General features: G+C 38.3%; 8 protein-coding genes and 1 long non-coding RNA gene across 15 annotated transcripts in view; 5 read left to right on the top strand and 4 right to left on the bottom strand.

The window, feature by feature from the left end:
* Nucleotides 1–3556: 3556 nt before the first annotated feature.
* Nucleotides 3557–16949, bottom strand: LOC146481662 (zinc finger CCCH domain-containing protein 14-like). Of its 2 annotated transcripts, none has more exons than XM_085107739.1 (15): nt 16775–16949; nt 15330–15372; nt 14644–14758; nt 13662–13708; nt 12677–12865; nt 12137–12278; nt 10756–11155; nt 9929–10101; nt 8549–8799; nt 7550–7667; nt 7161–7229; nt 6289–6368; nt 5653–5774; nt 4346–4446; nt 3557–3611 (listed from the first exon to the last, which is right to left on the bottom strand). In XM_085107739.1, the coding sequence occupies exons 1-15, from the start codon at nt 16808–16810 to the stop codon at nt 3557–3559; spliced, it is 1941 nt and encodes a 646-aa protein (XP_084963865.1). In that variant the 5' UTR covers nt 16811–16949. The 2 variants fall into 2 exon arrangements, with proteins under 2 accessions (XP_084963865.1, XP_084963866.1); XM_085107740.1 differs by having other exon boundaries at nt 7550–7664.
* A 78-nt stretch (nt 16950–17027) lies between these two features.
* Nucleotides 17028–25390, top strand: LOC146481661 (serine/threonine-protein kinase PAK 4-like). Its single transcript, XM_085107743.1, has 6 exons — nt 17028–18033; nt 19170–19303; nt 20310–20436; nt 20915–21040; nt 21589–21723; nt 22743–25390. Exons 1-6 carry the CDS (start codon nt 17194–17196, stop codon nt 22902–22904), a joined length of 1524 nt encoding a protein of 507 aa, XP_084963869.1. The 5' UTR covers nt 17028–17193; the 3' UTR covers nt 22905–25390.
* A 2297-nt stretch (nt 25391–27687) lies between these two features.
* On the top strand, nt 27688–34010 carry LOC146481660 (uncharacterized). Its single transcript, XM_085107733.1, has 3 exons — nt 27688–27797; nt 29669–32905; nt 33543–34010. The coding sequence occupies exon 2, from the start codon at nt 29757–29759 to the stop codon at nt 32901–32903; it is 3147 nt and encodes a 1048-aa protein (XP_084963859.1). The 5' UTR covers nt 27688–27797; nt 29669–29756; the 3' UTR covers nt 32904–32905; nt 33543–34010.
* A 1468-nt stretch (nt 34011–35478) lies between these two features.
* On the bottom strand, nt 35479–48526 carry LOC146481659 (uncharacterized). Its single transcript, XM_085107745.1, has 11 exons — nt 48393–48526; nt 47138–47223; nt 46419–46488; nt 43778–44166; nt 42299–42360; nt 41752–41819; nt 41188–41290; nt 40364–40452; nt 38807–38859; nt 37763–37925; nt 35479–36836 (listed from the first exon to the last, which is right to left on the bottom strand). The coding sequence occupies exons 2-11, from the start codon at nt 47158–47160 to the stop codon at nt 36621–36623; spliced, it is 1236 nt and encodes a 411-aa protein (XP_084963871.1). The 5' UTR covers nt 47161–47223; nt 48393–48526; the 3' UTR covers nt 35479–36620.
* LOC146481658 (uncharacterized) lies at nt 39926–59671 on the top strand. Of its 4 annotated transcripts, none has more exons than XM_085107737.1 (10): nt 39926–40145; nt 40314–40495; nt 50173–50356; nt 51309–51594; nt 51922–52069; nt 52797–53111; nt 53995–54098; nt 54954–55112; nt 56757–57054; nt 57855–59671. In XM_085107737.1, the coding sequence occupies exons 4-10, from the start codon at nt 51346–51348 to the stop codon at nt 58388–58390; spliced, it is 1809 nt and encodes a 602-aa protein (XP_084963863.1). In that variant the 5' UTR covers nt 39926–40145; nt 40314–40495; nt 50173–50356; nt 51309–51345; the 3' UTR covers nt 58391–59671. The 4 variants fall into 4 exon arrangements, with proteins under 4 accessions (XP_084963863.1, XP_084963864.1, XP_084963862.1 ...); XM_085107738.1 differs by having other exon boundaries at nt 39926–40149; XM_085107736.1 differs by lacking the exons at nt 39926–40145; nt 40314–40495 and adding an exon at nt 48636–48969 and having other exon boundaries at nt 52800–53111.
* A 7575-nt stretch (nt 59672–67246) lies between these two features.
* LOC146481657 (homeobox protein SIX6-like) lies at nt 67247–70129 on the bottom strand. The gene is made up of 2 exons (XM_085107721.1): nt 69122–70129; nt 67247–68467 (listed from the first exon to the last, which is right to left on the bottom strand). The coding sequence occupies exons 1-2, from the start codon at nt 69706–69708 to the stop codon at nt 68185–68187; spliced, it is 870 nt and encodes a 289-aa protein (XP_084963847.1). The 5' UTR covers nt 69709–70129; the 3' UTR covers nt 67247–68184.
* Nucleotides 70130–74112: 3983 nt separating this feature from the next.
* LOC146481656 (gamma-glutamyl hydrolase-like) lies at nt 74113–84096 on the top strand. The gene is made up of 9 exons (XM_085107747.1): nt 74113–74520; nt 76235–76346; nt 76840–76890; nt 77716–77800; nt 79248–79416; nt 79859–79965; nt 80861–80954; nt 83054–83191; nt 83957–84096. Exons 1-9 carry the CDS (start codon nt 74391–74393, stop codon nt 84073–84075), a joined length of 1005 nt encoding a protein of 334 aa, XP_084963873.1. The 5' UTR covers nt 74113–74390; the 3' UTR covers nt 84076–84096.
* Nucleotides 84097–85005: 909 nt separating this feature from the next.
* The window catches only part of LOC146481647 (uncharacterized), a 222333-nt gene continuing 182089 nt past the window's right edge, over nt 85006–125249 (top strand). Inside the window, exons 1-3 of one of the 2 annotated variants that reach the window (XR_014864276.1) lie at nt 85026–85138; nt 86488–86607; nt 88229–88330. This is a non-coding gene — a long non-coding RNA (uncharacterized LOC146481647). Of the gene's footprint in view, nt 85139–86487; nt 86608–88228; nt 88331–125249 lie in introns of both variants that reach the window. The other variant, XR_014864277.1, reaches the window with a different exon arrangement.
* On the bottom strand, nt 106729–119879 carry LOC146481655 (homeobox protein SIX3-like). Of its 2 annotated transcripts, none has more exons than XM_085107687.1 (3): nt 119569–119879; nt 110557–111205; nt 106729–107514 (listed from the first exon to the last, which is right to left on the bottom strand). In XM_085107687.1, the coding sequence occupies exons 2-3, from the start codon at nt 111129–111131 to the stop codon at nt 107379–107381; spliced, it is 711 nt and encodes a 236-aa protein (XP_084963813.1). In that variant the 5' UTR covers nt 111132–111205; nt 119569–119879; the 3' UTR covers nt 106729–107378. The 2 variants fall into 2 exon arrangements, with proteins under 2 accessions (XP_084963813.1, XP_084963814.1); XM_085107688.1 differs by lacking the exon at nt 119569–119879 and adding an exon at nt 115715–115928.

Below are 125249 nucleotides of genomic sequence, written 5' to 3'. Positions count from 1 at the left end.
AACTACGAAAAGATGTGTCCACTACAGCAGCCATCGGCAATATTGATCATAACCCGAGTTCTACAACGGCAAGCTACTCCTTTCATGGCACAACCATATCGCTAGTTCAGCATCCTACGGCCACCATAAATGGAACTGTTCAAGAAGTGAAGGCTATAAGCGAGCTACCTATTGCATTTGGCAATGTTCCTCCTGCAGTTCTGCTAGTTAATGATCCCATCATTCCAGAGCCTCCCAGTTATTATATAGGCCTAGAACACGGAACGATTACTCCAGTAGATGTGCCAGAAGAAGAAGAGTTCCAATGGCTTCGAAATGCAAAAGAGTTAGCATCAAAAGCAACTCTTGAGAAAGGTGACTTCATATCCTGGGCAGCATTCCATGCATGTTGTCAACCAACAACAGCGTTCCTGCAGTGATATCGCTTCTTCCTACGTTCAACGAGAACGCACATTCCATCGCGATGATTCTACACGCTATGAATATGATCAAAGCTGCAGTAATTAGTCAATCCAAGCCAAACACCTGTTATTGCACTGGATCAACCACTTTTTGCACTTGGAAAACTCATCCAGTGGAACTGGCCTTCAACTCATGGAGAGTCAAGAAGTTCATTCCGATGCTTGGTGGATTTCACATCGAGATGGCGGCATTTAAGCTTCTTGGAGATTGGCTTGATGGAAGTGGTTGGACCAGCGCCCTTGTAGCAGCTGAAGTTGCAACTGGAGGAGTTGCTGATTCTTTCATCAAAGCCACTCACGTCACAAGAACTAGACGGGTGCACCAGGTTACTGCCACTTGTTTGTTCATCCTGCCGAATAAGGCATATAGTGATTACCTTGAAACCCTCGAGAATGGTGAAGAACCACTCCAGTTTACAGACTGGGTCAATAAAATGTCCAAAGAGCGCCTGCAGTTTCTGTATTGGAATCGAGTCCTCTTCTTAGAGTTATGTGTCTTGCAGTTAATCAGAGCATCAGAGAAGGTAACTTTTCACTGTACAAGAAGTCACTTGTCTCACTGGTTCCGTGGATGTTCTCACTAGACCACATCAACTTCGCCAGGTGGATGAGTGTACATATACGTGATATGAATTTACTATCTTCAACTCACCCTGACATCCACCAGGAGTTCACAAATGGATCGTTCGTTGTACATAAGACTGAGAAGGTTTTCTCTTCAATTGCTTTAGACCATGCGCACGAGCAAGTAAATGCGCAGGTTAAAGGGGAAGGCGGAGCCGTCAGACTGACGGAAAATCCAGCAGCATTAAGAAGGTGGATGATCGCTGGGCCTGAAGTCGCAAGGATCATCCAGGAATTCGAGGAAACATATTCCAAAAAAGTCAGTGAAGAAAAGCGTCACCTTCATGAGCAAATTCCGGGCGTTTAGGCTGCCTTTAAGAAGGACGTGTTGTCACTCGTGTCAGCAATTGAGAACATGGGTAATCCCTTTGAGGAGGACAGTGCAGACCTTCTTGTCCTAGACTCAAAAGAAATCATGGATGATACATTAGTTAAAGCTGTGAAAGAGGTGCTGTCTATTGGTCAGGATCAGTACAAAGCCTTTGTCAAAGAAAGATTCCAGGAAAGAGCAAAGCCAATAACCGAAGCAATAAAGAAGAACAAGTTACCCCTGTTCAAACAACAACAACAACAACAACAACAACAGAGGAACCCGACGAAGGATAAACAAGGAAAGTTGCAGCCCTTAAAAGAACGACTTTGCTTTATTTTCCCGTCTGTACATAGCCTGCCAAAGCCATGATGGTAATCTCGAAGAATTTCTCAAGCACGAGAATCAGCCTTTTCCTCCAACTCTATCACAAGCAGGAAAAGTAAGGGATGGTCAAAAGTCAGACCTAGTGAAATGCATGGAAAGGCTTCTTGAAAGGAAGATTGATGCACCCCAGGTTGAGGCGACAATAATTGATGGTGCAGTTATTGTCCAAATACTGAAGCCGGGAATGGCAACCACGTTTAAAGAGTATGCAGACTTCGTGTTTAAACCATATATTCCCAAGCAGCTGGAGGCCGTTCAAAGAGTGGACGTTGTGTGGGATGTATATCGTGAAGACAGTTTTAAGTCCACCACGAGAGAAAGACGGGGCACAGGTACTCAAAGAAGGGTCGCATCATCCTCTAAGCTCCCTAAGAATTGGAAAAGCTTCCTTCATGTTGGTGACAACAAAACTGAGTTGTTCTTGTTTCTGGCTAAGGAGTTGCAGGCTATTGACATTGAGGGGAAGGAGGTGTACAACACCTATGGTGAATTCGTTCTCAGTTCTCAACCAACAGAGATGATGATACCTTCCGGTTCACTCAATTGCTGAACAACTGGGACCACAAAGAAGCAAGGCTCTCCCAATTTTTCACTCAATCACTGGATGCGACACGGTATCGTTCTTTTCCGGAAGGGGGAAAACATCTTCCTGGGACGTGTGGAACGTGTTTCCACAAATCACGGACACCTTTTCAATGTTGGCTTCAGTTCCAGAAGAGATTCCTGAGCAGGCAATGGCCCTCATTGAGAGATTCGTAGTGCTTCTTTATAACAGAACAAGCTCACAAACGACAGTGAACGAAGCAAGACAGGAACTATTATCTAAAGGCAACCGAACCTTAGAGAATATTCCACCAACTCAAGCAGCCCTTCTCCAGCACACGAGGCGTGCAGTATACCAGGCTGGACACATTTGGGGGAATGCTCTTGTTCCGAAACCAACACTACCAAGTCCTTCTGACTGGGGCTGGGAAAAAGATGAAAACAGGTGGAAGCCGGTATGGACACTGTTACCTCAAGCACAGCAGATATGTTACAAACCCTTTTTACTGATACGGCGGCCATTTTTAATTCCATTGTTTCTAATAGCTATTACGGGATGCTCAGAGGAACATCCCATAATTTCTCTTAATATAAATTAAAACGACTGCCTTATAGGTATAAAGAGTCTATACTTAAAGGTGGCCTGACTATAATTGGTTTACTTCCGGGTTTTTGTGACGTCACTGATCACGTGACAATAACTGCTAGTCATAAATTGTTTCTTTTTCTTGTTTATTGCCTTACCTGAATGTTTTTACTCTATATGTTCCAGTAATTGAAAGGTTTTATAGCTGTTTAGCGATTTTCCTTATCAGCCTCTATTTCATGCCTGTCAAATAATGCCACGCCCCTTTCATCCCATAATAGTCGATTTCCCGATGGCCCTATATCAAAAAATATTTAGGACTATTAGTTCTATTGTTTTGCCAAGTTTCATTCTTGTATCACGAAACGAACGATAATAAATTAACGTTTCAAAGCCTCTTATCTTGTATCAATGTCTGACCACACAAATATGCCACCTCAACCAATAATTTTTTAGCTAGAATGACTGGTGACACTGTAAAGCGCAGTACATTTTTCATACAAAGCAAAAATTGACTGATCTTGATTTAACAACACTAGCAGTATATTACATTGATAGATGATTCTATACAGAAGAATTTGACAGTCGCCATTTGCAAACAAAACACTGACACAGTTGTAGACAAAACAAGGAGGATGTGATTTGCTATAAAACTGGCATGGAGGTTGTTTTCTGTTCAGGTAAAGCAAATCTTCTTTCACTGCAAAGTAATAAATGCATTAATAAATAAGTGAATGAATAAAGGAAGGGAGAATGGAATGAATGAACGAACGAACGAACGAACGAATGAATGGATCGATGAATGGATGGATGGATGAATGAATGAATGAATGAATGAATGAATGAATGAATGAATGAATGAATGAATGATGGATGGATGGAATGAATGATTAATTGATTGATTGAACGAACGAATGAACGAACTAACGAACGAACGAACGATGGATGGATGGATGGAAGGAAGGATTGATTGATTGATTGATTGATTGATTGATTGATTGATTGATTGATTGATTGATTGGATGGATGGATGGATGGATGGATGGATGGATGGATGGATGGATGGATGAATGAATGAATGAATAGTAAAACAAGTTAGTTAACTCATCAGAGCTAGAACTGAGAAGCTTCTATGTTGCACAAAGCTACTGGAGTATCAAATATCAAGAATGAATAAAAATATCAAATATCAATATCATTCTTAATTCTCATGACTTCAGGGGTTGAATAAGCATTGATATCACAAGGAAAAAAATGATGCTGATCATTGTTACTGTAGGACTAAAAGGGTTTAAGGGAAATGTGAAGCAGTTTCTTGTACAAGGAGTCAGCACAAAGTCAGACTAGTGCTCAAATGTTCAAAGTCTATCATGCTAAACATTTAACCTCTTGGTCTCCAAATGGGGACATGAAAGCTAAAGGGGAAAAGCATACCTTATGTGCAGAGATGGAGAAACCCATTTTAATGATGAAGGCTTTGCTGGATGACTAAATGGACAGTTTGTTTTGGTACAGCTAAGTCCAAAACGACAAGGCTATAAAACAAGAAAAACAATGGTCAACAATGGTGCCTTGGGAACTACCTTTACACTCCAACACAACGGAAATTAAATTATATTGTGAAGTTCCAGAAAAAATCCACACCCACCACATGGAAGTTCACTGGAAATTTCTAGGGGGAGGGGAGTCTTAGCCTGCATAGCAAGCATTTCCGTGGGGTTTTCAGCGTTCTCTGAAGTTAGGTTGCGTGGGAAATGGGGCGAGAGCAAAACAAAGATGTGAGTTTTGCTCTCGCCCCATTTCCAGCGCATCCGAGATTCGGAAATCGTCTCTGAAGCTCTGAAAACGCCACAGAAACACTTGCTACGCAGCCTAGGGGGGTCTTAAAAGCCAAAATTTTAGAAAGTATGAAGCTAAACTGGAATTTCCTGGGGGGATGAGGGTGCAAAACAAAAAAACCTTCCATGGGGGGGAGTATATGGATATTTTCTGGAACTGCACATTAGGCAATACAACAACCTTAGGTGCAACAATCATGCAAATACATTGTACAATGCACTGATCTTTTAGATGCAAAACTCATGCAAATACATTGCACAATACACTGATCTTTTAGAGATAAGACATAAGAAATAATTTTGGACAAATATATTTCATTCAATATTTTGAAAATAACACCACAATAATAAAAAAAATGTATTTGTTACAAAGAACACCCTCTTCACATTGATTATACAGTACACTCCAGCATTTCTGAAGTTTGCTGAAAACTTTTACAGCTCGGTTTACAGCAATCCAACTAGTCAATCAAATTATCTTTGTTCCATACTGCAATAGTTTTTTGAGAGAAACCCAAGTGACACTTTGTTGTTATCTTTTGAACTACATATAGTGGTGAATATAAACATATAAAGCACAAATTAATATGGAAACCATATTTCAAGATCAACAAAATTGCTCTACCGCAAGTCTATTACTGTGCAGTTCCAGAAAAAAATCCATACCCACCCCATGGAAGGTCACTGGAAATTCCTAGGGGGAAAGGGGTCTTAAAAGTCAAAATTTTAGAAGCAAAGTATGAAGCCAAACTGGAATTTCCTGGGGGGGGGCGGGGGGTGCAAAACAAAAAACCTTCTGTGGGGGGAGTGTGGATATTTTCTGGAACTGCACTTTACGTGTGAAAAGTCCAGAAGCCTTGATTTTGTTTTAGAATAGTATCACTCTCGCAGCTAGTACTGTACCTTGGGTTGTGGATGATAGAATGGACAGTCAGCTTTGGTACAGGATGGGTAAAACTTGCAAGGGACGGGTGGTATACTGGGTTTAGGAGGTATGAGGACACTTGGAGATGGAAACATGAAGCCTGGTGAGGTTTAAAGACAAACGAAAATAAGGCACATGAAATTATTTGGCAAAACAAAACATGGTAATACATCTTCGTTGAGAAATGAGAATATTAAATTCACTTGTTGGTCAGGGTGACAGGTATCAAATTAATAAATAGCATCTTAAAAACACTGAATGTTAATTTTTGGTGTTCTTGAGTAACTGTCAGCCAGAAACAATTCACTATTTACATCAAATTAAACAGTCGTTTTTGCTTCAAGATTCCTGTTTGCATATATGCTAAAGAATCATCCTTGATAAAATTAGACTTAAACTTTAAGATACAGAAATTTAATACTAGCAGTTACACACTTAAAGCTCCAAATCCTGAAATTTGTCAACGTGTTTAAAGAGTTGAAATTTTGCTTATGACAAGTGAACTACCATAAACCAAGGCAAGCATGACGAAAAACAACAACATACCCTAAAACAAAAACCTGAGGAAACTATATAACCGACAGTAAGGTGAAGGTATATGTCAATCTTCATACCTGATATTGGAGTTGGTAGAGGAGATGTTTGTTGTTTGTTTTTTAGTTTGTGCATATATGGACAGGCTGAATTAGTACACCTAAAATATACAAAAATAAAGAATTCAGATAATTATGTTATTTAAAGAGTAGGATGGAGCAACACAACTTCTGCATTTACAACTGAGCATTACCTTTGTAAGGTGAAAAAGATGGGCAATGGCAACAACTTTTTTTGTTAAAGTGGATTTTCACATGTATAATTTATAAACTAAAGGCTGCCATGATCAGTATCTTTGTTGGGAAACAGAAACGATAAAGGGGCCAACAAAAGAATTTGTTTTGTTTCTACTAAATGCACTTATAATAAAAATCTGCGGGGGATGCCAGATGTGCGTCCCAAGATCCATTGACCGACCCATCGACGACAAGTCCCATAAAATCTCGACTCAAATCAGTATTAGGAAGTGTTCTTCCTACGTCAAACGCAGTTAACAACTGTCCTGCAAAATCAAAATCAAGGGATATTCTGCAAAATTGAGGAGGATAATTGTTTTGTTATCCACACATTGATAACAAAGTACAGTTTTATGGCAGGAAAGCTGAGATGATCTTCCGAGGTCATTGCTTGTTTAAAGTGCTCTGCCATTTTTCTCCCAGACGCATGATCACAAAATTACGTATCACAGGATGTCTGTTTTGTACGAATGGCGAATATTCAGTGCACCATGACCATTGTTACAATGTGTTGAATAATAACATCTATTACTGGTACTTAAATTATACTACAATAGGTCAAGTACAATGAACAAGGAGGGAGGGGAGGGAAGGGGAAAAGAAGGGACTGGAAAGTGAACAGGGTGCACAATTCAGATTTCAATGCTTGTCCCTACCTTCCATCAAATTTACATGGAGGATGAATAAACCTACAGCTCTCTCCAAATCTACAGTTAGGGAATGATCTGAAAACAAAGATATAAACAAAATAATTTATTAAACTCTAGCATGTAATTTGTCCCAGAATGTGGAATAAGGCCATGCAGTCAGGGCTCAGCCCTTTAAGCCCTAATAGTGATCAGCATCAAATTTCTCCTTATAACATAAATACTTATTCAACCCCTGAGGTCATGAGAATTAAGGATATGATCACCGAAGGTGAATTTCCTTGATATTTGAATAACCTCTCCCCAATACTTTTATAAGAAAAGTATGGGGACAAGACAGGAGAATTTGTTCTTTGATATTAGGGGTCAAAGGGTTAAGCAAGGTTCATATAAATCACCTGCATGATATTGAAGGGTGGTAAAATGGACAGCTGTCTCCATTCTTGCAGTCTGGCCAAAACTTGCACTTGTCTGCCTCCTTGTTCTTTGTTGGTGATGTATCTTCTGTTTCATCTTCTTAACAAAAAATCAAAATGAATAAATACAATAAATTTATTAGTTAACCAAAATTTGGTATATTCAATAACTGAGGTTTCACTTTTAGTTGAAAGCTGAGTTAAAGACACTTCTTCTGTGTTGCACTGTAAGTTAATTTAGATACACTGTAGGTTGGAGTTAATCTATAGGTAGCTACGTACTACAGTAACAAATTGCATGATGTCCAGGAAAGGGAATAGAGACCCCAGTGGCAATAAGACAGCAACGAGAACATCAGAAAACACTAGTTTGTCTTACATGTCATTCCCAACACACTCTAAGCTGTGTATGTGTGTAATACACTCTGGAACATTTTCTTTGCTGTTCTTGACAAAGCAATGTGAAATGACCAAATTAAAAGTCTTATGGAGAATGTGAACACATGAAATGAGTTGGAATTATTGAGAGAAGTTATTGAGAGAAAATGCATTTATTTAAGTTTTAGTTTACATTCTTGTTGGGCCATTGCATAATTGTCATCTCTGCTTAAGATCTTCAATATCTTACACACGTCTGGGGTCTTTGAATGGGATAAAGGTCATGTGATGCATGAGACCAATTCAACAGGTACATCCTTTTCCACCCCAAACATGGCAAACGTAAGCCTGGTCACCCAAAGCTGATGTTACATCTGTTCAGTACATTGCCAGCGTAATCAGCCAGGCATACCCACCAACGCCAGAAGAGATTTGAAGCATGCATTATGGTACAACACCAGAAGGCATGGAGAAAGCTTGTGACTGACTGCAGTGCAGTTGGCTGATGATGATGATGATGATGATGATGATGATGATGATGATGATGATGATGATGATGATGATGATGATGCATGAGACAGGCAGTTTTTTACTCAAACTCACCTTCAACATCCAAATCAAATGTAATCTGTTTTATGACTGGTTTTTCAGGGGTGCTCATCTCTGCTGCTGCTGCTGGTTCACCCTTTTCTCTCACATCAGACGTATCAATATCTTCATAATCGTCCACCTCTGTTTTCTTTTTCGATCTCCTCTTTTTCTTTTCCTTTTTAACTTGGTCGTCATATTTATCTTCCATGTCGCTGTCTGCACCATCCAGTGTTACGATGAATTTAGGGCTTGACGGCTTATCCCTGAAGCATAGAATAGCAAGTGTAAAAACTGCAAATTCATCCTCACCTTACTTCCTTAGCAAGACAATCAAAGGTGTTCATTATTATTGTAAGGTCCTAAATATTTGCAGTAGATTTTTATTTTACCACCACTTAAACCACACACAAGGTAAGTTGACTCAAGTAATTTTTCAGTAAGTGACACAGGTATACTCAGGAAAAGAAAATCTGAATTCTCCAAACAGGAGTCAAACCTACAATCTTCTGATTACTAGTTCAGATGCTCTACCACTGAACTACAGGAAATTAATAGGGGCTACACTATTAAACTGGATTCATGATATAAACATCAAGCTATTGTACATTACGCTAGCGTTTCTTTCTTAGCATATTAAATATGCTAAGAAAGAAACGCTAGCATAATGCTTTTGCCTTGGTATAAATTTTATACCAAGGCAAAAGCATTAAGAATAATGCTAGCAATATACTGACGTTTTTCTAATGACTGTTTCAGATCAGAAATAAAAACTAAAACTGGCCAGTTTTTAGAGAAACTGTTTCCTCGGTAATTTCTAGGAAATGTTACTGGGCAGTCGTGCTCAGCAGCAATGCTAGTCCTGACCTATAGAAGACTGGGGATCAAACTTACAAGCTAGTTATACAACTACTGTAGTTATAATCAAAGATTAGAGAGTGTATTCGATACATGTCACTAGGCTCTCTCTCCTTTGCCAAGTTGGTTTTGATGTCATCCACTCCTGCAAAATCTGCAGGGGATGCCAGATACGCATCCCAAGATCCATTCATTCAATCAATGTTGTCCCATACAATCTCGACAATCCATATTAGGAGTGTGTTCTTTCTATGTCGAACGCAATAACCTACAAGCTTTTAAGTGAAATGTTCATTCCAAAGTACAAACTTGTTAAACATTGTTGTTGCAGTACTCTTATATGTTTGAGTGTGTAGCTAAAAACCCTTTCATGTTTCCCTTAATGTTACCAACAACAGTCCTAACCAGGTCTACAATCAACCAGACAATCACTCTTTACCAACTTATGTCTGCTAGAAAATAAATTGACTTTCAGTAATAAGGAGTCATAATCCTTACTGGAAGGCCACCAATCCTGCAGTACCACACTGTACATACTTTTTAGACTTAACAGCTCGTCGTTTTTTCCTCTTCTTTCTCCTCTCTTCATCCGAGTCTTCACCTCCAGCCTGGCTGTCGGCAAAGGCGACAATTCTGGTATCACCTGACACAGGTTCTGTAGCATACTCCAGTGTGTCTGTCTCGGACACATGAAGCTCAATAACTGGTTCCTAGAATTGTGACAACAGAAATTATTACGTTAAAAAAAGTGATGTTATGTTTTAAGCCTGGTGAGTAAATAATAGATATATTTTTCAGGCAGTGATACAGGTGTACTTGGAAAAAGAAAATCCAAGTTCTCCAAACAGGAGTCCAACCTATGACCTTCTGATTACTAGACATAAGTTCAGATGCTCTACTACTGAGCTAAAGGAGTCTTGTGGGAACTAACCCATGTGACAGCCATACTGCGTACTGCATACAGAATGAAGATTCACATTTTGGTACAGAACTCCCATTGACAGTGAACAGGGGGAAAACAGAGACTGACACCCAACTAAGGATTCACAAAATTACGTTTTAACACCTTTCTAGCAGCTTCCATTTTACAAGCCAGTCTGAGTGCTCTCATAAATTAAAGGACAATGGGGTTAATTTCTTAAGAAACTGCGGTGCTGCATCGGTGGGGAGTAGAAACAAATGTTTGGTTTATCAACAGAGTTGATAACTATAAAGGTAAATTGGCCACCATACAGAGATTTGAGTGCTGATGTTTCAAGCATCAGCTCTTTGTCAGAACGCATCCCTACGGTGGCCACTTTACCTCAGTTTAGTTATCAACTCTGTTGATAAACCAAACATTTGTCTCCTTAAAAAACACTTGCCTCTGGTTCCTGTGCATTTTCTACTTCCTTATGTTCCTCCTCAGCAAGTTTATTATCACTTTTGTCGTCATCATCCTCTTGGATATTTTCTTGCACCTCTGTTGTTTCTCCTTCCATTTCCCTGTCACTATCCACCCTTCCCTCATCTTCCTCTTCAGCAGTGACTTCTTGCTGTTTCAATTGTAAAAACTGTTTTTGTAGCTCTCTGTGTTGTTGTAATAACAGTTCTTTCTGTTGTTGTTTTTCCTCGTAGCTGTGAGATCTGATTGGGGATGGTGGTGAGGTAGGGTCGTATTTCAGATTGGGTGAAATGACTGGTTTATTGACAGAATGGTGTGCAGCTGCCACAGCCTTCTTTAGGAGATTGCCGGAGGCTTGCTTGGAAACAGGAAGAGTTGGCCTACATTGGTAAACAAGCAAGAGAAGTTTCAGCATCATGTGCAATTATCTAAAATTATTATTTCAGAGCAGCTGATGTGCGGATGCAAAAAGTATTTTCAATTACCAGCCACATTAAGGAATATCAGTCTGGGATCAAATGCCTAAAAGTATCAGACCCAACAGACATGTGGAAGTAAAACCAGCTTCTTCCACAATGCTGTTTATTATGCTGTACAAGGTGGTTCTAAACATTCGAGTCTGTGGATAAAAAATCCGACAGTGTGACCATTCAAATGAAAGCTACTGAGCAGTACTTTCCTGTGGTGCTGTTTATTATGCTGTACAAGGTGGTTCTAACTTTTGAGTCTGTGGATGAAATCCTAAAGTGTGACCATTCAAATGAAAGCTACTGAGCAGTACTTTCCTATGGTGCTGTTTATTATGCTGTACAAGGTGGTCCGAAATTTTGAGTCTGTGGATGAAATCCTAAAGTGTGACCATTCAAATGAAAGCTACTGAGCAGTACTTCCCTGTGGTGCTGATTATTATGCTCTACAAGGTGGTTTTACAAAATGTAACTTTTGATTCTGTTGATGGATTCCTAAAGTGTGATCATTCAAATGAAGCTGTTGAGCAGTACTTTCCTGTGGTACTGCTTGTTAAGTTGTAAAAGGTGATTGTAGCTGCTGAGTCTTCTTCCACAACGCTGTTTATTCTGCTTTACATTTGGTGGTTCTAACTTTTTCAGTCAGTGAATGAATTGCTTAAGTGTGACCATTCAAATAAAAGCTATAATGATGTACTGAGCAGTAATTTGCCATGATATTGTTTATTAACTACTGCATGTTGATTCTCTTTGAGACTGTGGATGGACTCCTAACATTCAATTGAAGCTGATGAGCTGTACTTTCTTCTGTTGCCTTAATTTCTCAACATCACCAGCTTGCTCCATAATCTAAATTGATAGGAGCAACTGAAAATACACTGTAAAATGTCTTACTTTCTCTCCTTCACTTTCACGACACTGTGAAGATGGGATGTTCTAGAATCCTCTTCATCTGATGATGAGTGCTTTCTTTTTCTTGTTGAGCCTCTCGATGACAAGCCAACAGTTTTAACAATATTACTGATTACCTTTTGTTCTGTAAAACAAAAACAAAAAATTGTGTTGGTGGCCAGTTAAATTTCCCACAAGCAGGCACCTTTTGAATAAGGGTATTGGTCTGAACAGGATTTTGCCAGTTCTGCTGATTTTTCCCCATGACTCCCTGCGATACCGTAAACAGAATGATTGGCACTAAAAGGATGAACGAGGAATTAAACAATCTCTCCTTGGGCACTGGTCAAGGAGTCTAAACAACATCCTTAGCCGTGCCTGGGTACAGGACCCTGCAATGGTAGGGTACCTACTCTGAACAGCCTATGAGTTAAATGGAGAGGTGGAAGATGAGTTTGGGGGGGGGGGGGGGAGGAGAGGGAGGAAGGGGGATTTCAAAAGTCAATACAGAGTGTCACATGGGATGTTCATTCAGTAACATACTTTCTGTCTTTTCAGAAGACTTGTTAGTTACATTTTCCCTTGTATCTGTTCTTTGAGGACTTCGCCGTCTGAACTTTGATGACGTTTTCAATGCAGGATCTTTTTCCTCTTTGCTTTTAACAGATTCTGTTTTTACTGTTTCTGGTGGTTTCGATCCTTCTGTCAACAATTCTGTCTGTTCTGTAGTTTCTGCAAAAAATAAAATAAATACAATGAAGAATTAGGTTGGTGGCATGGGTGAAAACCAGCCAGTGAAATTCATGTTCATTCCTCACTAAAGAAAAGTCAAGGTCTCTACAACAAATGTCCCGATCCTTAGCCAAAAACACAGAACACTATGATAGTACATTAGTGCACTCTGCATTTGAACCCCTAATGAAAATCTTTAGTACAACCTATGCTTGGGGCAAAAAAAGTCACCACTGTCTAGCAGTAAATATGACCCTTGGGCTATGAATTTAAGGTTCAAGGTTCATTTTTTTTTCACACTATTTACATAAAATTAACATAGAAAGAAAAGTATAGTTACAACAGATGATTACAAGATAAAATAATTACAGTACAGATTATAAAATATGTGTGGTGGTCAAAGTAGCAAAGGCTTTCTAGTTTCTATCCAAGAGAGTTACATGTAGCTGTCGTAGGTTAAAATGATTTCAACCTAGGTTGATTTGTATTTTCCTTTGTTTCAGATGTAAATTACCCAACCTTAACAAAGGAAAATACAAATCAACCTAGGTTGAAATCATTTTAACCTGGGATTCATTTTAACCTACAACATAGCCATTACTGATGCTTTCCTGAGAAATGAATTTTTTGAGCTTATGTACATGTAGTATCCCTTGACATTTTATTAGTTTGTACACATTAGCTCCACACAATTTCTGCCAAAAATCAAGCTATTAATGACATTCAATGAACCCACTGCATGATAGAGGGAAACAGCATTACTTTTTAGAGTACTTAAGCAATAATTTTGATTTACCTTGTAAACTTGTGACATCTTGAAGCTTCTGTATAATATTTACAAGCCTACAAGCAGTTAGCAAAAGAATACAAGACAGTTATAACAATAAAGTTTAATTGCTTCGTGTTTCACACTGATGTCACAATTTGAAATTGTACTTCAACTGTTGACAAGAAAACTGTGTGCATCAAGAATATTCCTAGAATGTTGTGTTGCACCCAATAAGAATTAAGCTTCCTATGGTGACCAACCAGAATTCCTCCTCACCATATTACTACTTGATTAAACTTAACCCTTTCACTCTCATGATCTGAATGTCAATTCTCCTGACTTACTGACAAACATTTCTTTTTAAAGTTAGTTCACAGAATTTGGTGTTACATCAAACAATGTCACCTAGTTGATGATTTTCTTTACTCTCATCACCTGTCTGGTTGAGAATGTATTGATAACGTAAGGAGAAATTACATATTGATCACTCCTGGGAGTGAAATGGTTAAAGGTCATAAGAACAATGAATATGAAGGGGTGCCTGGAAAAAAGCCCAACGTGACATCTGATAAATTGCTAGATTCTATTTCCAAATTGCCTTGTTTTCGCTTGTGAAACAAAAGGAGAATTTGATTTTACATCAAAAGTCACTTAGGGCCTTATTCCGCACACCCCTTCATATGGTCACCATATAGACAAAATGTCTTGATGTTTGAAAAAATTCTCTCAAAACATGTCATAAGAAATATGTATCAGACAGTGGGGTGAATTCACATTTTGATATTGGGCTTTCAGGTAACAATAATTGTTCCATGACTAATGGAAGCTATTCTACATGTACATGAAATTAATACATCACTAGTCTAGTGCACACTGTACATTGTACTGTCAGAAGCTACATATCTTAGAACTGTGCCTTTGACAATGCCTTGTGTCTGAGAAAAATCACTTAAATTACAGTGTAATGACAATGCTATCTTGCCATGTATGAATAAGTGTTCTCACTCACCAATCTGTAAACAATCCTGTGTTTGTTCCCAGAAATAAAACCAGATCTTCTGTCATCTGTTCTTTGCTTCTCTTGTTTGCCAGCATAACCATAATATAGTCTGGAAGCTCATCATCTTTGAGAATAAAACATAAATAATAAGTTAAGTCTGACAATAATGATTCAATCCACAGCTGTGAGACATAGTTGGGAAATAAATGATTAAGTTTGAGCTACATGTATCATTTCAAACCACCATGACTAATACCTTTCATGAAAACAAGCTGCCAAAAACATGTGCAAATTTGTTCATCAAATACAGTGCATTGATGTAACAGCAACAGCAGTTGACATGAAAATTGAATTGTAAGCCTACAAACACTTCATTTATGAAAATACTACATTGCCAAAGCCAGCACCCTAAATTTAGGTTCTACTGAGACAGAAATTACAAATTATTCTCTGTTCTCTGAAAGCTCCAAATGAACGAGAAAAGGTTAAAATACTGACACCTTAAATTTAAAATTTGGGAAAGACATTATTGTGGTAGTGTCAAACTTTATTTGGCTAAAGGACGAGTTTCTGAGTTGTTTTCCTTGGATAACCAAGTTCATAACCTGGATTAAACACACATTATATAATGCAAGGCTCAAATGATTTTACACAAAGTTCAGCAATAAAATAATGCAGGACTGTTTCTCGCTTACCAACATATGATCCAAGCTCCTTTAATTTTGTCTTAATAGCACCCTGCAAAGTCAATATAGTTTCTTCAATTCACTTGAACTGCATTCTACATATTTCTTTATGCAACACAGTTTCAAAGCAATACAAACAAAGTACCACTCAAAGTAGGTTACCAGTTGCATCTTGTTTTGTGCACTACATGTATATGAATGACGTAGCACAGGAGTCACTGAAGCAAAATTTTTGGCATAAATTGTGAATGATTATTTGAAGGGATGTGCGGAATAAGGCTCTAAGTGACTTTTGATGTAAAATCCAATTCTCCTTTTGTTTCACATGTGAAAACAAGGCAATTTGGAAAGAGAATCTAGCAATTTATCAGACGTCACTTTGGGCCTTTTTCCAGGCACCCCTTCATTTCATCCTATATGAAACAAATTAACTCTGCACAGAGGCTCATCACGGCTCAACCTACGATGGCATAATCAGAGTTGATGATTGTGATATTTCAACTGCATTGCTAGTCTTCACCAGCTAATAGGGACACCTGATTAGGCCTCAGTGTTTATACCACAAAGATCAGCCGTGATAAGTGGATTTTGATTCTCGCTCTTATGGGAAGAACTGTCTCCGCTGCAGCCTGTAGCTGCACCAGTCTCCTGTAGTGTTTCTTGATCATTGGTATCCACAGGGTCAAACTCTAGAAATGTCGACAATAATGGAATACAAATTCCGGAAGTGTGGATACTGGTGATAAACACAGCAGGAGATTGGAACAGTTAGAGGCTGCAGAGGAGACATTTCCTCGCAGAACTGAAAGGATCAAAATCCACCAAACATGATTGGCATTCATGACATAAATGGTGAAGCATCATCAGCCAAGCTTATTTCTAGATGAGACTAGCAGCAAGATATACAACTTAGGTAACTACAGCTGTACATTGTGAGACAAACAACTATTTTATTTATTATTGACAGAAGGTATGTTGTTGGGTACTTTAGGATCAAAGAGTGTAGTGTGATTTCCATTATGTTAACTTCCCTTTGAACAATCGGGGACTGGTCTAAGAACTTCTCCCACGCGCAGTGAAAAGCAATTAATCTTTTGTGCAGTTCACTGTGGGCATGGTTCGGGAGGTAGTTGAAATGTATGTATGTATGTATGAAGCGTAATTAAAACTTATCACTAGATGAATTTGTTAAGCCACCTTTGAGTTATTCATAAATGTACTCTAACTAATGCCTCAAGTTATCCGCTCTTTGAACAGCTGAGGCCAAAGGTAACTATTGCTTATTTAAATATAATAATAGCAGGATTCTTTCAACGATCGAAGAATCAAAGGCCAAACAGATGTTTGTGTTCAATTATTTAGCTGACATGACAGCTAAACAATCCAAGTCCATTATCTCAATTTCAAGCAGAAAATAACAACGAAATTTAGTCAAGATTATTCAATACACTTACCCTTATCTTCTGACTTATTTCGTTGCCAATTTCCATGTCAAATTCCAACAAATACAACAAACATTCTCTTCATAAATCAGCGCTTTCCAAGTTAGATAGACAACTTTGCGTGGTCACATGGCTATTTTTTGGCGGTAAACAGCTGAGCTACTGCTTATTCTTTTTCCGTCGGGAAATTCCGTCAATAAATCGGAAGTATTCGGTTTCCGAACTTGGCGAACACCAATGCGCAAACAGCACTTTGTTCGTTGCAGGGGTTCGTTACTACAATGGCAGTTGGTATAAATTCTCTTCAGGATATATCTACGAATTTGTCGTCTTTATGGCCAATCTCCAGCTGCAAGAAAAGCTGATTTGCGATTTCAGTCTCTGGAGTGTACATGGTTAGTTTTGCTGCGAGGTAAACTAAAATTTCGAAAATGTTCAAGCGTTTGTTCAAGAAACGTAAACGAATCGATATCTCGGAACCTCAAAACTTCGAACACCGTTTTCACACTGGCTATGACAAGGAGACTGGCAAATTTCAAGGTCTTCCGCCTCAATGGGAAGCCTTGCTTGGTATACAGAGAGAAGCTCAAAAGCGGCCAAAGCCGATTGTCGATCCAGAAATAATCACGCAAGTTTCTCCTCTTCGAAAATCCCAGTGGAATTTAATGAACTCAGAGAAACCAGACGCCAGGGTTATTTCCGTCTCACGATCGAATTCTCTTCGAAATTCGTTTAAAGTAACTCCTGGCCCCAGACCCGGGACTAGAAAACGTGAAAGAACTTATCACGAAGTTGAAGAAGAAGTAGATTCTTCGTACGCCACGAACGGGAACGTTCCACGAGCGGACGTTTCCGCGGAAAACAACCCTCGTCGATTTTCGCATGGTTACGAACGCCCGCAAGCTGAAAGATACCACAATCAACACCAGAATATTCCAGTGATTCAGAGGGAAACATCTGCTAGTTCAGATTATGGCTCTGTGAGTACTGATTCCGGGGAGAACACAGGAGAAGATCCTCGAGGTTCTTCGAAGGCTCCCACAAAACTTATGTATTCTGATTCGCCCGTTACTCACGAACAATTTCGCAAAGCTCTGGAATTAGTTGTCACTTCCACTGGTCCGCCAGAAAACCTGGAAAATTTTATTAAAATTGGCGAAGGATCGACTGGAGTAGTTTGTTTGGCTCGAGATAGCAAAACAGGAAGGCAAGTAGCAGTAAAAAAGATGGATTTGAAAAAGCAACAGAGAAGAGAACTTTTGTTCAATGAGGTAAGATTAATATCGGAAAACTTAAGTGTCGATTGTCGACAAAAATGTTGAAAAAATATTATTTTGCATTGTTTTGGCAAGCTTTCCACATTTTTGCGGTCGGCATTTAAGCCCGTTTCAGGGCTTTAAATTAGCTTGTTCGTTGGATCTAAAATTCCGTCCAGAAATAATAATTTGTCACGCGAAATGAAATAAAATTTGATACCTTAGGTGCGAAAAGTCCGATCTTCTTAGGAGTTAAAAGGACAAAAGATAAAAATTCTTTGTAAACTAATAACTTATCACAAGTCGATATCTAAGTGATATCAGTATTGAATCCTTATCTGTATATAATTGTTTGCAGTTTGTAATTGAGAATCCCGCATTCCTGTTGATCAATAAAATGATGTTGCAGTATATTCGAAACAATTGATTTTCACTTACCATAATTGAATTTCTTCAATTTCACGGTCACGGGTTTTCTGTTGTTACTCATAGGCAAACATATCTTCGTTACCAACCAGCTTGCTGCTTTGCTAATTGGGTTTATACTAATTCGGGCTGGGGATTGTAAAAGGGTTTCAATTAAGATAATCAGATTAACAGAATCTGATATTTTTCCAATAGTAAAAATAGTGTGTAACTGATAAGCAATGTTTTAAAGAAATAGAACTTTTAAATTATAGGAAATACTGTGAATGCAACAGCAAATTGCTTATATTGTCCGTGAAAACATCTACATCTAAATCACATTTAGGCTTAATTTTACCTGACAGTAAAATTAATTAGATGATAGTGGAACCTTGCTTCATGAACACCTGTTAATGTTACTGTTCCGTTTAGAGTATCCAGACACAGCAAGCTTTAATAAAATGTAAAGTGATAAACTAAAGTAAGGACTACTGGACGCATTTTTTGCTAATTTGGGGGACATCACTCGAAGGTCAAGAATTTAAAGCAGGATTTGAACCTATGTTGGAATTTCCATGGGGGTAAAGAGTCCTTGAAAAAAATCCCCTCCGTGTAGGAGTTATGAATATTTTCTGGAATTAGACAATGTTTCTGCTTTTATTCTGTGATTATCATCAGCCTAGCAATCTGCCAGGCTCGGAAACAAACTCAACAAGTTAAACTACATTCGCTGTTGTCCTGTTTAGGTGGTGATCATGAGAGATTACCCACATCCTAATATAGTGGAGATGTTTGGTAGTTATCTTGTTGGAGATGAACTTTGGGTTGTTATGGAATTCCTTGAAGGAGGCTCTTTAACAGATATCATCACTCACACAAGGTGAGCAAGCTATTTTAACCCCCTCCCCCCCCCTTCCCCTCATAATCCAATCTTTGTCCTTGTTATAGAGATGTAACTTTTGTATTGGTAGATGAATAACAGACATGGCAACCTCTGGAAAATATGAAATTTGGACATTTTGGTGCTAGTGTTCTTACACATCCTCCTCTTAAAAAAAAAAAGGCGTAAATGGACCCCCCACCCCCCCCCCACCCCCCAAAAAAAGAGAGAAGTGTGCCCCCACTTCCTGGAAAAACGACCTGTTTGAGGTTGTTTCTATGCAAATGTCTCCAACAGGTTGGATGAAGATGCACAAAAATGCACCAACGAATGCAAACATGGTATCTACCTTGGTGCCCTTCTATTCACCATTAAGAACCCTCCCACCACAACGATTAACGAAAACTCTGTACTTAGTAACTTTGTTTGAGAAACCTACTACTGTACCTTTCAGTAACATGCGGACTCTTAAGTTCAAGATTTAACCAACCGTTATGCTTTTCAGCGCCGTCAATCACTGCAGCCTCTCAGAAAATAAAAACGGTTGGCTCGACGGGGTCAAAAGGTCACGTTCATGCGCTGTGATTGGCAGATTTCGATCCAGTTTGTCAGTCTCTTTATTTTTGCAGCCAGCCTGTTGTCGCCGTAATTATGATTGACAGCAGTAAAACACGCAAATTGTTACTTGAGGTTGATTTTCAGAGTCCATGTTACTGAAAGGCGCAGAAAAAATAGTCATGAAAATTTGATTTATCAACTTAGTTGCCAAAAGATCATTTCCGAGTTGCTTTGAACCTCATTTTGAAAGCAATCAAAAACATCATGGAAATGGCCTATTTCCTATCAACTCAGTTGATAAAGCCACTTCATTCCACTCTCCCATTGACACAGCACCAAAGTTTCTTTTAATTAGAAACTCCAAAAAGTAGGCCTCTTTGAAAACACTTTATTTCAATCCCATAGCTTTATGTATGCATATATCCTAAAGTTGAATATTTTTTCATAGCCTATCAGAGGAGCAGGTTTCCTGTGTGTGCCGTGCAGTGCTCAAAGCCTTAACGTTTCTTCACCCACAAGGAGTCATCCACAGGGACATCAAGAGTGACAGTATCCTTCTTACTACAAATGGACAGGTTTGTGATTAATGGATTCAGAAGCTGACATACACAGGAACATGATGCAGACAAACTTAAAAGGGACAGCACAAATTCCTTCTTCAGCTAAACAAAGGAATCCGTTGGAGGGAATTACCCTTCCTCGCCCCTCATCAACTCACTGGTTGTCTATGTTATCTATGTGAAGAGCATTTTGAATTCTTACCATCCTATAGTATCTCGAAAAGAATAAAATGCTTTTGAAAGGAATAAAAATCAAGACTATTTCATCTATATCTAATACGTCAGATAAGTAACTTATATAATGTCAGTAACACGGGGAGTGCTTGTGCAATCTCCTGAGCCAGAGGCTCATGACAATAAATCAAACTGGAATTTGATGTCAGTCTGTTTTTCTCAAAGGCACAGCAGTCCTTGAACAACAATTTATCCATTTGAAACTCGTTCATAATATTTGAGGAATTGTTTTGATTTTCAATGCGTTTCTTCCCACCAGGTGAAGTTGTCTGACTTTGGTTTTTGTGCCCAAGTGACAGAGGAAATGCCGAGGAGAAAGTCACTTGTAGGGACTCCATACTGGATGGCACCAGAAGTTATATCTAGAAACCCTTATGGTACAGAGGTGAGGAGACAAAGTAAAACAAGGGCAGCAGTGCTGGTATTTTAACTCCTAATCACTCCATACCACAGAAACTTGGGTTTGCTAAATATAAATAAATAAATAAAAGTCTTTATTTCTTCACGAGATAAAAAATACATATCTTATGTCACACTGGCAGTTGAGTATTTGAGTAAAAAGTACCTACATAGCCAAATTGTATTTAAAAATTAGTCGATTAACGTAAGAGTTCTTGAATCTATCTGTATTAACTTTCGGATACTGACTTGTTTGATTCCTTAAATTGTAAGTCGATACTTTCTTCTTGGGTAATAGTCCCCTTAGAGGGTGTCGGTCTATGCCAGATACCTGCTGGCAATGTGGGTCACTGGCAGTGAAAATTAACATATCAATTAATTTTTTAAAATTGCCCTATTGCTACTTTGTAGCATGTAACTGATTTATAGATAAAATAAAAATTATTATTTATTACATGTGATAACATACAGTAATACATTATTTATTTCTTTATTATTTATTGATTAATTAATTTGTTCCCTTCCTAACAACAGGCTGATATTTGGTCCCTTGGAATCATGGTGCTTGAAATGATAGATGGGGAGCCACCTTACTTCAGTGAGCCTCCATTACAGGCCATGAGAAAACTGCGAGATATGGATCCACCAATCACAAGAAGCAATGAAGAGGTGAGAGGGTTGGGATTGGCTGAGATTAACCCTGTTCAAAAACGTAAAGAAACTGGGAAAAGGACTCCAAGTAGAAACCTACCAGTAACACCAAGGAAATACTGCTCAATAGCTTTAGGATTTCATCTTGACACTGAAAAGTTAGAACCAACTTGTACAGCATAATAAACAGCACCACAGGAAAGTACTGCTCAGAAGCTTTCATTTAAATGGTCACACTTTAGGATTTCATCCACAGACACAAAAGTTAGAACCACCTTGTACAGCATAATAAACAGCACCACAGGAAAATACTGTTCAGTAGCTTTCATTTGAATGGTCACACTTTAGGATTTCATCCACAGACTCATAACCTAGAACCACCTTGTACAGCATAATAAACAGCACCACAGGAAAGTACTGCTCAGTAGCTTTCATTTCAAGGATCATGTTTTAGGATTTCTTTCACAGACTGAAAAGTTAAAACCGATGAATCTCTTTACAGTGGCCAAACTCTGTTGATAAAACCAGTTAATAATAATAATAATAATAATAATAATAATAATAATAATAATAATAATAATAATAATAAAATCTTCATTACAAAACCTCAATTAAAATCCTATTTACAATCAACTTGCTGTTACAAAAAATCCAATCAATTCTTTGAAACACCATTCATTCACAAATTCTAAAAAAAGAAAAAAAGAAGTAACTTGACCTTACATAAAAGAAGAGGAAATAGATATAATTAATAATAAAAGTTCAAAATTCTATAAAGTAAAGAATTCCATTATGCAGAGATATTAAGATCATATAATTGAATCACACTAATGACGGCTAAACCAGTGTCCATAAAAAGCCCTAAGTATAATAATAATAATAATAATAATAATAATAATAATAATAATAATAATAATAATAATAATAATAATAATAATAATAATAATAATAAAAAGGTATTGGGCACATCCCACTAAGTCTTGATGCTCTTACAACTAAAGGCTGTTTTCTCTTTTTTTTTTTGTTCTCTTTTTCAGATGTCTCCTCGACTGTTGTCATTTTTGCAAAGGACCTTAGTGCGTGATCCAGCTCAAAGAGCCTCAGCATTTGAACTTCTGAATCATTCCTTCATTCGCAGCACATCAAATTCTTCATCCCTCACTGACATGATGAAAAGTTTCCGCCACAGTGTTTGTTAGCCAGCAACACCTGGCCACAAGAAATAATTTAAGCCATGTACAGGCAATACCAGTTGGATTCATGCAGACTTGCACTGGATGGTTGAATGGAGATGAAAGTGAACTCATACGTACATGGAATGTTAGATTGTGAGCAGTGTCATTGTTCTCCTAATATTTCTGTTTACCTGTAGTTCATAATTGCCTTGTTTTTACAATTGATTTTATGATCTTATAATTCTATTTGCATGTGTGAATCTGCAGAAAAAGGACAACTGCTTGCAGTCTAGCCTGCCTGAGTAAATGCCTTTCCCAGCTTTTGTTTCATGCACCCATCATGGGAAAAGGCATTTGCTCTTGCATGCTACTTGCAGTCTACAGTAGCTGAAATATCACATATTCCTTTAGATAAAAAGAGAAAATACAAATTGTTATAACCACATTACCAGCATCAACATGGATTCAGGTGCGAAATTATAACAAGATTGCATGGGCTTGCATGAGATTTGAACTTGATTTATTTAAATGCAAATCATTGAATAGTGGATGGCCATTGGCAGCTACGAGTGAGTGGCAGTTGCCAACCTTAGCTGACTTGGATCTTTATTTGACTAAGACTTCAACCCTTTAAGCTCTAATAGTGATCAGCATCAAATTTCTCCTTGTAGTATCAATGATTATTCAACCCTTGAGGTCACGAGAATTTAGGATATGATCACCCAAGGTGAATTTTCTCGATATTCTTATAACTTCTCCCCAGTACTTTTATAAGAAAAGTATGGGGACAAGATAAGAGAATTTGTCCATTGATATTAGGGGTTAAAGGGTTAAAACTGGTAGAGACAAGCCTAGCTGTCACCTTTTGTTACAAATTAACAATACTTTTACAATGTAGTATAGTAAGCAATCTCAAAAGGGGATTTTTCCCGTGTTTTAGCAATCTTATGTTTTATTTTACTGAGTAGGTAAAATAACATTATGATCACCAGTTACAAATGTTCAGAGTTTTGTAGGAGAGTGTTTTAAGAATTAAATAGGCGATAGCAAGAAAACTGAAAACACCAGGTAGTTTTTACATTACAACTGGTTAGGTTTTAGTGGCATCTTTATTATGAAAAATCAGCCAACAATATTATTATGTTTCAGCGAAAATTACCTGGAATATTTTATCACACCTTTCCACAACACACACACACACACACCTCTAAATCAACTAAGCATAGTTTTTTTAACACCATTAATTAGATATACAGTATGTTGACAACTAACAGACATTGAAAACAATATACCAACAAAGTGTATTGAAATCAAAAGTAATTGATCGATGGCATTGAAATTCAGTTCATGTTACTGAAAGGCTCAATCAATTTTGTTCTGCAGTATAAACGTTATTCATTGGACATTGTAATAATGGTTGTAGTCAAACCGTATGGAATAACCTGTGTGGCTATGAAAACAGCAAATTACCTTCTGAGAAACAATTTCAAAGCGATAATGCCATTAATTACCTTGACTTGAATAGTTCTGATTGGTTGAAATGAGTTTTGATTAGTAAGGAGGACCCAATGAAAAGTTCAAACCTGAGTATTGCCTCGGATTGGTCAAGTGTATTTGAATTAAATGACGAACCAATAAGAAGCAATACATCATATGCGATTGTTCCTCAGACTTTGTATCATAATTAAGCTATTGTATATTGGTCCTGCCTTATATGAAGTATTGAGTTAGTGACATCATTGTAAAAAAATTTAGGTCATGCTCAACATTATTCTTTGATTTGTACATGGTACATTGATACATTGATGCTAAATCTTTAACAAACTTCAACTGTGGAAATTTTAGTATAAAATACAAATGGAGCTCTCAACTGTACATGTGTTAAAAATCAGTATAGAAACAGTATAATGATGAAACAAAAGCTATCCTGGGGCCTCCTGGGGCGCTTTCCATTTAACCAAAATTTTCGATTGGAAATTTCGGGAATTTTTTTTGTCAAATGGAAAGGCTCTTTTTGCAGTTGTTTCAAACTTGCAATCTCATTGGCAAATCACAGAATGTACGTGGTGGTGCAATGATGGCGCAAGAAGACAACAATATTTAAATGGGAATTTGTCGCAAATTGAAAGGTAATTTCAGTTCCAACCGCTTGGAACGGTCGTGCGTTTGTTCCGGAAAATGTCCGTTTGATCTGCGCGTGCAATTTGCAGTTCAACCAGTTAAACCGAAAATTTTAGCTAAATGCATGGAAAGCACCCTAGGGCCCCAACTAAAATACTGAGTCGTCAGGGAGTTGGACCTATGAAAATTCATAACAAATAACTTAAATTAAGATTGTGCATTGGAGATTGTCAGAACAATTCCTGGCTTTAGCTTGGGGTTGCACTTTATCAGAGTATCATAGCATGGTCACTACCTCCTTGTGTGAAGTAAACGTTGTTGTATATAGAACTGAACTGACAGAAATCATGTCCTTATTTTCTCACATTAAAAAGTCTACCTTTTTAATACTTGTCATTGTTAATTCCATTGCTGTATGAATTCCTAAATGGGGCACCGTCACAGAGATTTTGCTGATGTTGATCAAAACTACTCAAATATTTGACAAAGAACTCCTTAGAGTACCGGGAGAAAAATGTGAAGTGATTTTCCTAAAGAAGGATAAACTATGGGTGCGTTTTTTGGGGAGAATCCAAAAACGGATTTGTGATCCCAAATCATGCGGATCATGGTGTATCAAAGGAACTGACAAATCCACTCTGGACAAGGATTCATCGGTTCCTTTGATGCACCATGATCTGAGATCACAAATCCGTTTCTGGATTCTCCCCAAAAAACGCACCCTATAATCATTTTTTAGCGATTTCTCCAGAATAAACAGGAAGAACCAAATTTTTCAAGGTGCAATCCATTTCCATCCTAGCCTTCCGCAGACAAAGATGATTTATTCTAGTTTCTGTGCATGAGTATGGTTACTGTTAAGAGAACTGGGTCATTATCTTACATGTAATATTCCCATTAATATGAATAACTTTTTTCGGTATTCAAAGTGACACTAAAATTGGTGACCCTGCCCCTTCAAATTATAGTTAAATTATCAGCAAACACCCACAAACAAAATCAAGCAAGCAATTGCAAGCACTAACTGTGGGTCCGGTTTACAGCGGATTGTTATTCTTTTTAATGACCAAAGTAATCAAACTGGTCAAATTTTACTAATCAAACAGTCCTTCCTCTCCCAGGAATAGTGAAGTCGACCAAGAATCCAGTCCGGCGCGCAAACTCACTGTTGCATAAAAACTTGATGCATAGGAAGAGTACAAATGAATGTTGTGCCGCTAGCACCGAGGGAAACAATGGATCAGAGAATTAAGTCAGCAGTGTATATTGTAGTGCTAAGTGAATCCATGAAAATCCTTCTGAGGGTTTGCCCTACAAAGGAAATGGGACCGCACGAGGCAAAGAAAAAAGTACTAAGTAAACCCATGAAAACCACAAGGGAACCTTCACTCCAACAACAAATTGACGGTGAATTGTCGGAAATAGTGTCTAAATTCTAAATTTTAGTTTAAATAGCAGAGGTGACATCCAAGTGTGCTAAAAATTAGATATGATTATCGCCTGTTTTCTATTTTAATTTCCCGGGCGCCGCCATTTTGGATTTCATGACGTAATACGGTTGCCGCTATTGTCAGTAAGAAGAATTTCTTCAGAGCAACCGTTCCAAGATGGCAGCGCCCGGGAAATTTAAAACGAAAAATAGGTGATAATCAAATTCCGTTTTGTCCGACACAGAAATATTTTTTTCCATGTTTTCCTACGAAAGTTGAAATTAGATTGTATTTTCAACAATTTAAGGTGAATTTATTTCGAGATTTGAGGTTTCCTTTAAGTTGCTTTCCATTTGTCAAGAAGAACTGGTCGGCCAGATCGGTCGGTCTGTAAATGGAATGTACCAATTTGAAAGACTGATTCTTTGAATTCTTCAAAATGGCACATTCTGAGAGAAGTGTGCGCTATTTTGAAGGAATTCCAAAAAGTGGCATATAAACTGTTGTTCAAATTGGCGCATTCCGTTTGTGAAATGATCAACCTGGCCGGCCCGTTGTGAGGAATGGAAAGCGCCTTAGTCAGTATAGTCTCCCTCGCAGCCGTTCTGTGTCTCGTCACGCAACGCTCCTCCCCACACAGAACGACCTGCAAGGGCAACCATAGTCAGTAGAGCAACGTACTATCAAGTCCGGAGATCGCGAGCCCGACTCCGGCGACGTCAAAAATTTTTTTTGTTAACCTAGAAGGAAGAGTCCCTCCTAACCATCAAGTAATCGTCATGCATTCATCATTTTGATTTCTTGGTTGAGCTTTCCAAAGAGCAAAGAGCTACCTATCATGTTCTTTACTTGGACAGTGGAATCTGTGCTGTGGTTCAATTTTATCATCGGTTAAATTTTCTTTTCTTTTCTTTTCTTTTTTTTTTTTTTTTTCCAACTCATCATCATACATTGCTATATACCCAAGAGCAATAGGAAGTTTAAAAAATTTGTCGTTTCCAAAATTCACTAGAGCAGGTCATGAGTTCTTCAAAAATTCAGTTGATTTCTTTTTCTTGCCGTTTTAGAATTATTCGTAATTAAGTAAAGGTGATGTCGCACAATTTTCACCACAAAAGGTCATAATCCCCGTGATACTTAATTTTAGTTACATCGTTTTCGAGCTTTAATTGAATATTTCGTTTTCGAATTTTACGTGCATCATTCAGTTTCGAACATGGGATATTTCTTTTTCGAGTTTAAGGTGCTTTGTTAGTTTGAGTTCTCAATCAGTGCTTAGTACAACAAACGACCTCTTTGTTACCATACACCACCTCGTGTATTCGCGCATTACGACGATTTGTGACCCAGTGTAAGTTGCGTCGAGGTAAGTACATGAAGATACACCATCATCACCCCACAACTTGCTCCTGTTTGGTCTCTAACTCAGTCGGTAGAGCAACGGACGATCAAAATTTTCTTTGCCTCTTGTGGTATCCCATTTCCTTACTAGGGCTAATGCTCTATAGGATTTTCATGGGTTCACTTAGCACTTTAACACACACTACAGAGTTAACTCTCTAATCCATCATTTGTGTCTTTAGTGCTAGCGGCGCAACATTCATTTGTACTCTTCACGTATAGACATATAACTTTCGTTATATACTGACAACAAATAGCAACAGAGTCGTTTCAAAATCTTTCATTTGTTTTTACTGCAAAAGGCTACCTGTTCACATGTGTGATCTCGAAATTTCTGTTGAGCCCTTTGAGGTAAGAAGAAAATCTGTGAAGCTGGAAGTCGTGGGATCGATCAAACCGCCACATACTTTTGTTAACGAACGATGAAATACTGACGTAGACGAATAGTACGGAACTTCATGGTATTTGGTGCCTTTGATTGTAATTGTGTAATAGAATTATCTGAACCCTCCTTCGGCGAAACCCTTGGTGATAGAATTCAACAGAATATTATCAAAAGAGCCACGGATGTTCAAACCAGATAACGACAATTAATAATTATTCTACAAGCGCGCATTGGATATGATATGACAGATAGCCAACGAGGCGCGTAGTCTAACGGGCTCAACTTTATGCAGCCCGGTCTTTGTTTAGGAAACTGCAATTCCTTGGTCACCCGATTAGTGGATAAAAGCGTCGTAAGGGTTAGGTTTTACGACAATGCTTTGAAGAATTGAATAAGTGTAGGTGATGTCTTAAAACAATAGATCAGCCAGGTAAGTGGCAAAAAAATTGGGCATATTATTTCTCTCTACAATATCAGTACTAGATCAAATAAGAAGGTCATAAGAAGACAGGAACTGATCACCAAAGATGAAATGGAACATCGATATGTCCATATGCAAATCTCTATTTTCGCTGATGTTTTTCTAGACTGGTTCTTTCCCCTCATAGGCTTAGCAGAAACCAGGGGCACCCAACGGATCGTTTCGGTAAATTATCTGTTCGGAAGGCCATTAATCCCCTACAATTTTCTAAAAATAATTTTCGCCTCGAACTTTCGTGATATGGGAAATTTAAGGCCTAGTGTTTTCGGATTGATAAAAATGTCGTTTCGGGTACAGAAAAAAGGTCAGCTAAGATTTTCGGAAAGGAAATAAGACCTAACTTTTTTAGGAAATGGACAAAAATGCCCTAGTAATTTCGAAAAGACTCAAGTTCCCCTAGAATGACCGAACAGATAAAAATATTATAGCACAGCTTTAAATGAATCTACAGAGCTTTAAAGGCACTCCAGATAGCCTAAAATAGCGTTTCAAAGGATCTGAGAGAAAACTCCCATTGGGTCCCCCTGAGAAACAGTAAACTTGCTATCGAACCGCAAGAAAGACGCAGCAAACGTGAATAAAGGCTGTCCCTTAATACAGGTTTCATGATGGAATAGAGAATTAACTCTGCTAGTGTACCCATGAGTCACTACTGAGCTTAAGCCTTAGGAAGGAAGTGTGAGATCACTTAAGGCAAAGAATGACCTCGGACAGCGATCGGGGACCGACCCCACAACAAGTTTAGTTCAGTACGGCAGGTCACTTGATGATGGTCAGAGAGTTAACTCTGCAGTGTACGGTATGTTAAAGTGCTATGTGAACCCATGAGTTGCTACTGAGCGTTAGCCTAAGTAAGGAAATGTGAGATCAACCGAGGCAAAGAATGACCTCGTTCGGCGGGAATCGAACCCAGGACAGGTTTAATTCAGTACAGTATCAGCGCCAACTGGTGTATTTCTGTCCATTTTAGGGACGCTGAGCCTAAAGTCATCACTGGCTGCTTAATACTGGTTTTCTTTCGCTTTTTCTGTTATATTTGGTTTCTTGTTAAGACCGTCATGAACAACATAGACATTGCAACGACCATCCTAATTGGCGGATTCGTTGCCATTTTTCTGCTCAACACACGTAGAGTTCTACAAGCTCTTGTGTTGTGCAAAGAATGTTTGTTTTTCCTAAACAACAAAGCCTTGGGAAAAAAAAAGAACTTTGTCGAATCAACCCAAACAGGGATGTACAGTATTATCTTTAAGGCGTACTGCTTTCTTAACGATCACACAAGTGGAATAGAATGCGGTAAAAAACTTTTAGATTTTCTTCGCCACCGTGGCAAAAGAGTCGAAGAAGGCAGAGTAACCCTTCAACTGGCAAAATTATATCAACTTCAAAGCAAATTTAAAGAAGCAAAAGGGCTTTATGAGAAAGCACTCAGTATCATGATAGGAACAGGCCAAAGGCAAGGAGAAAGCTCGTGTTACCGAAATCTAGGTATTGTGTACCGATCTCTCAGTGAATATGGAAAGGCTGAAGAATATCTAAAGAAGGCCCTTGCGATTACTCAAGAAATGGGCGACGAAAAAGGAGAAGCCTTGTGTTATGGAAATCTAGGAACTATGTATCAATCGCTTGGTGAATATGGAAATGCCGAAACATACCAGAATAGAGCACTTGTTATCAGAGACGAAATTGGTGATAAAGAGGGAGAAGCCGCGTGTTATGCAAATTTAGGAACTGTGTATGCATTTCAAGGAAAATATAGCAAAGCTATAGTAAGCCAAAAGAAAGCACTTGCGATCAACAAAGAAATTGGCAATGAAAATGGAGAAGCGACATGTTATGGAAACCTTGGACAGGTGCATAAATCTCTGGGCAAATATGGGGAAGCTGAGGAAGAACGAAAAAAAGTACTTGTAACGAGAAGAGAATTTGGCACCAGAAAAGCAGAAGCTTCATCTTATAGAGACCTAGGAAATGTGTATCGATGTCGTGGTGAATATGGAAAGGCTGAAGAATATCTGAAGAAAGCCTTAGCTATCAACGAAGAAATTGGCAACAGAGAAGACGAAGCTGCAGGTTGCACAAACCTTGGAATAGTGTACCATTCAATGGGGAAATATGACATCTCTGAAAAATATTTCAACAAAGCACTTGCCTTAACAAACGCAATCGGCAAAAAGGATGGAGAAGCTACAATCTATGAAGGCTTAGCAGTTCTGTATCAGTACCTCGGAAACAATTGCAAGACAGAAGAATATCATAACAAAGCACTTGTAATCAGAAAAGAAAGTGGAGACCGAAAAGGAGAAGCTACGTCTTATGGAAACCTTGGAAGTATGTACGCAGTTCGGGGTGAATATGATAAGGCTAAAGAACACATTAAGAAAGCACTTGCGATCGCAATAGGAATTAACTACAGAAATGGAGAAGCAACATGTTACTGTAACCTGGGAACTGTTTATTGTTTTCTCGGTAAATATCAGAAAGCCGAAAAATATCAAAAGAAAGCACTTTTGATAAGAGAAGAAATCGGCGACAGACAAGGACAAGCAATCAGCTATGGAGCCCTAGGAACTTTGTTTCGTTCTCTTGGTAAACATGCTGAGGCTAAACAGTATCACGAGAAAGCACTTACCGTGAGCAGAGCTATCAGTGACCTCAATTCAGAGGCTGAGTGGCACCTTCAACTTGCATATGATGCGATGTGCTCAGAAACAAACGTGGGTTTTCAAGATGATATTGTCTCGAATCTTTTTGGAAACATCATCAGCTGTGAGAAAATGCGAACTTTTCTAGGACACAATGACCAATTTAAGATATCGCTTTTAGACAAGCACTGTTTTTCCTATCATTTACTGAGCGCAATGTTTTGCGTTAGTGGAAATGCAACAGAAGCACTTGGTATTCTAGAACATGGAAGAGCCAGAGCTCTGGCAGACTTAATCTTAGGTCAGTATTCTGCTCAACAGCAACTATCAGTCAATCCGCTGTCATCATGGGCTGATATTGAAAGGATCCTAAAGAAAGAAATTAACTGTAGCTGTCTATATATTTCATTTTGTTCTCAATATATGTTTTTGTGGCTACTTCAAGGAAACAAACCAATGATTTTCCGTCATATAAACGTCAACGAATGCTTTGTTGACAAGGGATTGGAAAGAGATGCTGATGAAGTTTTTAGTGAGAGAAGCTTTAGAAGTTTTCATGTTCTACCTGAAGAGCATTGTGAAGATCGATCACTGTCCTTTTCAAAAGCCGGCGACTTAACACAAAAACCATCCGAGCAAGAAAGTTTGGCAGCTTTCCGCCTAGTGGAGGACGAGGAAAAGGAAAACCTACGACCTGTTCCCACCCTAGCCGAGTGTTACCAAATGATCATCGCTCCTGTGGCTGAATCTCTCGACGAACCTGAGCTCATGATTGTTCCTGATCGTGCCTTGTACAAAGTTCCATTTGCAGCATTAAAGGATGAAAGTAATAAATACTTGTCAGAGAATTACAGGATCCGCATTGTTCCTTCTTTGACGACTCTCAGGCTCATTCAAGACCGTCCAGCAGATTATCACAGTCAGACCGGAGCACTGATAGTGGGCGATCCGGACGTTGGGGACGTGCTTTACAAGGGACGCATTGAGAATCTTTGTCGCTTGCCCTCTGCAAGAAAGGAAGCGGAGATGATAGGAGAACTCCTCAGCGCTGAGCCTCTGTTAGGGAAGCAAGCAACTAAGAAAGCGGTTCTTCAGAGCATACACTCTGTAAGTCTGATTCATTTTGCTGCTCATGGAGAAGCAGAAAGAGGTGAAATTGCTCTTGCCCCTGAAAGCTCCATCGACGCGATTCCATCCGAGAAGGACTACCTATTGACAATGGCTGACATTTCACAAGTTCAACTGCGTGCTAATCTTGTAGTACTCAGCTGTTGTCACAGCGCACAGGGACAGGTCAGAGCTGAGGGAGTTGTTGGAATCGCTCGGGCTTTCTTAGGTTCCGGTGCACGATCAGTGTTGGCTGCCCTGTGGGCCATACCAGACGAAGCAACAGAGCAGTTAATGAGTCGTTTCTACGAGCATCTTATTCGTGGGGAAAGTGCCAGTGAATCTCTTCACCAGGCCATGAAGTGGATGAGAAATAATGGCTATGCTGACGTCGAGAAATGGGCGTCTTTTATGCTGATTGGAGATAACGTTACTTTGGATTTTGGAAAGTAAAGGTTAGTTTTCGCAATGAGTTATATTATAAAACGAGTGTGGAATTAATTATACTCAAGAAACTTTCCCATTCTCTTGTAAAGGCTTTTGGTTTTATGCCAGGAGGCTAAAGCATTGTCATTGGACCATTCTTACTCCGATTTATGATGGGTTGAACAACAATTAATTAAAATAGTAACGCAATTCTACTTTTCCTGATTAAACTAAAGCTTATTAAAAAGGAACACTATTCCTCTAATCCCGGTCTGTACATTCCGCTTTTAAGAACAAAATAAAAATAATACTTCGAATTCAGTTTATTCCAACTATGGAATACGTAACAAAAGAACTTGTAATATCAGTGGATATTCCCAATACGCCTCTTCCAGAATAGTTCGAAAACCATTTGCGTTGAATAGTGAGTGTTGAAGACCCTGAAAATAAGCTTCAGACTTTCCAGTCCACTCTTCAGTCTCCACCTGACATTCGACATAGGCTGGTAGCGGGGTCAGTCTATGTTTTATGTGTACCAATGGGACTGAGTGGGTGAAGAATTATGTCCAAAAACATATTACAACACTGACCTTAAAATCCGTAAAGAGTTATGTCTAAAAATAGGTTATAACACTTGCCTTATTTAATCTGATTTTTGTTTATCAGTTGCAGGTGTCTCCCCTTGGCTGAGGAATGTCTGGCAAATTGGAACTTTCCTGGGTGTCAGTACATTGAACAGTGAACCAAAGTGGACTTTGAACACTCAATCACTTGGACTGAAAGCATAACCATATCAGACTGTTTATTACTCTGAATAATTTGTATTCGCGTGCTTTTCGTTGTCAGTTTGCGAAGTGAATCAAGTGATTTGCGCCTAAAGCTAGCCAACTAGCACCTTTAGCCTTAACAGCACGAAATAGATAACGGTCTGTTTAGGTTAAAAAACAGACTCTGATTTTACAAAGCACGCCATGGATTCAACGCAAATTCTAAAACAAAGGACTGAGATACTGCGAAGCAAATTCCTCTGAAACGGAAACCTTAGCCTGTGAACAGACTCCCAAGTGGGGTTTAGGGCGAAAAGAAAAACAGCACTTGGGGGTCTGTTCACAGGCTACGGAAACCTCCATACAAAATCCACAGAGTAAATCATCCAACCCTTTAGGGGTCTATAATTTGGTAGCATTTAGAGTTCTCAAAATTGCACATTTGAAAGTTCAGTGTTTATCATATCTTGCAAGGTATAATAACGTGAGCTTTTTCAAGTGAATGTTGTTAATTGTCAATTATGAGGCAACAAAAGGAGATGCTCGATGTTGCTATGTAAATTTCCGATGATGGTGCAGTAATTTTCGCATGGGAGTTCCCTCCAAAACATATTCAGTTAGTCGTTCATTGTTTTGTACTTTCTACTTAAAATTTCTATCAGGATTGTTTTTGTAAATAACGACTAGATTGCATTCGGAAAAATTAGTGTAGATTTTGTAGTGGACCAGGTTCATTTTTAGCTGATCTTTTTCAGGTAAACAAAAGGATGTTGCCTACCACTATCAGATACAGGAATAGTATTTTGTATATACGTCAACTTTGATTAGATCTTTTATTTTTCTTGCTCCTTTATAATTCCGACGATGGTATAGTCATCAGTAGTTTTCCCAGAACATATTCAGTTCTCCGTTAATTGATTTGTATTTTCTTCTTAAAATCTCCATCAGGATTGTTTTTCTTTTTTTCTTGTAAATATCGCCTATTGCAATTTATAAAGGAGTCAAATTTGTTTAGATTTTGTTGTAGATGGTGTTTTTTTCGCTGACCTCACTGGACCCCTTTAAAACGAAACAGTGACTCCTCTCACTGTGAGATATCGAAAGTACAAAAGTATTTTGTAGACATTACAAGTTTACACTAAATAGAACACTGTCAGGAGACAGAGATGACACATTGTCGTCCTTTTAGGCAGTTTTTCTTAGTACCGTATTCCCTCTGTTAAGCTCCGCCCTCCCTTGAAAAAACGCCTTTTTTGTGCATGGAATCTAACATGTGTCAATGCTCCTCGAATAGAAAAGACACTCCAGACAAGTTACATGAAGAAAGGTTTGGCCATCGCCAAAAACAGGTTGGCCCTCGAGAGCGCGTTATTGATTTTGTTGTTAGATGAACTGAAGTGCTGTTATAAAGCCCTCACTCCAATGGTCACACTGTAGACACAACACTGACACAACTTAGTGCTCATTTCTTTGGGACTATTCGAGAGTAGGAATACACGGACGGACGGACGGCATTCATGTTCTTTTGGATAAATTGTTTTCGGAATGGAAACAACAGTTTTCCATTCATTCCAACCCCAGGACGATTTTGAGGGTGCATTATCTTGGAGCAGTTCTGGATATTCTCGTTCCAGTCCAGGAATAACAATACGCAGAATATCAGATCCAAAAGAACACAACGCAGTAACCTGAAAACCTTCCCAAAAGAATGCAATTCCTCTCACATAGACGTTCTTTAGATCAACACGTCACGCACTTGTTGGGAGAAGTACGTGACGTGACACCGTTCATACTGTTATCGGATGTTCTGAGAAACTTACTTCACGCAACACACGGTCTGTAAACTTTATTGCCTATTCTTGACGTCTGGTACATCTCCACCAGGGATACTACAAATACCACTACAGAACATACGCACCAAGCAAGAATGAAATATGAGCAACTAGAAGTCGCTCAACACTGAATAACGCAAAGTTAATTATTGACTGTGTAAGTATCGTCTGACTACAGAGTAGAAAATACGGTGATATGCTTTGATCAAGACAGTAGCAATAAAGTAAGCATGATGAAGGCATCTTTCACTGATCTGTAAGGTTGTTAAACTGACGGTCACTTCATAAATACTATTTCGAACCCTACATCCAAGTAATTTCAAAAGTGTTGAACTTAAAGTGCCCCAACGGGTTAAATAAATGAACTTATACTTGAGCGCGCATTGAAACATTGCTTGTGCAAAGCTTTCTCTATTGTATTCAGTTCTTGCAAGCATAAGGCAAAAAAAATGTGAATTCCCGGGAAGTTTAAGAGAATGTTTAAGCCACTTAGTACCCTATGAGGAGGCGCCCGCTGGCACACAGGGAAACCAAGTAACCTCTGCTCACAGGATACCCACTAAGCTGGTAATAATAAAAAAATTACATATAATTTACTTTAATTTTGATGTATAGCCTTATCTAAATCTGCGTTATTATGTAAAGTTAAGTTCTCCGTTTTCCAGCATGTTTGTAATTTACTGTAATTTTTTTTTTGTCTTGTCCCGCCTCGACTAGCTTTGTGGCTATTTGCGGGACAAGCCCTTTATATAATCCGAATCTGTAAATAAATTGTTGTTGTTGTTGTTGTTGTTGTTGTTGTAAGCTGCAGGTCGGCGAATCAATTCAAGTTTTGTTGGGCTGAAAAACGCCGTTCGGTTCGTTCTCTCTGGTCGCTTCATTTGATCGCAGTGGGTTATGGGAAGTCATAACTTTATTACACTGTCGAAGTACTTAGCACTGTATCGCTAATTGGGGACACTTAATTTCAGTAAAAATAAATATACAAACTGAACACAACATTTGTTAAAAATCCCAACTGGTGGAAGGCAGACCAGTTGGCTATTTAAATAGCGTGATCTTGGATTTAAAAACGGAGTTAGCGTAAAACAAATCCAAGTGTTCAGAGCGGGACTTTCCCTCTCCTTCAAGAAACTGGAAACTTATCATCGTTGTGCTCTTCCGCGCCCACGTCCTCCTCGTCTAGCGGTTCCCTCCATGTATCCACTGAAGATTGCATTCAGCGGAAGGCCTGGGCACGGGTTGATCAGTAGCTGCCTGCAGTGTTCAAGAAGAACATCTCGTCTGAGAGCATTTACAACCGACATCAGGTCTGAAAATTTCTGGCCGGCAAGTAGAAGAGCACCGTCCTGCAAATCTCTCTATATGAAGACAAAAAGAAAAAAGTAATGCCTTGGTAATCAAAGATAGAGTAGCTCTCTTCAGTCGGACAATTTAAGGGGCCGTGCTTCACATACCTCATTCTTTACCGAGGTGTAAAATGGGTATCAGTGAACCATCGAGGAAATATAACAAACTACAAGTGCTTATACCAACTTCTCAAAGCGAACACCATGTAAGGCGTACATTGTTTGGTTGGCTGTTCACGGACAAATTTCACTGTTGTAACTAAACTCTCTGTTAGCCGAAAGTTGCCTGTAATCTCAGAATGAATAGGACTCTATCAATGGACCAGTGGTACTGAATTCCTGTTCCAAGTTATTGGTAATAAACTTGCAGTAAACGACGGCTCACGAATTAGTAGGTGATTCTTTCCTTCACTGACACAGATAGGCTCTGCCGAGCTCGCCTGCTAAAACTGTCACCCATAAGCCATCCTCAGAAATTCAATGTAGCAAAGTAAAAACTGATACGCAAATAGCAATAAAACAAAGTATGATTACAGCCACGGGCTCATAATTTTGAAAAACGTTAAGGAAGTCAATCGAAAATAACGAAAAGAGAAAGAGACAATGTGTTAGGGCGGTTTTCAATTTGGTGTCGTAAAACCAAAACCAAAGTTATTACTCTGGCCAATCACAGCCAAGTGCAAACACCGCAATGCACCAATCAGAATTCAAACCAATCACACGTAACCGGCGCCAAGCGCGGGAAAACGCGTGCGAACGAGTCACATTGTTTTTGTTTTTCTCAGTTCTCATTGGTTGATAAAATGGCGTGAGCTTAGCTAACCAATGACTGACATAGTGTAGTAAAGCAAAACCAAAGCACATGCCAAATACTTTCGACACTCAATTGAAAACTGCTCTATTCAACCAGTGTATTGTAAATATCAGATCAGACTGACCTCGATTTGAATTTGAACCACGCCATTGTCACGTGTTTTCACCGCCAACACGAACACGCCCTCGTGAGCTCTTGAAGAACTTATGCGGACGAGGAAATGGCCAGTAGGCTGGTCACTAAGGCGATTTGCAGCCTCGGTCTCGTCCATGTGACCTGCGAACCAACTGGTTTGACAGATACAACTATAAGGAATACTTCATATTAGAACAAATTAATTCAGTGTTTAATTAAACCAGTGAAAATTGGCGATGATCATGAAATAACCGGGAAAGGTATTTGTTCAAACAGCGGAGCCACTTTATGGCTGACACAAAGTAATAATAATAATTATTGTTCTTGTACTCCATGTGCTGAAAGCTGTGCGTCAATGTTATCAGTGCAGTACTGCCTCGGAAATGAGAGATTGTGACACCTAGAGTTACCTTGCTATAAGTGCCTTCCAGTTCGTTTTATACATCAGATCTCATCCGTGAATGGGTCGTGAATGGATTATACCAGCACATTGCACTTTGCATGTTTTAGTCTCATACGTTTTAGAAGTGTTAACGGAAGACAGTAAAAGAGACTGATAGTAGTTTACGAGCTTAAAGACGGTGCCTACTATTGTTACTGCGCATACGTTCTGCGCATCCCGAGATACTCGGGTTTCCTATGGGTGGTACCTACTAATACAGGGATATTTTTGCGCAGTTTAAAACTATGAGGAGAAAGCAGAACTTAGCAAGTGCTCTTAGTATCCAAAAAGAAAATTGGGGGTAGCCATGCATTTTTCAGAGATAATAAAGCTTCAATTTGCAAAAAAATGGCATACATTGCTTTGTATTTTACTGCTTTTTAGAATAATTGTCGCTTAATTATCTCTAAAAAATGCGTGGTTACCCCCAATTTTCTTTTTGGATTCCAATAGCCTTTGCTGAGATCTGCTTTTCCCGCATAGTCATAAACCGCGCAAAATACTTCGGTATTAGTAGGCACCGTCCTTAAGCAAAAACGTGTAGTTGTGGTGAACGAGGGTTAAATACGCCATCGACATTGTCCCACTCACCTTTCCTTTATGCCTTTTCGTACTGAAATGGATTTTTTCATCAGATCATACATCTACAACAGAAATAAGAGAGTGTATTCTTGATTATTGGGAAAAGGTGATATTTTTCGCCGGTTACCACCCAAAGTGCCAACAGAAGTGTAATTTACGATTACAATTTTCTGATTTGAATGTAACGAGTTCTAGGGTTTAAAAGAAGCAAACAGCTTTAAATGTGGTTGTGGTTGTGATAGCTAGATTTTTTTATCTGGCTTTAATGAAATGTAAGTTTGGCTTATTTACAGTGTAAAGTTTGTTGACGAAAACGCGTGGTCCTTTACATACCAAATTAGATTCGCTGGTTTTCAAATGAAACAAGCCCGTATTTTCAATTAATCGAGATGCTACCTTCATCCATTGTTACGTGAACAGTTACAAACTAGGACCCAAAATTACTGTGCTGTGTTGGACACTCGCTTGACACAGCGGAGAGGCACCAGGAATCTTTGGGGTAGCTCTTCTTCATTCTTAAAGGGACTGGTTCTTCACTACAACAACTCGACGACAGTTCTACAATTATTCAGTTCCATTCTAAGACTACTCTACAAGTAAATTAAGACTTCTACTCAATTCTACATCTACTCTACATCTTTACTACAAGTATCACTCAAATCACGCCTTACTTTATAGTGTGCTGTAAACATGTTTACGACTGTAATTCAACCAAGGCCAGATGGTCCCAACCAGAGATAAGAATTGGTTTCGCCAAAATACACTAACAGGAAAGAAAAACACAACTGTTCTAAGAAAATAGATAGAAAGGGATAAACCAATCAGGATTATAAAATCCTTAAGTGTTTTGCCTTGATTTCAACCTTTGAGGAGGCCCAAGCCAAGGTTAAAGGAAGTAGACAAACCTGTCCACAGCACAGCTGTTAACTCTATAAATCGTTGAACAACAGGAAAATGTCAAATAATCTGGAAAATATCCATCAAAACTATCGAAAGGAAATAACAACTGTATTCTAAAATTAAAGTAAAAAAAAAAAAAAAAAAACTTACACTAGCTTCACAACAGCTGTTGTGACCCCCCCCCCCCCTCCCCTCTTCCTTTCACCATTGTTGGTTGAATAACCAGGCCTTCTGCTTGGAGCAGCCGAGGCCTGGGAACGATAAAAAGCGGGACATTTTGAAGACGGAAGAAGACGTGCATTTTGTTATCTTTTTTAACTCTCATTGCTTATTCGCCAGTGTTTATTAAGTCAAATTAAACCTAAATAGTTTAATGAAGACTACATGGCTGCTCAAATGCCTTGGATCACGAAAAAACCTCGTAAACGTGCACGAAATGTAACTTATGGTAAGTAAGCCAGTCTTCCATTTCCTCAAGTTTCAGGAGTTTAACATTTAGGCTGCAAAATTTTAATCGTTTTTGTTTTTTGGACTATTTGGTAAGACCTCTGTTTATCTGGAACTGTTCTAGTTACATTAAACAACCTATACGGATACATAATTATTATATACACAGGTTGGGGTGGCCTTGGAGATCCTTGAATTGATATATCTTAGAAAGAGCACCTTTTGAAGGCATCCGTCTGGCCCTGGCTTGAATGGTCCAAAGAGAGCCACCAGCACAAGAAAGCGATCCATTGTAATATGGTCATTGGCTTGTTAATTGTAAAAAGAAAGAAAAATTAGTATTATGGAATGGTGAGTATTTGCATGGATCTTGTGTTACAATAATATCATTACTCAATGACCACCTGCAAAAATGGGATCATGTTTATTTAAGACACCTGTCAGTCGAGTATCAGTCGGTATATCAGTCGATACTTAACTGATATCTTAGGCGACACTTGGTCGAGATATTGACTGGCACTTGGTCGAGTGCCAGTCGACATATTCTTCAAGATGGTAGACTGTTGGTCACCACTATCAGTTGACACTTGGTCAGTTTGATGGTCTACATTCAGCTGACACCTCAACGGTTATGGTGCAATGAACTGTCAGTGGCATATCAGTGGACTGTTGGTGGTGTATCAATCAACTTTTGGTGCTGGAGTCTTTCATGCTACCATGCACACATTCATTGCCTAGTTTATGGTCACGCGACATCCCACAATAAAACTCAGTGTTTCCTGCTAAAAGCCCAAGAACGGTTAACATTGCAACAACCATGACATCAGAGTAACAGTTCATTGTTACCCTCGAATGTTGACCGCTTTTGCATGTGATAAGAGTGTGACTGACAGTGGCATTATGTCGTCGTAGGTGCTGATATTCAGTGTAGTGGGCAACTCAAACGAAAGCAATTTGAATACAATATCACCCCAGTACGTCAGTAGAGTATCTGCCAAGCATTATACATGTTACAATTTTTACAACAAAGCAAAAATATATACCATATTCAATATTCAATAGTCTACACAGGAATTTTTCCACATTTCCTTGTTGCATCTCCTTTGAACAACAATCCTTGGCAGCTTGGCGAAAGTTTTTCCAACTCTTAAAAGAAATAACAAGATAATTTTGTAGAAATATGTTAGATTTTACAGACTTTAATTTCATGTTTCAGCAACATAATATTAAATCATGATACAAAACCATTTTAATTGAAAAGGATAATCATGAAACACAAACAAGTTAGAAAACAAAACAACACCTTCAGTAGCCCATAACCGATTCCATATTTTTATTTAGATATGATGGGTTTCAAGAAATAGCTTGTGAGGTTGTGTTACAACTTAAAAAATATGATTCTAATACTAATGTAATGCTAATACCATACTGATAATACTTATGACGTATAGCATGCAATAAAAATGTCATCCTTGCATCTAGGGGATTCAACGTGCCTGACGTAGTGAAGATTTCTTGACATTTCGCAATCGGCTACGATTAAGAAAATTAAAATGTTTGAAGAATCTTTTCTTTACTTTTATAATAACAAGTTTAATTTTAAATACCTTTCGATCATAGTCTCCTGAAATGTTTAGCCAGAACGTTTCTGATTCATGTGAGAAGAAATTCTCACCTATATAAAGATGGAAAAAATAATGCTTTTCATTGACATGTTAGGCTGTGGTATTAAAACATGAGATAAAATTAGAGGGCATCAAATATGGTGGACATCTTTATACCAACTAAACTTCTAATGTTTCAGTATTAAATGGCAAACCATTGCCCCTTGAAATTACAGTAAAAGCACTATTGAGCCAACAACTGCGAGGGCTAAAGAAAAATTTACTTTCAGCTGAAATGGGTGAAAAATACAGGGCGATGCTTTGAGAATAGATGGTTGGCCACAAGTAAATTTTGGGGAAAATCCAAGCAAATGAAAAATACCCTAAATTTCACATGGTTAACTGCTTTTAGCCTTGTACACAGATGCTCTTTGGCATCGTCACAAATTCTTCCCCTTGTGGGAGATAAATGTGGGGTGATCCCACAGAGTCTGTGTATACAGCGTGTAGGAGACTACTATATTCTAATCCCATTCAATTAGCTACCCACCTTCTTCCTCGGATTCCTGAGGACCAGGTTTTACCTTAGACATGTTACTCTCCACCTCAGAACTAAAAATGAACAAAACAACGTACAATATGTAATCAGCAGATTAAAAAGTAATAATTCTTTGAAATATTTTATGGAATCTCTCACAATTTTAAATCCATGAAACTATTTTCTTACAAGGTACTGTTTTATCTCTGTAAAGTAAAGACTATCCCCCTTTATTAAACCCATTTTGAAATCACTGGTGATCCTTGCAATCTGATTGGCTCTCAACAGTGCGATTTATTCACGAATCGCACCATTTTTTGCTATGAATCACATTTTAATTTTTAGCCAATCAAAATGAAAATGAAATAATAATAACCAATCAAATTTAATGGCGTAGCTGCACTAACCAATCAGATTGCAGAAAAATATAGGGCAAAAAAAGTCGTTTGTGGGAATTTTTGCAATTTCTGTTGTCCAAATCCCCCCTTTTCCAGATTAAAATGGATGAATTCAATATTGACAAAAAACTGTGAGATTTCAAAATGGGTGTAATAAAGTGGTAATTGAACTTCGTGTCATGCAATTTTGGTCTGAAATCATACTTGTGATTTCAAATTGAACTCGTGGCGCGCTGTGCGCTCATTCAATTTTGAAATCACACGTATGATTTCAGACCAAATTGCACTCCACTCAATCAATTACCATTATAAAACAGCAATAATATTATTATTGAAGTGGTGCATGGAAAATGGCCCAAGTGACTCTTGATCTCACATTAAATTTCCCCCCTTTTTACAAGGAAATAATAAAAGTCTATTCTCCAGGATTGAAAAGAGGTACCGCAATAATTTTACATTAAGGTCAGTTATTTCCAGAGCCATTATCTTAAAATCACTATGGAACTAGCATGTTCTGTTCATTCTGGGAAGGTAAACTTGGTCTTACTTTTTCTTTTGAAAGTTCTTTATGGACCTTGCTACAAAAACTTGCAATAAATCAAATGATGGATCATAGAATTAACTCTGCAGTGTATGTTAAAGTGCTGAAGTGAACCCACAAATTTCCCACTGAGCGTTAGCCCTAGTAAGGAAATGGGAGACCGCACAAGGCCCAAAATTAAAATTCTTTGACCTCGGCGGGAATAGACCTATTCACACTCAACAGCTAACTCAATGTTGTACCCAATTCAGATTCCTTGGGGTTAAGATTCTTTTCCTTTGCAAGGAAATTCAACAGTACCAGAAACAATGCTAAACATTTCAGATTTTCTTCTCAGAAAGTCAAGTCTACGACAGATAGCAAAATTTCTTCAATTATCCGGGAGATTACACACATAAATCTGGAGACCAGAAGATACAGCTCAAAATCTGGAGACTCCCGGATTATCCGGGAGAGTTCACAGCCCTGATATTCATTCCTTGCAAAACATCACTTGACCAATGTTTTCTTAATACTGACAAAAGTTATTAGTTCATTAACATAGTAGCTCACCTAGCATTTCCAGAGTCTTGTAGTGGCCAAGACAAGCTACTTGCACAGCTGCTGTCACCATCAAGGCTCTCTTGAGTAGGATGCTTTGGACCAAGCAGCTTTGCATCCTTACTGTAGAATTTCAAAATGTCGTCCAGAACATCCATTCTCTTCACATCCACAAGAATCTCTAACAACTCTTTTGAGGTTGTTTCAGTGAATTCCCTGAACAATGCAACAGTTGGGTTGATCTTCTGTTGTTCCAGTTTAGGAATTATCCATGAAAATTGAAGCCGTGAGGCTACCATTCTCCAGTCATTGCCAGACTCTTTGTGGAGATTCAGCGACTTTGAAAACTCGTTCTGAAGTTCGAATTCATAGTCCTTTACTAACGCTGGAAGACGTAGAAGCTAAAACCAGTAAAAGGATTCAAATGAGTAAGTGGTAGGAAAGATAACAGACATATCTTGCTGTAAGATGCAACATACCGTGTAGCACGAAAATTTTGCAGGAGTTTTATTTTGCGGATTGACGAGTTTTTGTGGTTTGCGGGAACAAATTTGTGCGGTTCAAGATGACTGAAAGTTTTGCTGGGAACTAATTTTTGCGATGCTCTGTTCAAGCAACAGAACATTTAAGTAGAAAAAACCTTAATACTTTTAACTTTTATTGTACGATATGTTGAGTCACAGTTCACTCTACTTACATATTAGAGACATATCACTGTAATACCTTGCTGCGTAAAGGGACTGAACAACAACAAAACAAAACAAAAAGCCTACCTGGCCTACTATGCACAACCAAACACTACATTATTTTATAAGAAAGCAGTATGAATGTTTGAATTACCCGTAGCTGAAACCTTTCTAGGCATACAGAGGGCCAGTTAAAGATGTAGCAAGTATACAACTTTGAAACCTAACTGGGAGCGACCTGCTAAAATGCAAAAACTTTGCCCTACTGTAACGCAATGAGGCAGACTCAGCCGATGATAAAAACACTCTTGTTCAGTTGAAGTTTCAAGAGTTGAAATAACTTCTGTGCAGGCCGCCGCAGAAGCGCCACTAGAGCATGGTTGGTCTGTTTAAGTCCAATGTATATCCCCCCAGTGGCTCAGATCTATAAAAGTGGAGTTTTTAATTTGACTGAAGGGAGTTAATTTTTGCGGCGTTTTATTTTGCGGGTGTTTTTTTTCTGCGGGAACTAATTTTTGCGGATCTAGGTCAATCCGCAAAATCAGCAAAAATTAGAACCCGCAAAATTTTCATGCTACACGGTAGTATAAAGTTAATTTTTTTGTAAATTTTTATAGCCCATAAATTAAGTTCCATGACAAGATGATCAAATGCATTTTACAGTATGGAGACACACTCTAGATCAAATTGGAATTTGAAAATGTTGTTTTTTGAGGAGAGGGGAAAACCAAAGTACCCAAGGGAAAATTTCTCAGATTAAGGACGAGAATGTACAACAAACTCAACCCACATATGATGCTGAGTCCAGGGGTCAAATCTGGACCACATTGGTGGGATGCAAGAGCCCTCACTACTGTGCCATCCCAGCTCCCCAAAACAAGTGGTGGTTTATGTCATTGTCGGACTTACAGAGTAATAAATATTGAGAGAGTGAGTCAGTGCATAAATGCATGAGAAGTGACTCTATTGAGGGGGGAACATTTTTTTTATTATAAATTAGTTTACAGGTAACATGTTGATAAACTAGTGGCTCTCTCTAAAATGAATTATGAGATGAATGATAAACAAACTGCAAGTTATTACCTATGGACTAATCCCATAATTACAAAAGAAATGGTGATGATGATGATAATGTTTATTAATGATAATCGTAATGGATTTATATTCAAGTGACATAATATTTTACTAAAAAAGTAGGTGCACTGGGTTCATACTGGTGTAGTAAGCAGACCTTAAGTAAACTTGAACCCTACTTCAGATGTGAACCGGTTTAATTTCAGCTCAAGTAGCCTATTTTGTGGCCATGGTAATTAACACATTTCCTTCAAAGGCACTGAAGTATACTCTCAAGTCTAGCTCAGACCATCCTTACGAGCTTACTTATGCACTGTGAAAACACATTCGAGAAGTGGACGTCAATCAAACACATATGGCGGGAAATTCAGGGCAAGCTAAAACATGCGAACTTGCAAATTTGCCTCTACTTCGGCGGACAACAACTGAAAATAAATCCGTATAGATCTTCTTACCAAGGAATGAATGACGTCAACTTTTTAGACAAAGACCTTATGTAAGTATTCATGCTGTGTTTTTGTTTTGTTTAAATGCTCTTCAGGCCACAGACACAATTAACATACACGTGTCTTGTTCGACAGCAAATACCTTAAACCAATGCTTTGCAAGGGTACCTTCTCCACATAACTTGATTGACAACCCGATTACTTTGAAAGCATACTTTGAATTCTAAATAAATATGAACGCTTATCATGGTAAGAAAACATGCATGATCTCAAGTATGCTTGAGCTCTGGTCATACTTAAGGTCTACTTACTCCGCCAGTATGAACCCACCTAGACTACTAACTTTTATATCCATATAATTAATCTAAATTGGAGCATTTTATAAGGCTTCATAAACCACATGCCTGAGTACTGGCTTGATACATACAAAGTTGATGCGACACTCACCAAAAATTCAATTTTAGATGTTCCATTTGTTTCTGTTTGGCTTTGTGACACAGAAGATCCTCCACTCCAACTGAGAAATGTGTTCACCGTAAAGAAAGGAGTGTAATAATTATTGTTAAATTACATGCTTCAATTAATTTGGTTTTATTTAAAAAAAATACGAAACACACACAACTAATGGACCCCAGGATAAAATTTTCAGTTGTGAAAATCCCAAAAATGTAAGTCAGTCATTGATTGGAAACCTATTTCAATCCATAAATCAACTTTTTTTGATGGCATGATTTAATGAAAATCACTTATTTATACAAAAACTGGATCATTTTATAAATACAGTTTGAGTTATTTGATTAGCTTAGTGGGCATGGTATATGAGCCATGATGCAAATATGCCAAGAAATAGAGACTATTGAATTGTCTTCTGGTTGTTCTTGTAGAGTGAGAACAGTAAGATCTAGCAATATTTCTTGATTTTTAAATAAAACAATATTCCACTCGTGCTTGTTGGATATGAGATGATTGTAGCCAACTCAGTACAACGCACCTTGTTGCCTATTGATCATCTCATATCCAATGTGTGCTCGAGGGACAACTGTTAATTATCATAATCAATGATTAATCACTGATCACACTAACTTGTTAACTATAGTAATTAGATTGATTACAACTAAACAAAACAACTAAAGGTGTTTTGATTTGAAACCTTAACCAGCTTTTACCTTCTTGATCTATCATCTCCCATGATGATGTTGATCAATTATTTAGTAGTCAACGTAGTCTGTTGGAGATTGATGTTGAATCCTTCCTGAAAATTATTTTGAAAAGTCATGTTACATAATTGCACTATCTGATTGGTTGAATTTAATAGTTGGTGATTTGCAATGGGTGTATAAAATTGTGGGAGCAGGACAATAGACATGAGACGGTGAATTTAACTGCCAATAATTACCTGACATGATTTTTGCACACCAATCATGGTAATTTCTTTTCAATACGCAAGGGGTTGGCCGCTCATCTCAGTGGCAAATCCTGTCAAAATTTCTGCTTGCTAATTGGTTTGTAGCTATTGTCTATAATCTTGAGTACAGACAATTAAAACGGCATCAGATGTAACACACGCATTTTCTCAACGAAAAATAAATAAATATTGTAAAAATAAAAATAATATTCTATGACCTATACTCTTATAGACCATAAAATGATGCCAAAACATGTTCAAAATTTGGCAATGAAACCACTCGCCGCCGCGTGAATTTTGAACATTTTATGACGTCATTTATGTCTATATAAAGAGTATAGACAACAGAAAATTGCAGTCGATTCTCTTGCAAGACTGAAATTTATTTCGAAGAAATCTCTGAAACATTGTTCTATTGTGTCAGGTGAAAACAATCCTCATTACATGTATATTTGTATCAGCTAGGGGCGAGTTCTGTCTGATGTCGGAAGCAAGGAATTTTCGATGGGCTTCAGCATTACAAACTACGCTAGCGTATAAACTATGAAAAGCTCTGCCATGTTCTTTCCCTTGAAGGGGCTACTACATCTGAAGAAAGAGGAGGATTTGGGGGATAAATTGACAGCATACAGAAGAATTGGAATATTGCGCAAAATATTTGACATCGCATTTCTAAGAACGCCAATGTTTGGCGCCATGTTTGCATCTGGTATGCGTGTTTTGGTTGACGACACAATGTGTTTCTTTCAGATGCAACAATTTTACAAGCTTTCATAGTGCAATCCTAACACTGGATTGCGGCTTGATTTTAAAATCAAAATAGGACCATTTCTTTTGTAAAATTTTCCGGTTATATTATAATTACATCAAAGCTTTCTTGTTCAATGAGTTTACGCAGTGTTTACGCGCGCGCCGAGAATCACGCTCCGTACGTCAAAAGCTGTTTGAATCAGCTTTCACGTGTCGTTCGAATTTCACGAATTTCACAACTTGCATTGACGAAAAACCTTGCTTACCGAATGTAGATATTCAGCAGGATCCAAGCCTGATCAGCCCGCGAAGGTGAAACGATTTTAAACCATTTCACGTTTCAATAAAGTATTCTGCTCTTCTTCTCCTGTCTGCTTGAAATGTTCACGAAGCTGAGTGTCTGAAGTCAAGAAATATGATTGGTTCAAAAAGCTGTTCCTTATTTGGAAGCCTCCCCACTGTTTCCCCATTGAGCAAACCAATGAGAAACGTACTATTTTTAGGCGTTTTCCGGGAATCCCCTTTCAAATGGCAGCCATCTTGGATTACTACAAATTTCGCTTTTAATACGTGCAAATATCACGCCTTACCCATGGAAACATGGCTGTAAATGGTTCATAAACAATATGGAACACAATATCGAGGATTTCTCGAGGCTATCTTTGAAGGAAATCACTGAGAATAGAATAGTATTATTGGACAAAGTCCAGGAGCAAATACGATCCGCAATTAGTACTTTAAATTCTCAAAGAGATCTTTCATCTGTAAAGAAAGATCTTCAGTCCATCTTGCAACGAATTTACAAGAACGTAGATTTGATTAAGACTTCATGCAAAGAAGAAGGTACTGGTTTCAACGTAAAAATTAGCCATTGTTATTTTGTCATTAATATTTCTTAGCAATCTGTAGCACGGAAGACAGCCGGAAGTGAAAGTAGACATTTTGTCAGAATTCTTATAAATGTCAACCAACAGTTCTAAGATCATTGTACTTCAAGAATTTCACTTTTGTCAGGATGAGCTAAATTAGTAAGCAATCCTGAGTCTTTTACCGTATTATTGACAGTAGCAATTTACTGGGGGTTTTTTTGTTTGTTTTTAAATTGTTTTTGAAAGATTACTTTGTAGATGTACATGTAGATTGGGGACGTTTTACTTTCTATTTCCATCAAATTTATTTGTTTCTGTCATTGTTTAAATCTTATAATTGATATCAGTGTAAAATTAAGCAGGCTTTTGACCCAAAGAGTTCATGGCTTGTGGATGGTTAAACATTTGCAGAATTGTTACGGTTGCATTCTTCTGGAACCATTCCGGATTACGAATACATAGAATAAGTGGTATTCTTGTTCTTTTGATATCCATTCTGCTTTCAGAATGAACAGAATAGTATTTGGTTCATTTGACCGCTGATAACAGTACGATAAGAATGTCGTTTACTTAGAATGACAGGAATTGCATTCTTCTGAGAAGGTTTTCATGTGAATGGGAAAATGCAGACTTGTGTTCTTTTACAAACTGGTATAATTTCTGTCTATTCTGTCATTCTTGAACTGGAATATGAATGGCCAGAAATGTCCCATAAGGGTAAAGAAATTTGTAGAATTGTTTAACTTTAAGGGTGCATTTTTTTTTAGAACTGTTCGAGAGTAGGAATACACAGAAGACTACAGAATAGATGGTATTGAAATGTCCCCAAATAATATTCCCTTAGGTAAGAGGCTATTGTATATGTTCAATCAAATCAATTTCACATACTCAGATGACTAAGTAAAATAATTGACTTTGGTGTATCGACAGAAAGGGAATAGAATTTGCTGAAATTGTTGCTTCCTATTGTAGGTAATGGTAGCCCTGAGTGTTGTGCAGGGTTGTCCAAAGTGTTAGGCCTCCCTTAGTTAAGCGGTTCACCAGCCCCCATTAACGTTGTCATCTGAGTAGAGAATGACTGCAGCAATTGTCTCTTCATATCATGGGAAAAAACGTAAGTCCCACTCTATCTCTATATTATTATTTCTTTTTGTAAGGTTAAACAATTTCTTTGCAGGATCATCTGCATTGCGGATTGCAGGGAAAGTAAGTCAGGAAGAATTAGCTTCATGGGAACGTCTTGGAGAGGGAGGATTTTCAAGTGTGTATAAGGCCAAACTAAAAGGTAATGATGTGGCTGTCAAGGTGCTAAAGAATCTCAAAGAAACCAAACCATTACTTACAGAGGGAAATCTTTTGAGGTATGTCTTATTTTCCCTTAATTAAAGCCCTAATAATGGTGACCAACATCCAATTTCTCCTTACAATATCATTGCCTGATCTGTTCTTATCAAGGTTGTGTGAATGAGAAAATGATAATTTAAGGTAAAATGCCTTGATGTAAACATTTATGTGACATGGATAACCCACTGTAACAACAACAACAACAACAACAATAATTATTTTGAAAAACAAAAGAATAAATGGTTTGTCCCACAAATAGTTACAAAACTAATCGAGGCGGGACAAGACGAATACAGGAACGCTTTAGAAAAGTAACGAGAACTTACAAATACAGACATGCAAAAACTTTATGTAGTAACCGATTTAAAGCATTTTATACTAGTTTACAAAATAAAAGTAATAATACTAAATGGAACAATTATTTAGTTAGTCCTACATTTTTAATTATCATAGGGATTTCAATATAGTCATACTGTCTATAATTTATGAAAGATGAAACACTAAAATGGTTTATAATAAAATAATATTCCATAGTAAAATGTTGCAGACCTTTTTTTCTAGTCCTGAGGTTAATGCTTGAGAAGGGGACATTCAGATTTTTAGAATTAAGGCCTCTTGTAAGAACTCTCTGTTACAATGAATTTTACCGAATGTGAAGCACACAAACTAACCCTTGAGGAGAAATACTTTTATGTACCCTAAGGTAAACACTTGAAGGTTTAAACTATCGTTTGTTAATAGACTCATATTTCAGTATGTCTTTGAGAACTTGTGAAAATAATAAATCAGGTAGATGGGCTTTGGATTTTTATACATTTTAATAAATTTTTATTGTCATTAGGATATGTATTTTTATCTTTCGAAGATCATTAAAGACTTATTATTATTATTATTATTATTATTATTATTAACAATTAAGTTAACTCAATTAATCAGTTCTAAATTGCACTTTGTCTTTGAATACTACAGAGATCTCCGACATGACAACATTGTCGCATTCAGAGGAATGAACATTTTGAAGTGCGATATAGAGCATGAGAAATTTACTCTTAAGGCTGGAAGTCCTTTCCTGGTCATGGAATACATCCCTAAGAATCTGTACAGGTTTGTGGAAGATCACAAGACTCCAGAATCTCAGGGACTTCCCAAGAGTCAAGTATGGACTATTGGGAGAGGAATAGCAAATGGATTGATGTACCTACACACGTTGTACCCACCCATCAGTCACAGGGACTTGAAACCTGATAACATTCTGGTGCGGTTTTGTTCACATATCATTTATGGATGGTTTTATTCAAAATTTACATTGCTTTAAGTTTCAATATTTTGGGAAAAAGTGTCATGCATGCATTGTTTTGTATTTTAGCCCTTTTTAGAATTATTGTTGGTTAGTTATCGCTAAAAATATGCGTGGTTACAAGATTGAATGCACATACTAATATAAGTGCAAGTCAAGATTAGTTTGAGAAGAATATTTCTGTGTCATTACTACTCTATTTATACACATAAGGTAAGTGGATGGTTTACGTCTCTTCTCATTTATGATTAGTTGTAACATTATAATTCCATTGTTTGTGTTCAGCTGGATATCAGGAGTCTGCGGGTCAAATTAGCTGACTTTGGTTTGTCAAGAACAGTTGAAAGAATTGGAAATGATCTTTCTTTATTCCATGCTCGCTGGACAGCTCCTGAAGTTTGGGATAATTACATTGATGAAGAATACATTGAAGGTAAAATTTTCAAGAAATTTTGTATACATAAGGATGAAATAAATTATTACTATATACTTAATGAAGGATGGCAATGCAGGTTTTGTGGTTAGTGCATCAGACTTTCAATGTTGTGATTTATTCAAATGTGCAGTTCCAGAAAATATCCATACTCCTCCCACGGAAGGTCTTTTGTTTTGCACCCCTGCTCCCCCTAGGAAATTCCAGTTTAGCTTTACACTTTACTTCTAAAATTTTTACTTTTAAGACCCCTTCCCCCTAGGAATTTTCGATGACCTTCCGTGGGGTGGGTATGGATTTTTTCTGGAACTGCACAATGTTTCTTGTCAGTACTAATGATAATCTTTAATTAGGAAGCTTCTATCACAAATACTGTGGTTTTCGAGAAGGTCCTAGATATCTAGAAATCTACAAAGAATCTAAATATGTATGATCTACAAGCATGAATAAATAAATAAATAAATAAATAAATAAACAAATAAAATAGTAATTAAAAAGCAATAAAATAAAACCTAAGTACAAAGTTCAGATAATAAATTTCTTTTAAAATTGCTAAGGCTGGAGGGTTTCTGGTTTGGCTATCTAAGGTATTCCAGTCTTTAATAGCATGATAGCTAATTTGCTGCTTTCCCCATTGTTTGACTTAAGGCAGTTTAAACATGTCCGTGTTGTTTAAGTATGTCCTTTCATTAATAACAACAGTTCTTGAATTAATGTATTTTCCTAGAAGGAGAAACTGGTGAAGAGCAGTTCACAGAGGAAAACAACACAGACGAATTCGTTGACGAGGGCTTTTACTTGCGTGTCGACATCTACTCTTATGGGCAGGTGGTGGCATATACTCTAACAGGAAAAATGCCTTGGCAGGGACGGAACTCTGTGAGTGTTAAAGGAATTCAAAGTAACTTGATTCAGAGGGATGACAGGGTTGAGATACCTGAGGAATTAAGTGGTAAACTAAGAGATGTTATTCTACACTGTCGTATGGAGGATCCCGAATGTCGTCCCACAGCTGACAGATTGGTAATGGATTACTTTAGTGGTAAGAAGAGACTGCCAGAGTGAAGTAATTAATTGCCTTAATTTCTCTACTAGACATGGAAGAACCACTGGCCCGATACATCCAAAATAAGTTATTCTGCATAAATGGTTGTAAAAGAAGTTGCTTGCAGTGGGATTTTAACCCATGTTCCCTGCATCATACTAGTTGGGTGTGATAACCATCACACTACTATACACAACACCATCAGGTTGTCCTGATAGTGCAGCCTTCTGAAAATGTTCTGTCAGGCAACATAACAGAAGTAGTAGGTGCATGATGGAAACAGATATAAAAGTCCAAAGGAGTCTTGGGAAAAATAAGAGTGAACTACCTGTAGGCAGCAAATCATAGTGTTTGGATGGCAAATCACTGGCTGTCAGCATATTTTGAGAGGGATGTGATGTTAGTGGTTTTCACACCAAACTTGTATGTGGGGACTATGTCGGGACTCAAATTTCACTCAGGACAAATTTTGAGAACAATGGATTATTCAGTAAGTGACACAGGCTAGTTTAATGGCCTTAGCTTCCACGAGCCTCCTGTAGCTCAGTGGTAGAGCATCCGAACTAGTAATCGGAAGGTCTTAGGTTCGACTCCTGATAGGAGCAATGCACTCAGATTTTTCTCTGAGTATGGCTATGTCACTTACAGAATAATCCATCATTCTCATTTATTCACCAGGCTTAAAATATTCAATCAAATTTATTCCATGTCATATTTTCTTTCCAGCATTTATTCAGTTGCCTTATTTTTTCTTCAACGTAAAGAGGGTGGTCATGTCCTTTATTTTGATGAACTCTGCAGTGGTCTGATCTAATAATCTTTCTTCAGTAAATAGAGGTACTGTGTTAAGTCAGACAGCTTTTATTGCTGTTTATCGCAGGTGATGTGAATCCTTACCAAGCTGAGACCAAAAGTGCTGAGTTCTTTTCTTGTGGTTTCCTTCAGCACACCTCCATCTTTGTTGCAGAGAGTCTGGTTGATGAGGTAACGAATGGACTCACGAATCCATCTTGCCATCTTGTCCTTTCTTTATCCATTGCAAATTTAAATCTGAATTTGTTGTTGTTATATAAGCAAACCTATAAAATTGGTCTCATACCGCATCAAACATTGCTGCCAGCACTGATTGGTCATCCAGCATTGCCTCAGCAATGCATGATGCATCTGTGCTGCTTGCATTCTATCCTTTTTATTATCATAATAGTATATTATTATTCCTATTATCACTTCCTTAAAGAGTTCCATGTCAGCTTTACCTTCACTATTATAGAGCAGCACTGCATATCAACATTACCTGCAATAATATTGCATGTCAAATTGCTTCCAGCATTGGACACCAAAATTACTCCCAACAATATGTGCAAAAATTGCTTCAGTTGTAGTATTTTAACATTGCCTCGTGAGTATAAAATAATAAGCTGTCTCCTGGGTTAAATACTAATATTGACTGCCAGTGTAGCCTACAAGAACAGACGTCTTTTCCAGCTTTTGTTTCACGCACTGTGAAGAAAGACATAACCAGAAGAGGCATCTAGATCTGCTCTTGCAGACTAATGCCAATTATGCAGCAGTTTGGTGGCACTCATTGAGCATAATAATAGGCCATTTCCTAGTTGCTGTGAACCTCATTATGAAAGCAAGGCTAAGTACAAAGTTTTTCTTATGAAAATTAGTTTTCATTCATTTGCAAACAAAACTAATTTTCATCTGAAAAGCTTTTGCACTTAGCCTCGCTTTCATAATGAGGTTCACAGCAACTGGGAAATGGCCTATTGTATCCTACATTATCACTGCCGTTGCATATCAACAGTTCCTCCAATGTGTGTTTTCATTGAACAGTCCAGTGAAGGCTTTTTCAAGACAGGAGTTCCTCCCCAAGGCTTCCCCTCTGAGTGTCTTTTATGCAAAGTAGAAGTGGGAAATGAAGAGTACAATGATGTTCCAAAGGAATGGGTTTATGAACAGAAGTACCGCGAGTATTATGGACACTTCAGACAGGTACGTACGTCACATCAATTTTGTTATTTCTCTCTGTGTCATCAATGCAAATGTAAACATGAAAAATGGTAAGAATATCATTTCACCTGTCAGGGGTTTACTTTTAGTAGTAGTGGTAAGGGATTCATGTGATACAAATCTCATGTAAACGTTCACATGCGCTTTAGGATGTAAAAACACTAGATTGTCAAACTATCGTTCTTTTTCTCTTGAAATACACTGAGGGAGAAGCAAATAGGACATTTCCGAGTTGCTTTTAACATTATTATGAAAGCAAGGCTAACTGCAAACAATTAAGTCACGCTTTCATAATGGGGTTCACAGCAACTTGGAAATGGCCTCTCGTAGGAGGCTCAAACTCGTAAAGCGTGGATTCTCGCGCGCGAAGCGAGTCTCACTTTCCATTTCCTCGTGTGCTCCAGACTTACCCTTCAAAGACCCTGCTTTGGTACGAGTTACAACCCAAAAAGTATGGACTATTTTGCAGTCTATGAATACACAAATGGCAGCTGCTATCGGTCCATTTATGAACTCAACCCACCTACCCAACCCATGAAAAAATGATTGGATAAGACAACCAGTGGTGATGTGGGAAAAGCCTTGATAGATTAATGTGTAGTCATCTCTCTCAAAGCAGACACAATTGCAAAGTGGACACGTTACTAAGGTACTGAGACATCAGTATGGCTGGTCCCAGCCAAATGTCCCACGTTTGCCTATATCTCAACTCTTTTAAGTCGCACACCTCTTTGGAAAACGCATAGAGCTGGTACAAAGGATTTATGCCTTACAGAGAGAGAGAGGGTTGACGTTAGCTAAAATTGATGGATCAGAGAATTACTAGTAACTCTGCAGTGTATGTTAAATTAAAGTTCTAGAGTGGACCATGAATTTCCCACTGAGCTTTAGCCTTAGTAAGGAAATGGGAGACCACACGAGTTAGAGAAAAAAAAACTTACCACCATAATCACTTATTATTTGCCCCCCTCTGGCCTCCCAGCTCAGTCCGTAGAGGAACGATGATCAAACCTGGAGATCGCGGGTTCATGAGGTCAAAGGGTTTTTTTTAGCCAAGTGTGGTCACCCATTTCCTTACTAGGGCTAAAGCTCAGTGCGAAATTCATAGGTTCACTTAACACTGCAACAAACACTGCAGAGTTGATTCTCTAATCCAATATTGAGCCATTAGAAAAGTTGTAAAACTGCTATATTTAAAGGGGAAGTATCACGCAAATTTGTTGTCATTTCAAAACCCAAAAACGTTTGTCTGTCAGCAGAAACAGAGAAATAATTGTCAAGTTTGATATAAATTATCACCCCAGTGCAATAAAACTGTCGATTAGCGCCTCTGGCCAGAGACAGAGTAGGCCGGTATGGATTGAAACTTGAAAAATGTTAGGCTAATGTTTTTCAAGTTCTCGCATTATTGTTTCCAAAATGCGTTAGAACAGATCACGAGTTGTTCCTTTCGAGGATTGAGTTGATTTCTTTCCTCTCGTCATTCTAGAATTATTGGCAGCTGATTGAAGGTCTTATTTCATAATCTTAACAAAAGATATTAAAAACCCCATGATACTTCCCCTTTAACGTCAATGCCCAATGACTAGAATTCACGAATATGTAAAATTTTTCTTTTAACTTTAGGCAGCCATTGATAAGAAGATTGAAGACAATCCCGCCATTGCACTCAAATCGTTGATCACCTCACGTGAGGAAGAAGAAGAACGACAAGAAATCCAGCTGAGGTTCGCCCAGTCAACTTACTGTCATCACAGGGCCGTGCGAGAGATCTGGAGGAACCTTGAGGACCATAAAAAGAGGGAGCTTGTTGTGTGTAAGAACACTGTGCACCCAGTTTTTAGCACCTCTTTTGGGCTCCATGTGGCTGTACTTACGGCAGACAAACCTCAGAAGTTTATATTTGCCAGAAGATCTAATCGAGGTAAAGTGAAGCTCACTGAAACTTGCAGTCTTTCTGCCTTTTCCCAGGAGAATCTATTTCACAATTTTTTTTGTGGTTGGATAGTAGCGGATATAAGGTATTTATTAAAAACTCGATCATTACATAATGCAATTCCAGGGATTTGATTGGCTTAGCGGCCATGGTATATAAGCCATTATACCATGCCCAAGAAATAGAGACCATTAAGCGAAATCAGCAAGATCTAGCAATATTCCTGATTGTTTTTAATAAAACAATTATTCCACTCGCGCTTGTTGGATATGAGATGATTATAGCCAACGAGGCGCGTATCTATCATCTCATATCCAACGCGCGCTCGTAGAATAATCGTTAAATATGCTTTAATTCTACCTAAGCAAAATTAACCTAAACGGCACATAGGTCCTTTGTGCGCTCAGCCCCTCAATCATTTTAGTATTGATCAATCCAATGGATAATCGGCCCCAATAAGTCACTTTGTTTTTGACAAGTGGTGAAAAAAAAAAAAAAACCTCGCGCGCAAAATCCAGGACGATGCGGGGAGGCGAATAGCAAATACGTTGCTGAATTTGAGTGGTCAATCAGAACGCGCGAAAAACAATATCCACTAGTTCCCACAAGTCTCCTGGCGCTCAGTGGTAGAGCATCCGAACTAGTAATCGGAAGGTCTTAGGTTTGACTCTTGTTAGGAGCAGTCGGATTTCCTTTTTCCGAGTATACCTGTGTCACTCACTGAATAATACATCATTCTCATAACATCAGATTACTTCAGAATGATTATGTTTTGTAATTTTATTCAGAGGGAATGGCAACTCCAGGCAAATTTACATGCGGAGCTGTTGAAAGTGCCTCGGTAAAGGATTACGTCAAGAAAGACGGCCATACCTATGTAGACCTGATCCAAACGGCCGCGCGAGGACTGGAGGAAGAACTCCGTGTCGAACTGAAAGGTAGCGACATTGAGGCTCTTTGCCTAACAACCGTGTACCTCAAGTTCGACACGCACGAGTGGGGTTGCTGTGGCTTCGTCGACCTGTCGGATACCCGAGTAGCACCCGAGCGCCGACTGACATTCGAGCAGCTTGGCTCTCGGTTCACGACCGGCCCGAAGGACAAGTTCGAGCACGAAGAGGTGGTCGCTGTGGACTTCGAGCTTCCGAGGATGGTGGAATTCGTAAGAGAGTATTACGAAGATTTTGCTAGCTCAGCTAAACTCGTGGTAGTGAAGGTTCTGCAGTCATTTTTCGGAGTCGCTGCTGTAGAAAGAGCCTTTCGCGTTTATATGGAAGGTGGCCTTTTGGAACAAGATATTCAAAACTTGCCCTATACCAGCTAGGAGCTCGAATCGTTCGAATTTTACTTGGAGAAACTGAGAAATAAAAGGTCAATGAACAACACCACTTGAAAGTACTTTAGTATAACTTTCAACTGAATGATGACACTTTAGGATTTTATCCACACAAAAGTTAGAACCACCTTGTACAGCATAATAAACAGCAGCACAGGAACGTACTACCTAGTAGCTTTCATTTGAATGCATGGTCGCTCTTTAGGATTTCATCCGCGGAATTAAAAGTGGACCCACATTACATAACTCAATGGTAAACTTTATCTCTGCTCTGTTGGCGTGAAGTGACTTTTCTTTCCCTTTCCCTCCCCCCTACCCTCCCCCGAAAATATTCGATACTCGGGGTGGGGGAGGGTATTGACAAAAAATGGAATCAAGTCCCAGCAGAATGCAGGATATGTGTCCCATGAACCTAGTTTAATGGCCTTAGCTCCCTCGAGTCTCCTGTAGCTCACAAGAAGGTCTTAAGTTCAACTCCCGATAGGAGCACTCGGATTTTCTTTTTTTCGAGTACTGTATGCCTTTGTCACTGACTGAATAATACGTCACTCTCACAAAATGGAATAATAACACAAATTGTAAATCAATGTCAACGCAAAATGTCATAGTAACGAAAAATTTAATAACTTTTAGGACATTTAAAGTGGCATGAGACCCTTTATGTATAGGTAACCAGGAAGTCGAGAGGGTTTCTACTTACAAACTGCTTGGAGTCAGTATTAGCAAAGACCTTTAATGGAACTGTCATGTTGATAACATCATAGCCAAAGTCTCCAAACGTCTTTACGCAATTAGGTTACTTAAAAGATCCAGTTTTAATAATATGTGTTATTATCTTTCTGTCAAAAATTATTACAATTTACGTCAAAAGTTGTTACATTTTGTGTTGCTATGACATTTTGCATGGCTATTGCAACATACATGTACTCTTGTAGCACATGATCAAAATTCCGTCTAAGTAAAAGCTTAAATTAACCCTTTTTTGAGATCTTGTTTCTTCGCGACACGACAACCTGTCGAAGCACAAATCGACTGCAGTAGAACATAGTGCATATTTTTCCAAGGAATTACTGGGAAAGGTGCGAGAGCTTTGGCTAAAGTTTCTCGGATTAAACTTCCAGAGTTTTTACACGGACGTTTTGTGCCTTTTCGTGTTTCATTTCATGGTGAGCATCTTCTGGGAATTTTAACGTACACCACAAAGTGTGTTGATGCGATTGAAGTGTTAACATACTAGGGACCATTAGAGGGCTCATCGATTTTGCACCTTGCAACAAGAAAAGACAATAAACCGCTCCATAACATTGTAATCAACTGGCTGAAAACAAGTTGGCGAAACAAAAACATTTGTTAGATTTGCAAACAACTGGTATCAAGATGAATGCTTACAAAGTTAAACACAGTTTACCAAGGTGCGATCGATTGTTGAGAGGACGGAGAGGAAAACGAAATCAGACCTGGCCGAACGCATTGAATCCTTTTGCATTGGCGACAATTCCCGAAAATGACGCAGGCAAATCCTCGGAAACGAAATTTTCCCCAACACTTCGCGTGGAAGCTGTCGCCGACCTTCGAGACGTGCGCATACAAGACGAACACTTCCGAAGGATTATTCGCAATGTCCTAAAGTCTTACTTGTCGCAATTTTCTGAATACAATGACAGTCTTTTTGGAAGGTTAGGCCCTTTACTAAGCGAGCTCATTAAGGTTCGTGTGGAGGAGGAATCTCGTGCGTCTAGCGAGCGATATAAAATCGTCTCGCAAGTTTATATTGGCGCAGTTGTTGACGATGGTATCGATGTTGCGACACAATGTCTATGGACGCCATGTTGTGATAAATTCGCCACTGCTAGTTATGGAACCAAGACATTGTTTGCTATTGGGACTGTATTTGCTGTGCAAATATAACATTGTGTAATACCAAGCAAGCTGTGAAGAGGCTAACTTGATGACTATTGTTCGGGAGCAGGGATGGTGCAGTTTTGAGAGCACTCGCCTCCCACCAATGTGTCCCGGGTTCGATTGTCAGATTCGGCGTCGTATTTGGGTTGAGTATCTTTTGTCGTCCTTGCTCCGAGAGGTTTTTTTGTGGGTAATCCCTGATCCGGTTTTCCCCATCTCCTCGAAAACCAACACTTCTAAATTGCAATTCGTTCTGGAAAATGTCCCCAATAAGTGCTCTGCGCTAAATACATTGGCACGTAGATAAAGTGATTTATTTATTAATTAGTTAATTTATTTATTCCTTTTATTAACATGAAAGGCTGTAGACGAAATACTCCCAGAGTAGCTTTTCCTTGGTCAGCCAAGCTCGCCTGGTACTGGCGAAACTAGCCAGTGAAAATCACAGGGCAACCACACAATGAAACAATTTATGGAAATCGAAGGGTTCTCATCATCGCTAAATATAGAGCAAAATATCTCCCCCCCCCCCAAAAAAAAAAAAAAGAATAATAAATTAAGGAGTAAATAAATGTAAATATATGTGAAACATATATTTGAACTGCGGATGAAAGATCAAATAGAATAAAGATCGTCCCAGATACTACCAACTTAAGCAGTTACGAAAAGAAAGCCTGAAACAAAAAAAATCAGGCTTGAACGTTCGAGCCTGAATTTTTTTCAGGCTTTCTTTTCGCAGCTACTTAAGTTGGTTAAACTGGTTAGATTTAAGCTAGGTAGAACAACAAGTTAGTACCACCTTCAGTACAGCACAACAAACACAACGACAGTAAATACCACACGGCAACTTTGGACAATAAGGCCGTTTATATGACAGAAATTAAGCTGCAGCTTCGGCTAGACAGTTATGTGAGAGAAATAATCCAAAATAGGGGCACTTTTACAAGAGAAATAAGCCGCGGCGGGCTTAGCTAAGTCGCGTACCGTAAAAATGCGCCTTAAAAATAACAATCTGCGTTCAAGCGTACATACTTCGCGCCAAGCCTACAATCTTGGACACTTTATAGAGTGATACTGTTAAGACCACCCCTTCCCCCCATTTCAATAATGAACTAATGGCGTGTATTGCTTTGCGCGCGAATTCATCGTTGATTTTGGGGGGAGGGGAGGGAGGTTAATTTCTTTGTTAATTCCGTCCAAGATTGTAACCTCTTAATTAATACAACATTTTGGTGTACTTGATGGCCTAGCCCCAGTCATTTATATTTTTGGCTGATTAGATCTTTTACAGATCCTGCGTATACTTGCAGCATTTTCGTTGTGCGATTCCTTGTTTATTGTTTGCTTCCTACCTAGATTAAGCCCCGGCTTAATTTGCCGCTTTAAACCGCCCTTTTAAAATGTGTTTATGCAAAGGCTATTCTTAGCTAAGCCGTGAGCTGAGTATCATGGCTGATACTCCGTCTAACCAGTGATTTATCTAAGCCGCGATTTAAATGCCATTTTTCGTTACACTTTACAGAATTGCTTTACAATTTTATCCACAGACTCGAAGGTTAGAACCGGATTACATGACTCAAGGTTAATGGCAAGTTTATCTTGACGTCACGGAATGGCAAGCTTATCTCGACTGTCTTGGCGTGAACGGACTTCCAGTTATTGGACTTCCAGTCATTGCCAGTACTCTTGCTTGCGGCCCTTTGTCTTCCCCGCATTTTGCAAGTTTCTCCACTCGCCAGTTCGCTGAAACCCATTACAACACTAGCAAAGAGAAACCTTGTGGAACGAAGTGATGTTTTCTTGTGACCATTTAAACACTGATACCGTTAACTAAAAATTCAGCTATATTGTCTAATGCTTTGCTAACTGAATAGATTTCCACGCGCGCATGAAGTTTCATCTTTGTCTCCCCGCATTTCAGGTTAGTTCGCCAATTGTGTGGGCGAAAAGAGATTAATTAACCCCTTAAACCCAAATAGTAATCAGCAACTAAATTCTCCTTACAATGTCCCTACTTGGTCAAACATACAGGTTATGAGACTAAACAAATTCATCACCAAAGGTGTGTGTTTTTATATCTAAAGAAATTCTCCCAACTTATGCCACATAAAATACAGAGAACACGGTGAGGAGAGTGTACATGTTGATAAGGCTTTGGGATAGGTTCCACACTATCTGAAGTGGCCTAAAACAGGCTAAAGTTAAAGGAATTGAAATAATATCAATATTGACACAAAATTTTCCAATATTTTCAAATTTACAGCTGAACAAACTTTACCTTGGAGCAACACAAATTTATCGGCATATTAATCGAATTTAAGAGTGATATCGGCGTTAATTCAATCGAGGTCAACCAATGAAATCACTTTGTTCGAGCACCTGTCTTTAAACACCAATCAATTATTGATAACACAAATTTTCATATCAACGTTGGTGGTAACTTTCAAGAGTCTAATAAGATCTTTTAGTTGCTGTCGCTGCTGTCGTTGTTTCATAGAAGTCTTAACCAAGAGAATATATCTCCTGTTATCTGGTTATGGGCCTGTACTGATTTTGGTGCAGAATGCTAGCCTCTGGACACAACGAGGATACTTTACACGACGTAGAGTGCGACTTTCAACACGACTCTTTTGTTTGTTGGAGTGTTTTGATCCTTGTTTTATTAACTGTGTTTTCTAAACACAGACGGCTCTGACAGAGCTGAATTCGTATTTCGCCAGATCAATCGGACACAACAGTGGACGAAAAAAAAAAACAGATTCAAAATCTTTATTCGTCACAAGTTTGCAAAAACCTTTGAAACAAATCTCGTGGAGTCTGTGTTGGAAATGCTATCTCTTGAACACAGAAGCTTGGTTAATTAAATCTACCAACCACTGATGGGTTTTGTGAGCCTAAACAATGCTGCAGGATATTGCCTAAGATGTTTTAACAGCATTTAAAGCAAAAGAGGAGAACATTTCGCGAACTGCTTGGGTGAGCTTGAAAAAGCAAACAAGAAGATCAAGAACTGTTTCTACCACCAACGTGATAATATAAATTGAATTTTAGACAGTCAGTGATCTGTGTTTAATATTTTGTCGTTTGTCGAAATGCAGACAAATTAACTTGTCTCCTCTCCTGCTAAGCTTTTGTTGCATTTGACATCTCGTGGTGGACTACTTTTTTACCGCGCACGAAAAATCCTGCAATTCCCTAAGATCAAATTTCTGTCTGAGTAACAGCTTTAAATTAATCCCTTTGAGTCCAAATTGCCCAATCGACTTTGCTTGAGATACGACAGCCTGTTGATGCACAAATCCTTTGTAGGACAACACAGCGCAGTTTATTTTTTAAGAAATTGCTGGAAATGTTTGCGGAACCTTGGTGAAAGTTTTCTCGGATTAAACTTTCCCACGTTGGATTAATACGTTTGACCCTTGGCACCTACGTACACTGCCTTTTCGTGTTTCACTTCAAGGTGACAATTTAATCTAATTTTACTTGGTCTTGCGAGCATCTTCAGGGAATTTCTACTTACACTGGAAAGTGTGTTCATGCGACTGAAGTCAGTTAACACACTGGGGAAATCAGAGTGAGCAACGATTTTGCACCTTCCAATGAGATACGTCGATGGGTTTTTAAATAGATCCGCTACACTGTAAACAACTCTGAGGACATTTTGGAGAAACAAAAACATTTGGTAGATTTGTAAACAACTCGTATCAAGATGAATTCCAACAAAGTTAAACGCAGTTTATCACACTGCGATCGATTGTGGAGAAGAAAACGAACTCAGACGTGGCCTTCCGTTCCTTTATCACAGCTTAGCAAATTGAACGGATGGAATCCTTTAGCGTTAGCAACGATTCCCGAAAGTGACGCAGTCAAATCTTCGGAAGCGAAGCTTTCCCGAAGACATCGCGCGGAAACTATCGCCGACCTTCGAGACGTGCGCATACAAGACGAACACTTCCGAAGGATTATTCGCGATGTCTTAAAGTCTTACTTGTCGCAATTTTCTGAATATAATCACAGTCTTTTTGGAAGGTTAGGCCCTTTACTAAGCGAGCTCATTAAGGTTCGTGTGGAGGAGGAATCTCGCGAGTCACGCGCGCGATATAAAATCGTCTCGCAGGTTTATATCGGCGCAGTTGTTGACGATGGTATCGATGTTGCGACACAATGTCTATGGACGCCATGTTGTGATAAATTCGCCACTGCTAGTTATGGAAACAAGACATTGTTTGCTGTTGGGACTGTATTTGCTATGCAGTTATAAAATTCGATAAATATATTAAACAACCTTTGAAGAGGTATCAGTCTTGAAGGGCATTGTAAATGAGAATGGAAGGGGCATAGGCACTGGGGCATAGGGGTATTAATAACTCAATCGTTATAAGTGCCTAAGCAAATTTGGCGAGTTTGTTGCTTGACTAAAAGCGTTTTCAGAAACTTTTATATAGAGGATTTAAGCAACTAATGCAAAACCCTTTAAGATCTCCGGGTAGGTGAAACTGAGAAAAAGTAAGAGAAAAAAGGGGGGACTGGAAACTAACCAATCAGAACTTTCGTTTGCCAGCGAACGCAGAAATCAGTCGAAGGGGGTCTTTACGGCGGGCAGACGTTCCCCCTCCCCCCTCTTTCCTCTCACTTTTCTCGTCCCCCCCCCCGCTCCCGCCTTCCCGATCGCGCCTGCTATATTTGTGAGACACGCAATTTTGCGTGATACTCCAACAACAGGCGTCCCGCATTGTCAAAGTCCACTCAGATAGCATCTGAGGTCATTTCAAAGTGGTTTACCCTCTGCTACTTTGAGAGAAAGTTGGAGTGGTGTCTTTCGCCGTTTCTCGTTTGTTCGCCAGTTTGCCCAGCTTAGAGAAAAGGAAATCTGGGACGAGTTGTTCAAAGCCCGATTAGCAGTAATCCTGGGTTAACTAGGAACAAAATCTACAGGTTGCCATGGTAGTTACTCTGAATTAGCGTATCGTGCTTCCAACAACCCACGGGCCTGATCTTAGCCTGTCCATATTTTTCTTTTTAACTGGTTTCCGCGCGACGTTAATTACAAGTGAATTCAGTAATGGAGCCGTGATAAGCGAGAGTTATTTTATTTCTTGAACAAGTCAAGTATCATTGAGTTCTTTACTCTGATAGACTTAGCTCAATTGTACAGGAAAGCCTGTTCACTCGCAGGAACAACGTTCAAGTTAAGAAAAAGAAAGAAAAATTCTCAGTCGTGTGATCACCTACCCCTCAAAACCTTAAATTTGGTCATCCCACGCTGTCGTCCGGCTAATGGGGTGCGGAAAAAAAGCTAACCAACAGAAGGATAGATAGCTATAGACCGCGCAAGAAAAAACATTTCGAAGAGACTATCATAACTTGATAGTTATTCTTCATTTATTTGTGCACAACACCTCCGCCCCCAGCAATCTGAATTGCCTGAAGAGGCTAAGCCGCAGTTCTTCACCAAAACCTCTTTCCCTCCTAGGGTGAATCTTGAGTCGTATAATACCGCTGTTACTTTTACTGAAGAGTACCTTCCTTGTGTACACTTTTAAGGTAGTAAGACGTTAGTATTAGAGAGATTTAGCATCACGTATCCGTGAAACGCGATCGGCAAAAATAACCACGTGACCGCGATTTTCCCGCCATTTTCGCGTTTGCCGTCTACGTGAGAACTGTGCAAGTATTTCTTCCTTTTTTTTCTTATACGTATAAGTAGTTAATTGTTGAAAGCAAGTACCCCAATAATTTTTCTGGCAAGTCATACTAGGGTAAATTAAGTTTCATGTTTAAAAATCAATCTCTCTATTCCTAACTGATTTAGCATTCGCGTAATCCCGCAATCGCCACCAGATACTGATTCTTTAATGTCCTGAGTGTATTCCCTCTTTCTTGTGTTACTTTTCTCTCCTGGCATACACTTTGAATTTTTCCTGAATTCTCAAGACTAGTTAAACGCCGAAGCCTATGATTGGCTCTTTCTGCTTCTCGAATGTGAAGAAAACACGCTAGAAAGCCAGAAAGTTGTCCTCCCTTCTCCTTTTCCGAGCAACGCCTGCAACGCGCGCTTGTACTTATTTTTGTTCAGTCTCTCGCTCGTCTTCCCCTGAAAAAAAAAAAGTGAATGTGTGAATTTGAAGCGTCGGCGTTAGGAAAATTACCGTTGGTATTTTGTGGCCTTTTTCGCTTTTTGCCACGCGTTCAAATAGCGAAAATCGCACCAAACCCTACGGAAACCTTGCTGCGCAGTATCTATGTGAAAACCACCCTATTTCAGAAATTAAAGGACAGGAAGGAAACATCCCTGGACGAATAGGTGCGTTCAAAGTACTGAAAAGACGATTAAAAGTTATCCAATGAAAGTGTTTTTCGAAACTGATAAATCGTTGATAAAGTCGCTGACTGCATGTGCTAGTTTGTGACAGTTGAGCGCAAGACTGAAACCATGTAGTCAGGAATAAATGAGACTGAATGAATATCACTATTTTATGTACTCGATTGTACGATGTACACGCGCGTCAGGTACTTTTGAAGGGAAAAAATATTGCGCGCAATGTCGTGGACGCATGAGGCAAAAAGTCCCGCGCTTCCCCAACACAGGAGTTCGCTCCTAAGTGGACTGATTGTACGATGTACATGCGCGTCAGGTACTTTTGAAGGGAAAAAATAATGCGAGCAATGTCGTGGACGCATGAGGCAAAGTGTCCCGCGCTTCCCCAAAACAGGGGTCCGACAAGTGAACACGCGTGCGCGCACTTGCGTGCGCGCGAGAAAATCTCCTAAGTGGATACTCGAAGCCCGAAAATGAGAACGCGTCAGTTTGTTTTCTTTCGTTTCTTCCAAAGAGAAGTTGTTGTTTTGGTGAAATTGCGCGCTTTTTTTATCCTATTTTGACTAAACCTTGTGGGGAGATAAGAATAACAATTTAACAGACACCCATTCAGTACAAAGAAATTGTAAAAACAGTTTTATTATCAAGCAAACATTTCACTGTGTACATTTCATACAAACAAATATCCTTTGGAATCACAATCTGATTCGTGTAAAAGTCATTTATAACAAAGTATATTCCATGGAATGAACGGGAACTTAGATTTATTCATTTTCAAGACTTGAGGCTAATTCCATTTGTCAGAGCTGGGTAAACCAATTTAAAGGCGGATAATTTTTATTCTATTCCTTCGATTTTCTTCAAAATGGCACATTCGATTTACAGAGTTCTCGCAAATAGAAAGCACTCTAAGATAACTTTTCAAAACATATTTGACAGACACTGGAGTACAAAGTTTTGACAACGGATTCTGTACCGTATATACCCAATATAGGGTTTCATAAAGACAGATAAACAGTGGAAATCAGTCAAATGATGAAATACATCCTTTGTATGGTGAAACAGTCCCGTTTACACTGTCACCACCCGAGAAAAAGATTTTAACGCGATTTTATGCGGGTTTAGGAAATTCGGTTTTCCTTAATTTACACCCGAATGAAGCCTGCGTGTTGGTACACGAAGGAAAGAGAATTGGCGCGCGCGCGTTCAAAAATTCCAAATGTATTTCCTGGGCCTGGTTAACATCAAGGTTGCAGACCGGATTATCAATAAAAACCGATCAATATATTTTTGACATGCATTGTCGGTCAAATTTCAATAAAAACACTGTGCGTTTGTGAAACAATAACACGAAGCTCGCAACCAATTTGTTACGTTTGACACTAAGCTACCAGCTTTCTTATCCTACAAGTTTCGCCTCAAACGCACTTAAATGAAATTACAGTTTTCTAAGATTTCAAAAACCATTAAAATTCACTAAACTGTTTCAATTGTGGCCACAAACTAGAAGTCCCGCTTTGCGTAATGTGACATAAATTATCCTTGATTTCTTCATCATTGATTAATATTCCTCTTCCTTTTTTACAACGATAACTTCCTCACTCAATTCTCCATTACACGCACTTGGCATTTCAACGCAGACTAGCTGAACTGTTTCACTTGAAGAGTTGAGATTCGCAGATGGATACAAACAATTGTTCAATAATTCTTGTTCTGTCTTTGTCAACGGTGGTGGAATTTCGTCTTCCTCCGATTCGCCCACGCCATGTTCGCCCAGAATGGTCCCGTGAACACCAGGAGAATCGGGGCCAAGAGAATCCACACTTTTCCTGATCGCCTCGTCGCTGTGCATATGTGAATAGAGACCGAGTGTTAGTTTACATTGGTGAAACGTGAGAAGGAAACCGTAAAATTAATATAAGTAAACAAAACGCTTTGTAGTGACAAGGACCATTTTTGAGACAGCTGTTTTGACTCGATAGCTCTGTAATTGAGTTGAAGTCTGACTACTGAAGGAGAAGATTTAAAGGTAGAGTTTGTGTTAATATTGTCTCGCTTCTAGAACTAATGGACTGTCCGAAGTCGAGATGTTCTTATTATTGCGAAGATTGACCGCACAGTGAAGTTTAGAATTGATAAGTTCCCGTTAATTCGACGGCACGAAATAGCCATCATCGCGCCTGATTGTGCATAAACGTCCTACATAAGAACGCCATTAGTAAACTCTGACTTGTCAGTATCATTGGCGAGTTATCAAGGCATAAATCTCAGCTGATTACAACGGGAAATCATGTGGCGCATATCAAAAACCATCGAGTGCAAACCTAAAAACACGCCACGTCTTTAATATAACAACAGTAATTATACAAATTAAGGCTACACAATGAATAACAACGACTTCCCTTTAAAATCTATCAAGCGAAGATGCTAGGACAAACAGCAAATGACAATATGTATTTCCTTGTGCATACAAGCAGCTAATTCCCGTGTGATCTTACCTTTTGTTCGAGGGGATTCTGTCGCGTTGCCGTCGATTCTTGAACCAGTTACTAACTTGCTTCAGTGTCAAGCCAGTCTGCTTAGCGATCAGACGTTTCTCTTGTGGAGTAGGGTAGCGATTTTGCTCGTAGCACTGTTTCAGGAGCTGCCGCGATTTCTCTTTGAAGCAGTATACAGTTTCCTCGCCATCCCAGATTGTCCGTGGTAGCGGATACTTCCGTCTTATTCTGTATTTGTCCACAGCCCCTAGCTCTCTCCCTCTGAGCTTTTCAGCTTCACAGTAATGCGACTTGTACCACATATCCTGCAGCATTTCATGCGATGACGGATCAAATTCATGACTCTCAAGTATTGAATACACTTCGCGAAACCTTCCACGGTGAAACGCAACGAAAGCTCTAGCTTTCAGCACACTCTCGGTGCCGCTGAGGAGCTCGTTCGGGGGGAGTGACCACAGAAATCGAGCCAATCTTTCAAGATCTCCAGATTGTCTGAGAGCATCGCAAACGCAAGCGACTTGATCCGCAGAGAAAGCTAAGTTTGGAGACTCAGTTTTCGTTGGCGTGACGTTGTCGAATGATTCCATATCGTCCCGTAAGAGAACATCAAATTTCTCCGAAAGTGAAGTGCGCGGCCGGGTGATGCGTTGTATTGTTCCCTTGCTATTCCCAGTCTAACGTGTGATAATGTCAGGGCAGTTTGTTGCTAATCAAAATCGCGCCTTCTGATTGGTTCCTGTGTTCGCTAATAGACTGGATCGGAAATTCTTTGGTCACAAGGCCGCTTGTCGCTATAAGAAGGTGGATCTTTGACGAGTCAAGTGTCAAAACGGCGCGAATTGTTTTGAAAGGCATCAAGAGTTGTTGACCGGGATTTTACGCTTTCGGCGAATGAGAACAAAGGACTGTAATTAGTCCAAAGGATTTTTATTCGGCGCACTTAGGAAAACAAAAGCAACTTGGCAAAATGATTCATTTGGAAAAATCTATATTGACAGAAAATCCGAATGTATCGATCAAACATACGATGAAAGGAAAAAAACTTTGGCTGTCAAGAGTTGAGTTTTATTAGCGTGCGTTTAACTAGACAAACAACGTTTTCTTTTGTGTATAACAAAGTGCGCATGTTTCCTGTTCAACTTCGATCAATAAATGACAGTAATTGCACGGGTAAATGTTTGATTCTTGAGAGGACTTGAGATACAGCACTCCGCGCTTTTCACGGCGCAGTTTTATATAGGAGCGCCTCTCTGAAATCGCTCGAATGTGCGTGCTTTTTTCTTGACAACTAAGCTTTTATTTTTGTAACGCGTAGTCTAGCTGTCAAAAATGACACCTTTAATTCAATGACAAACAATTTTATGCACAACCTTTAGCTTTCTACAAACTTGCTCTAAAAAGCGTCACCTTTAATTCTCTTAAGCGATCAGCATCTTATTTTTCTTTGTAATACTAATACACCAATAGAAGCAAAGATCAACCAGACCTTTCCACGATCTTTGACTCCATCTTGATCCTGGTGGGAAAATTAGAGTAAAACAGTGACAAAGCTAAAGCCAATGGGACAGTCCCTTGGGGGTTGTCTCGTATGTAACATGTGATATACAGTCAGAGACCCAGGGGGGTACTCGGGTAAATCATTCTTGAGGCCCTCCTGTCGTGCGTGACTCGCGCTGCACGCTCGCCTCGCGCTTGCCTCCGTTCGCTTGAAAAACGCAAAAAATTCACGCCCGTTCCGCAGCCTAGAAAAGTATATGAAAGAACCGCAAAATAACCTGCGTAGCATGCTTTGCGTGGGGTTTGTACGTTTTTGTTTCCCTGTTTGAACGCGCGGGAATAAGGACGAGAGAAAACAAGAAAGAGCGGAAGGGAGGAGGATGTCTCAATTTTCGCGCGGTCAAAAAGCGAAACAACGCAAAAAAAAAAAAAACAAAAAAAACCCAACGGAGACGCTTGCTTAGCCTGCGAACGCAAACGTATTTCCGGCTGTCGCGGAGAGAAGCGACAGCCGGAAATGCGTCTGCGTTCGCAGGCTAACGTTTGCTACGCAGGCTAAACACAAAGCAAAGTTTGAGTTTAATGGTGTGGAGTTTGAAGCCGATTTGCCCACCATGTATGCTGAGAGTATGTTGCACCGATTTTAACCGGCAAGATAGCGGTCCTTGTGACAACCTGCTATCTCCATGTAAACAGGACCTTAGTGACGGGGAGGTGCGAAGGGCTTTTTAAGTTTATTATTAAGTTAAATTATCGATCTGACGACTGATATTTTGGGGTTGAGAAATTTTGGTAACGACTTTTTTTTACTAAAAGCGAAACCCAAGGCCAAGGGTTCTCTTTTTCACGTCGAGGAAAGATTTTCCTATTTTCTACTCTTTACTAATTAGTACTTTCTCTCTTGATCTGTTTGATGTTATTAGTATAATTTAGTTGTACAGTCAAACCTGTATATAACGGCCCTGTATAAAGCGGTCACCCTGTGTATAACGGTCACTGAACAACTTCCCAAAAATCGTCCCTTATATTTACTGTTAAGTTGACCTGCATAAAGCGGTCACCTGTATATAACGGACGCGGTCACCTTTTAGACTTCCTGAATGCACAATTTCATTATCTTCTACCTGTATATAACGGTCACGAAATAGGGTTACGATTAACGAGTAATGCCAGGGATATATCGATGACTCTAACACCAACTGGAGGGAGGAGGTCCGAACGATCTCTTTGATGGCGAAGATGGTGAAATTGCAGCTAGCCCCCCTGAGACGCGAAGGAGAGGCAGCGATGCCGCAGAACTTGACCTTGATGAATAAGGCAGTAGCACAGGCAGTCGGGCTTGCAAAGCAGCTGAAAGACTTTGCTCAGTACTATGGACATGAAGAACTTTCTTTCACACTGAGTAAAGTCAATGACATACTACATGAAATCAAGCTTCGAGCTCCGAAATATCAGAAAACTATAACCGATTTTTTTTTAAAATCCATAATTACGTTAAAAGCTTTTCCTACAAGGAAACTTAGATGAGTATACTGCACCTCCGTAAAAGTACGCCACGGACATTTTATAGGGCTTTTTTTATCCTGATTATTGCGTTGCTGTTACTCGTTATTGTCACTAAAACGTAAATTGAGTGATAATTTGTACATAAAAATGCTATTTATTGACTTCTGGGGGAGTTTAAAGGAAACCTGTGTACAGCGGTCACCCTGTATATAACGGTCACCTGGCCATTTCCCAAGGGTGACCGTTATATACAGGTTTGACTGTAGCTCGTTCCTTGCTCCCTAATACATGAATTTTTAATTTAACGTAGATTATCATAATTTCATATATCGGCTGAGTTATTATTAAGGTGTAAGTAAGGCGTGTCTCCTCGATAAGCCCTCTGAGGCTTCCTGCTCAATACTGTCACTACAGTGAATAATGTGATGGATGAAATATTGTAATAGTGGATGATCTTGGGCAAATAAAAAATGAATATAAAAAGGGTTTTTGGGGATACGTTCTAGACCGTTTGAATTTATTTCTGTGTCAACCTTTAGGCAAGCAGGGCACAAAGACAGACTGTGAGAGAGAGAGAGAGAGAGAGAGAGAGAGAGAGAGAGAGAGAGAGAGAGAGAGAGAGAGAGAGAGAGAGAGAGAGAGAGAGAGAGAGAGAGAGAGAGAGAGAGAGAGAGAGAGAGAGAGGAGAGAGAGAAGACAGGCACAAGAAGACAGCAAAATGGAAACTGGATATTCTGTGCCCATGTAACGATAATTTCCATTTCAACCGCTTGGAACGGAAAGAATGGTGTACCGCCAAAGGTCGACCGTTTGTTTCGGAAAATGTCCGTTTGATCTGCACGTGCAATTTACATTTCAATTAGTTAAAATTTTGGCTAAATGGAAAGCGTCCCAGCTGACCTCACGGTGTCCGCCTTTGGAGCCGGAGATGTTCGCTGTACAATGGTGTCCGCTTTAATTTCTCTCCGGCCACCGCGGCAGTAATATACGTACGCAGCTTTGCTAAGCTAAGCTTTGAGCTTAGTGGTACTCAGTTTCAGACAGGGATCATTGAACTGGAATGAAATAAAAAAACGCTTCACCTATAGTTATTCTAACATTTAAAGAGACATGACCGCGCTGACCTGGACACTAGTTTTGTCAATTTTAAAAAAAATGTCCACCTCAACCCGAAATCAAAAGTACGCGTCGAATACATCTAAATCCGCTTCAATCTTCCCAGTGTTTTATTGGATTTTCAATCTTTTACTGGAAACCTGTTTCTGAGTATGCTTTTGCTCATCCTATGGTATTATTTTATCACATTTGGTTAAAAACAGCGTGGATCGCGTCTCCAACGAAACATGAAAAGAAGAAGTGGGAAACGTGAAGGCGCCGGGTGGAAAAATCGCCTGCGTTGACCAATATAACGAGAGAAATCAATCAAAAACACTGGAGAACAAATCTCCATTATATATATTTGGAAAATCGCATTTTCTCTACCTGGCGAAAGCTTCGCCCTCGGAGGGAATCTTCGTAAACGATTTGAACTTCGCGTCATTATTAGCTGCTTGGTTTGGAGCTCAGACGAAGACAAGCTTCGGTACACAGTCGATTATCTCCTCGACAAGGAAAACCTCTATTAGAACGTTGTTTTCTACGGGTCGAGCAAGCGTTCTTGTAGTGACATGGGTTTCCGTTTGGTTGCGACAAACCCCCTGCCCTCTCTCCCTACTCACCCCCCTCGCACCACAAAACAACCCAGTAAGAGTCCTTTACTCTGGGAATTTGCCTTGAATTGGATCAGAGGAGCGCTTATTCAGATTCATGCGGTACGCGTGCAACTGGTACAGCATTTCTGGGGTGAAAAAAAATTAAACGTTTCATTTCCGGATACTCGACTTCCACTTCTCGAATACTACACATTGCAAAAGTAAAAATTATAATTGCCCTCCGTGTCGTAAAAAGTTTCCAACAATTTGCTGAAAATTGCGTTACATTGAAGACTTCGAAGTTTTAACTAACGGTTTGCATGAGCGAAACACCAATTATCTCCTGACAAAGGATAAAGGATTTTTCGCGTGATTAAATGGCCATCATACCTGCTAAGGGAACACATAGAGCGGGTGCATGGAAAGATCATTTTACATTTTTGCACCTCACACAGGCTACAGTAGTTGGTAGCTACAACAGGTTGAGTTTACAACTGCTCCGCCAAACTGCGTGTGAAGACTGAATAGCAGAAACTCGTAGAAGGCCGGACCTAAAGCCCATAAAGTGTTTGGAAATGTCGTTGTATGCTAATCGTTCCTCTTTGAAGTTGATGCTGACTTTTGGAATTGTAACTACGGCTACTTTTTTCCACTGTGCCTCAACATTTCATCGCCGAGACATAAAGACAAATCGTCCAATCATAGGTTAGTACAATTTTATGATTTTTTAGTTTCATTAATCTGCTCAAACTCGCTATGTTTTTGGTAAAGTCACGCTTTGCTAAAACGCCAAAATACCAATGCTGTCAGAGAGTTTTAACTGGGCAAAAACGATGCTTTGTAAACAAACAAAGCTTCTTTTGTTTGCATAGCGTTGTGCAACAACAGGTAAAGATATAAATTTATCACACTATTTATCTCAGTCTAAAAAAGTTTGGCTTACCACACCAACTTCAGTAGCTCCCATTTTAGTTAAACCTTTTTGAGAAAGTTGTGCCCTTTAAGATGAGCACCTAGTCTTCTTTTTTTTTTTTTTTTTTTTCAATAAATCTTTATTGGCACGCAATACAAAGGTCAACATTAATAATTAGAATACAGTCAAACTTTTATTAAACGGACCCCATATTAAGCGGGCACCCTCTATTAGCAGACAGCAGCAGAAGTCCCATTTTTTCTCCCCCACATTTACTGTAAAAAGCTGAACCCGTATTGAACGGACACCTCTATTAAGTGGACGCGGACACCTTAAACTTGACTTTTATGGTGATTTATATTGTTAAAAACCTGTATTAAACGGACACTTCCAAAAAGATACATGTTTTTTGTCCACGTTTTAACAGATCGGTCATTTAACTTTGCCGACCAAAGAGCTGTCACATCTTTATAGATACTATTGTAAATGGTTTGAACCCAGGCGTCATGTCATAAGTACGTAAATTTCTTGTCAATTTCTTGTCTTTCTCACCCGGATGTCATAATTTACGTACTTATTATTTTGTAGATACTGTTACGCTTTACATATTCTAATAAAGCAAATGACCACATATATATATACTTGCACAGTTATCATTTTCGTTCACGAGAATGGTATTTGGCTCTTTCAAGGTCTTTAAATACTGAGGAATATTAATATGACCCTTTTGAGACGAGTTCTAAGGGAACCTGTTTTTAGCGGACAACCTGTATTTAGCGGACACTTGGAAGGGTCCCGAGGGTGTCCGCTTAATACAGGTTTGACTGTATGTGAAACAGTTTGAAGTAAGGAAACAGACATTGTTACGTTGTAAATTGAAAATAATAAAGACGAGAAAGGAACGTTCTAAAGAGGAGCACATTTTTCTATTCGCTATTGTCGCCTTGTCTTTTGTTCTTTGGTTTAAAATGCTCTTGTACCAATTAGATGAAGAAATAAGTGGATTGTATCTAATCCAATTGCCGTTTCTAAGGCTGTTCTCATGTGCGATTAAGACAGCACATCCGTCACTATTGGTCATAAAGTTAACATTGTTATTATTATTATTATTATTATTATTATTGTTATTATTGTTATTTTTAGTGGTCGGGGGAGATATACACTTGATGGTGCTTCGACACAAACTGTGCGCACGAGACTTTGCAAAAGATAACATACCTTACAATGGCCACAATCGTTCTGACACAAGCTTCCTCGGCGGCTATAACGTTTGAAGAAATTGGAATCAGCTGCTACTTTCCCTGTAAATAGTCTTGGAATAATTTTGGCCTTTGGAAGGTGTTACTATATGCAACGTTTCGCGCGACTTGTCCAAAAACGCCTTTCTGCCTGTGAGACCGGCAGAAGTTGCGTGAACCGTAGCGAGATTGGGATGCGGCGGTCATGAAGTGAGGTGATGCATTCATCGTATTGTATGAATTTTATTAATGTTCTTTTTTCTCCAAGGTATTCTAACTCAGGAGACTGACGGCAGACTTAAGGCGTTCGGTGATCAGTATCTTATGGCTGTCTACGTCAAGTTTCTAGAGTCTGCCGGGGCCCGAGCTGCCCCTATCTTGTATCCTTTAACTGATCAGTATGTAATTTCTCCTGATATTGTCAATACATTGTCAACCAGACAAGTGATGAGAATAAAGAAAATCATCAACTTGGTGATATTGTTTGATGTAACACCAACTGCTATGAACTAACTTTAAAATGAAATGTATGTCAGTCAGTGAGAAGAATTAACATTCAGATCATGGGAGTGAAAGTGAAAAAATAAGAAACCTAACTGGAAATCACAAACAGTTTGTTAAGTTCTCTCCAAAACTTTGGCGTTTATTTACTCGATCAGTATCTTTCCAAAGTGGAAAGGGTTTTTAAAAAGCCTTAAAACTTCGTAAATTCATTATTTCTTCTTTCACCGTGGTGTCCTATCATAGCCTCCAACGGAGTCATTTTTTTGGGGGGACTTACATTACCTTCCTCTATATCAAAAACGATGGCTTGGGTGGCTGGTCCTGTCAGTAAGAATTTCACGACAAACAAAATTCCTTTATTAAGTACAGTGTAAACTCCAGCATGGAAGAAGTAGAAAGGATGTTCAATTTGCTTAATGGGTAAGTCAACATTTTTCTCTTTTACTCATGGTCCCTGTATATTAGGCCGCAAAAATCATCAACATGGCTTTGTGAATGTCGTTCAAATATATTTAAAACTATGATGTTTGTCATTTTTGCTTTAAACCAGTATTACAGCATAATATTAAACCCTTCCTGGGACGACGAGGACCCCGTTGTTTTACATGGGAGCCCTCCATCATGCAAGGTGGATATTGTGCGAAATACTCCTTGGCTGAAGCACTGAAAAAAAAAGTTACAATCGGATATTTCCGAGTTGCTGTGAACCTCATTATGAAAGCGAGACTAAGTGCAAAGTTTTTCATATAAAAATTAGTTTTGTCGTCATAGGAACGAAAACTAATTTCCATAATAAAAACTGCCATTTAGCCTCGCTTTCATAATGAGGTTCAAAGCAACTCGGAAATGGCCTAATCAGTTTGCACAGGGAAAACATCTTATTGGTTCAGCTCAAAGGTTCGATCTTTGATATTCGAATACTTCTACAATGACAAGTAATTGGACGGCTAGAAAATCTTTGTTTGCGTATTAAAAATAAACAAAACTAACTCGTTCGTTCTTTTGTAATTCTTCACAACTCGTGAATAAGCTAATAATTAATGTATGTTCTCGAAACATAAAACTTTCACAATCGCATCTTCAAAATTATTCAAAGCACTTTACTAGATTTTACTTCACAAGAATGTAACTAATGATTTTTCTTATTACGCCATGAGTAAATAAAGGTTGTTGTTGTTGTTTTTCTCTCTCCGTGATGCAAGTCAGTAGAGACAATAAATAAGTGCCAGTTTATTCTTTGATAAGGGTGATTCTTCCTGGAGGCCACGTAAACCTAAACCGGTCAGGTTATACAAAGGTCGGAAAAAAGTTGCTTGAGCTGACCATGAAGGTTAGTTTACTAACGTTCTATAAGCTGATTGTCACACGCTTTTTGTCGCTTACATCTTTTATTGCATATAAACTGTATTCTCTATGACTTATAAAGATAAGATAAGAAACCTTTATTTCAACAGGGTAACTCCTTCAGTTTTTGGACAAGATAAAAACTGCTATTCATAGAGGCCCTATATAATAAACTAAATTGGATGGACATAATAATGATAATTAAGTACAAATGAAAATAGCTATAAAATGCCATATAAAGTAAAAAAACTAAAAATCTAAATCTGATTAAAAATTCTGATTAAAAATTACACAGCCATAATAAAAAAGGCTTTTTTTCGAACATTCTAATTTTACAGACGGGAGTCTAAGTTTATCACTGCTCCTTGTCCTTCTGGACAATACATCCTTGTTATAATTAAAATAGTGCATAAAGAACTATGGACAGCGATTGCTTAAACATTTCTTAACTAGATTGCGTACATGGCTCTCATGCCTTTAAAACTCTTTTATCTTCCATACTCGTACATTCTGTTGTTTCTCAGATTGCATTTGTAATGCAAAGGAACGGTTGATGTGGCCGCGAGTTGCAAAGGAAGAAAGGGGTTGGGGGGGGGGGGAGGAGGAGGTGAAGCTGCTCCCAACGTTTTCGTTGTTATTGGGTAATCTGAGGAAATTCAACAAACCAATTAGAGGCGCACAACTTTTATAATAGGTCACGGAGCAAACAGAGTGCAGGTGATAATCAGAGGCCTAAAGTGACGTTCACACGTCGAACGCAAACGCAAGGAGAACAAGATAAGCACGCGCATTTCAGTGTCCCAAGATGGCGGTAATCTTGTTCTCGGAGTCCGCGTTACCTTAGACCAGCAGTCGGGAAACGAGAACTCTGGGAACGAGATTAAAGATGGACGCCATCTTGGTTTGAACTTAAACCGCGGAGGCATGGAACGAGTATTTTTCATCTTACGTTTTTCCATTTCGCGTCTGTGTTTGCATTTCCGTTGTAGTAGTTCACATGTGTGTTTGCTTGCGCTTGCATTTGCATTTGCGTCCTGGGGCCCATTTCTCGAAAGTCCCGGTTACTTACCGGGCCCGATAACTATATTTTTAAATGCTTTTTCGCCGATTACACAGTGATTACAGACTTGTTACTTGGTCAATGTTTTCCGTAGAATTATAAGATTTTAAAATTTAGTATTCAAAGCTAATAAACATTAACTTCTGTAAAGAAACATCTATCACCAAGACACTTACCGGGCCCTGTATTTTCGGGAGCTTTCGAGAAACGGGCCCCTGTATACGAAAATTAAGTCAAAGAATTAACTGAAATGATTCGCTTGTGGTCACAATCCTTAGGTAAAGGTGTTCGTCTTCTTTTAAATCAATACTGATACAAACAGTAAATTCACGCCATGAAAATAAAGAAATTCGGTTGACTAATTTCTCCCCAGGCCTACGACGAGACAGGAGAAGTGTTTCCCATCTGGGCCGAGTGTTTAGGACTGGAACTTGTAGCCATGTTAGTCGGTGAAAGAAACCTAAGTCTCGGCCAGTTCGATCGATCCTTGTTCAGTCCCACAGATACACGAGATATCAGTTTAAAGCTTGACTTGCCTTTAGGTAACCGAACATTTCACTTTTATACTTAATCAATGAAAGAGGTCATCTTCATACTTAAATACAAGTATTAAATGATCAAAGATTAGGAAGTGCGTTCGATTCCACCAGGCTCTCTCTCCTTTGCCAAGTTGGTGATTACTAAGTAATCCGCCCTTGCAAAATCTGCGGGGGGTGCCAGATACGCATCCCAGGATCCATTCATTCGTTGTCCCATACAATCTCGGCTCCAATGTGTATTTGGAGTGCGTTCTTTCTATGTAGAAAGCAATTAAGCATTATAGCAAAAATATATCAAGGACTGTTACAACTTATATTGATGCCAACTCAATAAACTAACTAATGCCTGTCGTTCAGCTTACGTTACCGCAGAAAATCAATAAAACCTTGAAATACAGTGGAACACAAACGGGCAACTTATTCACTTTTTTTTATTTTCGTACAGACTTTAAGTCGACTAAACTGTTAGGCTCTGCGCCAGATCACATCATCCAATATTTGACACAAGAAGACATCAGTTATAACAACCACCAAAGAGGCATAACGCCACAGGTAGATAACTTACTAGCCTTCAGAACAGGCGTTGTTTATTTATTTTTGCTTTATTCAGGCGAGCGCGGAGCGCGAGTCACGCGCGACAGGAGGGGGGGGCGTCACTCGCGCTCCACGCCCGCCTTAAGCTTGCCTTCGCTCGCCTGTAAAACGCCAACTGAAAAATAACGCCTGTTCTGCAGGCTAATAACTCACTAATTCAACACTTTGCTTAATATCTTGATCAACTCGTCTGAGCGTTGGACAAGGTCTATCCTGTGAACTTGCTATATTACATGTACTGAGTTTCGCTTGGAGGAAAAATATCAGTTTCTTGCCATATCCTATTCTTCATGGGGAGGGATAGGAGCGAATTTGATCTGTATTCTTATGGTCTTCAAAACGACAGTTAGTAATGCGAGTAATGAAAAAGATCATGATGAAAATAAGCAACTGAACACGTACAATTACTAGGAAAGCGGACCTATTTTGTCTGGGTAGGGGTGTTATTGAAGACACCTCCTATCTCATGAACATTACCCACAAAATTGGACCGGCTGACATTTGCCGAGTAACCCAGAAATATTCAACTGTCAAGAGCCAGCATTGGTCAGACAAACAAGAAAAGTGAGGTTTGAATCTCATCGTGTTTTTTTATTGATGAATAGACGGGTGGTTATGCAAAAAGACACCATCTTTTAAGGTTGAGGAAGAAGGGAGGGGGGGGGAGGGTACAGGCAGAGACCACCATCTATTTTGAGGTTTGGTGGGTCCTGTTTGAGTACAGTGGTTTTGACCACTTCCCCAGGTGACCAGTTCAACAGATTACTGAGCCGCTGATATTTCAAAAAGTAGTTGTACCGAGGGTCAGTATTGCATCACGGCTTACTGAGAGTGGATTATTTTCGTTTTACAGACATTCCAACAGGATAAAAAATTAAGGGAATTTTTTCAGATAGTATCAACAAACAAAGACAGGAAAGGGAAAGACTTCATATCAACAATGGAAGGTATGTCTCTACTGATATTTAGCATTATGGTGTCACGGTAGCCTCCTACGTAGACACTCTTTGGGCTCGTCACGCATTCCGTTTCTCCCCTTCGTGGGGAGGATTGCGTGACGTGATGAGCCAATGAATGTCACGACTACGCACCCAAAAGTTTTGATCGTTCCTGTTACCTAACGCATGTCTTAAAATCACGTCATCTGAAAATCTTCTGAAAATGCGAGGATCCCAGTAAAGAAACTTCTACATTTACGATGTAATTATTATATTTACTCAAATACTCGCCCGGGGGCGTCAATGAAAATTGCCTCTTGAAAAAATGCACCACTAAAAGAGTGTTAAGGTCTTTCCCCTAAAATAGAACCTACACTCAGATTTTTTCCAAACTTTGCCCATGTGTCGTTCACTATATGTAAACTGCAAAAATGAAATAAAAAGAGGGGGTCCCCATGCTTGTTCTTCAGCAACGAAGCATTGAAATATGGTAATTTCTGCATGTTTGGACAAAAAGGACTATAATAGAGCATTTGTCAAAAACAGGAATTATTTTATGAAGGGAACAGTTAACGGCTCATTTCATAGATTTCTTTCCCTGTTCATAAATCATTTTCAATGTGAAATCCGTTTGAAAACTATCCCTAACCAGTACTACTGAGATATTCAACAAAATAATCTAATTTGTTACCTCTGAAGGTAGGCCAAAATGTCCATTGGCAAGATCTTAGGCGCAAAATTTGATATTTCTAACACTAGGATTTTCCTTACATTTTCACGGTAGTTGGCAAACGATATTGTGGTTAGAAATCTGAAAAGAGAAAATAGGTTCACCAGGTTGGTTTTACAGATATTTCACAAAACAGTGGTAAATCGAGCTTCATAACTGTTTTCTCCGCGAAGGGACTGGGGCGAGTCTTATGAAAACACCTTTATTTCCGCGCAAAATGCAAATTAAGACTTTTGTTGTTAGATGCAAGTCAGATTGAGTGATGCTCAGTAGATAGCTAGAAATGAGCGTAAATTTTTTATTTTGCCATTGTGCGCAGTAGAGTTGCGCACTGCAAAACAGGGGAATAGCCTTAAATTGGGATGAGGCATTTATTTGCGAACCGTATTAATTTGGGAATTGTTACGTGGACACCCAACAAGAATATTTAAGAAAATACTTCAAATGTCGTTCTCTCTTTTCCTAGATCATTTTGGACCTTTCAAAGGGATATTTGAGTCTGATTTGTTAGGATTCTTTCGCTGAATTTAGGGAACTGACCACTTTCTTCGAATTTACGAACTTCAGTTGGCTGAATTCGAGATGCCCTATGTTGTAAACGAGTAGAAACTCGAACTGGTAGTAATAATTGCACGTGATTATTTTGTAATAAGGGTGTGACTCTCGAAGCTGACTCGTCCCCAGTCGACCCTCAGGGTCGAGAGGAGAAGCGCGAGAGAGATGCGCTCTCGACCGTGCAATATCCCAACAGAGGACTGGGGACGAGTCAGCTCTCGAAGGACATCTATGAACCTATCTCTGGAGCATTAAGAGACAGCGCATGCATCACTATCAAACGAAAAGCGCTAATTAATGTACATTAACTAAATGTAGAACAGAAAGATTGCGCTGTAGTTTTTTCCCAAGCTCTATTTTAGCTTTCAACGATCTTTAGATTTTTAGATTTTTAGAATTTATATCCATTTTTTAACTTGCATAAGTATAAATTTATTTGCAATTTTGATATGAAACTTATTGTAACCCAGTCCCTCATTGATTGATTAACAGTATGTAATTTTTTATAGTTCTTCAACTGTAACCACATTGTAATTCAGATTAACTGCGATGATGATGGAATTAAACTTTTTTTATTATTATTATTATCATTATTATTTTTATAATTATTATTATATTATTATTATTATTATTATTATTATTATTATTATTATTATCATTATTATTTTTATTAATATTATTATTTATCTTTGGTCAATATAAGATCCTAAATAAGGCATTTAGCCATCATCATCATCATCATTATCGTGCTCTCTTACGATCATCGATCGTAGAAACAATCAGTGAAATTAAATCCTAGCCATCATCTTGTCCATCTCCTCAGCTCGTAAATACCCTGTATATATGTTCCAGTGGCATCCAGGCAAGCCGCCGTTTGAGTGGTCAAGCCGTAAAGACATCAGGCATACTCAAGAAGCCATTATTGCAGCACAATACTGGGGCAACTTTTTCGTCAATCAGGGTAACGTTTCACAAAAAATAGGGTTTCCACGGAAGGAATACATATAGTGAGAAATCATGATACAAAAAGTGTGTTTGTGTGTTTTTTTTTTTACATAAAGCCGTTGCTTATTACAGCCCCGAATTGAAAACCTTTTATTTGCTTATTTTCTGGCGGCGTATTGACAGGGGTGGATTGGGGGGAGGGGAGGGAGGGGGGCGACCCCGGTCCCCCTTTTTCTTATTTATGTATAAATTAATCGTTTGAAAAAATCGTCTTAAAGTCTGTCTTCCAAAGCCTTAAGTTTGGGTCGCAAATGCTCTTCCAATGCTGTAAAGTAGAATCTCAACGAATGTACTCTTGCGCTCTCGCCACAATTTCTTTATTCTTAGGCCCCCTCTTTCTGGATTTTTTGAATCCGCCCCTGTATTTGCTCCACTTGCCTACAACAAGTAAACTGGTAAACTGAATATGTACATGGTTTATAGTTGTATGTGTTATTGACAACATAACTATTTTTATTCTGGTAACCTTTAAAGTCTCTTTTTTAGTAAAGCCAAGGGAAAAAGTCCGTTCTAATGCTTTAACCACTAAGCTACTCTCGGGGAAACTCTTGGCGATCTAAGCCATGTATAAAAAAAAAAAAATAAAAAAAAAAGCAGCTCTCGCAATTTACTTTTACTTCTTTCTAATTCCTAGTCAGCTTGTAGCTGTTCCTTAGCATTATTTTATTTAGTTTTTTTTGTTATGTTTACTGATTGTATTTAATTTTGCTTCTGATTTTAGCTCGTTTAAGTTCACATCGTTTTCCAAGCAAAAAGGAAGAGAAGGCAGCATTGATGTACAGATACAAACCAGTTTACACTGGTAATATCATCGCAATGTTACAGTGCTACTTTTGGTGATAATAAAGTTTATTATTGTTTTGTGTGACTCTGTAGTCACTTAGAATGTAAATCACGATAGCATCCCTATCTATAGCCTCTCTCGCTGACGCTCTTTTGGCTCACGGCGTCACGCAATCTTCCCGTCAAGATTGCATGACGATCCAAAAGAGCTTCTGCGAGGAAGGCTAGTCCATCTACTATTGGTCTTCGTTACGTGAAGTGATCGGCTGATTACCTGCTTGGCATCAAGCAAAAAGACCTGCACTGACTCGTAGTTTTTCGCTCCTTATTGTTATTTTCCTGTCTATTGTTGTGTACTGTTGTACTCTCCAGCGTTGATGTTGTCTTGAAATAAATGGCGTCTTTAACACCATGACACTGGTGTACAACTGGTGACGGATTAATTAACCCTCGAAGAAACTTAAGGGAAAAGGAGGTCTGCAAGCAAGCTAATTTAAGGACGGTGCCTAATTTTGCTACTGCGCATACGTTTTGCGCATTTCGAGATACTTCGGTTTCCTATGGGTGGTGCCTACTAAAACAGGGATATTTTTGCCCCGATTAAAACTATACGGAGAAAACAGAAGTTCTTAAGTGCTCTTGGTATCCAAAAAGAAAATTGGGGGTAACCATGCATTTTTCAGTGATAATAAAGCTTCAATTTCGAAAAAAAAAAAAACGCCATACATTACTTTGTATTTTACTGCTTTTTAGTATAATTGTTGGTCAATTATCTCTAAAAAATGCCCCGCTCCCCCAAATTTTCCTTCTGGGTTCTAGTAGCCCATACCAAAAGATGCTTTTCCTACAAAGTTAAAAACTGTGCAAGAATACTTCTGTAATATAGTTATAATAGTGGCCACCGTCCTTAATCGTGCTTTGAATGCAGGGGTCTGGTTTTAATATCCGGGAACTTTGTGACGTACAGGCCACAGTTTGCGAAATGGCGCGAAATCTGAGACGGCTGCCAACAAAAGTGTTTGGGCATTTAAATTTAAATTGCGCCGTTGGAAATATAAGCTTTTAAATCGTCTTTTAACCTTTTCTAAGTGGGATTTACAGCTTTACTCCGGTGTAAAAGGTATGTAACTTCTTAATTGTTATCAATCATTTAATTTCTACTTCAATTTTGCTGATGGTTTCTCAAAACATCGCATAAAAGTTTGGCTAAATTTCGAAGTTCGGCGTCCCGGTGCAGCCTCCACGCGCACGAAGAGAAAAAGAACATCAATAATGAATGACAGTCAACCTAGATGTTAGTCGAAATCGATAATCTATAAACTTTAAAGAAGCGATTGTAGTTAAAACTTATCTAGCACAGTATCTAACCTGCTAACACAACTCTGAAAGATCACTTCTCAGTTTCACACAGGCGTCTGCATCAGGTTGGATTTCGACTAATTCCAAGGTTCCTTTTATCGGAAGTCTACACCTGTTTTAAACTTCGATGTTGTTTGAAGTAAATTTAGGCTGAGGAGAGTTATTTTATCATTCAGTTACACAGGCGTACATGGATAAAAACCCAGTTCTCCCAACAGTATTCTAACCTATGACCTTCGGCGTACATGTACTAGTTAGGATCGATGCTCTAGATACCTATCAGCTGTAGGAGACTCGTGGGAGCTAGAACAGTAATCTAGGTTCATGTGACAAACATCCTACATGCTGCTAGGATTTCAATGTCCATTTGTGGCATTTGCGCCTTGTGATTAAATGAAAAAGTTGTGTTTTGTCAGTGGGCGACACAGGCTTTAATTCTCGGTCGCTTTTCTCAGTGTATGTCAGATAGCTACCTCTAGGTTTTTCCTTTTCTGTTTATTTTTCCTTGGCCTTTTCTCTTGAACTTTAGAGTGAAATCTTTGAAACCAGATGTTATTCACCTGAAAAAATAATTTGCAGTGCATGCTCCTCAAATTACAACATGTTGCTTTTTATAAAATGCTTTTTATTTTTATTTTTTATAACTATTAGATAGCACTTGTTTATATCTGGGAAAGCTGATATTCATGCTGCTAGTAACTGACACTTGAGACACCCTACAACTAAGGCCTGATTCAGATGCTATACCCAAAAATATAAGCCTCATGTGCTGTACCAAATACATTTAATGATAATAATTATCCTGAAAAAATTGCGTGGAATATTGCGTGATACTTACAGATGTAGCCGACGAGGCCATAGGCTGAGTTGGGTAAAATCAGGGGATATTCTGCAAGTTGAGCTGGATAAAAATTATTGTTCTGTCATTCAATACATTTGATAACAACTCCAGTTTTATTGCAGACAAGCTGGTCAGACAATCTTTATTTTGCCATTTTTCTCTGGTAACGCATGAAATTTGTATATCGCAGGATATCTGTTGACTATGGACGACAAATCTTCACAACATGTTGAATAATAATTCTGCTTGTTTGTTATATTATGTGGCAGGCTCTACAGTACCTTGGGATTTTACATTGAAATCTGCCAAACACGCGCTTTAGATGCCACGCCACGCCACGCCACGCCACTGCCAAACAACTTTGTACTACATGGTACAGCACATGACAGGTACTGAATCAGAATTGGGCCAAAGCTATCTTGTTGAGTCAGCTATTTTTGAAGAGATATTTTATTTTTATTTTTTTGTTTACAAGAGATACTACAGACTGTAGAAAATAGATTACATGTCTGAGTGTAGGTGGAGCTGATTGTGTCACCAGGCAGAAAGGGGGTAGTGGTACTGTAGTTCTAAATTAATGCATGTTTTGCTTTTACATATCAGTTCTTAATTATTCTTATTTGTAAGTTTTTAATTCTTAGTCATCAGGACCCCGTTGATAACAGTATTCTATACTGAAGGGTTATCCTGGATAAATATTCGATTATTATTATTATTATTATTATTATTATGGTCCCATAAAGAAAATGTTTGATCGTTTGGGATTGAAATGCTTACCCTGCTGTCACTCAAATGATATGCAGAGTATACTATTTTTTTCCGTCATAATCATTTATAATATTTAGTGTTTGACAAGTCATCAGCATATTGGCATATAATTTGAAAAAAAAAAAATTAACATGGCTGTTTGCTCGCTCAACTTGCTGTTTTGCTAGTGATGGACCATCCTGGATTAAAACACATTTGTTGATTTTCTTATTTTTATTATTATTATTTTTAATTGTCTACTGCTACATACACATACGAACTTCATTCATGCTACTTTACAACACTACATACATATTACAGTAATGTTGTACAATTCATATACAGTTGTTACAATAATATATTATGTTAACATATTAATAATTAATATATTTATTTATGCAGAGTATACTTTGTTTAATTTACCATGAGCCTCTTTACCAAAGTGATTTGTGACACGAGCAATAATTGTGAATATCAGTTTATTAAATGCAAAAATGAAAGTGATTAGGGAGCCTCTTTTCCAAAGCAGGACCTACTGCACAATCTTTATGGTTGTGTCCTTCATATTTGTCGTCTACATACCCTGACCCTGTATCTGACTAAAAGTACTCTATTGTGCCACCCCATATTAGGCTTAATTTGAATTTCAAACTAGAGTTAAATTTTATACCTATTTCACACTCTACAGTACTGTAAGTAGAGGGAACAGTATTATTTAACAAGGTCTGTTCATCTAAACACAACATTTGTTATTACTTTTGCACCTGATTTTTATCTGAGGAACTGATTTAGACAGGCAGAAAGATAAAAAAATCTGGAGGGTACAGCTGAAAAGGATACTCATTTGGAACCTCATCATGACCTGGAAAATAAATTTTAAAAAATTATGGGCCCCTGGCATGTCTGGTGACACCAGATTTTTAGCCAGAAATTGTTGTGCACCAGTCCTTGCTTTGAAAATGCAAAGTGGCATAATTTATTGTTTTGCTTTCTTTAGTGATAGAAAATGGAACACCTGAAGGACAGAAAAAACGGCTAGACAAAGGAAAACTCAAAACAAACAAACAAACAAACAAACAAACAAACAAAAAAAAAAAACAAACAAAATAAAAGAGCGAGCCAAAAAATATCAATCAATCAATCAATCAATGAGGCTATGGTGTAACCATGTTAGAAACAAGTAATGATAGTAATATCATTACTCAGTGTAGTTTGGCTTTCAAATAATATAATTTGTATAAATTGGTTTGATCTTGCATCTAGGTGGGACTTTATAATTCCCTATTTTGAGATTAGAAGTCTCTAAGTCAAGAAAGAAAAGCTCAGGAAAGAAGAAAGTATTGCTGTCCATGAAACTCACTTAAGGTATGATAATAAGTATTGTTTTTATATACTGTTGAAAAAGTAATAGTAAATTTATTTATGCATGGTTCTATTTTGTGGAGCCGTGTAATCAAACAAATATTTTAAACAGAACAGAAACTCTTTAACAAATCCCAACTGGCAGGGAGGCTTACCAGTTGGCTATTTACAAAGTGTGGCTCAGGATTTGAACAGGAGACTACCCTGAAACAAATCCAAGTTAGTGGTCAGAGAGGGGACTCGAACCTGGGACCTCCAAATTACGAGTCCTCTAATCACTTGACCATGCTGCCTCCCCAGTTGTAAGATTTATTAGGCAAGGAAATGACTTGGCTGGGTTCAACATAAAGTATTTTTTCCAGTTCCCCAAAATGGCCATAGAAGGTACCTGCAAGCCACTTATTAATTAATGCTGAGTTGAGGGACTTCCATTGCCATGCAATTCAAAATGTAGGGTTCCCAGTGGTTAGTCCCAGAATATATGGTAGGAGTGTGCTCCACAGTTCCTCAAACCCTACAGACCCAATAACAGACTAAAATACATAATTGTCCAGAGAAGTCTTGAAATCTGGGCCCAGTTGTTCGAAAGCCGATTAATATTAATCCATGATTAAAAGTTAACTGAGGTTTTCAGTTCGCTTGTTAAAATCATTTTTAAACTCTAATGTTAAGCTCGTGGCAAAGAAAAGTCAACGTCAAAAGTAAGGGACAACCAAAGTGCCTTTTAATCCAGGATTAGCTTCATCAGGCTTTGAACAACACAGGGCCCTGGCCTCCAAAATCCATACCCATTCTCTTTGTCCCTTCAAGACGTTTATACGCCCTTTCCGTTCTCTTAAAGGGGCTCAAAAGGGCTTTTACCTGTGTCCTTGTGTCAGTTGAATGAATCCAGATTTCCACTTAAATCATACTTGCGACAATTTTACTGGAAGTGAAAATGGTGTTGTAAAATTATGGAAATTGAAAAAAAAAAAAAACGAAAATGTTCAGAAAACACAATATTTTCATTTTATCTCAAAACTTTGCTGGGACTCATCATGATTTTTTGCATGCATGGTTATTAAGTAGGGCCATAAAGGAGACTAAAGTTGTGACTGTAATTATTGTGCACCCTATTGAAATAAAGTGTCATTTATTCAAAGAGAAACACTTTAGGGAAAGTTATACAGCATAATTTTCTATTTTCCTCACAAAATTCTTGACCTACTAAACAGTACACTATTTGTAAAATGAAGTTTTTAGTCTAGAGGCTGCATTTGAATATTTGATTAGACCATTAATATTTTAGTTAAATATGTTAAAGAAATCTTGTGGACAAAACATCAACACAATTCCTAAAATGCATGCCTAGCCCAGATCTGTACACTAAACAGGCTCAGGAATTCTTAAATTTAATTAGTATACTAACAACTGACAATCATTTACATTAATTTATAATTTTAATATCTAGATTAGGACAAAGGTGCAAAATATTAACATCTCAACAGATGATTGGTGCATATAAATGTTGGGCTATGGTGGGCTGTAGCCTGTGACGTCCCAAAAAAAAGTAATGAGAATTTAGTATATTTTGATTTAAGTCCTCTCAGCAAAGCCCTCTGATTAAAAATCAATCAATCAATCAATCAATCAATCAATCAATCAATCAATCAATCAACCAACCAACCAACCAACCAACCAACCAACCAACCAACCAACCAACCAACCAACCAACCAACCAACCAACCAACCAACCAACCAACCACCAATCAATCAATCAATCAATCAATCAATCAATCAATCAATCAATCAATCAATCAATCAATCAATCAATCAATCAATCAATCAATCAATCAATCAATAATGCGAAGGAGGGACTGCCCGTACGTTAGTTTATTATAATAAAAGGCTGACAGTGGTACAACAGGCATTTACATTAGCATTCCTGAAAGTGGACCTTCTTTCTGGCACGTTGAAGGCTTCGCCTCCATTTAGGAGAGGATAAATCTTACAGGATGTGGTGTCTGTATGTTGCTAGGACCAGTCGACTGGCATTCCTCCCGGTGGAAAGAGTCTGATAACCTAGGTTCCTCAGTCCACTTTACACAAGTTGGGCAAAATCGTTGTTGGCCAGGTTCTCTTTTTCAGAGATATAAGTGACTCGGTTCAGTATCTGGCGGCCAGCAAACCAGTTTTTCAATCTAGGGCAGTTATAACAACACTCAGCAGAGAGTGTTATGTTATGTTATGTCAATGCCTCCATCGTGGAAGGGAGTGTCCCTTCCCTTTGGAAATGCACTGACGTCCTGCTATTGTCAAAGGTTCCCAAACCGAAGAACGTAGACTGCGATTTGAGGCCAATTTTCCTCACTCCTGTGCTTTGTTTAAGTTCTGGAAGGTTTTGTTTTTACTTCGCTCTGCCCTTTTGTTATGCCTACGGGTTGATCATAATATCCTGATGACAAAACTTCGCTTTCTTGGTGTTGCACCCATCCTGCTTAACTGGTGTGTGTGTTTTACAAGACCGCCAGCAGTGTGTTAAAACTGTACAGGTAAAATCCAGTTGGAAACATGTGCTCGTGGGCATACCCCATGGGACCAAACTGGGCCCACTGTTCTTCCTAATAATGATTGATGACTTGGCCAGTTTTCTCCCGCTATATACAGAAGGTATGTTGATGATTGTACCATCACTTGAATTTTTTACTCAGGGGACCCCACCTTGTAGGCCAAGTTAGACTACATTCACCAGTGGTCCATGGCCAATAATATGCGGCTCAATGCTAAGAAACGAAAGCTGTTTTCACTATCTCCTTCACCTAGCACCAGGAGCTCGATCCCCCCTCCCCCCTGTTTGTGGATGGTAAAAACTCGATTCAGTGGACTCCACTAATGCCCGGTGTGGCACTCGTGTCATACCCAGAAACTTAAGGATCAAGTCGAACAAGTTCAGAGGAGAACCACGAAGATCATGCCGAATTTACGATCTATTGCCTGTTCCTCTGCATTGTAACTACTATTTGAGACAGCCTCGAACTTTTCCTCTTTTTCAGTGCCGCACTAAAAGATTTGGAAACAGATTTTTACCATATAATACACAGTGAGACGATGAGATCACCACCATCATCATCATCGTCGTCGTCATCATCATCATCATCATTTATTTGCCTTACTAAAAATAAGAAATCATTCAATTTACAAGTCAAGGTAATGGCGAGGAGACCTCAAGAAACCACCAAGCTTATAAGAGAGACCACCTCGGCTGTCATTAATAAATAGAAAATATGGTGCTGTGTAAGCGCGGCTTGGTCAATTCACGATTTTACAGATAAAAACTGCAACATTTGTTCCTTAAAGGTGAAAAAACTAGATGAAGAAGTAATTGATATTGGGAACGAGTTCCAGATTTTGGGATCTTGGTAAAGGACTGTAAATTGCTTAAGATTGGTGTGACAGGAATGCGATCGATAGTGGTTGGCTGTTCTGATGCCATAATGCACTTGGCTACTTGTTAAAACAAATTCAGAAAAATTGGAGGTAATAAATTTCGTTTTCCTTGCCTTTCTGTATTGATAATTAATTATAGACTCTTTCTAGGTTTTATTCCCTCAATATCTGTTTGTGAACTATAATAATATCGTAGTTTTTGACCCTTTTAGCTTTTACCTTTTCTATAATCGTTTCGTTTTATTATAATTTTGTAAGCTGGAGCTTTTTAAATCTTTTTTGCCATTCAAGTCAATAAAGTTAACATTAATAAAAAAAGCATATCCAGGTAGCATATCAGTGGCATGAGCTTATGACAAGCTCTTGTCAAAACGAAGGAGTTGTGGCAAAAGGAAGGACTTGTTAACAAAGTTAAACGTAATTTACAACGTACAAAAGAGGTAACATTTACTCAGAATAACTGAAAAGCTAATCGAGCTGAGTAAAACTAAATAATGTTTAAATATAGAAGGTAGCTTTTTCAAGTAAAGGGCGGGAAACCTGGATAAGATATTTTCTGAACTATTCATGTTAGGAGTGAAACATATGATTGGGTGTTCCAGTTGTAATCAGCATAAAAAACCAGCAATTAACTGTGTTTGCAAGGACCACCGTGAAAAAATAAAAGTACCGGATCCTGTAGAGGACCTTATCAGCAAAAAAAATTGTAGAACAAATAATCTAAAAAAGAGCAACGCTGATTTTAAGGTCAGGGAAGTATATTTTCCAATATCTCGAAAGGCACGACCTTTCTTCTTCAGGGTATGTTTGAGACTGACCCTGTGGCAAGAGACGTTACAATTTAAAACAGTTACAATAGATACCTGAAAAACATAGGCTAAAGTGACATAAACAAAAACGTTACAATTTGAAATTTGAAAATACAACTGGTCAATAGGCATAAGCAAAATAGTTAACGTTACAACGTGGAAAACGAAAACAAAATACGTAACAATGCGAAATTTGAGCTGCTTTTTTTTTGTTCATCCACACTGTTACCATCTCTCGAGAATCTGCTCAATCTTGCGGAAAACGATCATAGATCGCGTTCTTTAAATACTCGTAGCAAGCAATTTTATGTGCGTTCTTTGCAGCGTAGGAGCGCAAAATTAATAGACTTTTTAATCCGCTTTATTTCATTGTTATACAAGTACAAAAAGGCAGGGAATTTTTTCAACACACGGCTTTACATCGGAGACAAGATTCTATAAAAACGAAAAGAAAGGAAAAAGAAGAACCGTGCCTTTTGAAATATTGGAAAGAAGTTTTTCCCTAACCGTGAAATCAGCTTTGCTCTTTTTTAGATTATTTGTTGTACAATTTTTTTTTGCTGATTAAATCCTTCACTACAGGACCCGGTAATTTTATTTTGTCCTTAATGACATTTTGTCACGTGGCATATTAACCACGAAGAAATTTATTCATTTCTGCTGACGAAGCCCTTGTGACAAGAGCTAATTATTATAAAGCTTCAGAACGTGTTTAATTGTAATTTGTAGTCTCTGTAAAAGTGAATTGTCACAAACAAATATCAATATTCTGAAGACAGAATTACCTTTATTTCTTATACTGCTAAGTAGTCTGAAGATTTTTCTCTGAGACTAATTACGTCAATTTGACTCAGCAAGCATAAGATTTTAGCTCAGTTAAAATCAGATTTTATATGCTACTTAAAGTGACCATGGGCTCCTGAAGTGACTTAGAACTGGCTATCATATATTTGTTCAACTCTCTGTAAATGTTGAACTTAAATCCTTTAAGTGGCGTGGAATGAAACTCCGGTTTTACCTAAATGTTTAATGCAGGATTAGCGGTAATCCGCTTTAAAGCAGTTTGGGTAGATAGTTTCAACCAACAGATGCAAAAGTGAAAACGGGATTCACACCTTTTAGACGCTGTATACAATACTCTGCGTGAGAAATAAATTCTACTTCTCTTCATTGTTGGCAACATTGGCAAACGTGTAGCAGTCCTTTTGGACTTTTTAACACTTGAAAGGAAAATAAATCAGCAGGAAAGTTGAGGGTGGTAGAATAGCAAGATTAGAGACCGGAAAAGCCGTTTAAGCAAAGTTGAGAGTCCCATGAGATTAAAATTCCAAATATACTTAGTTTAAAAGTTTGGAGACTTCATACAGATGCGACTCTAACATTTGTAAGTTACCCTAAAGCTGACAAAAAGTTAAATAATCAGTGAGCACGTGTCTCTGTAAAAGCCTGTGATAAGCTCCACGAGAACTGAAGCTACTGATTCCAATATCGTTGTCCATTGTGGTCTTTTTAGATGCTAAGTTCCTTAAAAGGGTCACTGTGTATCATGGATAAAATAACTTCTACCTGCTTAAATGAAACCGTGTAATATTGGCCTTGCTTTGGTTGTAAAGAGATACTAAAGCAGATATCAAGCCCCCCTTATACTCTTCTTCTGCAGGGATTTACAAATCGTAATTAGCCCAAACAAAAGATCATTGTCTTAACTAAACAAAAGCAAAATCAACGCATTTGACATAAGCTTATTACTTCCGGCGTGGGAGGGCAAGTCAGTTGAAAAGAGTTCTTTGAAGCTTCTTTTGAAATCGCAATATGCTGTCCTATATTTAGCTAATCATTGTAGTAGTTGTTGTTCAGTCTTGTAAACAGAGCATCACATTTAATATAACAAACCTTCACTTCGTAAATTTACAGGTTCCTTGCCAAAGCAAATAACAAGTCATCATATGTGATATTTATATAGGAAAAAATAAAAACAAACACTACTGCAAGTAATCTACGCTCCTTATTACTTGCGATGCTTTTAACATAGTTTAAATCCCTTAAGAGATTTGATGTGCGAAGTGCTAATCGAATCCACCTTATATCGAGCTGCTAATTAACGTATTAATGTCTTTGCCGTAAAGCCGGTTGACGTGTTGGGCGGAGTAAGGAGGAGCGGATAAATGGCTGCCATAAATTAAAACGGTATGAATGTGAAAATTTTTAATCCTTTGTAGCTTTCAAAGAAAGGATATGACGCCGTTAAGACTAGCGGAGCAAATAGTGACAACCAATGTCGAATGGCTCTTAAAATGATGATACAAGAAAGGATGTGGTTAACCAATCCGTAGAAAAAAAATTAATTGACGTATTTTGTTATGTTATAAAAGGAGGGAAGCTGTGTTTTGATACTGGGAAAGGACGAAAATGAAATTAGTATTCGAGGGTTAGATTAAAGAAAGTAATTAGCGTTTTGAGTTAAGTGACTCACCATTCAAATGCAAATTGGTGCTGATGGTTATAGCAGAGCTAAAAGTTGTTAAAAATGAATGTTTACACTGATATGCGAAGCATTGAAAGCTGTTTACGACAAGCCCTCGTTTTATTACTAAAACATAAACTGATATTGACTTTAGAACTGCGAAAGAACTAGATTTACTACATTTGAAAGCTCAAATAAACCATCCACAGGCATTTAACACACAGGGTAATAGAGTAATTTTTTAAGAGATGAAAATGCACTTAGCAGTTGCGATGTGAGCTAAGAATACTAAAGCTTGCTTCGGCCGTTTGTTAACACTTTCTCCTGGTTTATCAACGCTGTGTCAGTTTGCTGGAAATATAGCTTAAGTAGCAGCAAAGTTATTTCTGTGTATCGTAATGGCTCTTCTCTACTTTGCGACGAATGTACACCCTTCGTCCAAATAGACTTACTCCTTGCCCTTACTCTGGGTACTAATCCATTATTCACACGGGAAGGTATGTACAGTGTAATTCGTTTCATGTCACTCTGTTTCTACATCGGTGGCCTTGTGCATGTTAACTAGCGCTTCAAATAGACGGCGAAGAAGCGAAGCTTTTTCTGCTCAGAATGCCTAAAGCTGACCGTCGTGTTTACCGATAATTATTTGGCAATTGTGAAGGGCGGAGATCGCGTGTAAACGCTGTACTAAAGGGTTGCCACAGACAAAATTCTTCTCAAACCTTTACGATACTTAAGTCCGAACCAAACTTGAACGAGAGTTGAGAGTGTAAAGCTCTTTGAGCACGTATGAGAGGCAATGAAAGTCCATTAGAGTTAGCAGCCAAACGAGAGTTTGAACTTTTATCGTTTTGCATGAAAATTGGATTGGAACTAAACTCGTCTATAGGCGTGAGAGGTTTTAGACCATAAGAAGGCGATGTTAATGTTACAAAAAAACAGTTTCCGAACTCATATAAGTAACAAATGTTTGTTATAGGCTATGGTATGAATAAGAAACAGCGCAAAAGCTAGTTAAGAATGGCTATTTATCCAGTGAATGATCAACTTACAAAAATGTACCTCTCAGTAGCTTTCACAGACAATGTATTTCCTTTAATAGTTTGTGCTAAAGGAAAAAACTGCTCAATAGCTTTCATTTAAAAGGCCGCAAACTATAGGATTTTATTCTCAGATTCAAAACTTTTAACTTCCCTTAGAACATGATAAACATGTAGCTGGTGAATGTAGTTCAGTCTTGAAAACTCCTGTGCATCGTGGTTAGTAGTTTCGCAATAAAGCAGTTGAATTTTTTGTTTGAACTACCTTCTATGAAAGGTAAAAGACACTTTGGCTACTACATTCCTCTTAAATTGTCCTAGTTTGAAACCCTTCACACAAACATGAGCTCTAATCCAGCTGAACATTTTTATTTGAATGGCTCAATAGTTAGAACTACCTTGTGATCGTCAGTTTCATTTGAATGTTTCATTCCGACAAACTCAAAAGCTAGAACCACCTTGTACAGCATACCAGTAAACAATACAGCTGGAAAGTTCTGTTCACTTGCTTCTATTCACCGGCCTAAACGGTCGAAAACCATCTTGTACAGTAACATAAAGCATTTAAAGACGCACTAGGTTTTAATCGAGTATCATGATTTTTGAATGTCCTCAGAGCCAGTAACTGTAGAACCGATTTACACAGCACGATGAAGAGTACTTTTAGAGCGGAATTCGGAAGTCAATTTGAACTTCATTGTGGTCAATTATAACTCAAGAGTATTTATCTAAAGCATTTAATGCTAAGAGTCCCAAAGTCAAACGCCTGCCTATAATACGAAAATTTAGAAGTAAATTTTACCTCTGCCTAAGTCTAAAGATTGTTTTATTCTCTAGAGAATCAGGATAACCATACTTTAGGTTGACAATCACAAACACAATACATGGTTAGCATAATGCATCTCAGTTATGCTTCAGAGCATATATCAAAACCTTACTTTACTTTCATGGCCTCGCTGTAGGAATGCGCCTATGTTTGCCTTCATTTTGAATGTAAATAGTCGAGGCACCTAGAGTTACCAGCCCCACAACGATTCCGAGTGTGGGATGCAGTTTGTATTAAGTTGGTTTTAATTGAGACGTGTGAGAAGGCGTGTTTCTGTCGTTCAATTGTACTGACTTTTCTTCACCAGTTCGCTGAGCAGTAACAAGATTCTCTACAATCTACTGGCATTTTGCTGTTTTCTCCGCTCATTCGTTTGGTATAGATGAATGTCAGAAATGACGTTCCAAAGATTTTGAAATGGGAATGACTAGTATGAAAGTGTCTTAGACGTTTGTTCTCATGTATATTCTTATTCGACAGTAGTAAAACGACAAAAAGTACTGAGCCTTTTGTTAAAGTCCTCTAGACGTAAGTGGTAACGCCATGTTACTGAAAGATGAAAAGAAAGCATATGATAGTTTTGCGACTTGATTTATCTTAATTATAAACTGAATTTCCAAAACCAAGGTTAATAACGATCTCATACAGTTTAAGGAATACCACACCACAGATATACACTGCTTAATAGCTCTGAGTCTCGCTGAATGGTCACATTTTATCGGTTGTAGTTTTCAAATTCAGAACCACCTTGTTCAGCATATCAAACAGCACAACAGGAAAGTCCAGTTCAAACAGGTACAGTAGCTTTTATTCGAATGGTTACACTTGACAGGTTCTTGGACATAGACTCCAAACGGTTTAAATTGCTCCATTCAGTTAAAATAACGTTATCGGCGGTACATTTGGTCAAATCTGACTTGTAAGGGATGAACACAATTGACTATATGAACAGATTGCCGGATTATTGAGTATGTCATTGAAACTAGAGTAGTTTGACATGTTCACGGATGTATCAAGTTCAATTGTACAACTGTAGCCTCATCTGTTTTTTTTTTTTTTTTTAGTATTTTTAAACTCTGGGACCACCGTAATTGGCTCAGCGCTGTTGCGGTATCCCTACCTAATTTAGCATTTATTATTTTTCTGTGTCATGTAATAGGCGAAGCTAATAAAATAAAATAAAACAAAATAAAAAAAAATAACTATCATAACTATGAGAATGATGTATTATTCAGTGAGTGACACAGACATACTCGGAAAAAGGAAATCCGAGTGCTATCCGTATTTTTATCTTTTTCTTTCTGGCACGGTCCCATGCATACTGCTAGGATTGGAATCTCGATGTCTGGCATATGCGCAATGGAATAAATGTGATGATATAACTATTCTAAGGACATTTTGTCCAAATTGAGTTCTGAATTGTCCTGAAATTGGTTGAATAAACAAAACCGCTTCCTTTGCAATTTTGTGAGCAGTAAAGAAAAGGTGGATTATTACACTAACGTAAGTGAAAAAAGAAAAGGAAGAAAACGTTATCTAAAGCGGCGAGAAATGTTAAATAACTTCAAATAAAATGACCAAAAGACAGATACTCATTTACTGACAAATTGATTTATACCGATCAAACGCAAACCCGTGACAAAAATGAAAATAATCGCTATGAAAAGGCATGATCCAATGATTATTTGTTTTTTACAGGATTTATTCATAGCAACGATTTGAAACCAAGCCGTAGGATTTGGGCAAAAAAGGGTGTGGTATTAGAATACTATAGATTAAACAAGAATCAGTAATGGCTGCATTTCTTTGTTTTAAGTTTTTGAAGCCTTCGAGAAAAGAAACGTGTTACAATCAACTGGTGAATCCCGAATTCGTGCCTTTGCTTGACTAGTTGTGATATTTGGACGACCGGTGATAGGCAAATCCATCAGCAAAAAAACACGGGTTGTTATGAGTTTAAGAGCAGTTTGAAGCAGGTGCAAACACCAAACATTAGAAGGAAGAAAAAAGACAATAAAGAAAACAATAGAAGCTACTTTCACAGCAGTATACGCTTAGTCTAAATTGGATGTTTACATTAATGTGAGACGATATTTGGGCGCCATTTTACAGATTAAGCAACATGGCGCTAAAGGTTTCCAGTCAATTATTGGTTCTCGTCTGTTGTGTACTCCGTTAGGTTCCTTTCGACCTTGGGAATAAATTTTCCATTTTTGTAGACACTTTCAGGATGCTATTATCGCACTTAAAAGGTAGAGTGGAATAAAGAAAGACTTTAATCACTCGTATCTACATCTATAAATTGCTGGCTTTCGGTTATATTTGAGCGGTACCTTTTCAAGTCTAGCAATTTATTTCGTGTCGTCAAGTAAACTCGCGGCCTTTATGCCTTTCTCGTCAAATCCTGTTGCTAGACAATTCACAAGTCTAACATTAATGAGAAACAAATCTAGCTGTTTGTCTTGAAAATCTACCACTTATTAGATAACAATGCTTTCATTTAACAATTGAACGCACGGAAGCTCTAACTGTATGAAGAAAAATTGCACTTAAAAGTGGTAAAAAATTAAATCTCTGAAGTTTTTCAAACAGTGAACGAATATTTGAAAACACTTTTACGCTAACACTCTTGCATGACGTTTTTTAATTCACGGTAACTGATTGACCCTAAGGACGATTTCCAAACGTTCAAATGGAGCTCTAACTCTAGGAAGGAAAAGTGTACATTAAATTGTGGTTAAAACAGCTAAAAATTCGTGTGTATTTTCCGACACGACATAAACAGTCACAAACGTGTAATCCAAGGTCAAGGCTTCAAGGTAAAACCTCGGGGCGATAATAATAATAATAATAATAATAATAATAATAATAATAATAATAATAATAATAATAATAATAATAATAATAATAATAACAACCCCGCAGCTAAGAACCGCTGCGTAGCAATAATGTGAGCACTTATACCTGGCACTTTCATCAGCAGATTCAAAGACACCCATGCAAATTATAATCCCTCGGTCTCTCGTAATTTAGCTGACGCCAAGGATACAAAAGAGTATTTCAAATCATCAAAAACAATTAGCTAGATTGAAGTGACCTTTAGACGTTATCAAAAAGACCGATTGTCATGTGTCTGACTTTTGGCAATACTTTTAGGTTGGTTTTGTATAATTTACTCTCAAAGTTTTAAAAGGACTGGGGACACTGTTAACCTAGCATATTCCTAAAAATCATCCTGAACAGTTCTTCCTGTATTTCTTTTTATTATGATGCAGGATGTGTCTATAACTTTTGTGTCGGGCAATAAAAACCAAAAATGTGACCACTGAAATGACAGACATTCGTGTGGTGTTGTTTTTTCTGCAATTTGTTTATAGTGTGGTGATTATAGGAGCGATTGAAGGGCTATGTCACGTACATTTATTCCTTGCAAAAAATTCTGTATTTGACCGCAGCTCCTGTTGTAATTGATCCGGATTACATTTTCAGGGTTCGTTTCAAACACGACAGGTATCCTTGGCTTATTCCTTACACAACTTCCTTTAACACTTAACCAATGACATCGGTCACACGACGTTATGTTTGTTTGGTTCAGATAACTTTACTTATCAACTGTTACAGATCCCATATAGCTCGTATACGATAACAAAATGTCATTTGAAGTGTTTGCAAATGAAAAAAATAAAAGCGATATCTCATGAGCTGTCAGATATACTTTGGTAGTGGAGAGGCATGAGGGCGATAGAAACAGGACAAACACGCAGTTTTGAAAGTGCTCACTTACAATACGTATTCTTTGTGGTTGTCTTTATTGAAAGAAAGCCATTACAATTGACCAGTTTTTTTCAATGCGGTAGGCACGTAACATGAATAAGGAACATGTGTTATTATATTCTTGATCATTCTTGGGCCATCAATGAGCCTTTAAGAGGTCAACAAGTGACAAATACCGAAGAGGAGGCTGATTGCCAAGGGTGTAATCGAGTCCAAGTTCGTGCCAAATCCCGATATTTATTTGTGAATAATAGGCGTCTTTGAGGAACGTAACAGCGACTGAAATCGAACCGAATCGACGCGGTAGGCAAAGCATTCTTCTCTATCAGTTCTTTCCTTCTTTTTTTTTTTGTCACTCCAGTTATTTTCAAGGCCTTGTACGTGTTAAGGGTTTTATCTGCTATTTGGTGATTCAGTTATTGGGATGTGATATTTCATAGGACAAGATATTAAGTTTTGATTCTTATCGTAGCTTGCAGACTTCAGGAATTATAACTATTGCTCGCATACAGTAAATAATATTAATATTTGAATAAGTCTAACAAACACTAAAAATAAAAATCCAGCATCAACCGACTCAACAACAAATGAAATTGTATACCTAAAAAGTTGTCAATTTTTAGAAATTTCAGTGTATGAGGCCAAACTGAATTGTTAGTTCACTAAATCACCTAAGATTTAGGAACAGACTCATAAGTTTAATTTCTTTGGTTTTGCAAGTTATGACTATAAAATCAGTGCTTTACATTGCTATGAACTAAAAACATGGCAATGTAAACTTTTGTTTTAAAAAAAGGAATTGAGTTAGAGTCAAATGAGGTTCCATGCATATGTCAGTTATAAGTTACCTAAGTTATAACTTACATATACATACACATCTACTCCCCATCTCTTCATGAGCTTGAAACTGGCATTGTTAAAAGCCACAACAAAGTCAAATACAGTATATGTAAAAATGTCAAACCTTCGTCGTAGGTTAAGGGAAGCTTAACAGATTCCAACTGCAGTTGGTTATCTGCGGCTAAGTGTCTCTTAATATTATAGGTGACCTGAACTCCATCTCGGAGTGCATCTTCAGTTATGAACTGATCCCGTTTGAGGGAGCTCTCGGTCAAACATCTCATTTTGGTAGAATCTCTTGCATTGAGTAAGCCCCTATCTTCCTAACCTTGCCACCTTCATAAAGACGCGTTTGAAACAGATATCAGTCGAACGTTAAATATCTAGAAGTCTCAGAACCGTAAGGTCAGACCATGAAGGATCTCTTTGATTTTATTCCTTCTTAAAGTTTGTATCCGTGAGTGACATCCTAACGTGTAACCATCCAAATGAAAGCTCTTCAGCGGTGCTTTCCTGTAATGTTGTTTGTTATGTTAAACAAGGTGCTTAAAAAGTTTGAGTCAGTGGGTGAATTTGAAAGTGGCGCCTTTCATATGAAAGCTATTCAGCAATACTGTGGTATATGACAGCATAGTTTACTGTAGCACTATGAATGCGCCATCATGTCAACTATGTCAACGACTTTTAGATTCTAAATTTATGGTCTCGATATGACCATCCAACTCAAATGAAATCTATTCAGCATTATGAAGTAACTTCTTTGCCTGATTTCTTTGATGCATTTCTTTTAAGTAATTATGCTGTACCAAAGGATTCTGTTAAAGTTATATAGAAATATATTTTAAGTTTGGGTGAAGTCCTGAAAGTGAAACTGTACAAATTAAAGTGTTGAGCATTATTACCTTGTGGTTTTGTTTTGATTTAGTGATGTACAAGGCGTTCTTTCTTGCAAGTCCGACATTAGACTTCAGTAGTGTGACCATTAAAGTGAAAGCTATAAGCAAATTCTTTTATGGAGTACTCTTTATTATGCTGTATTGAATTGGGTGTTAAATGAATTCCTATTTCTACTGATTCAAATAAAAGCCTTTAATCAGTACATTTTAGTCGTATTATTCATTATGCAATACAAACTATACGAGTCAAAGTGGAAATTCTGAACAGGACCTTCCTGTGAGTTTGCATGCTTATCCGTTATCATGTTGAACCGTAGTGACCCGTACTTTTGCTGGATGGATGCCTAAATTGTGACCATTAAAATGAAAGCTATTAAACCTAGAAAAACTAGGCTTTTTTGTTGTAGTATTTTCCAAGTTGAAGTATTGGAGGAATCGTTAAAGTTGTCTTGCATTTTTGACCGGTAGTCACGAGTCGATCAGCTTGCGACAGAGACCGTGCAAAATCGCCTTAAGATAGTTATAAGCTAGCCCCTTTACGGATTGAAGAATTTCCAAATGAGGAACGGTGTTTTGTTTAAAGAGGTACTCCACCGACAAGTATCATTCCATATCGACTCACTTGTGTTGATGGCAGGAAATGGTAATATTGTTGGTGATTTTAAGTGATAAAGTGTGGTTGGGTTTCAGTGAGTGCGGCGCCATGCTATTCAGCGAGCTACAGTTTTCTACGATCCTACTTGTTCTTGGGATGGAAAATTAGAACTTATCTCGAGAGTTAATTTGAGGACGCCACTGATCCATTCTACGACGATCACACTTGTAAAACAGCAAATAATAGATAATACATTTAAAGTAAAAGACTCTTGCTTTATGATTAAAAATACCAAGGATTGGAATTTGTTCCTCAGTCAACGACCTTCAGATTTATGTGAATAACTTTGTTTTCCCAACGTGCCCGTCTTTATTGAACTCTTTTTGCAGGTGACTACAACTTTGAATTTTCTACTCCTCATTGCGTTTCGCGGCAAGAAATGACCATCTTACTTTAAACATGGACTATTCAACACGGTATGACCTACTAAATTCCTCCCAGAACATCGACATGTCTGAGTACAATAACGAAGCACCCATACTACTGAGTAGATAACACAAAAACAATATGTTGAAGTAAATTTCTTGTATGCATTTTGTCGCGCCTATCTCCGGCGCAGATAATACACAAGGGCAAACTTACAACTGGAAATGAGTTAGATGAAATAATTAGTGCTACAGAACATTCTGTAGGTTTCAATGCCTTCTTTATCATCAGTCGATACATTAGAAAAAACTCAGTGATACATCCCGAACCTGAACACATTTAAAAACGTTCTGTAGCTTTTCTGACCGTAAAACTAGCTCTCAATTTCTACTGAATTTCAGTCTTACTCTGCAATTATTGTCGAGCCAAGTATTCTTGTGCATAGGGGCAGCAGGGGTCTTGTTAGCCATCGAAATCCTCGAAGACGGCCTTGTAAGCACCGAATTTTATTACATCTAATACACTTGTTTCTGGTTTATCTTCGTTTCCTTTAAAATGGCTTTTATGTAGATAAACGTAAATCCAACCCGATTTTACCTTTAATTTGGTGAAGGAAAACAGAAGCTCAAAAGCCTTGATTGGGATTTCGCGCCCCCATCAGCGGATGCTAACTCGGTGCTGATTGGTCGAAATCAAGTTGGCGCACCCAGTCTGCCTGTCTAATCTTCTAAACGTAAACTTTGTTCTACCACGTCTCGACAAATTCGCCATGTGGCTAACCAAAATAAATCAGTAAAGAGTTCTTTCCAGTCTTAATGTTAGTAATTAAAACAAAAATTGGGTATTAAACCACTTTTCAGTGCTTCGAGTGCACGTACTTTAAATCGTATTACAGTAATGTTTCGCGGCTTTAGTAAATGAGATACAAATGATTTCATTGAAGTCGAGACATTTCGGTCAACAGATCTCATACCCGGTTACATTTGGATAGAACTGAAAATCTGTAGCTGGTTATCACTCAGACACGCGCGGACAAAATCAACAAATTCAGCAACGTTTCAGTGAAAGTATTACTACTTTTACGTTTTATTGCCCAGTTCAGCATTGGAAATTATGTCTTCCAGTGAAAAACTCTTTCGTGGGTAGTGTTGAGTGGCAACTGCCCTCTTTCAGTCGTCCACTCATTATTGATGAATTAAACCGGTTCAATATTCGTATACAAAAGACGGACGTTAATTTGTATCTCACAAGGCGATTCTTTTGAATTGAATTCTCAGTTAACGCCAAAATGAGATGGGATCTTCGACATTAAACCTGTAGATATATCAATTTCTGATCATGTTCAATATTATTGTCATTAGTGTTTACTGTATATTTAATGCGAACACTCGTCTCCTTGTGGAAGTATAAACGGCTTTGTCAATTTGCGGTTCTATCGGTCTTCCTCAACGAGTGAAATCAATTGCAATTTCCTTTTTTTGTAAATCAAAGTATTTCTATTTTTTTCTTCGTGCCTAGATTCAATGCTTTAATTAAAAATTCACACAAAGCGAATGGAAAATAGAGTCACTTGAAAGAACTGCTAATTGCGATGCAAAAAGGCAACCATTTATAAGGCGCAACAATATCTAGGGCAAGCGCTAAAAATTCCACTTAAGTAAGTGCTTTTCTTGTTTGTTTTAAATATCTCAGGCAGTGATATAATCGATATCAGCCCCGGTTTTGCCCTGATTTTGGTTTACGATATGGGATAAAATAGCGGTTATTAAAATTTCAGCCAAATGCTTTACATCTGTCGCGAGACAGTGAAATTCAACGCCACATATATGCAAATTTTTCGTGATAAACGCTGAAGACCATTTTCTCTCGACAAAGGCTGAAGAAGATCTTCCTCATCAATACCACCGTCCTTGCCACAAATGGTTTGAATTTCCTAAAATAAAAGTTGTTTACTTCTGATTCTAATAATTTAAAGCGCTTTATGTGCCTATCGGTTTTGTTTGGTTTCGGATGTATTACTGTAAATACCACTCTTCCGGTGCTTTTAGGTGTCACAAAAGCTTTCAGAAAGCGATAATCTAATGATACGACTGGACATCAAACACGACTAGACATATAGTCTTAGCCCTCAGCACTAGACGATCTGTCGGTAATTTACTGCAACGTTTTCAGTTCTCAACTGTAGAAATCATCCTGCCTTCTTTTTGTTTTCTTAGCTCCGGCAATGACTATCCGAGATAACTCGGTGTTTTGAAACAGATAACCCTTTTAAAGATTAAGATAGCTGTTTGCGTTATCTGGGGTTGTTGGGCAAATATTTGGACGATGTCCCCTGACTGACATCTCGATAAGCTTTTTAAAGTGTTTTCTTCTTAAATCGTATATCGAGGATCTCGTCGCATTCCATGGAGTTACCGAGCCTAACCGCACGTGACACAATGTGACCCGAGATCTTTCTGGCCGTGATAGCGTATCTTTTACAATGACACGTTCATGCTGCACTTTTCTGTTATCTGTTAAAAAAACCTTTGAATTGTAGATCCGCAAACATCTGCTCTTGAGGAAAATTTACCAAAAAATATACTGGTTTTAATACAGTACGAAAGAAGAAAACGGAGTGGACAATGGTAGTTTATTAGTAGCTAGCCATACTATGTAAAGGGAGCATGGCATTAAAGTATGATTAAAGGCATTCTTGGCCTCCGAACTTTCATGACTATTGCTGTGTTTACGGAGACTTTACATTAAAGATGTTATGGTAATTGACCATTGTTCGGTGGCAATCATCAGGAGTGTATTTGACATACGTTTGACATCCTTGATCGATAAGATCCCTTACAGCAGTGTAACGCAAAACGGTGTTCTTGTCTTTTGAAAGCCCTGTTTGGTCGCTATTTGTAGCGAAAAATAATAGAAATAGCCAGCAATTAACGCGTCTTTTATAACCCCTAAGGCAAAGTGCTAATCGTTATTACACGCTGTCACTTTCAGGCTGTGTATTCCAAAGGATTCTATTAGAGATTTTGTTCTTTTTTTTCAAATGCTAATCACTTAGTGGAAAATAGTTCGAAAAGACAAGGGGTTTAGCGAGGAAAAGTGTGAATGGCCACGAACAAAAGATTTTCCATTAATGTAAAACTGCAACAGCTGAATAGAAGATGACACCACCGCAAAAACAGCTCACTTAGCGCCCGTGTTCAATAGAAAAAAGCTAACAGCTCACAAGAAAAGAACCCAAAACTAATATCCAGTATACTGATGCCGTATTACTGTCGTATAGATTACAGGAAAAACAGTGAATACCATTTGTATTGGAATAACTTTATTCTTTTTTCCATCGTTTCTTCTCTGTTAAGCATATGATAGCGACTTGAGAACGTCGCGTCATCAAACATGGCAATGTCAGCTACGATGCGTTGAATTTGTCCTTCAACAAAGCAGCTCTGTACGAAGTGATTTTATTTTACAAGAACTGCGCTGGTCGCAGATAATATTTATATATTTGAACATTTACAACGATATTTTCTTATCTGTACAACAATTCAAAATTTGGCAATAAACTTTTTCTAGCTTTTCAAGTCCTCTGCTGTGTTCAACCCTTCCACTCCCAGAGTCGAGCCTTGAGTCACGAAAGTAAATTTTTGAATTTGAAAATGCGTTTCTCTTAAAGGTGCCACCGTTCAAATGAAAGCCATTGAGCAGTTCGTTCTTCTGGTGTTGTCAGATTTTGCAAGATGAACTTTGTTTTGTTCTGTTTTAAGCTAAAGCCGCACTCTGGGAGAAGAAAGGGTTAGAGAGAGTCGCCTTTGGTCTTCGCTCCACAAGTTCAAAATTAAATATTCTTCATTGCATGAACGCGTTAATATTTTGTCCTGAAGTCCTTCTGTCTCTCTCCTTCTTTGATAAAACAATTGAATTGTTTGAACGCTCTGTTTTCCACTTATTCTTTCGTTTTTCACTCCCCTTTGCGTAAATCCTCGTTTGAGTCAGAAAGTGGTGAATTTTTTAGCCCGCGAAAGTCTTCCATAGCTTTTCCATCAGGTGAATAGCTCGTCTTACACTGTGATAAGTGTTGGCCTTGCTGGTTCATTCTGTGGGTAAAACAATAACAAGACAAACCGTTAGTGTCTCCATAAGCGGACTCTTCAATAGATTACAAAGGTCTTCCTCTGGGTAAAATTTTGAGAAATTACTTGATAGCGTTTTGCCGGGAGGAAAATCGCTGCAGGGAATACGCCTGTGACTACATAAATAAACTTTCATTTTGTGCTTTTAAAAAAGGGACCAATGTATCGCACTTTATTACTTAATGAGAAGAGATTCTTGCAGCGTTATAAAACGCATGTGGTCGCGAAAAAGCAATTTACCATGGACTTGGTAGAGTCGAAATGACTGAAAAAAACCCAATGCTAAACCATTTGATGCACTCTTATCATTGCTTGATTGCAAACGGAGTGTACTGTTTGAATAATCGACATCTAAATATAAACATAGAAAGTGCGCACTGAGTGAGTGTTTAATTGTAGGACCGTCATGAAAGGCTTCAATATAAGTTGAAGACGGGATGAGGTTTCACGGATCGAATACGGTAAAACTAAAAGTAACAAGGCGTCTGAATCCCTAGGTTGAAAAGACTGAAAGAACGAATGTCATCTTGTTTTTTCAGCAATCGTTCATTAATAAGCGAAACTGATTTCTTAAAGGCGCTAATGAACAAAGAACTCCCTTTATAGGCTTTATAGACAGCGTTGCCTGAGAGAACAGAAGTCTCAAAAAAAGTGTACGTTTCCGAAAGAAGAGAAAATTCGTCATAGTTTAAATATGAACCTTATTGCATGGAAAAGGAGCGATACAAACTTGTGTTCGATACGACACGGCTATTGTCAATGGAAGTATTTTATGGTTTCAGGCGCGCGCTCAGTCAATATCAAATAAAACAGATATCGTGGTTTTGTTTGTTCATTATCAGTTATTTTTCAGTTGTTTCCACCCAAATGAGGCTTTAACTGGGAAAAATCAGTTGTTGTGTCTTGACCCTGGAAGATTTTGCAATTCAAGCATTGAATTTCGAAAACAAACCCAAATAGCTAGAAGGTGAAATTTCAACTGAGAAAAAGCATCGAAAATGTCAATTTTCCTGGTAAGTTTCAACTCATGGCAAAGGAAATTATTATTCCAGATCCAAATTTTATCGCCTGATTTTAAACACTTGGCAATGGTCAAGTGAGTGAGAGACTGCAAAGCTTATTTTCCACATTTTTTCTTCTCAAGGTTTATAAATCTGGGCGTGAAACGTGTATGCCGAACAGGCCAGCCTAATGGCTCTAATGACTCTCATTACCGTGCAGTTCGCTTTTCCTGTGCAAGGTGTGAATGGCTTTGATTCGTACTCAAAAACGTTTTCATAAAGAAGAATAAACATAAAAAAAGACCGCGTCCATGGTGAATATCCAAGGAAGATCTATTTGTTAAAATACAACTGTAATCGCTTCATCAGATTACATTATGAGGTTCGCGCAATCGTAAGTGTAGGTTCCGTTGAACTGTCGCAAAAATCGATAAAGGATATACTGAGCTTATTCGTAAATCTGCGGTGCTGGGAGTGCTTCCTGTGACTGACAGTTTCTGCTTGTAAGAGGGAAACACTCGCTGGGTATTCAAGGATGCTCATATCAGTAAAATTGCATTCAAATAAATACTTCATTAGTTCTCAAGACGGTCTTACTGAGTGATTTGAAGATTACCTTAACCTTAAATTGCATTCAGGAATAATTACGCCGCAAACACACCCGGGCAAACCGAGCAAAATAGTAAAACACACAAACAAACAATCGAGCTTTTCAAATTGTTGAGGAATGTCTAGGAGGAAAGCGAAATGTTTTTCTTTTCTCTCTTACTGTTTACAGATAATATTAGGCCTTGCAAAGGAAACGTTTAAATGCCGCACAATCCGCTCCGTCTGTTGGTCTGCAGCAAGCAAATGAGTTTAATTAATATTTGAAGCCTTCGCGTCACTTAGTTTTAATGTTTGCTCGCTAAATGCGAAAGCTTGTTATCGCCTTTTCGCGCTGTAAGGCTGGTCATAGTGTGAGAGCTGCCCACTTCACACCTTACTATCACTGTTTGTACGTTAAAGAGATTACATTTTCTTGGGCTTTCCTTCCTTTAATCTCTGTCCATTTTTTAACTTTTTGTATCTTTCGTCGTCAACGATTAAAAACAATTTAAGAAAGATAGAATTACAATTTCTGGCAAACCATCAGCAACGTGCCCGCGCGTGAAACAAAAATTCAAATCCATTTGCCTTCATAATGCCTCCAAAATAGTTATTAGATAAAAAATAAGGTAAACAAATAACCAAATATGCCTCATAATCCTTGCTAAGTACCTAAGAAAATTATCAAATATTCCTTGCGCAAACAAATGATAGTAGAGTGGAATTTAAGAGATGTTATGTCACAATTCTGGATGATCTCAGGGGAAACGGTATCTCCATCAATTTCCTTCATTATACTAGTGTATATAGCACATTGATGATATGGATGAAAACCATGTGTACATGCAACCTTTAAACGATACGCTGGTGTTACTGTACACACATTTCCCTGGCGTCAGTTCCCAAGCAATGGAGCGCTTTATCTCGGAAGTATGGGTTGTTATTGAATAAAGAACACGAGAACAAACGCATTTATTTGAAATAAAGTCTGTTAACCACATGCCTTCATAAAAAATATACGCTGTCACCGAGACTGAGTATCAATAGTCTTATCCGTACGGTGTATATTTCAGGATTAAGCGCTGTTTTACCCCATCTGTTTGGCTGCAAACCACCTAAACCAATTTACGAGAAGCGTGGAGCGTTGATGTGACAGAAGCGACCGCGGAGCCCTCCTAAACGCAGCAATAGATTGTCTTTTCACCACTAAAGTTCATCCTAATTTGCCTGTTTCCGTTAAAAATGTACTGAGTCGAGATTTGAGCTTGTGGTAGCGAAAACAACTTTTCCAACTGAGAGGATTTCCATGTTTAGGTTTGAGCACACTAGTAAAATCAACAAACGCCACTGACCCAGACGGTGCGAAAGCAAAGCTAGCAAAGCAATCATTTGCAATTTGAATAAACTGTATTCTTACCTGTTTTTGGCTGCTGCTGCACGATCTCTCTGCCGTCTGTTTTTAAACCAGTTGCCGACTTGTGTCGGTGTGAGGCCGGTAGCTTGCGCTAGTTCCCGCTTCTTCGTCGGGTTCGGATACGGATCCTGAAGATACCACTCGCGTAGTAAGCTCCTGGTTCTCTCCTTGAAACAGTGCGTTTTCTGCTCTCCGTCCCATATTGTCCTGGGAAGGGGAAACTTCTTACGAACTCGATACTTATCGACAGGTCCTAAAGGTCTCCCTCGAAGTCTCTCAGCCTCTTGGTAATGAGCTTCCAACCACATCGCTTGCAATTTGGCGTGCGAATCTTTGCCGAAGCGATGCGTCTCCAATATGTGGTACAAGTCCCGGAAATTACCCATGTGAAACGCCACAATAGCACGCGCTCGGAGCACGATCTCGTGTTTGCTTAAAGCTTCTAATGTTCCAGGGGCAACTGGCAAGGACCACAGAAATCTGGCCAAACGTTCAATGTCACCGCTTTCCTCTAGAGTCTCGCAGACTTGTGCGATCTGCTGTGGCGTGAAGCTCAGTGCAGGAAGAGGGGCAAACATGGCACCGATTGTGTAGAGCTCCTTCCTCTTGGTTGCAGTCTATTAAGGCTAAACGCAGGGGTGTGGTAACGTCTCTGCAAAGTGTCAGTATTTATCAAGAGGGTTAGAAACATGGGGTATATTATCACTGTGATCGAGTGTTACGTTTGTAAAGCTCTAGCTACCTGATTGGCGTGCAAAGCTCTAATTATAAGGCTGCTATAGCAACCCTGTCAATCACTAAAGCAAGGTGTTATTAACTCGGCCTAAACAATGCTCGGGGCAGATGGGACGGGAAATATAGATATCGGATAACAGTTCTTATAGTTGTGATTGAAGCTTAAAGTGTAAAAAATAATCACAAAAATAATTTCCTCTGAGGCACACTTTGCAATTTGCATTAATACGGACTTGAAGTGGGCACTAAGAAAAGCGCTCTCGATTGATCTTCCTTTGAGCGTTTGAGTTTGCTTGTTATCGTTCTCACTGACAGATGTTAGGCAGAAAATCGCATATCATCGCAAAGAAAGCTTTACTCCGAGACACCTTCATCCACCTAAGAGACACATCTGACACCGTTATACACGACTATCTAGAGATTCACAGTCAGATAACATTGCACAGAAATTCCCTCACTGCGTCGAAGAATGGCAATACTCGTCACCTTCAACAGTTGATATGATTGCAAGTTAAACATTGTATAGGGGGTATACAAGTTTGGCCCCGATTGAAATTTAAACGTTACGGGCCACGAATGTCATGATCGTTTATCTATCGTATTGACTTGGATGGATTATAGCGCGAATTCGTGCGAACAATAAGATGTCTTACGCCCCCACATGTGAATGTGGCATTATCCCTCGTCTTTCCGGTCAAGTCAATTTGGCTAAAATCGTGATCTGCATGCTGCGTCTATTGATGTAGTCCTAGACTGTAATTTCTAATGTGTTTCTGTTTTTTCTCTTTAAACGAACCGGGCGCTTACCACGTTTACTAATTGATCGAATCTTAATTACTTTTCCCCGGCATTACAACATGAAAACGCGCAACGCAAAATTCTCGCGACACAATAATTGTTATGAAAACTGCTTTTTCGGTGACCTATATGGCTTCACAAACATGGAGTTTTTCAATCAACGGAGACATAATATGCCTAAATCTGGCGTCTTGTTGGGTGCTGTAATTATTTTGCATGTACAAAAAACAACATTGTGATATCGAAGCTTATCTAAGGGTCAGGCACAAGATATAAACCGTTATGAATCTCAGAAAGATTTCTTCACTGACAAGAATCCTCATGTCTGAGAGAACAGCGGGTTAAGTTGACTACGTTTATTGATAGTTAAAATATAAATGTTTAAATGTGTCATCCTTGTGATTAACATAAAATTAAGCTTCGTTCGACTGTAAATCAGGTTACATTTTCGTCAATTGGTAACGTGCTGAGCAAGAAAGAACCTAAAAACCCCCAAGTAACGGGCAGACCAAGGACGAGGGTACAGCTGCGAGTGAACTAAACATTAAAAATGCATCATGTTAAATAGGAAAAGTAACGAGAAATTGAAATCTAAATTGCTCGTTGAAAAAAAAGAATACACTGAAGTACTGAAATGTCAGACTTACATACAACTTCTTGGTGAATCCTTTAGTGCACTTCGCTGTATATGCTATTATTATTATTGTTGTGTTTATTTTCGAAGTTTAACTTTACGATATGTTTGGACAAAGAAAGAAAACAAAAAACGCGAAAGCTCATTAGCGATCAAGCGCTCCTTGCGTTAACACTGAGTCCTGCCACCTTGGCACCTCTCTTAAAATAGCGTGAAAGAAATTCTCAAGCTTCATTGTTTTTCGGAAGATAAACTGAGTCTTGTGGTAGCTACGTCAGAGGAAAATGGTTTATCCTTGCTCGATATAGGTAACAAATATACGCAGTTTATTGTTTGTTCGTTGAGAAAAGAAATATTGGCCCTTGTTCAGGTGTTTAGCGACCCGCCGTGCCATTTACTTCTCGCTGTGTAACCACCCCGGGTTGACTAAACAACCATTTTATGTCTAAGTAAACAAGGTCGAAGAAAAGTCTCCGCAAAGAGTAGGCTCCTCACACGCACGGATTATACGCTATGAATTCATTTATAGACAGTACTTTTCTCACTTCAATAGCTGAGAGTTCAGTGAACAACAGAACCTAAAGTATAAACACCTTATTATTGTCACTAATGATTTGCCAAATGTGTCATCTGCGAATGAAAAGTAATTAATTACGACAAGCGAAGCCACACGAGATGCATGAACGCCATATTTGCATACGATCTTTTAGTCCTCTAAAATGGCGATTCGGTTTTAGTGGCTACTTGCTCCCATTCGCGATATTCTATTCGGAGTTGAAATTCCCAGTATTACTATACTGCTAACCTTTGTTTAGAGGATCGAATTTATCGATCTAAAGAATTGCGAATACATACTGACAAGAGCGGACTTTGTTCTGTTGAATTCGTGTCATTTCGTTTGAGTATCTGATACTGGTTAAGTACTTTTCTCGAGGACTGATCATGTTCGCACACCTATATGCGGTCACAACCATAGTTGAAAACGGAAAAAAGATAGCCGTGTTCAAGATAAATACGGGTTAAGGTACTACAACGAAAAGGAAAATATTGACACAAAACTACATTGATAAACGTAGCTCTTGAGCTCTGATCCAAAACACCACAAGGGAATCAATTCACATGGAATAGCTGCTTTCTTCCAAAACGACTTTTCGAGGGAAGTTACACTAAAACTTACTTTTTCATGTTGGTAATTTTAATAAGTACAACAGGTTTAACGAAAAAATATTACTTAAGGATCTGGTAAGAAACACAACTGGGGATCATTCAAGAAATCCTGAGTTACCACCTAAAATTCTCTACATTATTTCTTTCAAGAAATTGAGAAAGACCGTTTGAGATTCTCTTTCCTTGAAGAAGCATCAAGCACAAATTTAAATGATTTAAATGAATCACAGCTTTCGGTTTTTTTTTCAATGATAATCACATATAAATGAGCGCACATCTATTGAACGCCATGAAAATTACTTCAACATTTATGTGATAAAACATTGTCTCTCAGTCAGCCCATCTGGCAATTCGCTTGATCGCGAAAAGTAATTAGAGAAAGCTCAAATATTCAACTCAAATAATCAATAACCAAAATCTAAACTTCACTGTGAGAATGAACAAATCGTGTACAGATAAACATTAGTACAACACCACCACTAATAAGCAAATTTTCCAAACGAAAGCCATTGTGTTGTTGTCCATTTCATAAATCATTCATCACAGTGTTTTCGCATTATAGTTTGGCTTCTAAAAGAGAACTTATCGAGGCCAAAAGTCAACTATTTTTTGTCTAAATGGAACGAAGCTGTGGAAAAAAGTAAGATCTCGTTTCATGTAGGCAAATGTTTGATCTCCATCAGTTAAAAGAAACCAAAATTGCAAATCACGATCCCTGTAATGTGCTTGTAGCTTTTGCCTCTGGATTGATGAAATACAAAAGCGTTACATCACTATGGTGTAGTTTGTTTTTAAATATTGTGTGCTGAGGACTCATGAAAATGATGTTTTCCAGTTGTTAACTTGGGTATTCTTAGTGACTGGGTCAACACTGAAGACAATTCTCGACTAAGTGCATGCCAATGAGGCTCTACACGAAACTAAGGGAACCAGACGATAGAAAAGCTAACAAAACCTACAATCAATCACCGTCTGGGTCAACATATAAACATCTAGTTGAAATGTCCATAAACGAAATTTAGACGCCTAGTTGAAACTCTTTTCCAAGTTGACCAAATATCAAACGCAAATCAGCAACTTGTTACAGGAGAAGGTGAATTATATTGAGCAAGGTGAATCTGACAATAAATTCACAAGGCCCCTCATAGACTGCGAAATCGTCATTCGTCTCGCGCGGTGGAGCGACTCGAATGCCCGGTTTGAACAAAGATGGCCGAAAACGCTGTAACGTTCTTAAAGCTGAAAAAATCGGCCATAATAAAAAAGCTATCTGCTGTGGGCGGGGAAACTATGTGCAAAAGTGTTTAAACTGTGTACTCGATATTTAACTAATAATAGCGAAAATTTTTGACATTCGTAAAACCGTTTCGAGGTCGCTTGTCTTCGCCTTTTTTGTGTAAAGGAAACCGGATGAGTCGAATTGTCTCGGCCCGTGCGTTCTACATTTCCCCCTGTTTCCATACTATTCAGTTAATAGACTTCCGATTTCACTTACCACAGTTGATTTATCCTACTTTGTCCGAGCACGAAATTATGCGGAGTGTGAATGCTTTATGAACGTCCATGTAAACTGCATTACTAAACAGTACAAAACATACACAGAGCTTCTGATAAAACTACACTGACTCGAAACAGTGGAGCTATACCACTTAACTCTCTTGACCTGAACAGTATTTGTCGAATTAGTTGACTGGTAATTCTTTGTTTGTTCTCAAGACGGTTTCTGAGGCCACGCGGTTACGATTTCGTTTCGTTTGTACTGCCTAAATAAAATGAAATATATATAAAAAAAATTGTTGACGCCAGAACACTTAGACGTTGCCTTACCTCGCCTGTTGCGGATCTATTTCACTCGTGTGCAACACTGGTCGACAGGAATCGTTTCAGATAACGTTCAATGATTAGCTTGCGAGCCGTTCACTTCACTCGTCTTCACAATAGGCAAATGTTTTTTGGGCGTGCTATGCTACCGGGAGATAAAAGCCCCTAGCTCAGGGGGTTTGCTTGAAAACAATGACTATACAAACAGACTGAGAATTAGACAAAATATCGAACACAATATCGGGCCGTTCTATTACAACTAACTACCACTTGTTACGCTCCTAATTGCTTTTACTGTCATATGTAAATGATAGGACATAATAGAGCTCGGCTTGCCATTCACCTTGCGGATTATATAATTCAATCAACCCTTCAGCTTATCAAGGCTTTTGTACCAACACAATGGAACGTAATGTTAAACAACAAAAGCTTTAATGTTGTTAAGCATCCATCCTACCTAGAAGCTTTCCTATTTGCACGTTGTATCCCGCTGGGAGCAGTAATAAACCCCAATAAAGAACAAAGGAATACCCTTCGAACTCAAATGTCATAGATGGTACTAATGACTCGCGCTGGCGTGCCAATGGGCCTGTTTGAATTAACATTTAAGAAGCGCTACGCCCACTGCATTATCAACCAAATTTCTCGTTCTTTAAAGCCGTTACGAGCGTTTCAACGGGATTAGCTAAATTGCTGTAAAGACTCCGGTGTGATAAGAGTGCACATGCCAGATTGAAACTCGCTGTGTGAATTAACAAATCTACTCGCGATTCGTTGTTTCGTGTCTTTGTGGGCTCTTCTACGTCATGACATCAGTGAAAATGTCTGGGGTATGAATTCTTCAGTAATTATAGTGTAGTGAAGAATCTCATTAACCCGAGACTATTTTGGCAAGCTGGAGAATGCTCTCCCAGCGTGGTCAAAGTATGAGCCAATAATTGTTAGCCTGTTTTGACAAAGAAGACTCCTTAGTTTCGTCCTCTGACAAGATGCTACTCGTTATCATAAGGCTATCATGGCATGGTGACGATAGTAAAGTATAAATGGTTCGTCCGTGAAGGCAGTACTCAAGGAAAATAAATAGCCTTATCGATGACTCTAGTTTATTGATGAGGCTAATAAAAACTGTTCTCACACAACAAATAAAAGTAATTTCTTTCACGCATCGTCGCTGAAGCGGGCGATCACGCAAGGATATTTTTTACAACAAATTCCGCTAGACAAACCTAAGGACTCTAACAAGCTACGCGAATCACATCCTAACACCAGACCTGAATATTGAAGCAGCATATACGTTTTTTTCTTCCTCTGACCTTATTCATTATAATTCAAAGTTTACCTACGGGAAATAAAGTGATACGACTTGATAGCGTGATGCAGTGGCACGCGAGCATAAATACAACTTTCGGTGGCTCACTGAGTATATTAGACCTAGCGTATAAAGTGGGCTCTACGTAAGATGTGGCATTTTTAGCCGTACAAGTCATGAACTAAAGGAAAGAGTGTTGAATGCAAAGGTGGTTATATCCAGGTGGTTTTGCTAAGTTAACGTCCGACCGAATGATTGAGTGACCTTCATTTCGGATAATTACGACGATTACTCAACCGAAAATAAAGCTCCCCAAGACGGTTACATTTAACGATGGACTTATTTTATCCACTGTCTTACTACTTATAAGAAAAATCATGCATTGTCAAAAGCCAACTTTCGTGAAATCTAGCTCAAAGGAAAAACCTTGAAAAGTCGAAGTTACAATGTGAATTAAACATTAATTAAACTAATATCAGGATCCAAAGACTCGGCGGGAGGCTGACGGAACACCATAATAACGTTTAATTCATAAAGATATATTTAACTTCGTGATAAGAACAACGTAAACTAAGGAAGGCTATCAGTTCGCTTTAATTCGAACCCTACTCATCGAGGAGCGATTAACATTCTTATCCTGCTACCCCTATTGAACTTCATAAATCGCTATTTATGTCCAAAACTCTGCTAATTGCCCACCGTTAGCGATCGCGGCATGTAGCCTTGCTAATTATATTAGGAGGAAAGTGATTTCTTATTCTTGTATTTATATTTTGACTTCTTATTATGATACATGAAATAATACTACGAATGTGATACGTTTTGTTTCGTGATCTTACAAAATTGACTTCCCGTGGTCGCGACCCTAATGAATGAAAGAGCAGACAAAACCGGGCACCCGCTTGGTGGGCCTTCCAATTATAGTTTTTCTTAACTGTTTCTCCAGCCACGTGTGATTTTGTTACGCACCCTAGGTGACTTTGAAAAGGCTCCTGGCGACACTAAGCAGAACCAACTTCGAAGGCAAATGCCTTTTTCTCTTGCCTTTCATCTTCGTGATTCATTTCTGATCCCAAGAACTTTGAGGTATTTCTCAATGGTCACAACACGGGTGGTAAATTGCTTAAAGTACGAAGCGCCTTTGGTTGCCCAGTAGAAGTAATCTCAGGCAATTTGTGTTATTACTTTGCAATATATTTCCATCATATTTTACTCGCGGAACAGATTGTTATTGAAGTGTTCCTCGCTGGATTATAAAAGAGTCAAAAGTTTAATGAGAAAAATAACTACCATTATTGCATTAAAGTGCGGCGAAAAGAAATCAAAATTGATCATTCATACTCGCTATTTATTTACATATATACCCGGCCGTTATATATAACGGGTTCCATGCATAGTATACACCGAGAACCAGATTAATACGGTCAGGACAAAGGCACGGAAATTCAAATTGAAACTGCCGGATAAAAATGGAGATGATTACAACACTGCGGGTGGATGACTTGGACGGCAAAAACACTTGAAAAGCGGTTTTTAGTTCTTCGTCATAAGGAACCATTTGCATATTTGTGGTTTAGAGTTTAATATACTTGTTCACTGGAGTTAATTTCTCGCGAAGACATCAGAGTCGGCATTAACTTAAAAGCTAATACATACTGCTCAAACCCACACTATTAAATATATATGATCTGAACTTCATTTCCATGAGGTTTGAACTCTACGATAGAAACGTAATGTCTAGAAGATTTGCGACATTTGCAACTTTAAGGTTGATTTACTTTTGTACAAAGAAATCAAATGTTTATTTTTAAAAACCAGATTGTCTTCTTTGAATCTTAGAAACAAGATAACGAACATGTGTTTCAAAAGGAAAATGATCCCGCGTAATTAACTTAAAAACACAGGTGATTGTGTTTTTTTTTCTTTTGCAAGAAAATTGAAGTCCTTGAATTCAGTGTGGTTGTTTCGTTTTAATTGAAGCGAAATTTATTTATTCGTGTCTTATTCCACGTTGAGTTATTCTTAGACCTTTACAGACGTAAGACACCGTGATAAATAGAAAGATAGTTAACAATAGTGGCCATAGATCCAGTACAAAGACGTCTAAAGGCACTTAATCAATAAAATAAGTGATTTTCCATCAGCTAAATCAATACTGTGCATTGAGAATAGAAGCAACAAATTTTCACGATAAAGGGCAGTAACTCTAAGCCGCTCAAAGGTGATTTAAGCTACAATGTTTTTCACGAAAGCAAACGACAGAATTTTAAGTGGAATCACAGAAGAGCGCAACAAATACAATAAGGATACATATCTGAGGAGAACGAGCGAATATGAAGGATATATTTGCTAGCATGTACTGAAGTTATGTCGAGTTGTGATAAGATGTCTTAGATCGGCACGCGTCACGTGCTGAACAATCTGGAAAGATAAGCTGAGATTACATCACCACAGCAATGACTCTGTACATAGTTTTCTTTGGCCGATGATTTCTTAGAATATACAGTAGATAAATTATCGAAATAAAATTCCGATAAAGATGTATACTTACGGAAAAAGAAGATGAATAACAACCGCAGACAGAAATGACGATACCGAGATGTAAGTCAAACGAACTTGGTTGGGGTGCGTCCGTCCGGAGTCGTTGACGGTCTCAATCACACTAACTGGTTACCTTTGTCGTTTTAAACACAAATACAATGTTGAGTAAGAGTGAGAGGCCTTTTAAGGGAAATATCTCCTTAAATAAGGTGGGAGAGGGTCGTTTTCGGCGCGGCTTATATTGATTCGACATGCACTTCCCGTTTAAGAGAACCATGCAAACCGAAATGCTCCACAAGAATCAACTACTCTTGTTTAAGATTGTTTTGAGTTTAAGACGCCGATGATCTATTGCTTCGAAGTCTTAAGATAATATCAAAATAGCGATTGAATATCGCTGAATGATGCCCGTGTTCCAGCAGTATCTTGTCACGAGTGATGTTGTCCGAGCCGAATAAGTTAAATAGCGTGGGAAGGTACGACTAGCAGGGCAATATCGCAGATATCGCACGCTAACATAGACGTCACTGACCTGGTTGTTTTCTCTCAAGGTCGAGTGGTGTTTTATTATACTGTGCTCTCTTTTAATAACCTCTGACCGCATAAAAATCGACAATGGAGAAATTTGCTTAGCTCTACATTCATTTCACTTGAGAAAATAGTCATAGTAAAATGAAAACGGACCCCTAAACATTGCTCTTCTCAGTGAGTTTCAGTCCAAAGGTTTGCAACCAGCGCACGATTTACTTCAATGATTCAAAAGTTAATATCCCAAGGACTGCCTCTGAAAGGAAAGCTACATCGCCTCTGACACGCATTATACTCCGTATATGGATCAAGAGACTGACAGCGGAAGTTCCCTAACGTTAACTGAAAATATACTTTACAAGAATAATCACTCACTATGAGAGCATTAGTGTTTCTTTTTTCGTGTGATACCCGTGTATAATAGCTAATACTACAATACACGCAAATGAAAAAAAGCATGCGCAAAAAAGAAAAAAAAGAAGATGTCTCTGAAAAAAGGATCAACAATGGTCCCCTAAAGAACCAAATTACTCTTGCTTTTAAGATTAAGTACGTTTGTCGGATTTGGCTAGGTTAAGCATTTTTTACTACAATAGAAAACTAATCCAAGTATAGACACTGTTGAAACTAAGAAAAAAGACGCAATATAATTTGGGAAATATTACTACCACCAGTTCTTTCCCGAACAAATTGCTTGGTAATAGTTAAACCTTGGATATTATCTATTACTTCGAAAGCAAATATTTGTGGATCATCTGTAGCCGTACAGCCTTCAAATTTGTGTCATTCATTGTGCCATTGTCAGTCATTCATTCTTCAGTTCGTAAGTTTTCGCTGGCGAATCAATCAATTATCGAAAAAAGGACAGGAGAAAGAGAAAAGAAGGCAAACTTTTGATTACTCCTAGCAAAGGAGGTTTTTTATGGCACGATGACGTCATTATGGGACTGTTGCTGCTGTTTCTTTCTAAAAATAAATAAATATAAAACAATCAATTCAGCTGATTTGCAATCAAGATTCCGTGGACGAAAAACTACCTGCTCCTGCCCCAAGCCAACGTTTTTTTTTCTGTATCGAATCACAAAAATAAACATGAATAAGTACTTGCATTCCTGTAGCGATATTTGTATTTTTTTTGCTGTTGTTGTTGCGTCTAGTTTTGGCCCTGATTTAACTTTGAGGAAGAAAAACGATTGGCGGCTGAAAAGCTTAACCTGAAACCTAATTGCGCGCAATGATAGATAAAAACTTCAATATTTTTCTTTCTGCCCACTTCAATCGCCTACATTTCATCTGCGAAATAAGTTTTGTCCAGAATCTTCCCGAGAGAAAGAGATTCACCAGCCCTTTCCCAAGCAATGCTAAGCACCTCGCACTCAATCATACGCGCCAACATTCTTGTCAGAGTCAAAGGAAATCGCTCGTTTCTCACGAGTTTGGTATCTATGACGCACAATCGGTAATAGTCTACTCGAAACCACTCGATGGCTTAAAGCCGATATTTTTTTTCCTTGACGAAAGCAGCTATTTAAAAAACAAAACCAGTAAACAAGAGTGAGTTAGCAGAAACCCACAGATACGTATATAACCTTTATATATCAATATCAATACACTGGTAAAAATAATTGCGAATGGAGCTCAAGCTGATATTATCTGCAGTTCAATAAAGACGGTGATCCAAAGCATTGCGGTCAGAGGCACAGCATGTGAATGAAAAGCCGAAAAGGGGAGAGTAATTTGCAATTTTTCATTTGATCATGATTTGAGAATCTCTCAGTTTTGTGGTTTTGATTACTTTCAAATGCTGTCTTGTGTCCTGTAGTGTGATATTAAGCCTCGGCAATACCGCTTCATAGCATCACATGACACTTGGGTCAAGTCATGAAATCTCTAAAGCAATCATACAATTAGCATTGTGTATTTCAAGGCATTGTCACGAACCGAGGAAAGGCAATTCCATGCTTTCAAGGACAATTTGGTGAACTGTTTACGATAATGTGAGCACTGAATAAGAAGACACTGCAAGAAAGTTCTAGGTCAATTGTGCCTAGACGGGTGGAAGCCACTTCACAGTATTTGTGCTGGGTGGCGAAGTGGTGCAGAAAAGCGTTTAGAAGTTGTTTTGATCACAACACCTCAAGGACAATACTTGAAAAAACCTTTTAGTGGTTGACTATTTGGCTTAGTTCCACACGCATGCTCATTATTCTTTCTCTGTCGGTTAGATTCAAATCTTGAGTGGCGTACTGTTTGATCTAAGATTAGAGGCTTTGTCCCAAATTGAACTACTTCCTTGCGTGTGGTGCAGATAGGAAATGTCATTTTTGTTTTCAATTTAGAAATGCCTTGTTATTATAAGTAAAAAGGATATTATGATAATGATAAAATAGACTTCAGTTATCATAGCGATTTGTTTCTTTCATACACAGTGTAATTCAGTTCTACCTGTGCAGTGACATCAGGCGAGCTATGTACCAAATTATTACCAATCGCCTCAACTCAAAACAAGGTCGAATATTAAAAAGTAATTCTATAAACTATTGCTAAAACGAACAGTACAAGAATTAGGATCACACTAAAGGATGAGGTCATTGCTTTGTAGCTGGTTACTGACAAATAGACACAAACTCCCAATCGAAACAGTTTAGAGGGTTATACATTTTTCTCAACGTAAAATTAATTGTCCGTTTGTCACAATTAAAGTTATATTTTCAAGAAGTGTTGAGACCTGAAGAATGAAATTGTTGGATTAAATTTCTAAGAAAAGAAATCAACTTTGACCACGATTACTTGCTCTGGAGTAGTTGTTTATGACTTTAATTAAAAACCACAATTCAGCTGATGATTATGATAAAGTTATTGAAAGACGTTTATTCTTTTTTTTTTTTTTTTGAACTTCAAAAACTTTGAGTCGGGCAAGTATGGATGACATAGTAAATGTTGCTACGGAAATGAAATCTATTGAACATTACTTTCCTGTGATACTATTTATTGTACTGTGCAAGACGATCCAAAATCTTGAGCCGGTAACTCGGTCGATGAAATTCGACAATTTGTCCATTCAGTATTGAACATTGTATGAGACGTTTCTAGCATTTGAATCTGTAGATGAAATCCTAAAATGTGTAGTAAGAAGTTTTCTTTCACCTGCTGCTGTTTTGTGGATAATTGGGAACGGAAGCTTAAATTTTTATTTTTAGTCATTTTTGATTTGGGCGCTCTTGACCGAGTGCAATTCCTGAAATTGTTCTAAAAACCGAAACTGTACATTTGTAAATTCTGTTAAGACGATAAGAATCTTTAATAAAGCTTTTCGGTAAACCATAAGTGTAACTTTAATGAGAGAAAGGCAAAATTTCCAGATAACATCACAGTAAATACTTTAGCTTGATTAAATGTCAAAAGTAAGTTATTAAAAAAGTTGTTAATAAATTACTTCAGCAAAATAAATAACATCGAAGTAAAATTGGTTACAGACCAAAAGAAAGAGTATCATTCAGAGTGCGACAAAGATTTTCACTTTAAAGGGTATCTTCTTTTGCAGAAATTATAAGGCAATAGACGTTTTGCTCACCAATGCTTGGTCGTAACAGTTCTCGATTTGGATCCTGTCAATTAGACATGTGTACCACACCAACAACACACGTGTTCAGTTCACTCGTCTTAAATCTTTATTTTACCGCTTCTTTATGTTACTTATAAGTTGAGTTAAGATCCGTCTTGTAAGAATAAAGTCTAGAACCGTGTGCAGGATTTCATAGATAAGACAAAACTACAAAAACCAAATCTATTCTAAGTTGCTTATCTCTTATCTGGCGCCAATAGCGGCAATTTCAAAAGCTCGGTACTTTTAAAAAGTAAAACCTCTTTATAACCAGACATGTTTAATTGCCAATCAGACAAATGAAACAACAACGATTACAGAAGCTTTGATTGAAAAACTGAACGAGTTTAATCAGATAAAAAGTAATTGAAAACTTACCGTGAGGAGCTACAAAGTAGCTGAATTGAAAACGTTATCGAAGCTACTTATCTAACGCAGATTTAGCCCTTGTGGTCTAATTATGACAATTATCTGTAAGGAGAAAGGGACTTTGATAATTACGATATTTAAGACTCGTTTCTTTTGACCGACTGAATAATAACCATTTTGCACCATGAAAACTCATCTTAAGCCGAGGATAAACGTGATTAAACTGTAAAGAAAAGAATAAACTAGAGAAACTTCCATATCTGCGGATGTGCTGGGGAAAATCGCTAAGCTGCAATACGCAATAAGGAATTTATTTTAGAATGCATCGTTTACATCAGGCATTAGGAAAGCCAAGATAGAAAAACCAAAACAACAACAATGAAAAAAAGAAATAAAAAACAAGAAATAACTCCATAAACATGAACCTAGAATGCGCTCAAGCGAGTAGCTAACTTGATACCACAGATAGAAATTCACTTTACAGAAACTAAACACTTTGACAGTTACCAATTTAACACAGGAAAGTATAGGTGAACAGCTTTCAGTTGAAAGGACACTTGGGAGGTCGACCCTAGAGTTAAAAGTTAGAAGCAGTTTTCTCGAGAAAATCCCTTCAGTTATTTTTCTTGATGACTCTACAGTAAACTCCCAAATCAGCTCAGAGGTGGGGAGGGGGGAGGAACCAAAAGCTAGATTTTATTCGTCTCCTCCAATGGGCAGGAGAGTCTAGAAATAAGCCTCTGATGGGGAGACGGTAATTTTTCAACCACAGTTCATGGATGATAATGATTATAATAAACAAATAAAAGAAAGATGGGCTCTGCAAGTTGAATTGCTAAGAAATATAGCTCCGTTAATTTTACTATATGTTATGCAATCTGACGAGTGGGGCTTGTTGGATGACAAGAAACGGAGAACTAGAATGCACTTAACCGTTTTGAGTTACACTAACTTTAGTCTAAAATTGATAATTTTATTTAAAGTAAACGTAAACGATTTGAGAATTGGTAGTTTCAGTTCTTCGACTAGTTTAGATTGCAATCCGAAGATTCTGCCAATGTCTTGAGTCTAAGAGTTTGTCTTCAAAGGAAAAAAAAAAGGGCGTTGGTTATAGCATCAATATTTTCGGCAATCACATGACTGCTCGCGAGTTTCCCTGAATACACTATATCGCTGATTCTGCTTTCAGT

This window comes from Pavona decussata, unplaced genomic scaffold (genome assembly GCF_977016875.1).
Source record: "Pavona decussata unplaced genomic scaffold, jaPavDecu1.1 SCAFFOLD_48, whole genome shotgun sequence".
NCBI lineage: Eukaryota > Metazoa > Cnidaria > Anthozoa > Scleractinia > Agariciidae > Pavona > Pavona decussata.
Note: the sequence above shows the minus strand (reverse complement) of the source record. Positions and strands in the feature narration are given on the sequence as shown.

What these genes read in the sequence shown, in the direction of transcription:
- LOC146481662 (XM_085107739.1), bottom strand. Translation starts at nt 16,810, where the DNA reads ATGGAAATTGGCAACGAAATAAGTCAGAAGATAAGG. An exon ending in CGAGCTGTTAAGTCTAAAAA is followed by an intron (nt 8,800 to 9,928) that starts GTATGTACAGTG and finishes TCTATGCTTCAG; the next exon opens with GGATAAGCCGTCAAGCCCTA. An exon ending in TCTATCATCCACAACCCAAG is followed by an intron (nt 4,447 to 5,652) that starts GTACAGTACTAG and finishes CTTGTTTTATAG; the next exon opens with CCTTGTCGTTTTGGACTTAG.
- LOC146481661 (XM_085107743.1), top strand. Translation starts at nt 17,194, where the DNA reads ATGTTCAAGCGTTTGTTCAAGAAACGTAAACGAATCGATATCTCGGAA. An exon ending in GATATCATCACTCACACAAG is followed by an intron (nt 19,304 to 20,309) that starts GTGAGCAAGCTA and finishes ATTTTTTCATAG; the next exon opens with CCTATCAGAGGAGCAGGTTT. An exon ending in TCACAAGAAGCAATGAAGAG is followed by an intron (nt 21,724 to 22,742) that starts GTGAGAGGGTTG and finishes TCTCTTTTTCAG; the next exon opens with ATGTCTCCTCGACTGTTGTC.
- LOC146481660 (XM_085107733.1), top strand. Translation starts at nt 29,757, where the DNA reads ATGAACAACATAGACATTGCAACGACCATCCTAATTGGCGGATTCGTT.
- LOC146481659 (XM_085107745.1), bottom strand. Translation starts at nt 47,160, where the DNA reads ATGGGAGATGATAGATCAAGAAG. An exon ending in ACTATTGAATATTGAATATG is followed by an intron (nt 40,453 to 41,187) that starts GTATATATTTTT and finishes ACAATTAACAAG; the next exon opens with CCAATGACCATATTACAATG. An exon ending in CAGACGGATGCCTTCAAAAG is followed by an intron (nt 38,860 to 40,363) that starts GTGCTCTTTCTA and finishes TTTCTGTTGTAG; the next exon opens with ATGTATGATCTGATGAAAAA.
- LOC146481658 (XM_085107735.1), top strand. Translation starts at nt 48,753, where the DNA reads ATGGAACACAATATCGAGGATTTCTCGAGGCTATCTTTGAAGGAAATC. An exon ending in GACTTCATGCAAAGAAGAAG is followed by an intron (nt 48,970 to 50,172) that starts GTACTGGTTTCA and finishes ATTTCTTTGCAG; the next exon opens with GATCATCTGCATTGCGGATT. An exon ending in TGCCAGAAGATCTAATCGAG is followed by an intron (nt 57,055 to 57,854) that starts GTAAAGTGAAGC and finishes AATTTTATTCAG; the next exon opens with AGGGAATGGCAACTCCAGGC.
- LOC146481657 (XM_085107721.1), bottom strand. Translation starts at nt 69,708, where the DNA reads ATGGAATCATTCGACAACGTCACGCCAACGAAAACTGAGTCTCCAAAC. An exon ending in AGAATCCCCTCGAACAAAAG is followed by an intron (nt 68,468 to 69,121) that starts GTAAGATCACAC and finishes ACATATGCACAG; the next exon opens with CGACGAGGCGATCAGGAAAA.
- LOC146481656 (XM_085107747.1), top strand. Translation starts at nt 74,391, where the DNA reads ATGTCGTTGTATGCTAATCGTTCCTCTTTGAAGTTGATGCTGACTTTT. An exon ending in GACAAATCGTCCAATCATAG is followed by an intron (nt 74,521 to 76,234) that starts GTTAGTACAATT and finishes TTTTTCTCCAAG; the next exon opens with GTATTCTAACTCAGGAGACT. An exon ending in ATGTTCAATTTGCTTAATGG is followed by an intron (nt 76,891 to 77,715) that starts GTAAGTCAACAT and finishes TTCTTTGATAAG; the next exon opens with GGTGATTCTTCCTGGAGGCC.
- LOC146481655 (XM_085107687.1), bottom strand. Translation starts at nt 111,131, where the DNA reads ATGTTTGCCCCTCTTCCTGCACTGAGCTTCACGCCACAGCAGATCGCA. An exon ending in GCAGCAGCAGCCAAAAACAG is followed by an intron (nt 107,515 to 110,556) that starts GTAAGAATACAG and finishes TTTTACCCACAG; the next exon opens with AATGAACCAGCAAGGCCAAC.